Source organism: Clytia hemisphaerica, unplaced genomic scaffold (assembly GCF_902728285.1).
Source record: "Clytia hemisphaerica strain Z4C2 unplaced genomic scaffold, Clytia hemisphaerica genome assembly, whole genome shotgun sequence".
In the NCBI taxonomy this organism is placed as follows: Eukaryota; Metazoa; Cnidaria; class Hydrozoa; order Leptothecata; family Clytiidae; genus Clytia; species Clytia hemisphaerica.
Window position 1 is genome coordinate 62,403 of NW_027104356.1, and position 116,337 is coordinate 178,739.

Genomic DNA, 116,337 nt, shown 5'->3' on the forward strand with positions numbered 1-116,337 from the left:
GATTTTCAGATCTTTAAAAATAGGTGGGGGTTGGGTTGATGAGAAATTTCAGGTGGGAGTAACCCTATGTAGGTGGGGGTAACATTTTTCAGGTGGGGGTTGGAGGGGTGTTGCCCACTATGGGCTGATGGGGCGCTCATTGAAAGCGTCTATAGTTGCAAAAATAGGCCTTAAAAGCCTCCTGCAACTCAACCAAATAGAAATAGAAATAGAAAGGTAGAGTAGAGCTACGCGCGGAGCTGCGTAGTTGTACTTTAATGACCAGCCAGGTCTTTCATTTGAGGGCTATGCATGTTAGCCTCCACTGATGCAAGTTACCCAATCTGACGCTACAATGTACGGCGGTGTCCATGGTCATGGATGAACTGGATTTAGAGACGTTTTGTAATTAAACCTTGAAGTTCTTTTGCATAAGATCCACTTCCTGCACTAAAATTTCCTGACTTTTCTGGGATTTTTCCATTAATTTTTCCAGGGTGCTCATGAGATTGGAAAGGGTTTTTTTTAAGATACTGTATGAAAAAACTTGTGTTTTACTTATATACTTAGGCGGCAATCACAAATATCTTCATTTCGCGTCCTTGTTGGGTCTAAAAAGTCGGTCGGTCGGTCGGTCGGTCAGTCGGTCGGTCAGTCGGTCGGTCAGTCGGTCGGTCAGTCGGTCGGCCGGTCGGTCATAAAAATTTTCGGGTTTCCATTTTTCCATCCATTTTGGAGTGCATCCTTGGAGGAAACTGCCAGCCAGCCAGCAGCAGTGCTGCAAATAACGGCTGGTTACCGGTAATTACCGGTCATTTTTAAGCTAATATGTGTTTTTTTTTCCAGTGAAATTTCGATGGTTTCATTATTAGTGCTTTCTGATTGAGTAATCACCGGCAAACTTGAAATTCCTTATTTGCAGCACTGCAGCAGCCAAAAAAACCGCGTGTAATGGGTGGTTTAAAATTATGACCTTTGAACACTATGACCTCCGACCCCAAAATGGCGCATGTAATGAAAAACAAAGTCAAAACAAAATGCTGCAAATGTGCTAGAAAACGCTCGCAAAAAATCGAAAATAATAAAATTTTTGAATGAAGGAAAGGCCATTGACATAAAAAGTCAGAAAGATTTACCGACTCACCGACTCAATTCTACTCAATTTTCGAGAGTCAGTCGGGCGACGCGAAACGAAGATATTTGTGATTGCCGCCTTAGATAGCCATTCCGGGTTTGCTTGTTTTTTATTTGACGCTCATGAAAATCTTCAATTTTAGGTCCAACTTTGAGAAGCAATTGTTCTTTGTGTAGTTGAGCTATAAAATTAATTCTTTTTGAGTAATTTAGAGCTTTCTTTTAGCTTTCCAACCATATATAATATGCAGGTGTAATATTCCATACTTTTGTAAAAAAAATGTTACCCTTTTTTAGCCTAAAACACAGCGCTTTGATTACAAAGATAGGTAGGTTCAGCAATTTTAACTTCCGCTTTACAGCCTAGAACAATGTTAAATTTCGTTTCCGTGCAAATTCGTCAAATTTTGTCTTGATAACCTCATAACTACGGAACTTATTGTTAGAGGCAATCGAGCAAGAACAATAGAAAAAATCTTTATTTAGCTCTGTAAAAAAATTGCAAAATAGAAACTTGCTTAAATTCACAATACTGATTCTTTACCCCAAAACGAAACTTTTCTATTTTGTAAATCCATGGTGGCCACAGAATTATTTTTTTCAAATTCCAGGACTTTCAAGGACTTTCAAGGACAAATTTCGACTTTTTCCAGGACTTTAGATCATCAAATTCCAGAATATTTCAGGACAAAATAGCATTAAACAGAAAAAATCAAGGATTTTCCAGGATAAAAAAATAAAATATTACTATCTCAGCAAGGAAAATATCAAATGATTTTTCCAATTTTAGAATGCGAAACGAAAAAGTCGATTGAAAAAAAAATATATTCAAAGAATTTAGAATATCCAGGACATTCCAGGACATTTTGAAAAATTACAAGAAATCCCAGGAGTTTCAAGGACTTTCCAGGAGAAAACATTAATTCCAGGATATTCCAGGAATTTCCAGGAGCGTGGCCACCATGTAAATCTTTCTTACACTTCCCCATAGGTAAAATATAGAGTACTTTTGTTTTCCCCCCAAACTTGCGAGGGAAAAATGTTAAGACCACGTGTTGTCCTCGCGAACTTTCCCAGCGTAATTTATTTGTGTGATGTCATGTTATTGTTCCCTTCTCAGATTATTAATGACGGCACTACGAATGAAAGTTCATTTTGGGTTGCTTGATAACACTCGTAAATTCTTTATTTTTCTACATAGCTTCAGCCAGGTTTCTAGGTCCCCCCAACAAACTAAGGTCCCCCCAATAATTTAGCTCCCCCCAAAAAATTGCCATGTGCTAGGTCCCCTTGAACACTTGAGGAAAAAACAAAAACATTGTTCTCTCGCCCCTGTAGAGAAGTCAATAAAAAATATATGTGAGTACAGTACTGATAAATAGAAACTCAATTTTACTTGTATTATTATTTATGTTTAAAAATCTTTTGCTTTTTATATTTGATTTAATAGTAAGATAAGAGATCTTTTGAAATTAGCTGAACAGCCCCCAGAGTCTCAGTCAGATCATCTAGGTCCCCCCCAACAATCTACGTCCCCCCAAATATTCTGGTAATTTTAGCCCCCAGGCTCTTTAAAGGCCAAAATATTTCTTAGCCCCCCCCAAAAAATAAGGGGGGGCTGATGCTATGCTAGTGTATTTTGTTTTTTCGTTTTAGAAGAAATACTATGCGGTAGAAAATAAGGTTTTATAATATTATTTTCTAATTTGATATTTTAAATGCCTATTTTAAAGAAAAATTTGTAAGTAGGTGGAAAAATAAAAATGCCTTTGTTTTGAACACCCGACTGCAAAAATCTCTGGATTCTGGGACTTCTTTTGAGACGGGGGGGGGGTTAGACATGAAAACAAAGAGCTAAGTAAAATCGACTTTTTCAAACTTTAAATACAGTGTAAAGTATTTTTGTAATCAAAAATTATATTTAGCAAATATATTAAAAGTAATATTTCGTTATAAGCAAAGATATATTGTTCGGAAATAAAAAGTCTTTATTCTTCAAACCCGGATTTTTCATTGCATAATTTCTACGGCAAATCGAAAGTAATTTCATTTGGCTTGTGATGTTTGAGAGCTTGGATGTTGGGAAGCTGCAGGAATAAAGGTAAACAAATTATAGTCTTTTTTCTGAAAGAAGAATTAACATTCTGCTAGACTGCTTTATAACGTTTTTATTGTTTTTTGCAATACAATGTCTTCTTTTTCAAAAAAATGTCTTTTCATTTCTTCAACTAACAGTGTTAGAGCAAGCCATTACAAAAAGAATTTGATAAAAGTCTGCAGTCAAAATGAAGATATCTGGATATTTTTTATTGGATTTTGAAATTGGAAAACCATCAAAAAGTGTATATTTCGGTGCCGACGGGTACAAAATGAATAAAACATAATGCATATTGCATAATGCATAATAGTATTGTGTAATTTATATACAGAACAATTTTATATTTTCTAAAACTCTCCTTTGTAGAGGCTGAAAACGCGAAAACCTCTTTAGAAGAGTTTCTTGTAAACAGTCCAATCAGACGCGAATCAGAGGGTTTTCCCCAGACACAATATTTACTTTTCGAATCCGAACGAAAGAGAAAACATTCGAATTATAACAACAAAGGGTTTTCCGTCAGCATAAGATGCAACAGATCCGAAAGGTTTCCCCCCCTTTTTATCAAAAAAAACAACATAAACATTCGAATGTAAAAAAATCGAAGTCTATTTTCTTTGATCTAGCTTTTGCATGAAGCTCCTTAATTTATATTGGCTTATCTAACAAAAAGCATTCACATGGTTAATGCTTTGTAAGAGGGAAAACCTGTTGAAATTTATTAGCAATTGTTCGAAGACCTTTGAAAAGATCTCTGAGTTAGAGAGGCTCTATCTTACAATTCCTGGATACTAAAAATAGACAAAAAGAACGACAAATTTCATAAAAAACGACAACAAAGAACAACAAATTTCACTCGTCCTTCGGACTCGTGCAAATTACTATTTTCTCCTTTATTACTTGTGATTAATTGTTAATTGCACTCCAAACCATACGATAACTAGTACGAATTGTCAGTCGAACCCACTGGTTAGTAAAGTAATATACGGAGGAGATATTTTCGTGTTTTTTCTACACTATTCTACGTTCTGTAAAATACAACTATGAAAATCAAAATGCCGACAAGTATTTTCAATGGATCGTGGATTTTCTTCATCATCCAAAATTCAAATTTACAGCTTTCTACCCTTTATTTTCTGGTAGAAAATGGTATATATATTTGTTTTGTTGAAAGTATTATCTTTCAAATTCTCCTTATTATAGCCTCTAAAATTGACATTTTTCAAATATTATGCATTATGCATTATGTTTTATGCATTATGTACCTGTCGATTTCGGTGCCATTTTATATGCCATTTCTAGGCTAAATTTTCAACCTCAAATGTCTAAAAAGGTGCTATTTTTTTAGCGGAACCAAAATCTCAATATCTCCGGAACCGCTTATCATTAGGAGGTGTATGACCCCTCTTTTTTTATCTTTTTTCAAGCTCTACAAGATGAACTGGGTTTGATTGCCACCAGAATAGTTTCAATTTGACCCTGGAATCCAGTGTGGAATCCATGCAAAAGCCACGCCGAAGATATCTTGAGGATCAAGAAGGTTACACCCAATTGAGGACATATTCTCACGCCGAATATATTCGGCGTACTGTGCATGAATTCCAGACGGGCCTGGAATGATGGCTACCTTAGAGAGAACTGCTTATCTTTCCAAATTTCCTTTTATCGTCGTGCCTCCATCCTTTTAACCCTTCTTTCAGCAGTTTAATGAAGGATCCAATTCTGCTTTCATCATTATTTCGTAAGCTAGATACTTACATTCACTACAATCAGTGCTGCAAATAACGGCCGGTGACCGGTAATTACCGGTCATTTCGTAGTTTCTACCGGCCATTCTGAAGCTCAGTTTTTCATTTTGTCCGGTTAAAATTTGAAGATTAGAGGCGTAGATAAATACTTAATAGCGCTTCTTATTAAAAGAGAAACAGTTTTTAAATTAAAATAGGTGTTTAGCCAATCCAATAATCCAATAAGTCAATCTGTAATAACAGACTACAAAGATGGTTCCGTCAGATCCCCTGCTCGTTACATTCGAAAAATTACCGGCCAACTGAAATTTACCTATTTGCAGCACTGACAATTATTGTAAAAAAACAGCTAAGTTCTAAACTTTTTTTGCAAAAATAGCCCAAATTAATTTCTTTTGAAACCATCATATCATACGCTGTATTATATGTTTTCAAGTCAAAACATAAAAACACATTTTCTTTTCTGTGTGTTTTTAATGTGCACCTGAATTAAAATATATGCAGAAACATTATTTGAAACTTCTTACCCTAAAAATGCCAAGAAACAGTCAGAAATTGCAAGTAAAGCAAGCAGTCCATCCAAACAGCTATTGTGCGCTGGCCTGTTGTATTCGTCGCGCGTTGATGCTGAGTCAGCTTTTATACAAAATTCAAAATTCCTGTCACCGACTCCTTACACCGTCGTCGCTTTTTTTTGCGTAAAGAGGTCGAAAATAAGGTCAATATTTTCTGACAATTTAGCATCTGGGCAATCTCGTACCCAGAGCCACCTAGCATTTTTTTCATCAAAAAGAGAGCAAAGGCACTGGGTACGAGTTGGGGCCTCTGGTGCCACCCAGGGTTGTCATTAGGATATTAATTAGAAATTGAATTTTGAAATCTCCGTAGATAGATATCTAAATCTATCGTGAGTATCACAATTCAAATATTTGATTTGTCTGAAATGAAAACTTGGACTCTGGTACCCAGGGTAGACTAGATATCGAAGAGGCTAATACACTGTGCTCTTGAAGTCTGAGTCGGTGTTTTCTACCCACGAATACTAATAATAACTTACGATCGAACGGGCCTTTTTACCGTGATTATCGCACAGCGTACAAATATTATTACATATCATGCGGTGGAAACAAATCCCGCTCACTCAGCACAGCGAGAACAAATGACAATTATCGCTTCATCATCTTGGAATTGGACGAAATCCGTGCCAGTCAAATCACGAATAAGAAACATGACCAACCCCCTTAAATTGTTCGAGTCACGGTACATCGCTTTATAATTTGAATGAATCGTAGTGGAGTGTAGATATTTGGCAAAGCCAAAAAAAAACTCCCAAAACTTGTTTTTATATGTAGGAAAATGAAATTTGGACCAAAGTTTCACATCATTAAAAGCATCATTTTGAAGAAAATATATTTTGAAATTTTGCTGACGTCAGGACTTTAATGCATAATTCGTATTTTGCTGATTTCTCTACTGACGTCAGGAAAGATTTGAAAAAACATTTTATATGCACTTGCAATGATTCATCCGCTATCAAAAGATTTTCCTAATCTTTGTACTATGTGTACCGCGAGTATGGCATCTTGGGCTGTCTTAAGAAAAAAAACAGACTATGGGCATAAAATAAACATACCTGAAAATAAAGCATTCAGACGGCTAAAAGAATATAACAGCTAGCTAAAAGAGAAGAAAACCCTGCTCGTTATTTCGATGATTGTAAAATCTGGCAATTATTATAAAAAGCGTAAATTTAAATAAAATTATACAAAACATATTTATAAAATGAAGTAGCATGTGGCAAATATAAAAATAATCTATAAATACAAAAATCCCCTTGCAATACCTAAAATTACCATGGCTTGAATGATTTCGCTAAGATTTAATCTTTTCATTCCCGGTTGAATAATTACAAAACTCGTGTAAAAACACATGTAAATCTTTGTCTCAACAACAACATGATTCGAAACCCGCAAGTGGGCGTCCGTGATATATTTAGAGAAAATGGAGGGACCCTTTTTATACCCTCGAAGTCTCTCACAGGGGTACAAAAACCATGATTACGAAGTATGTAAAATCGATTCCCTGTAGAGTTATAAATTCTCATAATTTGGATTAAAGTTTAAAATTTTAGCTGAGAATTGCGAAAATAGGCTCTCACAGGGTCGTAAAGACGTCAAAAAGAGAATTCAGTCTCTCCCCAGCACTACCAAAATCCTATCAAAATTACCAAACATTTCTATACCCAGTTGTTACCCACTTTTAAGATAGACGAGCTCAATTGTGATAAGCTGTCTTTAAATTCGTTAGGTATTTTCAGGATGACACCCTTTTCTTGAGAATATTAAATCTTGCGTCCCATGTTAACGAAATTGTTTTAATCCGTTCTAGAAAATGTGAATTGCAGATATGGCAGCTCACTTCAACTCAACATGACGCTGAACAGTTGGTTATTTTGTCAGAGAGCTATCAGCAACATTCTCGTTGGACCAGTTGATTTCTAGAATGCCCCTTGCACAAATAAGTCATACTTTTAAAGTAGACTGCTGAAACATTTGCATTCATATAAGCGATTCTTCCCAGTTTCCAAAGTTTCGGAAAACGTCCTCCAGATCTAAAATTGGGTTGAAAGAAATGATTAGATCAGAGTATACAATGCCAGTGATCAAAACCACTGATCGAAATACCTGCTAAAAATATATGTGACATATCAGACGAAAGACAACTAGTTTCCAAGGTGAAGGGTTCTGACTGAATACTCATTGTAATTGTGTTAAATATTCAACATTCTTAGTATTTGCTACTTTTAAAAAGAAGGAAACAATTTTGTCCGTTTCCATTACAATTAGTATTTCGTACCCAGCACTGAGAGACTAGGAACGATTGATACGATGTCAGCTCAAACTTTCATGAGCGCCATATCAGACGAGCTAAGGGACTAGGAGAAAGTTTGTTCAGTGAGCAATAGTAGAAGAATGGAAATACCTTCGGGTAGCAATGCGTCATTTTCATCATATTCCATCATAAGTTGCTCAGAAAGATCTTTCTTCGCTTGCTCTTTCGCTCTGAAAGGACGATCATCAATTTTAGAACAAAGTTTAAGCACATCACTTAGTCAAGAAGAAAGATGAGTCAGAAATTCGATTTCGTTGGTCAAACTATGTAATTTAATTTCCAAGATTGAAAAAAAATCTATTACATGAAGATCGTCCTCTGTTTTACAGAGGATACCTGGGCATGTATTGAGCGGTCTAGGAGTCTACCAGCGTGCGATATCAACAGTTTTTGGATTAAGTGCGTTAACCCAGCGTAAACAACTAAGGAACAAGGCCAGTGCATTTCTACCTAGACAATGCTATAGTCTAAGACAAATCACTACATCTAAGAAAAAAGTCAAATATTCGCAAACGGGTTATTTAGCCGTAAAGAGTTTACAGCCGATAAAGTTTGACGGTCTTGTTTTAAACTCACCACCGATAATTTTTTTACATACTGCTATACGGCTGTTGAAAACTGACACTCACGCATTTTATTTTCCTCTTTCACTATCCTTTTATTCGAACGAACGATAGCATGGTCCAATATTTCACCTCAATCCTATAGCATACATAGTTTGTACACCCCCTACAAATGCCAAAAATCGTGCACATGGGATTGCAAATGAATTTTATATATTAAATTTGAACTTACTGTTCTTGCCATGTTGGAGGTTCGATATCTTCCACAAGGCTTGAACCAATGAACGTGTGCGTACTAGAAATGTAACAACTAAGTTTATTCGAAAGTTTTCAACCTTTCATGACCACTGGCAAAGTTTCCTTAACAGCGAGTTTATGTATATCGGGGAAAACTTCGTCGGGGAAAACTTCGTCGGGGAAAATTTTCGTCGGGGAAAATATTCGTCACTTGTCCAAATTTTCGTCAGTTTTCCCCGATAAGGTATGCGTGTTTTCTGTGACGGAGACGGTTAACTTATGATTCGTTTAGATCCTATTCGATTGAGGACGACGGTAAAATACTATATTCATTTTCGGAATTTTTCACCCTTTCATGGCGACTGTTCATTTGTATGAATCTCATTCCCGTATTGGAAAGGAATACGCGACAATTACCTTATTACACAAATATTACTAGGCAAGTAGTCAACGGCCTTGAAATTTGCACGGTCGGAAATTAACACGAATTTTTCTGCTTTTTCAAGGAAACAGCGGCTGGTTTTAATTAAGGGGGTTTTTATTAACACGAAATTTCTTTAATTCGTGTTAATAAAATGACTAGTAATATTCTCGGAATAAGTAGTTATTACAAGTTCCTGAGTGAAAAAGCTCTGAATTTTCTTAAAGTGTAAGGAAATATAGAAAAACGATCTGAGCCTCTGACTTATTTTTTTTATTAAAAAATTTATCTAGCTATAAAACTGACCTTAGCTGCACTAATTGTCCAAGAGCAGAAGAATTTCCGTCCGGTTGACTAAAAGGAAAAAATTTATCAATGTTAAGAACTTCGACCTGCTGATAATAAAATTTTTTTCAGTGATTGTAGAATCAATTGCAAAGACTTTTCATTAGACCTTATTAAGAAATGCTCCTGAGTGCCAAATATTTTGTTCGAGTTCGAAACATTCGAGTTAAAGAGGTTCGAGTTATGGGAGTCTAGGATATCATTCTTACAGGTCTTCTTCAGCCAGTTGACCAATGATGATGTGTTTTCTTGCCAAACTTTTGGGACTTCTACTGCCCATACCCTCAATACGAATCTGTGAACTGAAGTTGAAAATATAAATTAAAGGATTGAATGATTTTAAATGAGTTTTAAAATGACCAGTACAGAGAAAGAGGAAAAGCTTTCCCACAATCACTATTGGATGAATATTTTCAAGTTTTGAACTTAATTAGGATTCTCAAATAAACTCTCTTCGAAATGTATCTTTAGCCTTGAAATTTACATTACGTTAGCCTTGAATTTCACTACGTTATCTCCGTTCATATCATACTAACAGACTTTTTATCATATCTCGCGTACTTTGACAGGAGGAGACAGTTAACTTGTCAACAGCGTTTGTAATCTACTTGAGCTTACTTATACAAAAAGGTTAAATTGAAATCTTTTATAACTGATCCTTCAAAATAAAAATATGATGAAACATTAGAAATCTTATCGGCTAGACCAATCTGTAAAATCCTCTTTTGAAAAGTTTTTAAGTCGATGATGATATATGGATCTGCTGTCACTGTAAATTCTTTGCCACTACAAAATACTCGAGTCTTCTCTTTTGTATGATATGATCAACATAGCTCAAATTATTGGAATAGTTTTTGACCGTTACAAGCTTTGCTTGAAGATGTAAAAATATTTTTCAAGATTTTTCGGGGTTTATGCTCGATTTTATAAGGAATCCACTTTAGTGACGAAAGTTGAAACCATTAAAAAGTTTGCTTGAGGTAGAAAACATTTCCCTGGTGCGAAAGTTTGGGAATTTTCAAAATAGGAGGGAGAGCAAGTTGATCATATCAAAAGTATACAGCGATTCAATAAAACTTGAATAAATTCTTTGAAATTGAATAAGCTATACGGATAAAATACAAAATCTTTCTATTACTACAAGGTCTAAACAACAACAAATAATTAAAAAGCGGACTCCATGATAATTTAGACTTCAGAATATTCAAGTTCAAAGAGGTTCCGAATGCCACCGCTGAAAAATATGAATTAAAGTGCAAGATAAGCAACGGTTATGAGGGTACGTTATGAATGGTGAACGCGTATGTGCAGAGTTTATTGGCTACGTTAGAGTAAAGTTAGTGGCTGCTCACTCGAGTCGAGTTAACTTATAATTAAGGCCCCCAGCGGTTTGTGTGAATGTGTGAATGGGCTTTTTCACTTGCGTGAATGCGTGAAAATTAAAAAAAAATTGCATGAATGCGTGAATTGAAGGTCGGCTGGAGGGCTTCAATGAAGGTTCTGACACAAAAGATATTATACCATTGTCTGTCTCAGTAACCTGCTGATAAATTTCCTTCTTACCTTTTTCTACCAACAAAAGACCGTTTGCGATTTTTGTCATCTTTGAATTTTGCCAACATATTATCGTAAACCTCTTGGTTGAGCTTTTGTCTGAAATAGATACAAGATTTCGTTGAAACAGAGAAAATGGTAGGATGGACTTACATGAAGTTTTTGTCAAAATTTAGTCAGAGTAAATGAGATGATACTAACTTTGATTTCTTCTTTTTAACGGGAACTGGTCGCTCGACTGATTCGTGCATTGAATCTTCGCTGAAAGAGAAAAAAAGAAGGCAGTTGGAAATTTCGACCCTAATTCGATTTACTCAACCCTTTGCAAATGAAAAATCTACCGTGAAGATACAAAAGTCTTGTGAAACGGAATTCGATAAAAATCATTTTAAGCAAGACAATAGCACGGCAAAGTATGTATTTCACACTGTGAAAAAGATTGATGATTCTTTTGGAGGCACATTCAGTCCGTCTCCACAGGTTAAATATCAGAGAAAACTAAGCTGTGGTTTTCCCGGTGAGCAAAATAACAATGCGAAGTATGCACTACATACGTTTGATTGTGAGTTTTGATGAAGATGATGATGACACAAACGACAAAAATCACAACAGTTGGTACAGCACTGGTGTACACAAGCCATGCAGGGTGGTCATGCTTCTTTCTGTGCACGTGTTGTTCTGGTAGCTCCCCACTACTCGGCTGCAATGTTGATTTGGAAGCTCTTGGCGTTGGAGGGATATCGTAAGTACGCGCGTTCTGATCGATCGAGTTCGTTTGAGATGCGTTGTCGTTATTCGTGCTGCGCTTTGCCTGATGATGGTGGAGCTGGTTTGTAATGTCCCTGTGAGAAGTATCTGAGTCTGGATAAAAGAAATCAGAAACGTTATTGTCATTGCATAAAAATCAGGTATTGTTGTCAAGAAGAACCGAAAAGAATCTGAAATTCTGGTCACCGATAAGATTCCCTTAAAAACTCTCTAATAAATCATACAAAGTAAAGATCTCCAAGCCGAGTAATTTAAGTTACGTTTCCAGTTCTATGACGAAACTCGCGTACCAGGAATTACTTGAAATTCACTTCACATCCCTATCTCAGTAGACTAGAATTTTCTTCTGATTGAGCTTTTGCTTTCGGATCTTTTATAAAATACCACATCATCCAGTATCCAACCAGGATTACTCCCGGTAGGATAAAGTTCACTCATGTCCAGTACTGAGGAAAATTTGCACTGGTCTCCGGCGAAAGACTTTCGCAAAAGATTTATATCATTATCTCCCTAATATACCATTTTCGACTAAAGTTTCGGGGATAATGTGGTGGTCGAATTTTAGTAGCCATTCCCAGGAGTAATGCATTGGTCCAATATCATCAGTTTCTCTCCGGCGAAACGCGGTGGTCAAAACGCAAATAGATAATGTACAGTTTCGACTACATTTTCCGGGATGATTCGGTGGTGGCTCGGGCGTCCAGAATAAGTAATTTGTCTCCGGGGAAATTCGGTGATCCAAAATCACTTAAAATCTCCGGGAAAATGCAGTGGTCAAATTAGAAGGAAATATTTGAAACACACACACCAAATATTGGTTGACGGTGGCTCGGGCGTCCAGAATAAGTAGTTTGTCTCTGGGGAAATTCGGTGGTCTAAAATCAGTCAAAATCTCCGGGAAAATGTGGTGGTCAAATTAGAAGGAGATATTTGAAACACACACACACCATATCTTGGTTGACAGTGGCTCGGGCGTCCAGAATAAGTAGTTTATCTCCGAGGAAATTCGGTGGTCCAAAATCAGTCAAAATCTCCGGGAAAATGCGGTGGTCAAATTAGAATGAGATATTTGAAACACACACACCATATCTTGGTTGACGATGGCTCGGGCGTCCAGAATAAGTAGTTTGTCTCTGGGGAAATTCGGTGATCCAAAATCAGTCAAAATCTCCGGGAAAATGCGGTGGTCAAATTAGAAGAAGATATTTGAAACACTCACACCATATTTTGGTTGACGGTGGCTCGGGCGTCCAGAATAAGTAATTTGTCTCCGGGGAAATTCGGTGGTCCAAAATCACTTAAAATCTCCGGGAAAATGCGGTGGTCAAATTAGAAAGAGTTATTTGAAACACACACACCATATCTTGGTTGACGGTGGCTCGGGCGTCCAGAATAAGTAATTTGTCTCCGGGGAAATTCGGTGGTCCAAAATCACTTAAAATCTTCGGGAAAATGCGTTGGTTAAATTAGAAAGAGATATTTGAAACACACACCATATCTTGGTTGACGATGGCTCGGGCGTCCAGAATAAGTAGTTTGTCTCCGGGGAAATTCGGTGGTCCAAAATCAGTCAAAATCTCCGGGAAAATGCGGTGGTCAAATTAGACGGAGATATTTGAAACACACACACCATATTTTGGTTGACGGTGGCTCGGGCGTCCAGAATAAGTAATTTGTCTCTGGGGAAATTCGGTGGTCCAAAATCACTTAAAATCTCCGGGAAAATGCGGTGGTCAAATTAGAAGGAGTTATTTGAAACACACACACCATATCTTGGTTGACGGTGGCTCGGGTGTCCAGAATAAGTAGTTTATCCCCGGGAAATTCGGTGGTCCAAAATCACGTAAAATCTCCGGGAAAATGCGGTGGTCAAATTAGAAGGAGTATTTGAAACACACACCCATATTGGTTGACGGTGGCTCGGGCGTCCAGAATAAGTTTGTCCCGGGAAATCGGTGGTCCAAAATCAGTCAAATCTCCGGGAAATGCGGTGGTCAATTAGAAGGAGATATTGAAACACACACAACCCATCTTGGTTGCGGTGGCTCGGGTCAAATAAGTAATTTGTCGGGGAAATTCGGTGGTCCAAAATCAGTCTCCCGGGAAAATGCGGTGGTCAAATTAGAAGGAGTTATTTGAAACACACCACCAATTTGGTTGACGGTGGCTCGGGCGTCCAGAATAGTAATTTTCTCCGGGGAAATTCGGTGGTCCAAAATCACTTAAACTCCGGGAAAATGCGGTGGTCAAAGAAGGAATTTGAAACACACACACCAAAATCTTGGTTGACGTGGCTCGGGTGTCAGGTCGTCCAGAATAAGTAAGTTTTGTCTCCGGGGAATTCGGTGGTCCAAAATCACTAAAATCTCCGGAAAGCGGTGGTCAAATTGAAGGAGATATTTGAAACACACACACCATATCTTGGTTGACGGTGGTTCGGGCGTCCAGAATAAGTAGTTTATCTCCTGGGAAATTCGGTGGCCAAAATCACATAAATGCCGGGAAAATGCGGTGGTCAAATTTATTTGAAACACACACCCCTAGTGACGGGGGGGTCGGGGCGTCCAGAATAAGTCTTTCCTCGGGGAAATTCGGTGGTCCAAACAACATATGAGCTAAATTCTTATAAGAATCAAATCAATAACTCTTGATTAACAGCCATATACCTTTCGGTAATTAGCTTTTACAAAGTAAACAAGGGACATTGCACAATATGAGCATGTTTATTTTTCTTATAAGCATCTACTTTATAGGATTCAAATCAGTAACTCTTCATAGACATCCATAAACTTTTCGGTAATTAGTCTTACAAAGTAAACAAGGGACGGCGCATAGTACCAGCTTATTTATTTTTCCTATAAGCACCTTCTTTATAAGAATCAAATCAATAACTCCTGGTCAACAGCCATATACCTTTCGGTAATTAGTTTTTACAAAGTAAGCAAGGAACATTGCACAATATGAGCATGTTTAATTTTCTGATAAGCATCTACTTTATAAGAATCAAATTAATAACTCTTGACAGACAGCCATATACTTTTCGGTAATTAGTTTTTACAAAGTAAACAAAGAATAAATAAGAAATGGTCACAAGGTAAGCATTTTCTTTATAGGATCAAATATATAATTCTTGATTGAAGGTAATTTTACTTTTCGGAAATCAGTTATTACAAAGTAACAAAGGGGCGGTACACAAGGTAAGTATCAGTATTTTTCTTATATAAGCATGTTCTTTATAGGAAACTGATCACTAACTTTTGGATTAAGTGATTTACTGTTCAGTAATCAGCTATTACGAAATTCTGGGTTCCACAGGGTTACTAGTAATGGCTCGAATTTCATTCAGGTTCTAGCCTACACACACCAAAACGACGGCTTGTCACTGTGCCGGGTGTATACTCGGCGCCCTAGGCCCCGCAGGGTTGCTAGTAACGGCTCGAATTTCAAACAGGTTTAACCCTTTGTGTAGAAACCTGCAAATCAATAATCTTTTCTAAAGTTTTTATACTTATTCAATAGGTAAGTATCAGTATTTTTCTTATAAGCATGTTGTTTATAAGAAACTGATCACTAACTTTTGGATTCTTTTGGATTAAGTGATTTACTGTTCAGTAATCAGCTATTACAAAATTCTGGGTTCCACAGGGTTACTAGTAATGGCTCGAATTTCAATCAGGTTCTAGCCTACACACACCAAAACGACGGCTTGTCACTGTGCCGGGTGTATACTCGGCGCCCTAGGCCCCGCAGGGTTGCTAGTAACGGCTCGAATTTCAATCAGGTTTAACCCTTTGTGTAGAAACCTGCAAATCAACGTTCTTTTCTAAAGTTTTTATACTCATTCAATAGCTAAATGCTAATAGGATAAGCTACACACACCAAAACGACGGCTTGTCACTGTGCCGGGTGTATACTCGGCGCCCTAGGCCCCGCAGGGTTGCTAGTAACGGCTCGAATTTTAATCAGTTTCTAGCCTACACACACCAGAACGACGGCTTGTCACTGTGCTGGGTGTATACTCGGTGCCCTAGGCCCCACAGGGTTGTTACTAACGGCTCGAATTTTAATCAGTTTCTAGCCTACACACACCAAAACGACGGCCTATCTCCCTCCAATTTTACCACCGCATTTTCCCGGAGATTTGATCTGATTTTGGACAAGCGAATTTCCCCAGAGACAAATCAATTATTCTATACGGCCTAGCCACGGTCAACTAAAATTTGGTAAGACTGTCTTAGATATCTCCTTTCAATTTTACCACCGTATTTTCCCAGAGATTTGGTTTGATTTTGGACTAGCGAATTTCCCCAGAGATAAATCAATAATTCTCGACGGCCGAGCCACGGTCAACTAAAATTTGGTAAGAATGTCTCAAATATCTCCTTTCAATTTTACCACCGCATTTTCCCGAAGATTTGGTCTGATTTTGGACTAGCGAATTTCCCCAGAGACTAATCAATAATTCTGGACGGCCGAGCCACGGTCAACCAAAATTTGGTAAGAATGTCTCAAATATTTCCTTCCAATGTTACCACCGCATTTTCCCGGAGATTTGATCTGATTTTGGACAAGCGAATTTCCCCAGAAACAAATCAATAATTCTGGACGGCCGAGCCACGGTCAACTGAAATTTGGTAAGAATGTCTCAAATATCTCCTTTCAATTTTACCACCGCATTTTCCCGGAGATTTGATCTGATTTTGGACAAGCGAATTTCCCCAGAGACAAATCAATAATTCTCGATGGCCGAGCCACAGTCATCTAAAATTTGGTAAGAATATCTCAAATATCTCCTTTCAATTTTACCACCGCATTTTCCCGGAGATTTGATCTGTTTTTGGACAAGAAAATTTCCCCAGAGACAAATCAATAATTCTCGACGGCCGAGCCACGGTCAGCTAAAATTTGGTAAAGGTCCTCAATATCTCCTTTCAATTTTACCACCGCATTTTCCCGGGATTTGATCTGATTGGACAAGCGAATTTCCCCAGAAACAAATCAATAATTCTGGACGGCCGAGCCACGTCACGGTAAAATGTCTCAAGCCGTCCTTTCTTCACCAAGGCTGATTCCCCGGGATTTGATCTGATTTTGGACAAGCGAATTCCCCAGAGACAAATCATAATTCTCGATGGCCGAGCCAGGTCAGCTAAATTTGGTAAGAATGTTCAAATCTCCTTTCAATTTTACCACCGCATTTTCCCGGAGATTTGATCTGATTTTGGACAAGCAAATTTCCCCAGAGACAAATCAATAATTCTCGACGGCCGAGCCACGGTCAACTAAAATTTGGTAAGAATGCTCAATATCTCTTTCATTTTACAACACCCGCATTTTCCCCCGGAGATTTGAATCTGATTTGGACAAGCGATTTCCCAGAACAATAAAATTTTGGACGTCCGCCACGGTCCAACTGAAAATTTGTAAGAATTTCCTAAATATCTCCTTTCAATTTTACCACCGCATTTTCCCGGAGATTTGATCTTTTTGGACTAGCGAATTTCCCCAGAGAAATCAATAATTTCGACGCCTAGCCCGGTCAACTAAAATTGGTAAGAATCTCAAATATCTCCCGGAGATTTCTATTTTAGCCGGTCACTTTGCAAATATGTTCCCGAGATTTGATCTGATTTTGGACAAGCAATTCCCCAGAGACAAATCAATAATTCCGACGGCCGAGCCACGTAGCTAAAATTTGGTAAGAATGTCTAAATATCTCCTTTTCATTTTACCACTGCATTTTCCCGGAGATGGATCTGTTTTGACAAGCGAATTTCCGAACAAATCAATAATTCTCGACGGCCGAGCCACGGTCAGCTAAAATTTGGTAGAATGTCTCAATATCTCCTTCATGTTACCACCAGCATTTTCCCGAGATTTGATCTGATTTTGGACAAGCGAATTTCCCAAACAATCAATAATTCTCGACGGCCGAGCCACATCAGCTAAAATTGGTAAGAATTCTCAAATATCTCCTTCAATTTTACCACCGCATTTTCCCGATTTTAATGATTTTGGGACAAGCGAATTTCCCCAGAGACAAATCAATAATTCTCGATGGCCGAGCCACAGTCAGCTAAATTGGTAGAAATTCTCAAATCTCTTTTCAATTTTACCACTGCATTTCCCGGAGATTTGATCTGATTTGAACAGCGAATTTCCCAGAGACAAATCATTAATTCAAGGTCGAGCCACGGTCACTAAATTTGGTAAGAATGTCAAATATCCCTTTCTAGTTTACCACTGCATTTTCCGGAGATTTGATCTGATTTTGGACAAGCGAATTTCCCCAGAGACAAATCAATAATTCTTGACGGCCGAGCCACGGTCAACTCAAATTTGGTAAGAATGTCTTAGATATCTCCTTTCAATTTTACCACTGCATTTTCCCGGAGATTTGATCTGATTTTGGACAAGCGAATTTCCCCAGAGACAAATCAATAATTCTCGACGGCCGAGCCACGGTCAACTAAAATTTGGTAAGAATGTCTCAAATATCTCCTTTCAATTTTACCACTGCATTTTCCCGGAGATTTGATCTGATTTTGGACAAGCGAATTTCCCCAGAGACAAATCAATAATTCTCGACGGCCGAGCCACGGTCAACTAAAATTTGGTAAGAATGTCTCAAATATCTCCTTTCAATTTTACCACTGCATTTTCCCGGAGATTTGATCTGATTTTGGACAAGCGAATTTCCCCAGAGACAAATCAATAATTCTCGACGGCCGAGCCACGGTCAGCTAAAATTTGGTAAGAATGTCTCAAATATCTCCTTTCAATTTTACCACCGCATTTTCCCGGAGATTTGATCTGATTTTGGACAAGCGAATTTCCCCAGAGACAAATCAATAATTCTCGACGGCCGAGCCACGGTCAACTAAAATTTGGTAAGAATGTCTCAAATATCTCCTTTCAATTTTACCACTGCATTTTCCCGGAGATTTGATCTGATTTTGGACAAGCGAATTTCCCCAGAGACAAATCAATAATTCTCGACGGCCGAGCCACGGTCAACTAAAATTTGGTAAGAATGTCTCAAATATCTCCTTTCAATTTTACCACCGCATTTTCCCGGAGATTTGATCTGATTTTGGACAAGCGAATTTCCCCAGAGACAAATCAATAATTCTCGACGGCCGAGCCACGGTCAACTAAAATTTGGTAAGAATGTCTCAAATATCTCCTTTCAATTTTACCACCGCATTTTCCCGGAGATTTGATCTGATTTTGGACAAGCGAATTTCCCCAGAGACAAATCAATAATTCTCGACGGCCGAGCCACGGTCAACTAAAATTTGGTAAGAATGTCTTCAAATATCTCCTTTCAATTTTACCACCGCATTTTCCCGGAGATTTGATCTGATTTTGGACAAGCGAATTTCCCCAGAGACAAATCAATAATTCTCGACGGCCGAGCCACGGTCAACTAAAATTTGGTAAGAATGTCTTCAAATATCTCCTTTCAATTTTACCACCGCATTTTCCCGGAGATTTGATCTGATTTTGGACAAGCGAATTTCCCCAGAGACAAATCAATAATTCTCGACGGCCGAGCCACGGTCAACTAAAATTTGGTAAGAATGTCTCAAATATCTCCTTTCAATTTTACCACCGCATTTTCCCGGAGATTTGATCTGATTTTGGACAAGCGAATTTCCCCAGAGACAAATCAATAATTCTCGACGGCCGAGCCACGGTCAACTAAAATTTGGTAAGAATGTCTTAAATATCTCCTTTCAATTTTACCACCGCATTTTCCCGGAGATTTGATCTGATTTTGGACAAGCGAATTTCCCCAGAGACAAATCAATAATTCTCGACGGCCGAGCCACGGTCAACTAAAATTTGGTAAGAATGTCTTAAATATCTCCTTTCAATTTTACCACCGCATTTTCCCGGAGATTTGATCTGATTTTGGACAAGCGAATTTCCCCAGAGACAAATCAATAATTCTCGACGGCCGAGCCACGGTCAACTAAAATTTGGTAAGAATGTCTTAAATATCTCCTTTCAATTTTACCACCGCATTTTCCCGGAGATTTGATCTGATTTTGGACTAGCGAATTTCCCCAGAGACAAATCAATAATTCTCGACGGCCGAGCCACGGTCAACTAAAATTTGGTAAGAATGTCTTAAATATCTCCTTTCAATTTTACCACCTGCATTTTCCCGGAGATTTGATCTGATTTTGGACAAGCGAATTTCCCCAGAGACAAATCAATAATTCTCGACGGCCGAGCCACGGTCAACTAAAATTTGGTAAGAATGTCTTAAATATCTCCTTTCAATTTTACCACCGCATTTTCCCGGAGATTTGGTCTGATTTTGGACAAGCGAATTTCCCCAGAGACAAATCAATAATTCTCGACGGCCGAGCCACGGTCAACTAAAATTTGGTAAGAATGTCTCAAATATCTCCTTTCAATTTTACCACCGCATTTTCCCGGAGATTTGATCTGATTTTGGACAAGCGAATTTCCCCAGAGACAAATCAATAATTCTCGACGGCCGAGCCACGGTCAACTAAAATTTGGTAAGAATGTCTCAAATATCTCCTTTCAATTTTACCACCGCATTTTCCCGGAGATTTGATCTGATTTTGGACAAGCGAATTTCCCCAGAGACAAATCAATAATTCTCGACGGCCGAGCCACGGTCAACTAAAATTTGGTAAGAATGTCTTCAAATATCTCCTTTCAATTTTACCACCGCATTTTCCCGGAGATTTGATCTGATTTTGGACAAGCGAATTTCCCCAGAGACAAATCAATAATTCTCGACGGCCGAGCCACGGTCAACTAAAATTTGGTAAGAATGTCTTCAAATATCTCCTTTCAATTTTACCACCGCATTTTCCCGGAGATTTGATCTGATTTTGGACAAGCGAATTTCCCCAGAGACAAATCAATAATTCTCGACGGCCGAGCCACGGTCAACTAAAATTTGGTAAGAATGTCTTAAATATCTCCTTTCAATTTTACCACCGCATTTTCCCGGAGATTTGGTCTGATTTTGGACAAGCGAATTTCCCCAGAGACAAATCAATAATTCTCGACGGCCGAGCCACGGTCAACTAAAATTTGGTAAGAATGTCTCAAATATCTCCTTTCAATTTTACCACCGCATTTTCCCGGAGATTTGATCTGATTTTGGACAAGCGAATTTCCCCAGAGACAAATCAATAATTCTCGACGGCCGAGCCACGGTCAACTAAAATTTGGTAAGAATGTCTTCAAATATCTCCTTTCAATTTTACCACCGCATTTTCCCGGAGATTTGATCTGATTTTGGACAAGCGAATTTCCCCAGAGACAAATCAATAATTCTCGACGGCCGAGCCACGGTCAACTAAAATTTGGTAAGAATGTCTCAAATATCTCCTTTCAATTTTACCACCGCATTTTCCCGGAGATTTGATCTGATTTTGGACAAGCGAATTTCCCCAGAGACAAATCAATAATTCTCGACGGCCGAGCCACGGTCAACTAAAATTTGGTAAGAATGTCTCAAATATCTCCTTTCAATTTTACCACCGCATTTTCCCGGAGATTTGATCTGATTTTGGACAAGCGAATTTCCCCAGAGACAAATCAATAATTCTCGACGGCCGAGCCACGGTCAACTAAAATTTGGTAAGAATGTCTCAAATATCTCCTTTCAATTTTACCACCGCATTTTCCCGGAGATTTGGTCTGATTTTGGACAAGCGAATTTCCCCAGAGACAAATCAATAATTCTCGACGGCCGAGCCACGGTCAACTAAAATTTGGTAAGAATGTCTCAAATATCTCCTTTCAATTTTACCACCGCATTTTCCCGGAGATTTGATCTGATTTTGGACAAGCGAATTTCCCCAGAGACAAATCAATAATTCTCGACGGCCGAGCCACGGTCAACTAAAATTTGGTAAGAATGTCTCAAATATCTCCTTTCAATTTTACCACCGCATTTTCCCGGAGATTTGATCTGATTTTGGACAAGCGAATTTCCCCAGAGACAAATCAATAATTCTCGACGGCCGAGCCACGGTCAACTAAAATTTGGTAAGAATGTCTTCAAATATCTCCTTTCAATTTTACCACCGCATTTTCCCGGAGATTTGGATCTGATTTTGGACAAGCGAATTTCCCCAGAGACAAATCAATAATTCTCGACGGCCGAGCCACGGTCAACTAAAATTTGGTAAGAATGTCTCAAATATCTCCTTTCAATTTTACCACCGCATTTTCCCGGAGATTTGATCTGATTTTGGACAAGCGAATTTCCCCAGAGACAAATCAATAATTCTCGACGGCCGAGCCACGGTCAACTAAAATTTGGTAAGAATGTCTTCAAATATCTCCTTTCAATTTTACCACCTGCATTTTCCCGGAGATTTGATCTGATTTTGGACAAGCGAATTTCCCCAGAGACAAATCAATAATTCTCGACGGCCGAGCCACGGTCAACTAAAATTTGGTAAGAATGTCTCAAATATCTCCTTTCAATTTTACCACCGCATTTTCCCGGAGATTTGATCTGATTTTGGACAAGCGAATTTCCCCAGAGACAAATCAATAATTCTCGACGGCCGAGCCACGGTCAACTAAAATTTGGTAAGAATGTCTCAAATATCTCCTTTCAATTTTACCACCGCATTTTCCCGGAGATTTGATCTGATTTTGGACAAGCGAATTTCCCCAGAGACAAATCAATAATTCTCGACGGCCGAGCCACGGTCAACTAAAATTTGGTAAGAATGTCTCAAATATCTCCTTTCAATTTTACCACCGCATTTTCCCGGAGATTTGATCTGATTTTGGACAAGCGAATTTCCCCAGAGACAAATCAATAATTCTCGACGGCCGAGCCACGGTCAGCTAAAATTTGGTAAGAATGTCTCAAATATCTCCTTTCAATTTTACCACCGCATTTTCCCGGAGATTTGATCTGATTTTGGACAAGCGAATTTCCCCAGAGACAAATCAATAATTCTCGACGGCCGAGCCACGGTCAACTAAAATTTGGTAAGAATGTCTCAAATATCTCCTTTCAATTTTACCACCGCATTTTCCCGGAGATTTGATCTGATTTTGGACAAGCGAATTTCCCCAGAGACAAATCAATAATTCTCGACGGCCGAGCCACGGTCAACTAAAATTTGGTAAGAATGTCTCAAATATCTCCTTTCAATTTTACCACCGCATTTTCCCGGAGATTTGATCTGATTTTGGACAAGCGAATTTCCCCAGAGACAAATCAATAATTCTCGACGGCCGAGCCACGGTCAAGCTAAAATTTGGTAAGAATGTCTTAAATATCTCCTTTCAATTTTACCACCGCATTTTCCCGGAGATTTGATCTGATTTTGGACAAGCGAATTTCCCCAGAGACAAATCAATAATTCTCGACGGCCGAGCCACGGTCAACTAAAATTTGGTAAGAATGTCTCAAATATCTCCTTTCAATTTTACCACCGCATTTTCCCGGAGATTTGATCTGATTTTGGACAAGCGAATTTCCCCAGAGACAAATCAATAATTCTCGACGGCCGAGCCACGGTCAACTAAAATTTGGTAAGAATGTCTCAAATATCTCCTTTCAATTTTACCACCGCATTTTCCCGGAGATTTGATCTGATTTTGGACAAGCGAATTTCCCCAGAGACAAATCAATAATTCTCGACGGCCGAGCCACGGTCAGCTAAAATTTGGTAAGAATGTCTCAAATATCTCCTTTCAATTTTACCACCTGCATTTTCCCGGAGATTTGATCTGATTTTGGACAAGCGAATTTCCCCAGAGACAAATCAATAATTCTCGACGGCCGAGCCACGGTCAACTAAAATTTGGTAAGAATGTCTCAAATATCTCCTTTCAATTTTACCACCGCATTTTCCCGGAGATTTGATCTGATTTTGGACGAGCGAATTTCCCCAGAGACAAATCAATAATTCTCGACGGCCGAGCCACGGTCAACTAAAATTTGGTAAGAATGTCTTCAAATATCTCCTTTCAATTTTACCACCGCATTTTCCCGGAGATTTGATCTGATTTTGGACAAGCGAATTTCCCCAGAGACAAATCAATAATTCTCGACGGCCGAGCCACGGTCAACTAAAATTTGGTAAGAATGTCTCAAATATCTCCTTTCAATTTTACCACCGCATTTTCCCGGAGATTTGATCTGATTTTGGACAAGCGAATTTCCCCAGAGACAAATCAATAATTCTCGACGGCCGAGCCACGGTCAGCTAAAATTTGGTAAGAATGTCTCAAATATCTCCTTTCAATTTTACCACCGCATTTTCCCGGAGATTTGATCTGATTTTGGACAAGCGAATTTCCCCAGAGACAAATCAATAATTCTCGACGGCCGAGCCACGGTCAACTAAAATTTGGTAAGAATGTCTTAAATATCTCCTTTCAATTTTACCACCGCATTTTCCCGGAGATTTGATCTGATTTTGGACAAGCGAATTTCCCCAGAGACAAATCAATAATTATCGACGGCCGAGCCACGGTCAACTATCAACTAAAATTTGGTAAGAATGTCTCAAATATCTCCTTTCAATTTTACCACCGCATTTTCCCGGAGATTTGATCTGATTTTGGACAAGCGAATTTCCCCAGAGACAAATCAATAATTCTCGACGGCCGAGCCACGGTCAACTAAAATTTGGTAAGAATGTCTCAAATATCTCCTTTCAATTTTACCACTGCATTTTCCCGGAGATTTGATCTGATTTTGGACAAGCGAATTTCCCCAGAGACAAATCAATAATTCTCGACGGCCGAGCCACGGTCAACTAAAATTTGGTAAGAATGTCTCAAATATCTCCTTTCAATTTTACCACCTGCATTTTCCCGGAGATTTGATCTGATTTTGGACAAGCGAATTTCCCCAGAGACAAATCAATAATTCTCGACGGCCGAGCCACGGTCAACTAAAATTTGGTAAGAATGTCTCAAATATCTCCTTTCTATTTTACCACTGCATTTTCCCGGAGATTTGATCTGATTTTGGACAAGCGAATTTCCCCAGAGACAAATCAATAATTCTCGACGGCCGAGCCACGGTCAGCTAAAATTTGGTAAGAATGTCTCAAATATCTCCTTTCAATTTTACCACCGCATTTTCCCGGAGATTTGATCTGATTTTGGACGAGCGAATTTCCCCAGAGACAAATCAATAATTCTCGACGGCCGAGCCACGGTCAACTAAAATTTGGTAAGAATGTCTCAAATATCTCCTTTCAATTTTACCACTGCATTTTCCCGGAGATTTGATCTGATTTTGGACAAGCGAATTTCCCCAGAGACAAATCAATAATTCTCGACGGCCGAGCCACGGTCAGCTAAAATTTGGTAAGAATGTCTCAAATATCTCCTTTCAATTTTACCACCGCATTTTCCCGGAGATTTGATCTGATTTTGGACGAGCGAATTTCCCCAGAGACAAATCAATAATTCTCGACGGCCGAGCCACGGTCAACTAAAATTTGGTAAGAATGTCTCAAATATCTCCTTTCTATTTTACCACTGCATTTTCCCGGAGATTTGATCTGATTTTGGACAAGCGAATTTCCCCAGAGACAAATCAATAATTATCGACGGCCGAGCCACGGTCAACTATCAACTAAAATTTGGTAAGAATGTCTCAAATATCTCCTTTCAATTTTACCACCGCATTTTCCCGGAGATTTGATATGATTTTGGACGAGCGAATTTCCCCAGAGACAAATCAATAATTCTCGACGGCCGAGCCACGGTCAACTAAAATTTGGTAAGAATGTCTCAAATATCTCCTTTCAATTTTACCACTGCATTTTCCCGGAGATTTGATCTGATTTTGGACAAGCGAATTTCCCCAGAGACAAATCAATAATTCTCGACGGCCGAGCCACGGTCAACTAAAATTTGGTAAGAATGTCTCAAATATCTCCTTTCAATTTTACCACCGCATTTTCCCGGAGATTTGATATGATTTTGGACGAGTGAATTTCCCCAGAGACAAATGAATAATTCTCGACGGCCGAGCCACGGTCAACTAAAATTTGGTAAGAATGTCTCAAATATCTCCTTTCAATTTTACCACTGCATTTTCCCGGAGATTTGATCTGATTTTGGACAAGCGAATTTCCCCAGAGACAAATCAATAATTCTCGACGGCCGAGCCACGGTCAACTAAAATCTGGTGTGTCTGTGTGTCCTTAATGTTTTGCATATTTATTTCATGTTTTTATTAGGGAGAATAGACTTATGGAAAAAATAGTCATATTTTTTTGAATTTTATCTCCCTAATATTTTTTCAAAATCGATTTCCAATATTTAGGAGATAAATCTTGTCAAACTCAAAGTATAATTCTGGTTGACCACCGCATATTCGCCTGTGTACTGGACATAGCATGGTGTGATATTTCGGGACATTTGCGATCGTTATCCTAAAACAGCTATGTAATTTGTAAAATATCAGTGGATGAAATTGATGGACCCCTCAAAGTGTTCGAAATTATGTAAAGTTTTGGATTTTTTGAGGTTTCGAAGTTTGTTGAATATAATATGTTTCAGAGTTACATCAATGAGGATATTTTGTAAATGAAGTATTTTGTGGAGCATGTAAAAATATTTTATTTTAATCGGCTTTTGGAAAAGTCCCAAGGCCAAGAGAGTTAAAAGTGAGAATATGTCGAGTCTATGTGAAAAAATTGAAAATGAAAATAAGAAAGGAACCTTCTGTGCCCCTTGAGGTGGAGTATGCACAATATTTGCATATTTATTTGCTTCGGGTGATTTTGAAGGGAAGTAGAATTTTATTTTCATACTATGACCGTTAAACGTAATCCAAATCATCCTTACCAACAAGAGAAATTGCACGGACAAAAAGACATTGATGTAACATCACCAGAACGCACATTGCCTTGGTGTTCACCATGTTGAAATGAGCGCTCCGTTCTCCAAAAAACAAGCTTGGCAATCAGGTATGCGTGGATTCTTTTGAAAGTAGGAAATGCTGCAAGACTGGATAATCAAACCAGGAGCATCTCTTTCTTTGTGTCTTTTCAGCTTTCAGTGATTGTTTTGAAGTTTTGAAGGATTTCAAGTGTTTCTCTGAAATGGAAAGAAAGTTATAGGAACGATCAATAATTGAAGATGGCCATATGTTCTCGCCATGATAGGATTATTTAAGACCACTGGGAGCCAAAAGTTCAACATTTTTAGATTAAGTTTTCAGTTATTCGCCGCAACAATAAGGCTTAACGGATGCTGACTCTAAAAACGTGCATGAATTGGTGTGCGGGGTAAGTATTTCCCCCCAAATTGAAAACCAGACCTCTTTCTGCAAGATTTGTTGCGTAGTTTGGAAATTTGTTTTTAGGTGAAAGTTCAGTCAAAAGGGATCACGAAAAATGAGTAGCTTCCTCCTCAATATCAAATGACTTCTTCATCAATTCGCAAGCATAAAACTTTAGTCTGATTTTTTCAAGTAATCTCTTTCATGACAATTTTTGATTTCTTCAGAAGTATTTTCCAAAAGAACAGACAGTCGAATTACCGTAGCTGGTTAAAATATCGCTAAACGAAAACTTTGATTGAAAAAGGTTGATTTTACAATCAAAGATGGCAGTGAGGCCACTCAACCGCATACTGTGTTTCAATACGAAAAAATATCAAACCATAGGACTTCTCATAAAGATTCAAATATGGCCGCGACGAATCAAAACAAACGTTGAAGTGAATCGAAATATTTCTCCATAGGAATTCCAAGGTGCTTCACAGTATAAGACGTCTCGTAGGTTATGGTTCGAATCAAAACTCTATACTAGTAAGAAGTGTTTGTTTGACACGAAATGGAATTTTTCAGTTTTTTTTCAGTGGGAGAAAGGTTTACAAGGAATAATGGAATGAGTTTTCCCAACACCTTCCGTCTCATAAATCGAATGAGAGATGTGAGAAATTTTTTATAAAAGCGTATTCTGTTTACTTCTCTGATGCGACCTTGAAAGAAATCATTCGGAAAAATATTGATAAAAACAAACAAAAAGCTAACTAAAGCTCAACCATGACCGATAATCTTCATTTATAATTTTGAGTGTTCGAAAAAAGAACAAAAACAATGCCAAAACCACAATATAAACAAACGAATAAGCTGAACTCAGACGGTTACATTAAATTGCTTATGAACGTATATTTCCTTCCGAACGTTCAAAAATCACAAACAAAAACAAATATAAAGCTGCAGTTAGATGCGAAAAAGATGGAAAGCTGTAATAAATCAAAATGATAGAAGGAACGTTAAGGAATAGCTAATTCATTAAATATTTCCCTACTTTTTACAACACAGGGATTAGCACTTCATAATGCGAAACACTCCATAAACAAAACTTTCGATAAACTCGAAAGCACGTATCCGATTTAATGCACTACCTTAATCGCTGTATAAAAAGTGAAAAATACTGCATGACGGGTAATCTTTGAAAAAAACAAATAAATTCAGCTAGTCAGCTGGAATTAATCGAATACACGCTTTTTTTTATAAGAATACACTTTATAAGACCGTCCATGATGAAATAAGCCAAAAAATTAAGAATATGGTAAGAAAATCACCATCATGGAATTTAGCTGAACCTAAGAATGCCATTTTTAAAGCATGTTAAATCTAGGTTAAATTTCGATCTTAACCTAAGAATACCGTAAAAATATTTTAGGATGATTTTCGCCAAAAAGAAAAAGATAAGAATATCCATGATGAAATGAAAAATGATTAAAAAAAGCGTGTGAGTCATATCAAGATAAACACGACGAAATGTTAATAAAGAGCTGCATTTTGAAGAGAGTTACCTCCGAAAAGAATAGGGCGATAATTAAGCTATCGACTGTTTTTAGCATTTCATTTAACATATGTATGCTATCCTAAAGAAATTTAGTCTGATCATCTCCCTGATAAAAATAAATAGATTTTGAAAAGATAATCTCATAACATGACATTTCTGATTGATGTGGTTTTTCATTTTGAGGTTTGTCCGTACTTAACCTCCAGAGAGTTGTCCAAATCAACATATGGCTCCTTCATCAACTTGATTCTGTTTTGCATGAAACTGCCTTTTTCATTTACATCTGCCTGGAAATTTTACGACTGATTAAAGTACACATCTGTCTCAGAGAAACTGACCCTGGGATCAACAGTATTTAATTTGGTGAAAACATTGCATTGTTGTTGCAAAAAAGGTAAAATTGTTTTTCGTATAAACAGTCCAACTGAGAACATGTGTAGGGTTTCCGATGATTTTATCTCTGTAAAAGGTTTATTATCCGAAAATTCAATGAAGTTCCGATTGCCCTAAGTGAGACGAAATGCTGTACTTCAACGAAAGCGAATTTTTTTAAAGGCTACACAAACACGTACGCAATCACAAGCGATCCATTTCGACTGCGGTCGCAACATATAGTATAGTGACTAACTTTATTCTGCTCCTTTTTAAGTAGCAAATGTCATAATGAGTGGACCAAAAAACCCAATGCTTATAATTTTCAATAACAAGAGTATAATGAAACAATCCTGTAGCAACCATCCGAGAAAAAAAATTTCGTCCTATGATTTTTGATTCGTAATATAGAAGAGACACAGAACAAGCTTTTTTACACTGTGTTTGACAACGATGAAAGCGATAAACAAACAGGAGATTTCAACTGACAAACAAAATAGAAAATAGTTTTCGTCAAACAAGAGAAATGTTATCGGATTCACAAAGTAAACCCTGAAAAGTAGTTATCGGTAACCTTAAATTTGTGGCTTAAATAGTTGTGCATTGATACTGTGGATGACTATATTTCTATAAAATATCAGAAATCAGAAATTAATAAAGTTATCAAAAATCTTGTTAATTAATATAGACTAGACGGCTTGTTAGAGCCTTCTTTGTTCAATTTTGCCTTCTGAACAGTAAGTAAATATAAAAAGTTTGATTGTGGAAAACAATATCGCCTAGAAACGAACGCGGAGTAGAAACAATTACGCTATATTCCTCCATACGAGCAGTTGGGCAAAGTAACTATGAAAACTCCAGACTTAACCCAGTCTATAGGAAAAACATACAAACGAAGTCCCAATCTAAAAGGTTCCACATGAGCGTTCCTATCGTTGCACCATCTCATATGTGGAAATCAAAAAGTGGCTTAACGAAGGCAATTAAGTGATGAGCATCTGTAATACCTGCCTATTTAATTAGTGTCATTAATAGCGTGTTTTCTATACCCAGCTATTTTGTTTTACAACGACCCATTTTCAAAGGTTTTGTGATATCTCGACATGACGGCTGTATACTTCTCCCTCACGCCACATTCTTTTGGGGATCAGAAATATTTCCATACAAAACACTGTTTAAGATGTTTGGGCAATCGAGGCTTCGTTTTGATTATCTCGGTCATCAAGTTAATGAAATCAAGGAAAGATAAGATTGACAGATATCGCCCTGGTAATTATCAAAAAATATTGTATTATCTTTTAAGTAAAGACTCGGTTTAAAAAAATCGAATTGAACGTGTGTAATGTGCTATTTATAAAACATAGTTAGCCCAAATTTTATACTGGCCACAGTGTCTAAAAGCCAAAACATGTTAATCGAGACAGGAAACCTATAAGACCAACTAACTGTAATTGGTTCGAACGAAATTCGAACAGTCAAAATATTTTACTCTCTTGCAATGAAAATAAATTCCCTTGATAAACCACCGATAATTATAGACGATATCGGCTTAACATGAAAACTCAGATTTGATCCCCGAGAATTCCCCACAATGAAAAAAAGTTCGCAGTGAAATATTTTCCGCGCAAAGCATTGTGGGGAATTCTCGGGGATCAAATCTGAGTTTTCATGTTAAGCCGATATCGTCTATAACTGTAACATGGTACATAAAAGCCCCTCTAGCTCCTTTAACCAATGAAGTTAATGTGGAATGATGATTTTGAATTTAAACAGTCCTGGATTATCCGAAAATTGGCGTTAAAACATACAGATTTCTTAAATTTCTTTGATCCATCCAACAATCAAATCATTCATATAAAGCTCGCTAAACCATACAAATTAGCTTGGTTTTTGACATTTCCAAGGCTCAATTTGAGCGAAATTAAAAAAAATAGCTCCAATAATTCAAATTTCCAATAGATGGGTCAAATCATACTAAAGGTTACAAGGTCAATCTTTCCTCCACCTTATTCTAACGTCGGTCAAATAATTATTCAACAATCTTAAAAAACACAAATTCATTGTTTGTTCAACGAACTTAGTGCGCTGTCGGAAAGGATTAAGTTCTAAATAAATCCTTAGCTGCTTAGATGTTGGTTTCTTGATAGGTAGGATAAAAGGTACAAAGGCGTAAAGAAAGGACTGGCCTCTCTTTCAGCCGAAATATCAAAAACAAGTATCGGTCATATCTAATTCGATTGTTTAAAAAATTCAAAACTTGTGGCAACACCTGGCCGTTAAGGGTGATTCCCCAATTATGAATATAAAAAAATCACTCAAATTAGATAAGATGTCCTTTCCAGTTTATTATGCTCTAAACATCAGCTAATAAATCAAAGCCAAGAAGCAAAAATACTAACCAAGAATGAAAGAGTCCAGCAAACACATTTATTTTAATGTTGCTCTGCATGAGCGCCTGAGACATGAAGAGACTGATAGGAAAATCTCATCTGAGAGAGAGAGGGGAGAAAATAATCTTGTCGATTAGATTAAAATTCTACCTTAACAGCTTTAGTTTCATATTGCGCTTTAAAAACTATCCTATTATCAGTGTAAAAAACTTGATCCTATAATAAGCTAAGCTTCTCCCTAATCAAGATCCTTGAGTTTATATAAATCAACAAGTCCCGCTGTGTTAATGACGAGGAAAGAAGGAAATCTCTGTCAAAGTCAAATATCCTTTGGCAAACATATGTTCTTGAAGTTAAATTTACAAGGTAGTTTTTTGTGTAAGTGTAAGCATTGATACACCCCTGTTTCAAAATATACCCCTGTATGACAGTGGTGGCGATAAAACGTATGGGAATTTACACCTCACGGAGAAAGGTAAGGTTAACCAAACAAAAGAATACTGAGGTGAGACTGTCAAAGAAGGGGTGCAAGAAAAAGTCGCGATTCAAGCGTCTTGGTTGTGTAATTACAAATTATGAGGGACCCGGTTTTAATAGTCTACACAAGTTGGACCGTTTCACATAAAGAAGATGCAAAAAAGACATTATTTCAAAGACTTTCAAAATAAAACATATACCTTTTTGTTCGTACTCAAAATTTGTGTTGCATGCATGGACAATCCTTGTTTTCTTCACCCTTTGTTTCCGGCAGCCATCACCACATCTTCGATTGATCGAAAACCTGAAATTCAATTCTTTTATATATACTATTGTTCCCCAAAACACGCGACCAAGTGTTCAGCCAGGAAGGTAAAGAAAAATTCGATTGTCATGATGAGTTTGGTGCAGTATTCATATTATGACTGATTGAATTTTTCCCGAAAACCATCCGACAAAAAATGTTATTCACCTTCTAAGAGAATTGTGATTTTGACAAAGCTGAGTCCAGCACTTGACAAAGTCACCATTGTGAAAGACAAAAATTCCAATGAGCGGAAAAGCTACCTGGAACTTAAAATATACGTAATAAAGATCGAGAAACTAACAGGTTTGCAATATACCTTTTCATAAATTACGTCACGAACATCACTTGCCTCGTATTCAAACAATTACCATGGTGTCCCTTGAGACATTAAAAATAATTTTTTATGAATAGAAAGTAGTTTTAACAATATCCGCCGGCAGTTAATCACCTTGGTTTTAATTTAGGTGTATTAATTAAGGCAAGTGGTGTTCGTGACGTAATTTATGAAATGTTCTATACCCTATTTACAAATGAAAAAATTTCCATTACCAATCCACCTGTTTAAATTTCCAAAAATATTTAAAGCCTCAGAATTGAGAACTCCAATATACTGCCTGGCCACTTGATCAAGGTGAATATTACTTTTTTTTTGCCTAACAGATGGCTGTTTGTGTCCAGCGGTCGGCACGAAGAGGGAACAAAACATCACGTGACTATGAAGCGCCAAAAGAACAATAATAAATTCATGTATGGTAAGGGAAGAAGTTTGATAGTTGCTACCACTATAATACATTAATAACTTAAAAACATAACCATATACATCAGTAACCTCGCTGAGAATCGGTTTTTACATAACTTTATCCTCTATAAACTTCTATGAAAGCAGGGGTATACTTAAGAACTTAAGGGTATACTTAATTTTCGAATATTACGTTTTTTGTCTTACAGATGGTCGTTTGTATCCAGCGGTCGGCACGAGGAGGAAACAAGAATTCCCCACCGTTTCTTATGCTGGACCTTTTCTCAAAGCATGAACTTGGCAGTGTTTGAAGCACTATAAGCTAGACCACTGTGGCAGTTCTGCTATGTTGCTTGACTATCTCAGTGATTTTTGGAGTGTGGTATATTTTGAGTTGTTTAATCACTTGTGGTCGTCAATTAAAGTATACATGCTCTTTATAAGAATCAGTAAATTTTGTCCGAGGCTCGACTGCAACTTTTTCGAATGGTTGGAGCCCAGGTTTTCGGGCTCCAAACATTCCAGTTTTCGATGCCACGTTGAAGGTTTTATTTTTACATAAGTGTTCCCGATTCATATCAGACACATATATTTCATATCAGGACGGTGTCTGCCTATTGTTACATTATGCTGATATAAGCAAAAAATGTTTTTCTTTTCCTCTTTTTGACCATTTTAATCCACATCCATGTAGGCTTCTGCACATAGCGAAAAAAGTTTCTTATATCTATAGAGGTTTGCGAATGAAACTAACATTCGTGTCAATCCAATGTGAAAAAGCTAGTGAATTAAAAATGATGAGTAAAGAAACGATATCACTCTTATTTAAAGAATAAACGTGTAAACTTTCGAAGCTTTTGCATTAGAAAAAATCGAATTTGTGTCAATACACATGAAAGGCTTGATCGTCAAAGTGAAACTCACCAAGAAACGGAATGTAATATCCCGACTTTTGACGAGGTGCTCGCCACCCTTAGAGAGACGTCCCCCTCAAAAAAATTCAAATTTTAGTCCAAATTTCAAGCATTAATGACCCTTTGAGTGGGTCGATTTTTGATTTTCGTAATTTTGGATCCCTTATAGTTATAGAGACTCAATTGCTTTTTGCACCCTTTAAAAGATTTTGAGGATGTGAAGGGACCCGCTTAGGGACTGCTTACACATTCCTATTTTACCAAATCCCCCACTGGGACATATCTTTGGCAATATTATTTCTGTATCGTAAAGGTGGTTTTGTATCCAGCGGTCGGCACGAGGAGGAAACAAGAATTCCCCACCGTTTCTTATGCTGGACCTTTTCTCAAAGCATGAACTTGGCAGTGTTTGAAGCACTATAAGCTAAACCACTATGGCAGTTCTGCTATGTTGCTTGAAGATCTTAGTGATTTTGGAGGATAGTATATTTTGTGCTGTTAAGGGAATAGCGCTATACTTATACAGTCAGGTACTATTGCAAACTAGGAGAAATGCGTGTATTTCGCTTAAATAGGATGATTTATCCTAAATAAGATAAAATCGATAGCTTAGTTAGGAGAAATAGCAGAAAAAGTTGATTTTCTGAACAAATTCAGAGATCCGCGTCAAGCTTTGCATAAATTTAAGAAATTTGGAGCCAGTATAGTATGCTTGTGAAGTCTGATCCATCAGTCAGCGTGCGTTCAGAAGTTATTCAACTTTTGACAAACTTCAGATTTTATGCATCAAATTCTCTTAGTAAAAACTTTGCTCTTAACGATGTTTTGAAGAAATAGAAACTTAGATATAAATAAACTTATCCTATTGTAGTAGACACATTTGCGCAATTTGTGTTTGTGTGGTTTGTGTCAAGGAGAATGAACACTTTCTCGTCCTTCGACACTTTTCATTCACGCTCATATTTTTCATACGGCAAAGCGTGTAACAAAAGCATTATTTCTCCTAATTAATTTGTATATTTTATCCAAAATAGGATAAATGTTTAATATTTTTTCACTCCGCGCTGATAAGAAGCTAACATTTGGCCTAACATGATCTTCTTCATGAGTATAATTGATTCAGAAAGTTAAAAAGACGCGGATCTCTGAAGTTGTTCAGAAAATCAACTTTTTCTTCTATTTCTCCTAACTAAGCTATCGATTTTATCTTATTTAGGATAATTCATCCTATTTAAGCGAAATACCCGCATTTCTCCTAATTTGCAATAGTACTCGACTGTTATAGTAGGGGTCGGAGTTGCTGGTACTTCCATGGTATACTCTGAAATACATGCTGATGTCAGCCCGAAAGCTGATTGGCTTAACCGACAGTTTTACGTAGTTTGAGAGTATAGCTAAAACTTTGTTATGTTTTCAACAGTAAACGAAAGTAGGGAGGTTAAGTATCAATGATAAATCAACGCGACGAACGGACGGGTTTTGACCCGCAACCTGCAGTAAACATGTGGACCTACATTTTCTAGAATCCAGGCTAAAACAGCTCAAGAACGAAAAACTGTGAAAATCTTCGTTGTTGAACAAAGAAGATATAACATCTACTTTGCTACCCTTACCATCTTGCAGAGAAAAGGTCCGTTCGTCGCGTAGATTTATCTTTGATACTTAACCTCACTAGTGAATGAAGACAAAATGTAAACAAAAAGATTGCAAAGAAGTTTTCGAATAAATTCACAATAGAATGTCTTCATTTAAAAATAGAAACACTCGATTTCTTTCATTCAAAAGAAAAAGACATTCTTTTTTTCTTTCAGTTTTATGTAAGTCTTTTTGTGTTGTTGTTGAACATTATAGTAAATTATATTCACTTTTTTGAATATATTTTTTGGAATAAAGTCACTTTTGGTTTTTGTTATGATCCAGCACTCCTAAATACTCCTCCGTATGGGTGTTTGTGCCAATGCTAGATCAGCATTTCATAAATATACCATGCGTCGTTCCCTTTAATCACTTGTGGTTGTCACTTAAAAGTATTACCTTTTTTTGTAAGAATCAGTAAGTTTTGTCCGAGGCTTGGCTGTTTTTTACATTTTTGTGGACTTATTTGTTCTGGAAATGTGTTTATACGCTCTCTTCATCGACTTGTTTGCTGATGAAAATCTGTTGAAATCACCTTTTCATAGTTTTTTCTGAAACTAATTAATGTATTTCAAAAGGGAAAAATAAAGAGTAACTTACTTTGCACTTGTTTTAGGATTCCTTCAAACTTGAAAGAGCTTTAAAACAATAATATTTTCTCCATTTAGTCATGGGTAGTGTTCTATTCATCCTCTAGGCTATACTCTAAAACACCCGTGTGTCACAGATAATCTCACGATTATCGTAGCGTAGCGTAGTTCTCTACGGAAATGAATTTTGAAATTAGCCGTAGATATTGGGTTTGTGTACAGACAAGTCACAGACCCGCTGTGATCCTAGGCTGCTGGCATCCACTAACGGATTCGTGCTCCTATACCACCTGTGGTTTTGTAGAGGTCAGCGATTCAGACTACTGTGACCCCAGCCACACTAGAACATTAAGCAAAAATTTCGTCTCCCGGTGGGAAAATACCCTTGAATTTCATCCCCACTCCAAATTCCATGTTTAAAAATTGTGCTCCAAAACCATTCCAACAGCACTTTTTAACCTTGGAACAATAAAACTTCTATCCCCATTAAAATTTCAATAAGAAGTTATATCCCCACTGAGGAAAAAAAGTTCCATCGGGACTATGAGACTGGAGTGTTTTAAAATACAAGTTCTTACAAAGAATGAAATAAGTTTAGAGGTCCGGAGCCAGACCCCCGGGATGGGGAGGTTTGCGAGATGGCGGGTATGCCCGAGTTAACGAAAATCAAGCCTTAAGGGCTCTGACCATAGTGAATTTTTCATAATTGCCGTGTTTAAAATGTGTTTTCTGACTGATATAACCAACAAAACTATGGCATGTTATACATTTTCTGTTAGAAAAACTATTCCTGAATCTGAAAATTCAAAAATTGCATTGAAAAAATTTGATGAAGAAGAAAATTAAGACTTTTACGAGGAAGAGTATTTCAACTTTGAAGAGCTTAGTTTCGGCGAAGAAAAACATTTTGAAAATTTTTTCGCATTACATGGTGTATCTTTTACCAAACAATAAACATTTTTGTGGAAAATTTTTGTAAATGCTTCTTTGTCTCGAAATCTTCAAAATAGTGGTTTTTCATCAATTTTTCATCTGGATTTTGCTTAAAAAAACAGTCATAACTTTTGACATATCTTTTTAGAAAAATTTTCCGCAAAATTTAAAATAGTTCAATTCTTTGCGGACAGTGTAAAGAAATTTTGAAACAAAAAAGTTAATTACCCATTAAAACTTAGCCCTTTTTGTAAAAGAGGGTGATGCAACATATTATTAACATCTTTTTAAAGTTCATAACGTCATTTTTGCAATTAAATTCTTCGATTAAAAAGCAATTTATAAAGGCAATTCTTTGTTAAAAGTGTTAAAGGAACCTGAAATATAACTTTTATGTTCAAATACCAAAATCAACTTTTGGACTATGGCCAGAGCCCTTAAAAGTTTTATTTTTACATAAGTGTTCCCGTTTCATATCAGACACATAAACGTCTTTTTTTTATTAGAACCCAGTTTATAAGAACATTTAGGCTGAAATTCGTCGAAAAATTAAGAACATCGTAAGAACATGCCCAGCCTCAGTTTGGAAGAAAATGGCCAGAAACTACAATCATTTCCTCTTTTCAAGCAGTTTTAACCGAAGAGTCATGGATTTTTAAAAATCGAGAGACAAATATTATCCAAATTTTACCAATTTTAAGTGCTCTTTATTTTGCATGATATTTTCGATTTAAGGTAGTTCGAAAAATTAGGAACGCATTTAAGAACATTTTAGGCTGAAAATTGCTGAAAAAATAAGTACATCCAGGCTCAGCTAAATTTTAGGTGTTCTAATAAAAAAACGTGTATTTCATATCAGGGCAGTGTCTGCCTATTGTTATGTTATGCTGATATAAGCAAAAAATGTTTCTCTTTTCCTCTTTCTGCTGTTTCTGGCCAATCTAGCACCGCATCCGTGTCAATTCCAATCCAATGTAAAAAGTTTGTGAATGAAAATTGATGAGTCAGCAAACGATATCACTGTTATTTAAAAACAAAACCTTTAAAGTACTTAGCCTATACTAGGCTCCAAGCTTTTGATGTCTTACATTTTTGACGTTTTTTTACCTGACCCTTAACGAGACTTGTTCCATGTTCTGCGCAACATTTCATTTCTTTATCACAAAATTGGACATATCTTTGGCAATATTATTTCTTTATCACAAAATTGGTTTTGTATCCAGCGGTCGGCACGAGGAGGAAACAAGAATTCCCCACCGTTTCTTATGCTGGACCTTTTCTCAAAGCATGAACTTGGCAGTGTTTGAAGCACTATAAGCAAAACCACTGTGGCAGTTCTGCTATGTTGCTTGACGATCTCAGTGATTGTGATGAGCTAGTATATTTTGAGTTGTTTAATCGCTTGTGGTTGTCACTTAAAGTATGTATCTTTTTGTCATAAGAGTCATTCAATTTTATCCAAGGCTCGGCTGTTCTTCATGTATTTGAGGACTTTCAGGATTATTGGCCCCATTATTGTTATGAAAATATAATAAGTTTGCGGAAATTGAAGCGGGCAAGTACTTGCCCCGCCGCATACTGCCCCGCTTCGTCAGGGATTTCTTTTTATACGGTGAAAGTGAAGAAATATGCCAGTTAAATATTTATTACGTTATTGCATATGGTTCGGGATAAATGATTGAAAAAGGGACCTGGTCGGGGAGGGCCTGTCCGGGAGTCGAACCCGGGACCTCTCGCACCCGAAGCGAGAATCATACCACTAGACCAACAGGCCGGTTATTAAGTGAAGTGTATTTCAATGTGTATCTAATCATCTGAAATTTTTTATCATTGATGTCAGCACAATATAACAATAGGCAGGCACTGCCCTGATATGAAACGGGAACACTTATGTAAAAATAACACCTTTAATTTATTCAAATGATTAAAATAGATCGTTTTCATTTGAAGTTGTTCCACTAACGTTTCCAGACAATCAAACGGAACGATAAATACAAATTTAAATAAGAGCAAACTCTTCAAAAGACACTCTACGCTATAGAAAAAACTGGATAACCTAAATTTATCTGTGCGCTGTTGTGAAACTGCCAGTCGATAAATTTCCAAATTTTTTCATTTTTATCTTCGGAATAAGTGGTTTTGTATCCAGCGGTCGGCACGAGGAGGAAACAAGTATTCCCCACCGTTTCTTATGCTGGACCTTTTCTCAAAGCATGAACTTGGCAGTGTTTGAAGCACTATAAGCTAGACCACTGTGGCAGTTCTGCTATGTTGCTTAACCATCCAAGTGATTTTGAAGTGTACTATATTTTGAGTTGTTTAATCACTTGTGGTTTGAATCAGAAGCTGATAAATACTTGAAGTTTTTTTATTTAAAAGATATACGTTTCATGTTTCACGTTCTCTCTCTTTTCTCATCAATGAACTTTATTAACAAAACGGTGAAAATAAGAACATGTTAAGAACATCCGTAGGCTTAAAATTTTTGGATATTCTTATAAAAAACCGTGTATGTTACTTCATCTACACGCTTATTTTTATAAGAATCATTTCATCATGGATATTCTTAACCTTTTTGGGAAAATCATCCCAAAATATTCTTAGAGCACATTCTTATGTTAGGATCCTAATTCATACTAGATTTAACATTTAGCACATACGTCTCAATAGCGTAAAATGGCATTTTTGTGAAAGGAGTGAGCCCAACTTGGGGATATTATAATTTATAATTGAAAATGCTCTTAAAATGGCATTCTTAGCTTTAGTAGCAAAATTCCTAGTCTGATTCGCAGACGACTATATAAGAAACTTTTTCGCTAGAGGATGAGCAGAAGCCTACAAAATTCCCTGATGGTTATATTCTTAGCATATTCTAAGTTTTTTTGGCCATTTTCATCATGGAAATTCTTGTAAAAAGTGTATTCTTAAATTAGTAGGGGACCAAGCCTGGGGTTCCGTGACATCTTTTTTACGACCTAACCATTTTAAGTCTATTCCAAAGAACAGTATATTACAAGATATTTTTGAGAGGGAGGACGCGGATTAGGCCCGGGAAAACTTTTTGTGACCAAAATAGTGACGTCATAGGCAAAATACTGCAAGGGAAAATAAGAGGTAGAGAAATAGCTTATTTTCAAAAGTCAAAATAGACGAAAATGATTGATACCATCTGATAGACCATGAAATTCTGAGCAAAAAATTGTATTACAACAACTCTCTGACTAAAACACATAAAGAAATACAGCCGCTTTAAGAGTAACTAACTGTCAGCTCTACTGTGATTTGTTGACGTCAAATCTTGTCGTGATCGTGCTGACGTCAGTATGTTTTTGAACTTCAAGCGGCCCCTTTTTTGATTTTTGAAGCCCTAGGAGGGGAGGGTAGATTTTACTTTCAATCTGGCATTTGTGTGAAATCCACGCTAGTGCAATGTTTTTGCAAGATCAGATAATAGCTTCACATAAGTGAGGATGCGCAGAGGCCGGGATTGTGCCGCCGCAAATTTTTTTTCCGTAGTAGACGGACGGAAATGTCTTTAATGGTCGGTAATATCATAGCGTAATGGTCGGAAATATCATTTGATGGTCGGAAATATCCAAAACTCTGAAAATTTGAAAATTTAATGTTTGGAAATATCATTTAATGGTCGGAAATATCCCACGCTTTTAAAAATGCTTCATCAGCAAAAAAATGTAAACAAAGATGGTAGCAAAGGTGGTGTGGTGTGGCCAACTTGTTGTGTGTGCCAGACAAGAGAAGTTTTTTATTTTAAGTTTTTGGGACAATCTGAGAACTGTTCTGTTTCTTAGTTCTTTATACAGTATTTTACACAAGACGTAGACAGCTTTTTAGAGAGAGAAAATGGTATTGACCTTTTGATTCAGGCAAAAATTGGAAATTTTCCTATTTTTCCGACCCTTCGTGGGCCTTAAGTCTGATTTTCTAATTTTTCCAATTTTCTTGCAGGGACTGCCAGGTTCCAAAAAAGACACCCTTAAGGGTAGTGCATACCCGTACCCTTCACTCGCCCAAGTACCCCTAGTCTACTTCGGGATGTTATTTCTAAAGTAAAGGTTTTGGTATCAATCGTTTGGTTACTCATCAATTTTTATTTACAAGCTTTTTCACATTGAATTGACACGGATGTGGAGCAAGATTGGCCAGCTAGGGGAAAAGAAAATCAATTTTTTGCTTATCCAGCACAGTACAACAATAGGAAGACACTGTCTTGGTATGAAACGGGAACACTTATGTAAAAATGAAACCTTTAAGAAGAGTATAATCTAAATTTTCTAAATGTCAAACTTTCTAAATGTTGAAACTTTCTACAGGTTAAAAGGCCGAAACTTACAGTTACATGAACAGTTCAATGAGTTGGAACTTTTTGAAGGTCAATGAGTTGAAAATTTCTGTGACTTCTATAGCCAAGTTGTCCAATTTTCTATAGTTCAAGACATTGAGGAATTTTGTGTACCGAAGTGCCGAAACTTTCTATTGTTTAAGCCCGAGGGTGTACTAGGTTTGCAAGATGACGGGTATGCCTGAGCCAAAGATCGAAAATCGACCCTCAGACCAAGACGTTGTTTTCCGGCCAACAAAGTTTCACGTTTGTAGAATCTTGTCGAAATGGATGGCTAAGTTATTTTTCAGAAATCTCTTTGAAGCATGACAGGTAGAATCGTAGAGACGTAAAGACTACTGAGAGCCGAATGCAAAATAGCAAGTGGCAAAAAAAGTGAACCAAATTTAAAAATTCATCAAAATGTCTTTCCACGTAAAAAGAAGCCCTCCCCCACTTGAGCAACCGGTAACCAACAGAAGGAGTCTTCAAGAGATGCTCAACATCTCATAACAAGCTTTCAATTGTTGGTAAAAACTTTGATCCGTCTTCAATCGATTGACCAACTCTGCCGATGAAATGATGTCTTCGAACTTCGGTATCAAACCTTTATATGTATCTAAGGAGAACAAGAGAAGATATATTTACTGGCTACCATCACATTGAAACAAAAAAGAATCCTGTACCAAACAACTATCGAACGAGGCTTTTATGCTTTCATTTGAAAAAGGTAGAGTTTCATTCAGAACAGAGCAGCGATCTTGTTAAAACATTTAGGGAAATAGCTTTACAACAAGGATAGAATAGATAGACAACCCACACTAGAGTTAAAGAAAAAGTGGAACTTCATACGCATAAAATAGCAGTCATAACTCGTCACTATAACTAATAACTTTCTTTATTTTAAGAGAAAAACCCCAGACCCGAAAATACTTACCATTTTGCTGACAGAACTGCAGTGTTTTTGTAAATAATTTTTCACCTAAGATGGCGTTTAATTGAAGCAGTGCACATGCTTCCCACCTGAGAAGGAGAAAAGTTATATTATAGTTTATAAAATCAATGTTAATTTTGATCATTGTAGTATATAGTGGTCACATCACACGCTTCTACATAATATGCAACATAAAATTAAAATTACTAACAGAGTTCCCCTAGAATCAGCAGAATTTTATAACTGGTATAATACTTCATGTCCTAAAAAAAACATTGCATCTGTTCTTTTGAAACACATAATTGTATCCACCCAAAAAACATGGTTCGTTTATCTGGGGATTTATCAGTCCGGCTTTGGTGACCAAACATATAGACTGCTGCTGTCAAAACTGTCTAGGATCAGCATTAGCTTGCTACCTTAAGTGTATATATTTTCGCGGGTACTAAATTTTCGCGTGTATTTTAATTTCGCAAGTTTTAGGCAAAATTTTGCAAAATTTAGTACTTTATTTTGGTGTTTTTTTAATGTGTTATACAAATATTTACCTATCATTTAGGATGCATTTACACCACGTAGCAGTTGATAATTCCATTCTTCTCGTTACATCTTGTATCTTTAAAATGAAGATGACAAATAAAACTGATGTTGACGCTCTCTAAATCGATTTCCAATAATTACAAGGTGAAGAGACCTGAGACCTGCATTGGACCGACCGATCAAAAGCTTTTGGCAAAGACCCCTAAAATCTTTATGAATACGTCTCGGGGAAAGATATAACTTTGTGCTTTGAGATACGAGAAATCGAAAAACTGTACTGTATTACTATGTAAGTGAGACAGGGTTGTTTAGGAAGAACGTTTCATATTTGATATCGAAACAGAGTTAACGGAAATTTGTGGACATACGGAATTCAAAGTGTGGATGATTGATGGGTAGCACTCTTCGAATACTCCAGTGTTGTCTCCAAGACATTGCTGAAAAAAGTTAAATGTTAGCATACTGGGTGTTCAGTCCAGAGACAGCAAGTTTATGGAAAGTCTGCAAGGAATGCTATTCTCTCAGAACATGAGATTTTTTATAAATTAAAAATTGGAAAAGAAAAATTGGGTGGACAGAAACTCAAGACACCTGTCGGTGACTATGCTAGGTATCGATTCCACATTACACCGTGGATGAGGTGAGAGTGCGCTACCCTGGTTCAAGCTGGATAACACACTTGGTCCAAAAAACTGTGTGTCATTATCGCGCAAACTGGCAGGCAGTATAAACTACAGCGTAAGACGGTTCTAACGAGACGACTCCTAGACAGCTCAATACTGAACCGGGCATCCTCTGTAAGGAGAAGCCAGTCATAATCATGAATTAAAATAAATACTCACTTCGATTATGTCATCAGGTTTATTGGGTGGTCGAGTCTCCAAATCTTTCCCAAGAGCCTAAAGTAGAAATAGAAAGTTCCCCCAAATAAACAACAATCATACAGAATGTTTTCACTAATTAGACCGTTTCTTTTGTTCTTGATAAAGGGTAGTAAATTTTGGGTTTCGTTTGTTACTGTATTATGGAGAAAAGATATAACTTGTCATCGCCCATCTGCCAATTAAGTAGATCAACAGACGAAAACAAATTAATAACTCGATGAATATACGGTTCATTGGGCCGAAACATATTTGGAAGGACGAGCAAAGTATTAAATGGGTTTTTTAAAAAGAGGAAAGATGAGAGTGCTTACTTGAAGGATATTGTTTTGGTGCTCGATGTTTTCCAGTTCATGCTCCACACCTGAAATAATTATTACAGTGAATATGATGGGAATGATGTTTTTTGTAACAAATTATGGGGGGGGATGGAGGTTGGAGGGCAGAGGACGTTTGGAAGAAAATTAAAAGAGTACCTGTTACATGGTCTTCAACGTCAGATTCTTCTGAAGCCAAAGCCGCCAAGTTTGAAAGCACCAACATCATCTGATGGAAAACGTGAATTATAGTGAGCTTGTAATGAGCTTGTAGTAGAAGAATATCCTTCTAGTGAGTTTTACCCAGATAACTTTTCGAGATGCCCATCGAAGAGTTTGTTTTGAAACTTGTGCATCTGTTATCTTACATTTTCTTTTTTTTATAACAAATATAAGCAGTAATACTCGATTTCCTACTATACAGTCAGGAAAAAAGTTGATATTTTCTGCCATATTTACAATATCATTTGAATTCAAAACCTACCTTTTGTCTTCCGGAAAACGCATTTTCTTCATGAGCCAAAGTCTTCAGCGAAATTGCCGCCTAGAATGTTATAAAAGAAAATCGCTATAAAGCTTGCATTATGAAAATCTGGCGATTACAATGTTAGAAAATTAAAGGCATTTGCAATAATACAAAACGTGTGTATAGAAATTCTCTTGTCCAACAGATACAATCAATAACACAAAACAATAACAATGAAGAAAAACTCGAACTTCTTAGAAGATATGCAATAGAAAAAACTTCCATGATGGTTCAAGCCATCATCTATGTTTATGATCGATTAAGGAGGGGAAGGGAGTAGGTACCTTTCCAAAGTCATCGTTTCCAATGTGGTGGATCCAACTTAGGTAAGGATGACTCGAAAGAAGGTTCGAATAATCCTCGTTCGATGATTGCTCCTTCAATGATAACAATCGTCCCCAGTTCCCTGAAAACACAAAGAAGAAGTCATACTTGAGATATGGAAGGTGTTTAGTTGGTTCTGTTAGTGGTAGATCCTTTAAAAACTAGAGGGCAAGTTAAGGTAAATATAATGGTAGTAAAATGCACTCATTGTCACAAAACCAAACAGTTGAAACCACGTGTCAAAAAAACTATTGTACTCAACAATACTTATATGAATGATCCTCCAGATTATTGTCAAATTCCCTAACTTCTTTTATGCCCTTTAGTATTGTGTTGAATGAAAGTTTATAAGGGCTAGCCTCCGTTACGCAAGATGGTTTTCAAGAGCATTCTAAAGGTTATAGAAAGGCTTTTCACAAACCTTGCTCCATATACCAATTGTATAAAACATCCAAGAAGCCCTGAAAAAAAAGCCAAAAATTTGCTTCAAAATTAGGTTGGAAGGGGAAATTATGACTGAGCCTCAAAATCCCTAATGTTTTTGTTAAGGTCTTCTTCATATGATTTTTTATTTACCTAAAAAGGAAACTAAAAACGGTAACTTTTTCAGTACTTTTCTGAAATCTGAGGCGTAATACGATTGTTTATGATTTGGTTGATTTCAGCCTCATATTCTTAAAAAATATTTGACAACACTAGGAGGGATGACTTTGGTTGAATCTCTAAAAAGATTAACGTCCGAAGAGAGATTCGATAAGCGAGAAGGACTAGGGTGAACGTTTAATGACGTCATACCTGCTCCCTAAACATGACTTTATACTGTTCGAGTTTGTTGACGTCATTGGTTTGTTCACACAGGGAGATTAGCATGAAGAAATCTTCGTATTTTTGAGCTAATGTCATGGCTTCTTCTATGTATCCCATTGTCGCTACAAAGGAAGAAAAATGACAATTGACATGCAAAATTATTAAGCAAAATAGATTTAACATACTAGTAGGGACAATTCAGTAAAGCTTTTGGGAATAAAACAGTTGACCTTCCATGATGTCGTCGACCCAATCAATAAGTACAAGCTTTACCTAGGTCGGTGGAATACACAAATGAATGAAATCTTTAAGACATGCAAAAATTTCGAAATCGGTAGCAAAACAAAAGAGAATGCTTATTTCCGTGGGGAAAAAATTCTGCAATTTACCTTATGACACAGCAGATAAAGAACTCTTTAGCTACAAATTAGGCTTTTATTTTGTCTTACAAGTTACTACTGTCTGTTCAAATAAATTCATTTGCAAATTTAAAATAAACAGAATACCTAGACTTTGAATGATGAAGCGGCGTCGTTGTTGGAAGTCGTCTAAAAGAGCGTCATATTCCACCGACGGCTTACTCCTTTCGAAGAAAAGAGTTTTTGGGACGATGAAATATCAATTGTCATGTATGTAATGTAATACAATAAACACAAAGACTGCCAATCTCTCTATCATTGAAACTGTAAGAATAATCGTGTTTGTTAGTTTCCGTGATATAATGGTAGAAAATTGTTGCAGTAGACCAAACTTTCTTAATAGAATGACGGGTTTCTGAATCTCCACCAATAAAAATAATGTTCAAAAAACTCACTTGGAAATTCGAAGCTCTTTATCAAACGCATCTAACAGGAGATCAGCGAGCAAAACGACTTGTTGAGTTAACACTGATCCGACCTATTGAGTAAAGGAAAGAGTCGGTATGTATGTAACAAGTAATACTTTAATGGACCTACCTATTTATAAAACGAATAATTAGAATTTAATGGAAGTAATGTATAATTTTAAATTTCGATTTATATATCTATTGGAACGGAGAAAGCAATTAAGAAACGCATCGATGTTTAACGGTGAAAGAAAAATAATATCGACACTTTAATCAATCATTCATCTCGAGAAAATCTCAAAAAACCGCTTTTTTCGGGACATTTCCGGTTCTAGCGGCCGGAAAAATTTCTTTTTCGAAAATTGGGCTCTGTCACATTTTGGGCATTGCCATTTTACATCATTGTGCAAAAAATCATGAAAATCTGTCGAGTATAAGTTGAAAAAATGAAGGAAAACCGTTTTACGCCGGTTTTCGGCTGTTCCGGCGATTTTTAAGGAGTTCCGGATTCAAAGGATGATTTTCTTGGAAATCAAACGATGCTAAGTTTTGGGCATCATCATAAAGAACATTTTTCTGTAAAGAAACAATTAAATAAGTTGAAAAAATGTGACGGAAATGTGAAAAAAACGACGATTTCCGGCACATTTCCGGTTCTACAGACCGGAAAAAATTTTTTTTCGGCAAACGGTTTTCGACACCTTTTCGGCAGTACTAATGTGCATCTATGTGCAAAAAATCGCAAAAAACTAATGAGAAAATCTCGAGAAAATCTCAAAAACCGCTTTTTTCGGGACATTTCCGGTTCTAGCGGCCGGAAAAATTTCTTTTTCGAAAATTGGGCTCTGTCACATTTTGGGCATTGCCATTTTACATCATTGTGCAAAAAATCATGAAAATCTGTCGAGTATAAGTTGAAAAAATGAAGGAAAACCGTGGAAAGGAAAACCGACCGTTTTACGCCGGTTTTCGGCTGTTCCGGCGTTCCGGCGATTTTTTAAGGAGTTCCGGATTCAAAGGATGATTTTTTTGGAAATCAAACAATGCTAAGTTTTGGGCATCATCATAAAGAACATTTTTCTGTAAAGAAACAATTAAATAAGTTGAAAAAAATGTGATGGAAATGTGAAAAAAACGACGATTTCCGGCACATTTCCGGTTCTATACAGACCGGAAAAAAATTTTTTTTCGGCAAACGGTTTTCGACACCTTTTCGGCAGTACTAATGTGCATCTATGTGCAAAAAATCGCAAAAAACTAATGATAGAATCTCGAGAAAATCTCAAAAAACCGCTTTTTTCGGGACATTTCCGGTTCTACCGGCCGGAAAAAATTTTTTTTCGAAAATCGGGCTCCGTCACATTCGAGGGTTTATAGTAATGCACCTTTGTGCAAAAAATCAGAAAAATTGAATGAGCCAATCTCGAGAAAAGTTGGTAACTAACGAACGAACTAACGAACACGGGTTAATTTATAGGACCTTCACCCCACCGGGGTAGGTCCAATAAGTAAGTACACAAAATAGTCTTTTTACAGTGAAATATCCATAGGTATATATCGTTCTCACCGAAGGTAAGTCAGTAGCTTACGGTAAACATATCGGGGAAAAAGTTTATTTCGTAAGAATTTTTGATTTTTTTAAATCATACTAACCATCGAGAATAAGGGGAAACATACATACATATTTAGACAATTTATTTAATGCTCTTCTCTGAACATTTAAAAATCAATTGAGAAAAGTCCTAAGAATTGCAAAGATTTTCAAAAATCAGGAGGCTCACTTCCATTTATGTAATTCTTATAAAAAAACAGGTAGTAGTTAAAATGGATGAAAGGCTGAGCTGAAATAATAATAAGCAAATTTTAGAAGACATCTCTCATGACAATAAGCTGATCGTGGTTGACTTTAAGTGGGAATTCCGTTGTGATAAAAAAAAGAAAAAGAGTGAAACTACTCAATTCATTTTCTCAAAGTCTCCAAATAATGAAAAAAAAAACTTCAATTACCTTGGTCGAATCCACTTTACCGAGCGCTTTTTCTAACGTAATTTTGATCTAGAAAGAAAACGGACAGAGTCGTAATACCCCCAAATCTCTATTTCATTTATTTAGGAGCCTGGTAGCATGCCACTGGTTTGAGCCTTATCCCAGGTGCATAATTTTAATCCGACAGACTAAAGCTCTGAAGGTCGGTAAAATTTCCAACATCTTGACGGTTTAGAATACGGAATTTCGCAAGACCGCGTCAAGGATTTTTTCAGCAAGATGACTGGAACCTAGCCCTCTTTTTCGGGGATTGGCGGGTCCAACCGAAATATTTTCAGTTCTACCCTCAAGCAGATTTGACAAAGGCCGAATATCATTTCTCTCCGAATGGAAATTGGCCCGCTCGTTTGGAGGTTTTGCGTGGTTGGCCGCCAATCCACCATAGGAAGATCAGATAGGTTTGAGTCCAACATCTCTTTTAGTAGCTCGCGCGTTGCAAATTAAGAATACTGACATATCGAATGGCATTGAAATCATGAATCAACTTGGGTAAGAAAATACATAAGGTGACGAGATAAATCATGAAGAAACCACACCAAAATATAGAATACAGTAAATAGTATACCTGTTTTGTTAAGATATGTCTGTTGTTGATACCGTCTGGGCTTCCTGAAATGTAATTGCATTTATATACTGATTGGAGCTCATTAGAAAGATATAAGGCAGCTTAATTGGATGAGTAGTGTAGACACCTTCAAAGGATCGTGTTTCTTTTGTCAAAAAGATTTGAAATTTTAAGAAAAGAATTCCTCGAACTTTCAAGAATTTGTTCCCTGCTAAAGTCCTTTATCAGTTCGCAAGTCTTGAAAAGCATCAAATTGCATGCAAAATTGATAATAAAAACCTCACCAGTCCATGGTACATGGTGATCGGCAGGGAGGTTATATTTCTCCATAGCTGTTTGTCGGTACCTCCAACATGCAATGTATGATTTCTAAAAGAGTTCAAAAACATAATGAAAGTTTGAGTATGAAATTCTCTCCTATGCTAAAACTATAACATTATCTTTGAGAATGGACGCAAAATGCTTTCAAACTGTTCAATTTGTGACTGCTGATTTTTACGCAAGGTAAAGACCGATTTGCAATGCCTTGAAAAGTGATGTTATTTCTTTGGCGACTTTGGCTCCACCACCGCGACAGCGGTGGGTTTTGGGCTTAAAACATATAAATTTCTTACCATGCAGAAGAATTAATAAGGCGGGGGTTATTTCTACTGTGTGGGAAATGAAACGGGGATAGAAAAAAGGTTATTTTTACCGTGAGAATTTCTCCTACGGAGATGATATTTTCGATTTGTTGTTGGATGACGTTGGTATCATCCAAAAGAGAGCTTTCCAAATCAATCAAGGCTGAGAAGAATTGTCCGATGTTTGTTACCTAAAAAAGTTAATGTTTGGAAAATAAGCTAGATAAAAAACAAGCAGATTTAGAGAGTAGAAAAGATTGATAAAGAAAGTCCCCTCATAACAGCATCTGATCCGATCCAACAAATGTAATAATGTCTTTCACACTAAGTGTCTTTTACCAAAGTTAATTTCTCAGTAAAATAGGTTTAAATCAAGTAAGAGGTACCACGTAAATCAATTTTTTTCACCTTAGAAAAAAATGAATCTTTCTTTGTGATGACGTCACCAGATACTTTGCTTGATTTTATCACTTCATCAATCAAACCTGAAAAACTAACGAAAAAGCAGAAAATTTCATTTAAAACTCAAATCTACTCAGGCCTGTATGTAGCCATTTACTAGTATTCAGCTTTGAAATTTGTAGACTTAACCTCAAAGCCATAAACCGGTTTGAGTCCGTTTAGTCCTTATGAATAACAGAGAAAGTCTTCTAAAAGTCCTAGATTACTGGGGGTCTTCCACGTAAAAAATCAACTCTATCCATCTATCATACCTGACTATATTATTTAGGGGAGACAGTCTGTATCAACTTACTCGTTGTAAAGGTCCAGTAGAGCAATTGTGCATTGTAGTTTCTCGCCTTGGTCGATCAAAGAGTACTTCACGCTTGAAGAATGTTGCAATATCTAAAAGGAGTTTCAAATGGTCATCTATTTCATTACCAGTATCCTTAAGAGCTGACCGCGCCACTAAGGGTTGATAGAATGTACTGCAGATCTTAGGATTGTAGTCTATTCTGTCATCTAAGTATATGGAAAAGGAATGGGATGGATATTTGAGAATATCTCTATCAACAGTGTTCAAAAATATTGACTTACCTCGTCCCAGACTCCTGACACTTTCAAGAATTTGAAATAAACACCATGCACGTGTTCTTTGTCTTTTAATTGGTTGTACAATAACAGTGGTAAATTATCTGGAAAGGAAATAATCAGTTGAATAGTCATTTTTAGGAATGCTTGGACAATGTACAGTTTCCCGAGGGCTGCACTGGATCACAATGTATATAAGGGAAGAGCCATTAAGGTCCCCCTACCTCGGATGTTTCTCAAAGGGGTATAAAACCATAAAAAAGCAATAAAAAGCCTATATAAGGGTTCCAATTAGACTCAAATTCGAAATTCGGAAAAAAGTTTCCCAAAGGGTCGTGTAAAAATGTCAAGAACTGGATAAAATTTTCAAAATTCATTCTCTATAAGGGTTGATTTTCGAGCTTCAGCTCGGACATTTGCGTTATCTCGCAAAGTAAACTTCTGGGTACAGGTTGCATGGATTAAGAAAAGGTGTTATTCTAAAGCCCCTTGAAAATAAAAACAACAAACGATTTCATCGTCACAAGATATTCAAAAGCCTTTTTTTAGTTATATCAGTTTTTGCTTCGCCTAATGCAAAGTACCAGAGTGTATCTCACTCAAACGGCAAAATTTCCACAGATATCGGATCTGTTTACAGACATGACGCAAAGTTTTCATATAACCTCTGTATCCATTAAAAACGAACGAACAGGAAATGATTACCAGTAGTTTTGGCTCCAGTGCTGCTCCATCTAGGCTCAGTGGCTGGCAGACTGTTGAGGATGGTCTCACTGACTGTCAGCACAGCATCACACACCTCCGAAACAGAGAAAGCTGACCACCGTTCACTTGAGTAAATCTGAAAGTAAAGAAGATCAGAAAATTGATTAATCTCTTCTCCTGACTAAAAATGGCTGAAACAACGGAAGGGATATAGTTTCATTTCTCTTTGAAGGTTTCGAGATTCTAAGGCTAGTAGGGGTTACTAAAACATTTGAAAACATTTAAAACATTTGAGTTTTGATCAGCCCGGGTGTCACAGATGAAAAAGTACTCCCGGGTATAAGTACTTCCCAGTTCATATTTCCTAGGACAAAGGCAACCCTCCTGGAAATAAATTTTCTTAGGAAATTGATACATTTCTCAAACTCTACCGCTTTCTTTTCAAAGGGAAACCTTTTTTATTGGAAAGAGGGAGAAAGAAAATTAAATTCTGATAGTTCATTCATTAAGTTACACCCCTGTATCAGCGACTCCGGTCAGATCCACCCCGGTGAAATTTTAAGGCCAGGTGAGTTATGGTTGGTATTGGAGATAATGCGCAAAAAAGACGAGCGATGCTCTTTTGTAAATCTTGTTGCACTTTTTTATAATCCTAATTAAGTGAATTTCTTTTCTTTAGTGAACTTACTATTATCGGGAAAACGAAAGTCGGACTGAGAAAGTCGGGTAAATATTTGGTCGCAAAATTGATTGGGGAAGAACATATTTTGCTTTGCACTTGTTCAAGTATGGTACAAAATTAGACAGTTTCTAAATTTCGGTACTTTTAGATCTTTACTCGAACAAGCAAAATCAAATAGAGGGGATAACAAATGTCATTACTTATGAAAGTATAAAGTTCAGTCGATATTTTATATGTCTTTATATTTTCATCACTCTTGAAAACACAAGAATCTTTGTCTTCAGTTCCCCATATTCGATAATAGCATTGGTATTCTTGCAAAATGGCGAAATCATATGAACATATAAAGTTGTTGAGTTTCCCATCTAAGAGATGGATAAAAACATTTCCATTTGATGTGTAATCTAACGGCGGTAGGTAGTCCAGTCAAAACCTGCAGATCCTTTCCACTGGATACCCACTCACTTGATCGAAACGAGATAAAAAACCTCTCAAATAATGTGAATTAATTTTCAAAGGTTCTGTTTCTTTGCGCAGAGAGTTTTCTTTTCTCAAAATTGTGGGCATCATAGGCAGATAATCAATACCCGCTTGTTTTGGTTCCATCCAGACAGACATTCTTTAGGGATGAGTTCTTTATAGGTAAGAATAGATTGGTACACAAGCTCATATCGATCAAAATCTATCAACTCCTTGAGTTTCTCGGCATAGTATAAGTCCGCTATCGAATCCGTTTGAATGATACGTTGACAAGGAAGCCGGTCTATCGGGTGATTACCTGATCGGTAGCGGAAAACGACAACGTCCCAGCCTTTCTGCTGATCTAGCTCCTTCAAGGAAAGTCTGTCTCATTGCTACGGTACCATATTGAAGAGCCGCTTTTTAATGAAGTTGTCCAGCCAGTGGGAATCAAAATAACTGACTGAAACTCGATGGGGATCGATATTCCCACATTTTCTATGACCGGGGATTTAAATTCTTTTGTTTTCAAGTCAGAAAATTCAGTGGGGACGGGAAAAATATTTTGCAGTGAGGATTGGTTTATTTGATTATTTTTAGTGGGGACAAAAATTGGAGGATAATATTCCACTGGGGACGATATTTCGGCCAATTTTTTCCGGTGGGAAGAAGTCCCAGTGGGCCTGTGAGAAGAGGGTGTCAAAATTAAAGTAAGGATAAAATGATTCTTCATGTCATTGTTGGTTTCAATTAATCAAAATGTTTTCTAGCTTACAAAACTTCAAATCAGCTAAGAGAAAAATGCACATACAAGCATCTTTATGGTTAATAACTTAACAAAAAATGTTTGATTTTTATCAGCATTATCCGCAATAGAAAATCCATGCCAACCTTTTGAGGAGATTAAAGAATGACATGTTCATCAGACATTAATTTCATAAGCCGGTTTTATACAATGATTCTCTCACTGTTATCTACAACATTTTTTTTCTCTAAAAATTACGCTTCTTGTTACGATGTAGAGCCAGTACTGTGAAATACGGAAGAGAGAGGCTATCATGGTACAGGCTAACTTGATTAGCTCTGCACTCTTAACGAGCATCGTGACACTTATTTGGGGAAAGAAAACATAAAATCAATCATTTAGAAAGACGTTATCATTTTGAATTTTACTTACATAGTCGAATTTTGTCAGAAAAATTTATCCACAAGAATTAAAGGGCGCAGAAATCCGTTAACTTTCCGAGTTACTTAAGATGCTTACGGCCGTTCCAGAGGAAGGGGCACGTTACATCACGCTTATTTTTTACTGGAAACCGTAAGTAAGGACCTAGGAGCGCCGCGACCCACGCACTAATCAAAAGCACCCACGGAGGCGGTTAAATCGGACATAGACTCTCTAATTATCTCTAATCACGGTTGAGTGACATTCTCTCGGAATGGCCCTTTAAAATAGAGAAATTACGATGAGGAATTTTATTGGAATCAAGTCAAAATTGGAATCCGGGAAATTCTTTTAAAAAATGGAAGTAATGCGACGTTCTGTTAGTGGAGAGATTTATACCTATTAATAAAAGCTCAAAAGAATTTCTTTATATGGGAAAATATTTCATAAAATTTAACGTACAAAAAATAAGTACAAAAATCTTGATAAAAATTTACATGAGTGAGCAGTTGCTATTGTCTGCATTGACCAAAAAAGTGATTTCTTTTTCACCAACATCTTTCAATAATGTACCTCTATTGAACCTGTTCTTCTTCATAGTCACGTGACCTTCCCCTTCCAATTCTCGCTGGACGCCCTCACAAAGGGTTGCGATAGTGTCATAATCATAATATCGAATGAGGTGGCTTTTACGTTGAACTTCTTCACCTTTTCGTTTGATTAGCAGTAAAACTTTCTTGTTAAAGTCGACAGGGAAGACATATTGGAACCCAGTCTCCCAGATCTGTACATGATCAGGTTCACCTAGATAGCTACCAGCGACCATCAAAGAAGCAGGGATCCCTGACCTCTGACTGACCATTTCTTTGAGGTCAACAACCGTGTCTGTTTCGCACACTTTAAGATCCATGTGCAAACCGTCAAGAAAAACACAATTGATGAAAAGCTCTACTTCCTTGCTTGGTTTAACGACCAGATTGAAAGTGAGAGATTCTTCATGGTGGCTCAGCGAAGTGAGATGATTCGAGTCTGACAATTCGGCGTTTTGATAGAAAATCATTTGCAAGTGAGGAGGCATCCGTTTGACTTTATAAATCTGATCTTTCAAATCTTTGATCGTTCGCGCCGTGATCAAAGAAAGATCGATGGAGAACTGACCAGTCAGAAAATTAATATTGGCATTTTTCAAGTACTTGATTGCGTGTTTTTTGCAAAATTCTTTCATATCCTCTCTGATATTAGGTTTAACAGCTAGTGTGACGACGAAATTCTCCTCAATTGAACCGTCACTGAACATCAAAGCCAACCTATCCTCCGCCAAAAATGCATCTTTCAGTTTTTTCTGCTTGTGAAAAAGACTGATACAATCTGCCGCTAAATTTGGGCAGCGATCGGAAATTACTTTAATAAGTGGTTGCCTTTCGTTGAATTTGGATAAAGAGATATCGAAAAGGACGGCGTCGGTGTGCGGATGTTTCACAATGACGGGGCGCATTCGACGGATACGATATTGCTCCGGTGTCCATAGCAACCCCGTTGCCCCATCGTCCACTTGCACGGATAGATTAACTTTGAACGGAGCTGAAAGATTGTGTTCCCTCAACAGTTTTGCCAGCTCATTGTGAAAGACTCTCCTGTTGTCGATAGTGAGATATTGTTTTGATTGTGGTATTTCTAAAGAATCTTCGATGAACTCGTTTACAGTCTTCCCCACTTCTTCATGATAAAAGTATTCCGCTTCACGTTCATTGTCGAAACTGGTCAAATGGACTGTTGGCATTGTTCTTATATTGTTCTGAAGGTAAAAAGAGTTCAAGTTCTCATCTTGCGTTGGAAAGACGCGCAATTGGACAATCTTAGGCTCGGGTGAATGGTAACGCATTTTACCAGGGAAGTTTTCACTTGAAATGACCTTCCCATTGCATACCAACTCTTGTTCTTGGCAGGGAATTTGATGGATACTTTCAATCCACGATTTCATGGTAGATAAACTGATGTGACCAACGTCTAATAGAGGATACTCAACAGCGTTAGTATCTACGTCAATCTGTGGAATAAGTAATTGAACATGTGGTAGAGTGTAAAAACGCCTTCCTTCGCGGTCTAATTCATAATACTTCTCTATAAGACCTAAGGTCAAGTATTCACAATCGAGAAGCAAATCAGCTATTAATTGGTCTTCGTTCAACACGATGCGATCATCCAGCAAAAATACAACATTATCTAGTCTTGGAGTTCGAATCAGTTTCTGATACTCCTGCCTCAGATCTGATATAGTTTTTTCGCTGTCCCCTCCTGCTACGAATTCACGATCTTCAAGCTCAAGCCATGGAATATCAACTCGACCAGAAGGTCCCTCATTCATTGAAACTCGTTTTCGTTCATTCCGAATCAATGAAATGTCCAAAGAAAGAGCTTTCAAATCAATATCTTCTGTGAAGCGATTTTTATAAAGTTCCCCATAAGAGTTTTCGTCAACAACGTTATCTCCATGTTTAAAAGTTCGGTCTTCTAGTTGAATTTTGAATCGCTTTTGGATGTTGTCTTTCAGTTTTTGAAGAGAGTCAACATAATACCAATAAAAGAATGATGTAACATTATCACCAAAATCCACCACGATGTGATTTCTCATGTTTGTGTTATTTTTAACTAAAACCAAAAATGTTCAGTCAGATATTATTTCAAAGTTCAACGAAATTATCTTTAACCTTCAACTTCCTCTTGTAAACTCAAGAGTTGAAAACAGGAGTTCCTTATAGTTCATCAAGTAGAAAGATTTTTGCTTCCCCTTTAAACCTGTATGGTGGCCGAGCGCTGCCAAGTGATTTTTTTTCAATTTTCTCACTAAAAAATTAAAACGAATAAAATGAATTCAACTTGTAATCTATTTTCGTTCATTTTCATTTTTGTGGCGATTACTTTCAATTTAGAATCAAAAATATATTCGATTCAATTCAATTTCAGTTTTGTTTGAAAATGATTTTCAATTCGAATAGGACTTTTGGCTATTGCTCAAAACTGAGTATACTTCAAAACAACCTATGTGGAATTTCCCAATGGACAAGGGAAAGTCCCGTTCAACCTATAAAATAAATATTCGACAGGACGCGAGCTGTTACTTTCTATTCTTTCTTATGATAAAATGGAGGGAAGTTGGCCCGATAATTTCAATCTTAAAACAGATCTTGTAAAGTATGTGAAGCAAAATTTGAAAAGAGACGAAGTCTTGGACTATGTTCAACGAGATTATCCTATGTACAGATGGAGCTTGAGAACCTTGGACAGAAGACTGAGGTTTTTTGACATATACTACCACGACTTTTCCCAAAATGTAGAAGAGGTAGAAAATATAATACGTGAGGAACTGACGGGACCAGGGAGATTGCTAGGGTATCGTGCTATGCATCTAAAATTACGACAAAAATATGATGTCAAAATTCCACGTGATCACGTGTACGAAATTATGCACAAAATCAATCCAGAGCTTTTGGAGGAGCGACGACCCTGTTTCAAGAAAAAGAGAAAGAAAACTCACTTCGTCACTAAAGGGCCTGATTGGGTCTTTTCACTTGACGGGCACGACAAATTAATGGGTTATCAAAACTCAACATTCCCTTTGGCAATATATGGCTGCATGGACACCGCAAGCAGAAAAATGATGTTTTTAAAAGTTTGGGTGACAAATTCAAAACCCGAGGTTGTTGGTAGATGGTATACCGAATTTCTACTTGATAACCAAATTGTGCCCGATTATTTGAGAATGGATAAAGGTTCAGAGACAACCATTATGGCACAAATTCACTGTCATTTAAGAGCAGGTCATGGAGATTTAGAAGACGTAGTAGAATCAGTTATATTTGGTCCATCTACATCTAATCAGGTAATAATGAAACTTGTAATTCAAATGCGTTTTTCTTTTCAGGAGCAATAAAACTTTATGTTTCTATATTCTATGCTGGATAAATATACTATGTACTGTGTTTAAAATGATAAAATCTCTATCATAAAAATTTTGAAGCAATAAAATCTTTTCTAAAATTTAAACTTTAAAAAACGTAAACAAACGTAAAAAACGTAAAAAGACCTTTTTCTTGTCCTACCAATATGATCATAATAGGCCAACGACAAACACAAGAAAATAGTAGAAGAGTAGAACTCTAACTACGAAGAGTATATAGGAATAGCAACCTCTAGTTCTACGATTTAATTTTTTCTACAGATAGAACGCTGGTGGAGGGAACTTCACGATCGACTGGAAAAGTTCTTCAAAGTTGGTCTTTGCTGGTTAAAAGAGGAAAACCACTACGACCCGCACTGTGACGAGGACAGGTTAGTTAGTTAGCCAAATCTAAAACTTCAATTCAAAATAATACTTAAGCCATGCCATAATGTCAATGATACAAAAATATTGAAAGACATATTATTAGGCCTATGGTTGGTTTCAGACCCACCCTCTCGATAAGCTATGTAAATAGAAAAACTAAAAATATAAACGTTTTTAATAAAAGCAAAAGTGTAAAATATATCCTATCTTTAGTGGAATAAAAATTAAACCGCTGAATTTTTATTTAGAGATATGTTGGCTTTTATAATGATTCCAATAATTCAAAGACATTTGGACGAATTCAAAGACTTGATATGGAACAGCCACAGAATCAGACACCAAAAGAATACTTATATGGCAGATGGTGTTCCAAACCACATGTATGACTTCCCGAGAAGATACTCGATGGAACAATGTGGTGAGTACTTTCAAAAATTGGCTCAGAGAATTTTTTCAGATTCGATTCTTATGAAATAAAAATATCACAACAAAATAAACTTTTATCAATAAAAAATAACATCTAGAAAATCAGTAGAATAATTTGACTGATTAATTTTCCACCAAAAATAAGAACGTATCTATATTTATTGTAGGAAAACCACTCGACGTAGACAAGCTTGACCAAGCAGTTCAAATTACAGACGTTATGAATTATGGAAATGATTTTCTCAGCCCAGACCAACGAAATAATTACGAACAAATTGTAAATAACGTTGTTACAGAAAAAAATTATGTTCAGTGCTATCTCGAGCTTAAATATAGTCAAATATAACGACGAAAAATATATCTTTAAGTCTCTCATTTATTTTATAGCAATATATTTTGCAGGTCTATTGACCTCTATCATTTACTTCTACCATCTTCAAGATAATAATTTCAATGGACATAAAAGCTCCCTGGGAATTCTCTAGCCAAAGTATCTTAAATTTTAGGGTTTTAAAGTTTAAAAAATTAGCCACTTTCAGGGATCATCCAGATAAAACGTGCATAATTAAGACTAATTAATTAACATAATTAAGAAAGCCCCCGGCTAGTACTTACTAGTACCTAATTTTTCTATATTCCACTTTTAGAAGCAAGTAATATATACCTTATAAAAAACTAACAAGGTAACTATGAACAGAGCTCAACTAAAATGTTATCAAATACAACAAGAGAAATCTTTTAAATAAAGCAGTTGAACATACCAAAAACAAATAACCAATTATAAAAATGAAGAAACGTTTGAATGGGGTGGTTGCTTCAAGCCAATCATTTTACAAAACCTGTTACAAACATGCCCTTCCATAAACATATCAATGGCAGCCTTAGAAAGATTGCCTAAATTGAAGTTTAAACGACTCTGTTGTATGGCATTTGAACTCGTAGCAATTTCTGGATCATAAAGCTTGTAGCCAGAACCCTGTATGTCGACAAGCATAAATTTTTCATTTGATTTTACATGAGAATAGTGTGCCAGACATTGGGCCTTCAACTCTCTTTCAAGGTTACTGGCATCACCATGGAGAATCTTTCCATCGTTATTAATAAATTTAACAAATTCACCGTCAACAAATTCTTCCACCATAACACAATCTTTCTCACCATTAGCTTTTACCATGGTGCCAAAATAAGCACGATTATATTCAAAGAATTCTCCAAAATCACCAGCAACATTCTTTTGAATGCACAATTTTTTCAAGCTTGATGCAATATTCTTTGCTAGAGCATGGGTCTGAATAGCCTTTTTTGCTAGTGTCTCCTTTGTTTCCTTCTCACAAACTACCTTGTTGACTTCTTCCATAGTTGTAATAACTTGCGGTAGGAAGGTTTTCACAACAAATTTTTCTTTCGAAGATTGGTTGGTAGCTTCAAAAACCTCACGGAACCCACCTTTGGTCAAGGGAGTTTCTGATAAATCAAATTTTTGGATTATTGGAAAAGACCATTCTTTGTTGACTAGGTTGATTTCCTGAATCTCAATTGTAACAGGAGGTTTTGCCATTGAAGAGATTGCAGTTCCAAATTTCATCATGTCAGTTATTGACAAACTTTTAGGATATGACACAGGAGGGGGCCTAGGGGATAAAGCCTTTGACAATGTTGGTAATGCTGATGACGACAAGTCTTTCTTTGATTCATAAGGCTTTGGTCGAGATGGCATTTTGTCAAAATATTTTCCAATTGATATGGATGGAGTCATCGGGACAAATCTTACAAAAATTGTTTTGAAGTCTTTTATCTGTGTTATCTTAGTACACGATGGTCCATTTTGTCCTTGCAAAATATCACACTTTTCGTTTTCTTTCAATTGATGTCGGAAATGAGAAGTACATGCATCAATTAAATTTTTAATAGACATGCTGTTGAAAGGAAAATTTACAAATTCTTTGGAGTCTTTTTTCTTGTATTTCATAGCATCACCAGTGGGTTTGCTTGCCAGTAGCTGTACAACAAACTCACCCTCAGATACAATATTTGAGCCAAGGCCTGCACCAGGATCGCTCTTTGCATTTTTAGTACTGCCTCCTTGTCTTTTGTTTTTCAATGCTTGTGCACGTTCTTTCCATAACCTTTTGTCAGCCATCTAAAAAATCGAAAAAGTGAATGAATTTACATTTTTCTTCAAATTTCTTGCTCAAATACCATGGTAATTATGTCCCTTGAGACATTTAAAATGATTTTTTTTCATGAATAGAGGGCAGTTTTAAAAAAACCTCTACTGGGAGTTATCACCATGGCAATAATTTCAAAACAATACAAGTGATGTTCGTAACACGTAATTTATGAAAAGGTCTATAATAATATCAGTTGACTCTGGTCGACTAAATTACTTTGAGCATACAAACTTTTTATCAAGCAGAAACTCTTGCGAAAAACACCATAATTTGCAAATGAACTATTTTACCTATTATTTTATAACTTGTAGTAATTTAACACAACTTGACTGAGTGTAGATATTTTAACTACTTAGTCTTTTAGCATTTTCTTCAGGAAATTTAAAAATGTTTTCTTCATACTACTCTTTTTTTATAAGAATCAGCAATTTTTTATGGAGGCTTAACCGTTCTTATTTTTAGACACATTATTGACACTTATTTTTGATAGAATTATTCTATAACTTCTATTATAAAGAAAGAACAATGCTAAAAAATGCTAAGAAATAGGAGTACTTTTAGAACAACCCCCAGGCCTTCCACATAGTACTACACACTAAGGGGGAAGGGGAGGGTCGATCAAAAATGTATACACAAAAACAATTTTTGGCCCTTTTTGCATGTAAAATTGGGTTAAATAAAGAATGAATAGAGTGAATTGTTACCCTGTTCTCGTGAAATTCTGCAAATAGTAAATAGAACACGAAGACTCTGGGATAAGGTGTACATATCTGCTGAATGCTTAATGGGACACTTATCTCACCAGACGATTTGTGCTTTAATTTTTTAGGTGGGGGGGGGGGCTTAATGGAAAAAGTACGTACTAACCAGCAGGGGGTATTGGCAAATACACAACGCTTGCGTACATTGAGGGAAGGGGTACTCAATTTTTGACATCTTAGGACAGCCCCCCCCCTCCTTTAGCCTGGAATGGTGTATTTTCAAGCAAATTAAGGGTCAAAATAGTTTAGAGAAAAAAGTCTAAAATGCCTCAACTTTCAGGATGATAGCAATTTGAGCTGAAATTTCCAAAGAACAGCCAAGCACAACAAACAAGTGGGGATTGTCAGGCTAGAACACTTCTTTCTGACACTCTCCTTCACACTTCATCATACAATTGTTCCTCTCTGTTATGTGAGACTGTGAAAAACTTACCTTCGAGTCTGTCTTCTTCAACCAGTTGGCCAGAGGGAAAGAAACGTGCATATGTGCAAAGAAAATTTGCAGAGCGGAATCGGGAAATCGAGAAATGAGGTTTTAATCAATAGCCAAAGTGTTTTGAGCAATGGCCAAAAGTTCAAATCGATTTGACTTTTAAAAAAATTGAAAACAAAATCGATTTGAACTTGAATGATAATATTAATTGATTGTATTGTAATTTTAATTCGATCGCAAAATTGTTTTCAATCTGAATCTGATTCGCTTTTAATCTTAAATTGAATTACTTTTTTGTTTGTTTGTAGAATGAGAAAAAAATTATCTTTTAATGTGAAAATTGAAAAAAAATCATTTGGCAGCGCTCGGCCACCATAAACCTGTATTTTGTAACTGACTAACTTTTGAAATAATAATGTCACTAGCAACCGACGTTATTCGTATGAGTTAAACCTTCACATCGGCCTCTCAAATCCTTGAATAATGTCCTAGTTCAAGTATATAAACTTTTGCATGAATTAGTATAGGAAGAGTGCATTATGAGAAAAGAAAACCACAAAACATTCAATTAAGAGACATCGTTGATAACTCGTTTGTGAAGCCCTTCTATAAAACAAAATCCTAAAGAAACATCACAGAAACATCAAACGATCACTTTATAATGACAATATCATCCCACACTTAATCAAACATGAAACTATTATCACTAACAAGCATATCTTATTAATGTCTTATTAAAAAAATGCTGCCAAAGCACATTTCAAATCTCGTATAACATTCAGCAAGGGAATCACACTTAACACATCATGAGTCAAATTCTTTGAAATCATATTTCATTCCGCTAAATACTCAATCTTTAAGTATTGCATAGTTAATCAATTCTATATTTAGCGAAATAAAAAACTTAGATCAGCATTTTTAAGACGAACAATCGATGAGAAATGATCGACTAGTAATCATTGCTACTACACTTCGACCCACTGGTTTAAAAGCTCAATCATAAAGAGAGCGAAATAATTTGCAATATGAAATGAAAAGCCGAGATGATTCCATACTCTGAGCATTATCTTTATATCTTTCCTGTAGCGATGAGGTCTAGTATTTTTAATTTCGCTTAGAGAAAGTATTACGATAGCCTTTCTGCGGCGGCGGCGGTGTCATCGGAAAAAAAATTAGAAAACGAAAGTGCTTGATACGGTGGACGAACTCACTAAATTTAATTTACAAATTACACGCTCGTATAACCACGGACGCGGGTTTTCTTTGGATTACGTCATATATCTTTGTGTCTTTAGCTCCACAGTTTTGATTTTTTCTTTATTTTCTTATAAGCATATACTTTATAAGAATCAAATCAATAACTCTTGATAGACGGTAATATACCTTTCGGTAATTAGTTCTTACAAAGTAAACAAGGGATGACGCACAATATGAGCTTACTTATTTTTCTTATAAGCATATAATTTATAAGAATCCAATCAATAACTCATGATAGACGGTGATATACCTTTCGGTAATTAGTTCTTACAAAGTAAACAAAGTGAGCATATTTATTTTTCTTATAAGCATATACTTTATAAGAATCAAATCAATAACTCTTGATAGACGGTGATATACCTTTCGGTAATTAGTTCTTACAAAGTAAACAAAGTATGGCGCACAATATGGTTATATTTATTTTTCTTAAAAGCATATACTTTATAAGAATCAAATCAATAAATCTTGATAGACGGTGATATACCTTTCGGTAATTAGTTCTTACAAAGTAAACAAAGTATGGCGCACAATATGGGCATATTTATTTTTCTTATAAGCATATACTTTATAAGAATCAAATCAATAACTCTTGATAGACGGTGATATACCTTTCGGTAATTAGTTCTTACAAAGTAAACAAAGTATGACGCACAATATGAGCATATTTATTTTTCTTATAAGCATATACTTTATAAGAATCAAATCAATAACTCTAGATAGACGGTGATATACCTTTCGGTAATTAGTTCTTACAAAGTAAACAAGGGATGGCGCACAATATGACCTTATTTATTTTTCTTATAAGCATATACTTTATAAGAATCAAATCAATAACTCTTGATAGACGGTGATATACCTTTCGGTAATTAGTTCTTACAAAGTAAACAAGGGATGGCGCACAATATGAGCATATCTATTTTTCTTATAAGCATTTAATTTATAAGAATCAAATCAATAACTCTTGATAGACGGTGATATAGCTTTCGGTAATTAGTTGTTCCAAAGTAAACAAAGAACGGCGCACAATATGAGCTCATTTATTTTTCTTATAAGCATTTACTTTATAAGAATCAAATCAATAACTCTTTATAGACTGTAATATACCTTTCGGTAATTAGTTTTTACAAAGTAAACAAGGGATGGCGCACAATATGAGCTTACTTATTTTTCTTATAAGCATATACTTTATAAGAATCAAATCAATAACTCTTGATAGACGGTGATATACCTTTTGGTAATTAGCTCTTGCAAAGTAAACAAGCAATGGCACACAATATGAGCATTTTTATTTTTCTTACAAGCATTTACTTTATAAGAATCAAATCAATAACTTTCGATAGACGGTGATATACCTTTCGGTAATTAGTTTTTACAAAGTAATCAATGGACGGCGCACATTATGAGCATATTTATTATTCTTATAAGCATTTACTTTATAAGAATCAAATCAATAACTCTTGATAGACGGTAATATACCTTTCGGTAATTAGCTCTTACAAAATAAACAATAGATGGCGCACAATAGGAGCATATTCATTTTTCTTATATAAGCATTTGCTTTATAAGAATCGAATCAATAACTTTTGATAGACGGTGATATTACCTTTGTTTATTAGTTCTTAGAAATTAAACAACAGTTGTTCTTAAATTAGTCTCTTTTTTTAGCGATTTTAAGCCTCGTTGTTCTTGTAAAATTGTTTCATCAAGGCTCGATGTAAAGTAGATTTCAAATTGGCTTCAATCTCTACTTCTTGTTTTTCCTATGTAGTTTAAATTCTAGGCGAAATTTTCGACTTTAAGTCGTCTTGTTTTATTTGCGGGAGGTAAGGAGCCATTTAGTGTCCAGGGATTCTATTTAGAATTAGCCGTAGATACTGGGTCTGTGTACAGACCATTTCGCATCTCACACGATACTAACTTTCTTTCACAAGCCGTCAAATGAAAATAGTTCGCACTCAGCTTTGTTTTGATTAACTTTGTAGTGTAACAAGGAGCTTCTACCTCCCTCTTGGTATATCCAATTTTGAAAGCCCTTCTTTTCAAAAAATATACAACACTACAAAACTTATCAAGTACCTTTTGATAACTTTTATCCTTTGTTAAGAGCGTCAGGAGGCCATTAAGTAATGATTAGGGCCGTTTCCCGATACTGTTCAACACCAGAAAATCTTAATACACGATATACACGATTGCAATGTCTTCTGACATTACATCACGGACCCAACAGCTGATTGGTTGTAAGTGAGGTAAAGTCTTACGTAAAATAAACCACTTTCAACCAATCAGTGGTTGAAAGACATTGCGATGGTGCATATCATGAATTACCGAGCAAAAGGCGTACAAACCGTTTCACTTTTAGAGTAATCTTTGAAAGCTTGGGATAATGATTGTTGAACATCCAGTAAAACGTCTTCTTCTTTCTCGACTTCCATTTTCTGAAAAAGAAGACCATAGATGTCTTATTCGAAACATTAATAGATAGAGCTTTTCTGTAATTCCAAAGCTACGGCAGTTGAAATAAAGTAACACACTATCTTTGCTGAGTAGACCTAAGTAGTTATTTTGCTTCAGCCAGAGAGAGAGAAGCTCCCGCTAGTGTTTTATATAAGATATCTGGGTGGAAATATGAAACCCACTATCAAGAGTAAAATATTTTGATTTTTGAGTAAGTTCTGCACGATTTACTTACTCTACTAGAAACAAGAAATAAAACGTTAATTACAATATTCAAGCTTTCGAAAACTTAGTAACTGAAGGTCCCTGACTCTTCAATCTTTTGTCAAAAAGAATAAGTGCTTCATGATAAAAATAATCAATTTGATTTTTGTTTTCAGTTTCACTGTTTCTACTAGGGAAGACTAGTAGCCGGCAACAAGAAGCTCTTATAAACAACGCTCTACTATTCGATACGCTCCCTTATTCGATGAAAATCAAGTTTCCCTTGAAAATCGAATTAGTGAACGTCAACTGTAATCTATTTTTGTTACCTTTTGTTTGTGCTGCACTGTTTCTCTTTGTTTGAAAGAATTTCTAAGAAAACAAAAGGATGAGCAAAAAGGAACGAGTTCATTCCAGTCTCACGGTGACACATTAGGTCTAGCGAAAGAAAACAACGCATTTTCATTTCATTTGGGGGTAAATTAGCGATCTTTCAAGTAAAGTACTATACGTTATTTCAAATGAACTGTCTCAACTGTTCATGATATGCCATTCATTATATGCAGTGATGTATTTCACGAATAGAAGAAAAGTTTGGCTTACATGATTGGTTCGTGTCGATCAACTTTCAAAGATATTAAACCGTTCCTTCGACATAAAAAGACGGGATCCGTTCCAAAGTAACCTTCAAAGAAAGAAAAACAACACATTAAAAGGGCTTCTACTTTTTCAGTCCCATTTAATCGCGAATCAGCATAACTTTCAGAAAATTCAAAAAGAAGAGGGAACCAATATCCGGTGGTTGGAAATTCCACTTAAAGATCGCGGTGAGACAATAATAAGTACATGGCCCCCGGCGTGCGAATCGAATTGAGGGGGCCAAAAAAAATATGTCGCCCACCATGGTTGGGCGACGTAGAAAATTTTCGACTTTTTACCCTTATTTCACCCCTCTAAACGGTATATATAAGATTTTTTAAATTAAAAAAAAATTACTTTGCAAAATATTGGAGGGCGGTGACGGGGGCCACGAAGTAATAATATAATCAGCGCATGCATCGAGTTTTTTGTCACCAGTGTCATTGAGCTACACTTAAAGCACACCTTAAAATCATACTTTTCTGATACTGTAGTATAACTTCCAAACATAATCCTTTTGATTTTATTGACTTAAAGAAATTCTTCCTATGGCTAGATTGTCGGCGGGAAAACGGGGAAAACAAACCAATCATAGGAGTTCTCTTGCTGCAACATGAGGATTAGTGTGAAAACGGAGCGATCTGACGAAACACGAGATTTGGTGTCATGTAGTCATGCACGACCTACTTGACCAAAGTATGACAAGTCATTTCCAATAACAAAAGTAAAACACATATACATATTATTACCTGTTCCCAAAAGAAATTGGTTCCCTGTGTCAAAGTCGATTCGGGCGCTATTTTGATTTGCTTTCGATACTGAAAATAAAATAAATCATTTCATTAACCCTTTGAGCACCTTCCTGTTTTTTTTTAGGGTAAATATACAATTCGACAGCGTGTCTGGTTGGTATTTTATAGACAACAATGTAAGTTTAGCTGAAATTCAGATTAGCTGATATCAAAACATTTTTAACTTGAGATTTGCGCCACTGATAATATTGACCTAAAATTGTGTGTAAAGTTTTTAGTTTCGTCACGTGGGCATTTAGATATTTTACGTAGATAGTTCAGTAATCTAAGAGTTTTAGGCAGTCGTTCGATTCGATTGTTTTTAAAGGATCCACATACAGCCGAATCAGTAAGTAAGTAATGGACGGAATATTAGAAGGACCGAGTTTGAAGTACTGACACTTTAACCGCTCGACCGTCGCTCCACTTTTTTACAGACTGGTATTTTACACAAAATGCACCAAAATGTTCACTTTCAGCATAATCGACAGTCCAATTTTATTGAAATGACTCTAAGTAAGTATAATATGATCAATCCCTAATACTTGTCAAAATTTCAATTCGATAGCATTTTCCGATCATGATATACAAACACCTTGGGCTGATTCAGGCAAAAAAGGGCAACTTTTGGCCGGTCTGTAAAATACATGAAACCGACAAATGGTAAAAATCTTCTATGTCAATTGGAGTGTTGTCTTACAAATCATGAGCTGGAAAATTAATGAACGGTACTCGAACATTTTCCTATTCTCACTGGCCGTTCGAGTCGGGGAGATTACTGTAAAAAGAAATAAATATTTGATTGCAACAGGCCGACATTTTGTCTTGGTTTGCCAAAGAGTTTCAAGGTTGAATAGTCTTTTTCTTACATTGAATGGAGAGTATGGTCTTGCTTGTTGACAAGTTGGCGCGATAGCTGCCCGGTGGAACTACGAGTTTCGGTTGCTCAGTGAACTAAAAAGAAAATTCAAGTAAGTACAATCATCGAAAGACGTTGATCAATGTATAAGTAGACAGGATACATAAGACCCTTTTTTACAAGAACTTCCAAAATTTATCAAGCCTATATTATATTCTTGATGCTTTAGATTCAGCAAAGCCTTAAAAGTGTTTTTGGCTTGTTCTTAATATCTTTATAGTTTGTTCGTATAAAAATACTGTGTACTGTGTTAGGAGAGATTTTGTCTTCAAGGGGTAGAGGATGAACAATTTGATCATTTTCCCGCGCGCATACTAAGTTGTAGAGGTGTGGAACGAAACTTTGAGGAGGTAAGGAAGGGCCTGGGCGAGAGTTTGGATTACAACCAATCATAGAGGACTAAACAAAAACTTCACTGTTTTGTGATTCAAGTTTTTAAACGCCTTGTTTTCTACTTTCCATACTATTTATAGTCCAATCATCTAAGCAGGAGGTCCTATTAGAGATGAAGCGAAAGCGAAACATGTTTTTCTTGGTATATATAGGATATTTTATTGATTGAAAACGGCTATCAAAATGTTCAAAACACGGCTATTTCCCTTCTAGTTATAGTCAAAACTTTTTGTTGAAATTTTTCGTCATCTTTATTTCATCAGTAAAAGCTCAACAAAAATGATATCCTTTTTTTCTCATAAGAGAAGTTAAAAAATTGACATCCCTTAGCATCCGTTACTGTTGTAACTTACTAAGAAAAACATGATTTTCCAGTTACCATAGCAACCGTGGCTATGTAGAAAATTTCTTTCATTCATTTCACAGAGTTTCATCCAAGGAACAATCCTGCCAAGCTTCAACTTCTAACTCTAAAGTTATCTTGAGAAAAAATGTCGCAAAGTTTTTTTTTTTTTTTGGGGGGGGGGGGGTTGCCGGGCTGTATACCCTAGCAACAGGGTGCAATTTTGAAAATAAATTTTGAATTTGTTATTTTTGTTATGTATCAACTTATACCAAAGTTGTTCATAAAAGGGTCTTTTGGGTCGATAACCACCATAACGAAATCGAAGGCTGTTCATCAGCGGTTTAAAAAATTAGAAATCTTTCTAATCTTTCAGAGAGAAGTCAGAAATCCCGGTCATGTACTGTAATCTTTCCCAACCATGAGAGAAATAATATATAATACCTGTTCCCTTGTAAGTTTATCAAATTGTGTTTTACTAGAATCACGAAAATACAAAAAAATAGCTTACTGAGTGACAGTCCAAATTAATGACGAAATCGAAATGCCCAGCCATTTGAAAATTGCCTATAGAAAATCAAGAAAAGAAAGTCATACCAGAAAAAGCTAAACAAAGTTAAAATTCAGTATTATCTTAGAAACTTCGTTTGATTATTTTTGTCTGATAATATTTTTGTCATACCATACATCCATTAAGCATTTTGGTTTTTATTTCTCAAATTTCAACGAATAAATAATGATAACGGAAAAGTTAGAAGAAAAACCGGAAATACAATTTTTACCGAGAAGTAAGGACTGTTTATTGTCTACACCAGCATACATCAATAGAACGATACCAGAACCGGTATTCTTAGCAGCAACTACATAAATCTCATTTGTTTCTTGGTAGGAGATCTAAAGAAAGGTCATAATGCATGGTGAATCAACAAGTGATGATGATTATTTTATGGAAGTGGTCTTTACAATACTGTAGGAGTTTTAGCCCTAAAATTTGCAACAGTGTCATCGACTTACGAATGTCGAGGCTTCGGTTTGATCGACTTATGAAATGTCGAGGCTAAAAGTAGTTCTCACAATAAAGGGTACATCGAATCTATTACGCAATATAAAAGAATATAATTCTTAGCTCAGGTATAGTCTTGAAGAATTAAAGACACTCTGGTTAATCCTTAATCGTGATCTGCTACCGAGGATCGGTGGAAAAAGTTTGCTAAAAGAAATACCTCATCACGATAACTTTTCAAGAAATGTAACAAGTCCAGTTGATTGCTCATCTACAACAAAACAAAAAGGTGAAAACTTTGTCACTATCGAAGAAGAGAAATTACCTAAAAATACCCACTGATTTATTGTATAATATTAGCCGTCCCGGCGTCATCCGACACGACTCTTTACCATAAAAATTAAGCTCGCTTCGCTCACCATTATTGAAAATTAAATGTATTTCTTACTTGTGAGAAATATGTAAATGATATGTAAACGATTTCTTATTTTTTCAAGGAAAATGAATTACAATATTTTCTTGTTTATTGAATGGAACATTGATTAAAACATTTTCCTGCATTTTCCAAGGAAATTATGTACGTCTTGTACTTTCAAAGGAAAATTAGATCAAACACATTCATGTATTTTATATGTATGTAGCAAATTCATGCATTTTTCAAGGAAAATCGACCAATACAATCTCTTGTATTTTCCAAGGAAAAAATTACCTAAGATAATTTAAAAATGTTTCAAGAAAATTTTCTAAAGCAATTTTTTGCTCTTTTCACCAAGCTAATTTTGCGAGAAAGGTAAAAAATGGAGTTATTTTGAGAGCAAATCGAATCGAAACTGCCATTTTTTTCAATGTAATGGCAAGGAAAGAAGATCTTGCATTGCTAAAAAATACCACAATAAGAGTATCTTCTAAAACTTGTAGTTTAGCCATCGTGGCTAGCCATTGTGGGTAAACATCCGAAGGTGACTTTGAATAGCTTTGAAAATTTGATTAGCTTTGGAAATTTGATATTTCAAAATGAAAAAGAAAAAGATAATGAGTATTGTCTTGAAAATGTTCAAAAGAGAAGACTACAAAAAGGAAAAATAATACTTTTACGGTTTTCATTTTAAGGCTGAAAATTGACCAATTGAAAGATCAATACAGAAAAGGCGCTAAAATGATTTGCCGGGTGCTTAAAAAAATCGCTAGCGAAAAATGGGAGAGCTTGGATTTAAGCGTATTATAATATAGACAAGTGAAAGAATATTTAATACCTTGATTGCAACTTTTAATACGTTCCAAGTTCCATCTTTATGGAAGCGTCAAGTATCAAAAGGTAGGTTGAACTATTTAGAAGTGAATGAAAATTGACGCCCAAGATGTTCTCGTAAACTTACCTTAGAGGAGCCGTCAGCTGTCACTTCCCATTTTTGTAGCATGTTATCACTGATAACAAAGAAATATCTGAAAAAAGATAAAGACTTTTCGTTATTTGAAAATTTTCCAAATGTATTTTTCAAAAATTTGAGTCTTTTCAAGTCAAATAGGTGAACATATTGACCAGCACCAAGAAGAACTTCTCTAAGAAGTATTACACAATATTAATTTTTGAAAAAGAGACTGTGTAGGGGAAATAAAGTTTTGGAGGGAAATTCTTTATCAAAAATAAAGATAAATTAATCGAGAGGGAAGAATCAACTTGCATCTGATACGCTGTAAATTTTGTAAAAATGCTCAGGTCAAAAATTTTAATGAATGTTGCAATACTAAAGCTCTTCACAGATCAGCTTATTAAAGTATGCTTCTAAAAACTTCCTTCAGATGAAATACTACCTTACAAGCTCCATAGACTTCCATTTGGAGAGCTTATACAGTATTTTAGTTAATTTACCCTACCTTTCATCATCTGCATAGTCCAACGTACCATCGAAAATACAAGGAGGATACTAAGATGAGAATGAAAAGAAAAAGTCAAGTCACCGATGATCAGGATCAACAGAAAAACAAAATGCTGAGAAAGCAACAAAAAAACTGTGGAGAAAAGTAAAGCCTCAATCCGTTGGGGAGGGGGTACCTAGGCAAATGAAGGGTACGGGTAAGCGTAATCTTATGGGCACGTTTTTGGAACCTGGCAGTCGATGTAAGGGTTGGAGAAATCAGAAAATGAAATCTTAGTCCCACTAAAGGGCTGGAGAAAAGGAAATTTTCCACGTTTTCAAAAGAAGAGAATTCGGTCAAATTAGTCCCAATAAGGGTCTTAAAATTCACAAAATTTCCCTATTTGTCCTCGTTTTTAGTCCCACTAAGGGTGCCAGTCTCAATATTTTGATTTAACAGGTTACCTTGTTGGTAGAGGGGGCGGGAGCCCAGAAACTCGAAACTCGCCGTGAAATACTTGATAACATGCCAGCGTTCGATGAAATAGCTTGGTATTGAATCGATGTCTAAAGAAAAAAAGTGAAACCATGTTTTTCAGCGATGGAGAAGGTCAGCTTGTCTAGAGCTTGACCTACTGGGGACGACAGCACTAAATTTTCGTTTTAAGTCTAAAAAAAGATTTAATACTTACGGAAGAAGTTGTCAGTAGGTATATTTCATTTGTAGTTGTTGCAAGAATGAACCCATGTGGCTGAAAAAAAAGAGAAGACAGTTTTCCAAGTAAAAGTGGGGAAACGCAAGTATATTGACTCAAAAGTATGCCATAAAGTACAAATCAAAAGCTGTGAATAAATTCATTTTAAAAATTTTGAATGAAAGATAACAAAGATAAACACACCTTCAAAGAGAAGATTGAATGACAAGATTTGCCAGACAGGTTCAAGTTAACTTCAGCGAAGATGGGCGGTTTTGTGATATCAGGCCAATACCGGATATCACCCTCTGGAGAGACGATGACCATGCAGGTCTTAGACAGGGAGAGACCATCAGTGTTCGATTCAGATAAGCAGACAAGGGTGGATTTGTGGTGAAGCTCAGTGGATGGAAGTTGAAACTCAAGACATGAGGTAGCCTAAAATGCAAAAACGTAATTATAAGTGACAAAAATTTCACTGTATGATAGTGGTTTAATACAATGAGATCAGTAAAATCACAAAATGGCAAAGAAACTTCATGAAAAACTTGATCAAAACAATTGAAGTGCACAGTCTACAAGTTTGATTTTTGATAGTGAAGTATACAATCCATCGTATTCCTAATTGACCTTCAGTGCTGGATCGGCTGTGAGAAGAAGTATCAAAAATACAAGTGTACGATTGCTTTTTTGAAAATGAAATATACACAATTAATTAAGGCGATAAGGTGTGCGTCAATTTAGTAAAGTTTGTTAATGCTAAAAAGTTTTAATCCATCAAATTTTTCAATTTGATAGATGAAAAACCTGTCGTATGGTTTATCACCAGGTCTTTTTAAGTCTAGAACCTGTCGATAATTTGAAAAAAAAGAAGACTTTTTACCTTTCGAACGAGTGAGGGTGAGGAGAGACGCCACAAGAACAACTTGTTTATGCTTAACAGAAAACACCATCCATCTGGTCGTATGATGCATGAGAGTCTTTCTGTAAGAAAACAAAAATATCAAGATCTTTAAGACGATACTGGATGTTGGGAATTATTTTTTAATTATTTTTATTTAAGATAAATAAAAACTAAAATAAACATTCCTAAAAAAGCTTCTCTTTTAGAAATAGTGGATCTTTTTCAATGACCTATATAAACCCAGCACTAAGCTATATTCACAATCTTTGATCAGAATTATTTTAAAAGCCGTACCAGCAAAGAAGCCAATAAAGTGTTAAAATTACATCAAACGGCACTACATTATCACAAATGGCAATGGGTACCACTTTCAAAAAACTCTCAGATCAACGATTTTGATTGGCTGGGACTGAGAAACTGCATCCGAGGTTTCCATAAACGCCAGTGATCTTTTTTAACGGAGAGTGGCAGCTAATAAGAAAAAGATGATTAAAAGCATCGAGATAATGAACTTACCTGCATTGACCTTGGCAATTTCTTCGGAGACATTAACAGGTAATCCACTACTCATACGAACCAATTGATGATTTTCACCTTTCTCGATCACTTGGAGTGACCTGAAACAATTTCAATAACCAAATAAATCATAACAAATAATGTAATGTAATTAATCATTTATTATACATGATTGTAGACAAAATATGATTTCTCAGTGTTGTGCATATGTCTCTCATCTAGATTTCCATCCATGGATATACCGGGTGCGCCACAAAAAAGTTTCTCTCTTTGAACCTAATTTTCTCGAAATCTAAAAATTTTAAAAGAACCATTTCTTTTCCATTGGAAAGAAGAAAGATAAACTTAAATTTTGATGGGTCATTTATTAAATTCGATTCATTAGATCAAAAGTTATGCTCAATTGAATAAAAAAGTTATTTTCAGAAAGTGCTCGAAAACGTTAAAACTAAACACATAAATTTTGAGACTGAAGGGTCGATAGGGTTTAAAATCTTCATCAAAATCAATTTAATTTACTTTTACCGAAATTTTCCTCAGGTTTTTGGTGCTTGACTGGATAAAGTCTTTGTAAGACTGGATCTACCTCGAAACCCATATTTGATGTATTTTTATGAATTTTACCAGATTTTTGGGCTTTTTCGACGAATTTTCTTCTTTTCATTGAAATTCAATCTTCCTTTATATAACAAAAGGTCATTTAGACAAGTAATTATGATTTTTAATGACTGAAGCGAAAATACTAATGTATCATGTAATTATGCTTCCGTTTAATTTGATAGGTCGATTTTTATAGTTTTTGAGCACTTTCCAAAAGTAACTTTTTATTCAATTGAGCATAACTTTTGATCTAATGAATCGAATTTGATAAATGACCCATCAGAATTTAAGTTTATCTTTCTTCTTTCAAATGAAAGAGGAATGGTTCTTTTAAAATTTTTAGCTTTCGTGAAAATTAGATTCAAAGAGAAAAACTTTTTTGTGGCGCACCCGGTATCTATGGCAAAGTTACAACACTAGATTACCAAGTTTCCAAAATTTCTCTAAACTGCTCTAAATAGTAAGAAATCACTGGATTTACAGTGTACAAGAAAAAATAAAATTTGAATTATAGTACTTAAAGTTTGCAAAATTTCTCTGGACCGCTCTAAAGGGTAAGAAATATCAAAAATGAGATGCTGGTTTTTTGGTGATTACCCTTTGTTGATGGAACCATCATCAGTGAACGGGGAAGCAAATGATTGTCTTGGTGTTCTGGAAGTTTTCTCCTTCAAGTTGATCCTCTTAGGTGTGTACATTTTTTCTTTTTACTTTGTATTTTGTGTATTTAGATTGTTAATTCTAAAACAATGTTGATTTATTTAACTTACAATTTCATGACTTTGACCTTATTGAAGAAAGAACATGTAGAAAAACAGTCACCACTAACTTTAATATGGCAAGGACATTTCCACTTAGCTGATTACAAATCTGACACGAATACTGCTACACAGTTTTTTCTTTCCAAGAATTTTTTTATAGGAATTTCAAGGCTAAAGTTTGTAAAATTCAAAGAATTTTTTAGATTATTAATGCTTAGCCTCAAAATATTTCTCAATCTTTTTCTTCAGTTCGAAATTTACATTTTTTCGTTTTTTTGATTTGTTTTTTTATTTCTTTTTGAAACAATGTTTTAGAATTTTAGTTCTCGTCTTTAAAATTTAAGAATCACTATATGAATAAAGCTTTATGTAATTCTTGATTAAAAAAACTGCCTAATCAATCTTTATGATGATTAAAACCCTTTCAACAAGGCTTACTTAAAAAGAGGACAAGTCAGAACGATAAAAACTCAAGATTATGGGCGAGACAAAGTGCATGGCAATAATAGTGACTAGCCTCTTATCTTCATGATAGTAAGGGTCAGAGCTGTGCCTAGAAGCTAAAGTGCTCTCTGCAGAAGATATAATAATTATAAGGTTGTAGAAGATTATCTTATAATCATAATAAAATTTGCTACCGGGTGCGCCACAAAAAGGTTTCTCTCTTTAAAACTAATTTTCTCGAAATCTAAAAGTTTCAAAAGGACCAATCCGATTTCATTGGTAAGAAGAAAGATATACTTAAATTTTGATGGGTCATTTATTGAATTCGATTCATTAGATCAAAAGTTATGCTCAATTGAATAAAAAAGTTACTTTCGGAAAATGCTCAAAAACGTGAAAAATTGACCTATCAAATTAAACAGAAGCATAATTACATGATATATCAGTATTTTCGTCTCAGTCATTAAAAATGATAATTAGCTGTCTAAATGACCTTTTGTTATTTGAAGGAAGGTTGAATTTCAATGAAAGGAAGAAAATTCATCATAAAAGGCCAAATAATCTGGTAAAATTCATAAAAATACATCAAATATGGGTTTCGAGGTAGATCCAGCCTTACATAGACTTTATCCAGTTTAGAACCAAAAATATAAGGAAAATTTTGGTAAAATTAAATTGATTTTGATGAAGATTTCAACCCTTCAGTTTCAAAATTTAAGCGTTTTGTTACTGAAAAATGCTCTTAAATCATGTAAAGGCTATTGCAATTGCCAAATTTAAAGTAAAAATTTGATAGGTCGATTTTTAACGTTTTCAAGCACTTTCTGAAAGTAACTTTTTTACTCAATTGAGCATAACTTTTGATCTAATGAATCGAATTTAATAAATGACCCATCAAAATTTAAGTTTATCTATCTTCTTTCCAATGAATAGGAGTGGTTCTTTTAAAATTTTTAGATTTCAAGAAAATTAGTTTCAAAGAGAGAAACTTTTTTGTGGCGCACCCGGTATTATATCTTAAAGAATATTTTAACTCAAAAAGAAAGATCCAAAATCAAAATCAAGACATTTTAAAACTGAAATGAAAAGTGACGATTTTAGAAAATTGAAATTAAATGAAAAATCAATTTTGCTTTGTTTAGAACTTCAGAATATAATCCAATGTGATCCAATTCAGGAATTTTAAGAAATGGAGATTTCTAAACATTTAATTACTTACAGTAAATACAGAAAAAACAAAATCCTTATATTTAAATAATATACCTCATGGGAAAAGCAAAAATTCGATTATATACATAATACTTACTAAATCATCTGACTAAAAATAAAAGACAATAGAAAACTGTTAGTGAAAGTGTATCATAAAGTAAAATTGAATGTACAGTACCTAATACAGTACCTAAATGCCCTATGATAAATGGTGTGTAATCTGGAATAATATTGAGTTATCGTAACAGATAATGAAGATAAAACAATGAAGATAAAACAATGGAGAAATTATAATCTAAAATTTTCTTTCAGACCTTGGATATTTTCCAGGGTGTCCCTGTTCATGAAGACGAGAATATGGAAAGCCCAAATGAATATTGAAATCTTAAAATTTCATTTTCAAAACAACAATCACGACTCCAACTTACTTTAATTTAGTAATAGTATTAGTTTTAATGAAAATTCATTCCTTTGTAAAAGGTATTCTAAGCAGACTTTGCACGACAAATCATAATTAATTTCTTGATATCATCCCTTGTTTTCGCGTAAACCTCATCAGCTTTTTTCCCCTTTTTGTTTCTCAAATCAACATTAATCCCCTTTTGGTCAGTCAAGAAGCGTACCATATCAAAGCCATTATTGAGACAGGCATAATGAAGTGGTGTGTACATATCCACATCTTGAGCATTCATTCCTTTGTAATTACTTGCAATCAAAACCTTCATCACTGACACACTGTTGTAATTGGCAGCTTGATGATAAGCTGTTGCACCATCTTTGTTTTTGAGGAGAGGATCGCAGCCATTTTTCAGAAGTAAGATGGCAGCCTCATGCGAAGAATATTGGGCAGTCCAATGAAGCAGAGAGCATTTTGAAGGATCCAAGCCATGAACGTTTTGTTTGTTAGCGCTGAAGATGTCCTTCAGTTTCAATATATCCTTCTTCTTGATTAAAAGTTTCAATTCTTAAAATAAAATAAAAATTTGTTATTTCAAATGAAGTATAATTAAAATATATATTCAATGAAACGATGGCATCTTTTGCTGAGTTTAAACAACACACTTTTAAAGTTGAAATTAACCTGTAAAGTAAAAGTTAAAGGATATTATGTGGAAAATCATACCATCAAATTTCCAATTCTTTCTCAACTCATCATCATTCAAATCACTGCATTTTTCTAAAAAGAGTACGATTTTTTAAATTTGATTAAACAAATATAACTACAAAGTGAGAAAGTCACATGTTAGGAGAAAATATATTTTTCGATGCCCTTAACCTTAAGTAACACCTAGTTATTTTACTAATGAATTACTGACCCTATTTGTCCTGGTCAGAGGCAATTTCCCAAAATATTTCTATGCATCTGTATTTTGAAAGGAAAATATTCTTTTGTATTTCTAGAGAAAATTCAGTTCCTGTATTTTTGAAGGAAAATGAGTTTTTATTATGATATAAACGTTTTCTAATTTAATTAAAGCACAAAGTTTAACAAAGATAACTCTACCAATTAAAACTGAGCTCAGTCTACAAAATCAACAAAGTCACGTGTTAGGAGAAAATATATTTTGTTCAAAGTCCTTAACCTTAAGTAACACCTAGTACTTAGATAAGATTCCCTTTAAAATCCCAATTTGCGGAAGTGAAAAAAAGTTGAAAATCAACAATACAGGGTTTTCTCAAATCTGCATAGTAATGAATAAACTTGCAAATGACAGTCATTCAGAGTCGTTGATTATGAGAGTAGCAATATATTGAGGAGATTGGAAACTACACTGTTCAAACCTTTAGCTGTGCAGCCATAATATTCTATCGACTGATATCTATCTTCTCCAGTAGAAAGTAAAACACGAACATCATAATTATGGTTTGCTTGCCATGAACTTGTTGTTAGAAGTAGATTGCCTTGAGAGAATCTAACTTCGTGAGCATTTTCATCTAGATCCTGCCAACCGAGTGAGTTCACTTGGTGCTGTGATTTGATAATCTTGTACTTGTCTGATTCAAACTTAAACAGTGCACCATTGAACACCTTTTCAATGAGAGTAAATCTGAAATTAAGGTAAAAAGTAATGGAATTACACAATAGTGGTGGTTACAGAATTGTGGTTGAAGTTGAAGGTCGCCAAGAATCTGGTGTGAACAGAAGAATCTAAAACATATATGTTTATCATTTATCATAAAGTAAAATTTCACTTACGTTTTTCTTAAAACAACATTGTTTTTGAGCCACACTTTCTTTCCATTTGGTAGATTATAGTAGTAACTGTCAACAGGGCCTGCTTCTATAAAAATAATAATGTGCAATATAAAATGTTTTCTTTTTAAAATCACAGTTTCTTTTCTAGTCTTGTTTATAGATAGGCCTTGAGAATGAGCTTTTACAATCTGCCCTTTGTTCCGAAATTGTTATTTGTAATTCATTATTTTTTATGTACCTTCTTTATCTTGGTTTATTGGTTCCTCATCATCAACAACGATGCTCTCTGGTCTATTGATTGTCAACTCTTTAAACATATCACTTAATTCATTCCCAAAAATGACAGCAATTTTGCTCTTCGATCTCTTTAATATGAGTCTAAAATCCATCAATCGGTCTTTCATTGTTTCTTCATTCAAATAACCAGTCTTCAAGAGAAAGTCCAGACAAAATTCCAGTGAAGTATTCACACGATCCCATAATAATTCCACGTTATAACAAAATGGAAACTGTGGAAACACATAATCATTCTCACTTTCAAAGTATTCAAAGTTGTTATCAGCATGGCAGATATCTAAAAGATTTTTGAAAACTAAAATGGCTTCTCTAAGCTGTTGATATTTACACTTTGCATTTACTTTTCCACAACTCTCACAAGGTGACTTGGCGCAGTCAACTGTTTCACAGCATTCTTTGTCTATGCAGACATAACATTTATGTTTGCAACCACTGCAACACTTTTGTTCATCCATTGGTAGATCAAAGATTTGACTGAAATCAAACTTCTTTTTTTCAGCAAAATGAAAACCTTCATGTCGTTGGGCAATATTTTCCTCGCTTCCCCAAACAGGTGAAAGATGAAAATATTCAGCAAGGTCTGTGAGAGTTGAATATGATAAATATGCCATACATTTTATTTTATATTCTATTGTTGTAACATTCATGGTGCTCTAGATGAAACATGTTATAGCATTAAATAAAAAGGTGCAAATGCAAAAGGCTGGGTTATTAAGAGTCATCTTTCAGCCTCTTTTATTTTGCTAAACTCTGGACCACCTTTGATTACCTTTGATTACCTTTGATGTGTTTCAGCAAATTCTCTGCTCACTCAACCCGTGGGGTCCGGTGTTTGACCATTTCAACAATTGAATTCGAGTCAGCCATCCTGTAAGGGAGATAGGCAGGGAGCAGTGGCTGGTCGGGAACATCTTGCAGAAATTGATCAAGTTGTTTTTTGAAGGAATTTTTGGAACATTTGGTCATGTCACGTATTTTTCTTGGTAACACATTGAATAGTCTTGGACCGGTGTCTGAAAGGCAGCTCTTCCAAATGTTCTTGTTTGTTGTATTCACTGGTTTGAGGTGGCATTTTCTTCCCAGGCGTTGGTTTGTATATGAATAAATACCGCCTTCCCCTTCACCATAGTTAAAATTTGGCACCAGTTGTTCAATTATACACCATGTATATATAATTTGGTATCTTTCGCGTCTTCTCTCGAGACTGTACATGTTGAGGTGTTTGAGCTTCTCCCAATAATTCAAATTGGGTGGAAGTTGGATCCTTTTATAAAGGATTTTTGCAGTACTCCAGTTCTTGCATCAGGGATCGCTTTGTAGGAGACCATAGCTGGGAGCAGTATTCCAGATGTTGAAGTACCAATGTCTTCCAAAGAGTGATCATTACTGATTTATCTCTGGACTTGAAGGTTCTGTATATCCAGGCACTTATACCCTTGACTCTGTCAGTGATCGTTTGAATGTGCATTTCATATGACAGGTTGTTTGATAGCAAGATACCCAGGTCTTTCACAGCACTTTTTATTTCGATTGGCTGCTGTACATCTGATTTGTAGACTGAGTGTACTTTCAGTTGTTCATTTTTTCCGTATGCAATGTGTTCAAACTTTTTTCCATTGAGCTCCATATTGTTGATGGATGTCATAGACAACGTCTAGATCATCTTGAAGGAGACTCACATCTGCAGCGCAAGATATTGCCTTCATAAGTCTTGTGTCGTCAGCAAAAGCATAGTTTGCACCCCCCCCTTTTTAATAGGGGGGGATGCCAACTTTCTGGAGGGCCTTTGTAGGGGGGGTACCGAGATCTGCCGAAAAACTAGGGGGGATGGGAATGTAGGGGGGGATCAATAAAAAAGGGGGGGTTTCAACAGAACACACACATTTTAGATTAGATTTTAAAATGATCAAGATTAATGAAAAACGCTAGTTATATTCTGTCATTGTTGGCTCGTGACTATAATACTTCATACTCTTTCTTGTTGATAATTTTGCTGGTAGGTGGGAAAGCGAGTTTCCTTCGAAACGGATTTTCTGTAAAAAAAAAGGGGGGATAAGATTTCATTACAAAAGGGGGGGATGGGTATATAGGGGGGATGAAATAAACCTAGGGGGGTTCATACCCCTCTGCAAACTATGAAAAGATGAGAGGATGGAATGTTTAATCTTTTCGACCAAATGATCTATCATGCAAGAAAATAAGATTCTAAAAATTTCACCTTGATTTGTCAAGTAGTTTTTATCAAGAAACAGTATCTCAAAGATAGAACCCTAAAGAGTATCCTAAAAGCTTTTTATTGAAGTAAATTAAAAGGCTGATTTATAGTGGATTTGATTGATGAACTTTTTGTTAATAGTTTGTTTAATTGTCTCTCATTCTTCACTTAAACAATGTCTTTTTCTATTCTGTTTTGAGAATATATATGGGAGAAATATGGCTTCGAAGATTTGAAAAATGTAATCGGGCATTGCAATAAATTTAGAGGGCGAAAGGAGACTGTATTTGGAAATTCCTCTTGCATCGTGTTCTACGAAAGCCAATTATATAAATTTTCGTTTCAATAGACGAAAAATGCTTCAATAGACGAAAAATGTTGTCTATTGTGTATTTTCTTTCTAAAAAGTCATGTGCGTTTGCGTAGGATAAAATGACGAAATCCAAAACAAAAATTGATTTTGGAAATCCATACATAAATTGCATAGCTTTTACCAAAAAATAGCACTTTAGGATCAGAAACAGTCACAAACCAGCTTTTTCCAATTTTCTTCGAGTTACAGGAATTAATTCCTTGTTTGTTTTTATCTGAAATTTTCAGTAGGGGTGGGCAACATGGTTCCCTTGCTCATATCAGGGGGAGCGCAAGACGGGGGTAAGAGAATTAAAGTTTCTAAGTAAAATCTTAATTATCACCCAAAAAAGTGCCTTTTTTTGTCCATATCTTTTAAATAGATTGTCCCAGCCTTATCCCTCTTTCAGTAAAGCTTCCTATACCTTTTGTCCTTCAGAAAAACCAAAAATATTGGCCTTAATTACTTGCTTTCAGTTCCTGTAGCCAGTAGTGTGACCCCCTGTATTTCTATTTTAATTCGCGCGGGTTTTTTAATAGAGATGTCACATGACTCAAATCCCGCAGTCTTATTGGACTAGAGAAAGCGAAAGTGAAATCTCGCGATCTGATTGGATGAAAAAAATTCCGAATGGAATTCTCTAGAATTCTCATTCTAAAACAAGATGGCGGCGAGAAAAGCACGTCTTTTGCTTTGTGTACGAGAGGTTGTAAATTCTGGTTGATTTTACTGTAAGGTTTTATATTATCTTATCTTATCTCATTTAATTTAATCAGTAGAGGCTTCTTCAATGTTTGGGGAAGGTAAGTCTGTAAAAGTTATTTGTTTTTTGGTGGAACAAATTGTTTAAAAAAGCATTTTGTGCTCAAGGTTTATTTTTCTTCGCAAATTTTTGTCTTCAATCTTAAATAGATGAACGAGTATTTGACTGATGGTTATGATTTTTTCACAGAACATAGTAAAACTATTCAGGAACTTACACCTTTTTACAGAATTTCAAAATATCTGTTAGTTCTGGAGATATATTGAAAAGTTTAGACATGGGTAGTTCGCGTTCGTGTTTCGCGTTCCCAAACCAAACGCACGTGGACAATCGAATTGCAATTATTCAAATTGTATTCAATTGTGTTCAATTCAATTGATTCGGCTTCCGATTCGTTCGATTGACCTGCGATTGACACCGTCTGGTTACTATTATGTTTGCTACATCGTCTATGCTAAAAAAGTGCGAAAAGACACCAACGCTTATAATTTAATGAGTGATGTTATGATTTTTTTTATTGCGGCCGCGTGCAGGAAGTCGCCAAATGTTCCTAACTGCAATATGCCGATAAAAAATTGGAAAGTTTTTTGTCAAGGATCCCTGTTTGCCTGGGTTTCCATAAGTTTAGAAAGTCTGTCAACAAGGGTTCACACACAGACTGTTTATAACATTTTCTGTGTCAGACTAATCTACCTGCACCAAGCTCTATAATCTTAGAACTGTGTGAGGTGAGGTACTTTTTATATTATATAAATGTACTAAACCACTATGATGTTGGAAACTCTTACCTGAAATTTGAACTTACAATTGTAGAATCAACGAAGTAGTAGTTGTAAAAAAAATCATTTTAAAACATTTTCCTACAAAACTGCGCCATCTTCGATCTTGAAGAATTGATCAATTAAGTGACACCAGACTGAATTTTCCTAGTTGCTTAAATAATGAAAATACTTCAATGGTGGTACGTATTTTTCCCCATTTTTTCCCGCGCCTTTCGCGGATCAGGACTCTTGAAAGGTCTGAAAGTTTCCAGAAGCAGCCACCGGGGCAAAAAGGCGAAATTTTCGCCTTTTTGCCCCGGTGGCTGCTTAGCTGTTCCGATTTGCCAGCTAGGAGAATATTTCTAAAAAGTTAACATATTTAGCTTCTTCAGAACAGGGCCGGCGAATCGGTTTTAAAAGTGAGGGGGCTAAATGATTTACTGACTAAGGAGGCCCCACCATGCTTGGGGCCGACGGGTCGGAAAATTTTTGAAATTATGGTACTCTACATTGGCCTAGAAGTGGTCTAAATTTAATTTTTATGAAGTTACTGGAATGAAAAAATCAAAGAAAATAGGCGTTTTTTTATACTGATAATCAGCAAAGAATATACTATATAATAACAAAATGAAACTAAATAAAGCGGACTTTTACATGTTCAAAATTCATAAGTAAAAGTAGATTGAGGGTATGCTTTAACAGACAGTAATAAAAATTAAAATTGTCCATAGTATTTAAAGCGATGTTCTCGAGTCGACACAAACTCTCTACCAACTTCATCTAAATCAAGTTTATCCGTTAGATTTTTATGGATATGGAGCAAAGAAAGATTGTTAAACCGTTTTGCCTTCATTGTTGACCAATTCTTTTTTTCTCTATCTCACCCTCTCTTTTTTTTTGTTGAAAAAGTGCGGGGGGCTACAACCCCCCTAGCCCCCCCCCCCCCGGGTTCGCCGGCCCTGCGGAACAGCTCCAAATTTCCAGCTGTAAAAGTAAATTTTTTCTAGAAAAAGTCCCACATTGCCAGGAACAGCTCTGCAAAAGAAGTTTTTGCTTTGTTCCTTAAATTAGCTGTTCCGATTTGCCAGGAGCAACTTTGTAACTTCTTTAACTCCACAGGAACAGCTCTTTATTTCCAGCTGGAGATAAAAAGGAAAGTATCTGTTCTAACGCCAGTGAGCAATCTTTTTATTTCAAGGGGACAGCTCTCTATTTCTAGCTGGAGATAAAAAAAGCAAAAAATTGAGCTGTTTCTGTTTGCTGTTAAAGTACCTTAAAAACAATTCAGTCTCCATAAGGCTCGAAATTGCGAAGATAAAAAATTGTTCAAAGGATCGTAAATTCTTGAAATTCAACCAAAAATTTAAAACTTCGTTTCGTGAAAACTATTCAAAAAAGGAGGCGCTGACGAGATCAACATTGTTACAACGCTTCCTTCTTACCACACTTGTACGCTGATAAGTTTGACAAAATGTGTAAAAAGGAATGTATTAGATATTGTCTTACATAAGAGTTTTGTTTATAGGTCATTGACATTAATACTTATGAAAAGTAAACCAACATAAAGCAAAGATAGTTTTAACACCCCATTTACTTCATAGAAGTGAAAAAATTGGCCGCTACAGTGTGGATTGATCCATTGATACTTAAACAAGACAAAGGTAGGGAAGGTTTCCAGTAATTCCCTTGACTGTAAACTTTAATTCTAAATTGTCAAGATGTTGATTAAATCGAGTAGAAGTTTTGTAGTGCCAAATAAACGGGGGGGTTCGAATAAACGGGGGGGGGGGGGTTGGAAAATTTTCGAGATCTTAATAAACGGGGGAGACCTAATACACGGGTTTCGAATTAAATCTGGCGCGAGAGAAAAAATCAAGTAAATAAAAGGAGCGATAAGGGGAAATGCCTTATAAAAGGTTGATAGATTTCCTTTCTTCTCTTTTGAAAGCCAGGTGTTCATTCAAAAGATGTTTTTCTATTTTAAATTCAATAAAAGAAATATGATTAAACGATTGACTTTTTATTTTAATGTTTTTTGTTTTCATAATGACCCATAAAGTCTGTCAAAATGGAAAAATGAGCTAAAATTGCTTGATACACGGCCAATTTTCGTTCTGTTTACTTGATATTTTTCGTGCAAATTTACATGGGATCAAAGCTAAAGCTAAGCAAAAATTTAATTCGAAACCCGTGTATTGCCGGGGGGTTGGAAATTTTACTTATGAAAACCCAAAATAAGGTAAATATAGGCTAAAATCAGGCTATTTAGAGCAAAATAAGGGTCCTTCTCTTTGACAGCTGAAAATATTCTTTAAAATTAATAAACGGGGGTCCTAATAAGGTCCGGGGTGGTTGGAAAATTTTCGAAAAATTAACAAGCGGGGGGGGGGGGGGGGGGGCCGTTTATTTGGCACCTAAAAGAGTATATTGTGATGAAGGAAACAAATATCTCATATCAAATAAAATTTCGGAACATTTGTAAATTTGATTACATCACATTATTCTAAAAAAAAATTGATAAAGTATAAATATATTGTAGTATACTATAAGAATATGTACAAATTCACTCAATTATGAGAAATCCAATCGTTTCTTTTCAGTTCGTTGGCTACTTTTTTTTACAATGTTTTTTTAAATTTAAAGTATTTGTTCCAGCCAACTGCAGCTCATCTAGAACTGTAATTGAATTAAGTACTCGTGTACCTTTCCAAACATCTTTCGACTATAGTCTTCGCACCAGCCGTTAGAATATTTGTCAGTTTTTCATTTCCTGTTATAGTCCATTTAGCCTTGGAGCTGTTAGCGGCACTAGCGAGACCTCAACGAACGAGGGAGTCTTTAAGATTCAACCAAGAGCCAACCGTTTCCACTCAACTGTGTATAAAAATATAATCTTTATCAAACCAATCACGTAGACTTTTCGTAGTTCAAGTAAGTCTCATGAAATAAGTCATAACAATTGATTTTAGCTTTCAGTTTTGTTGACAATAAAAATGCGCCAGATAGTTTACGGTGAAGGGAGTATGACTCTTCGGGAGGAGGAGTCAACCGGTGCCGCATCATGACGGGAATCAGGTCGCGGATCTTGTTGGTGATGTCTTGTTGTGTGAAATCGAAAGGTTCATTGACGCGGAACGGTTCGCCTAGGATGGTCACTGCATCAACATTTGCATCGATGAAAGCCTGGAAATGTTGAATATAATGGTTGAAAAATATGTAGGATGAAAATGTCGAATGAAATTGTTGAAAGCGCTGTAGAAAGGTTTTTAAAAGATATACTGGGGAAAACGCATAAATTAAGAAGGAATGAAATAATCTGGAAGCTTCTTAATTTTAAATCATAAAAGTGAAGTTGAGTTAAAGAGTTACTTGTGTTTCATAGCCTGTTTGAAATCCGAGGGCAGTTAAGCCATTACTGACGCCTTCACGATTGCCAGTAGCTGCAGAATGAATGACCTGAACGGAAAGAAAAAGAAATCGAAAGTTGAAAGTGTGGTTGAAAAAAGTTTTTCATAAATAGCCATGCTAAAATTATCACGCATATTTTTCGTTTTAAACTTTTAACAACATAAGACCTCCCTTTAGTATATTATCTAAATTGGCAAACTTCGATGCACAAAACTGAACCAAGAACGACAAACCTCGATATAATTATCCACAAAGTTGGGAGCGTATTCACGAGTGGCACCAAAATCAAGAAGACAGAGTTGGTCGGTCTCTTTATTGTACAAGAAGTTTGACCAGTTCGGATCGGTTTGCATTAGTTTCAATTCGAATAGCTCTTTCAAGCACAACTTCAGTACACTGTGAGCAACCTGTTAAGATAAAGGGAGTGTGAAACATAACTGAGGATTTACTTTACATAACAAAGTTACATTGGGCTCTTCCAGAAAAAATTCGTTCATGGGGGGTGGAGGATATATTATTTTGTCTTTGATCTACCCCTGGACATTTCGATTTTTCACCCCCTGGACACGTGTTTCACCCCTGGACAAGCATCAAATTGACCCCCTGGACACAAATATTTACCCCTGGACATCAGATTCACCCCATGGACATGGCAGTTTTTCAGGGTTTTTTCAATACCCCTGGACAATATATCCTCCACCCCCCCCATGAATGGTTTTTTTCTGGAAGAGCCCATTCAACCTTTTTGTTTGAACTGTCAATTATTTAAGACAACTCTTGTTTGACTTTATGACTAATGTTGAAAAACGCTAAAAAAGGAATTTACTGAATGATCTTAAAAACCATCTAGGTGGCTGGTTGAGGTTTGAGGAATTTCTTTATGATCTCTTGTCGTAAGAAAAAGTATACCTTGTTTCTAGTTTCTTGGTCCATCTCCGCGACAGCATCTAGAGGAACGCCCTGAATGAGCTCTGTTGCTAAAACTTTTTTGGATGACACTTCAGGGAAATACTGTGCAATAAAGTATTCATCTTCGTCTTTCAAAAGCTCCCTAGAATAAGTAAAGTTTGTTAAGATTTTACTCCCCTGTAACTATACGTATCTATTCCATCGCATAAAACTCTTGTATACGGTTCTTTGGGTAAAGCATCAGGGATTCACATCATCTATTTTCCTTAGTCAGATCCTAAACATGGTTTTCCACTTACTTGAACTTCATGGCACATTCAGCTTCTCTGTAGTAATCCACTTCCCATGAAAGTTCTTTACGTGCCACAGTGGCTGCTTCTTCTAAGAAGAGTCCTAAAGGTGGAAGGACAAGCAAAAAGTTAAATACTTTGAGGGAACTAATTTTTGGCGGCTACAAGCTTTATTTAGCGAGGCAACAATTTTCAAACTTGCCCAATTTGCCACAATTAGTTCTTACCAAAATGATAATTTTTCCATTACCGTACTTCAAAACAGTATTTAAGTTCCATCAGCTCACTAACCTCTGAATAACTTTGAGGAAGTATCCATTGCTTTCAAGAAAATATTTCAAGAAACTTTCGAGAAAATGTTGTTTCGTTGCAAGCAAGAATATCGACACAGGAATCACTCAAGGAAATATTGCTTGTCAGCAAAACATCGTTCATTCACTTCAAGTGTGCACTACTTTAGGCATACAAACTTTCGCGAGCAGAAACTGGCGATTTTCGCGAATTTTGGCCCTTTTCGAGAAAGTAAATGTTTTTTAAAATTCTAGGAAGGGCCATTCGCGAAAGTTTATGCACGCGAAAAATTCTTGACAAAATAAAAATCAGTAAAACTTAAAACTTTTTAGTCTGTTAAAAGACTAATAAATTAAAGGACAAACGTTTCGAGCCAATCCAAGAAGTATTTGTCCCTCTAAGCCATTTTTTCATGTGAAAATTTGCGAAAGTAAATGTCGTGAATTTCGCGATTTCTCGTCCTCGCAAAAGTTTCTGCTCACGAAAGTTTGTACGCGCCTAAAGTAATCTTTGTTTTGTTTGCCATTTTTCAATGAATGCTTTAATTCTAATCCATCATATACTGTTGAAAAGATAATTCAAAACAAACAGTTGGATGAATCATATCTTTTATGAATTTTATTGTTTCAGATTGAACATTGCATACCGTCCGGGAGAATCTTTGAGAAGGCCAAGATAGAGAGAAGTGCATCGACATCACTATCAATACTTTCTGCTACTCCTGGGTACTAAAGAGAGAAAAAACAGAAATAAAAGTTAAACATTTCATCTAAAGTCACCTTTTAATCATTCAGGAACAAAAGATTTAATCAAAGGATTATTTTATGAATCTTCCCATGTCCTTCAAAAAATCTTTAATCAAAATAATATTATGACAATTCCATCCTATGAATGAAGATTTGCATATCAGAGAATGGCATTTATAATATATCATACTTTAAACTCACCTGAATTTTGAGTGCAACAGTTTGTCCATCTTTTGTAACCGCTTGATGAACTTGTCCAATAGAAGCTGCAGCAAATGGTTTAACGTCAAAAGTTTCAAACTTCTCTTGCCAATTCTCACCAAGTTCAGCTGCCATCATTTCCTGAAACCAACAAGAAAAACAGTATTTCTAGACACAATTTATTATTTTTGATTGACATTTGCTTGTCCTCATTGGATGATAATTCAGGATAATTTGACAATTATAACAATAAAGCAACACTTAAAGCCAAAACCAGAGGCACCTTGACAATTTTTGAAAAAGAGTCTTCCAAAAAATTAATTTTCAGTCAATCCCAGTTTTGGGGCCTATTTGTTTCATCACTATTTTTGCTATGTTTACTACAAGTGCACTCGATTCAATTTTTTCTGTCCAGATCTGTAGCACTTTTTGTAAATAAACTTGCAAACTCCCTTTTAGCAAAAATAGTAAAAACATCAACCTTCTGCAAGCAAAGCAAAGTTTGCAATTTCTTCACAGTAAAAATTGCATCTAAAATTAGACTGGATGATACTTTCTTAGCCTGATTGCCGATTTTAAACCAATAAAATTAGAGAAGTGAAGAGCTGAAACTGTAGCTTGCTCCACGCACGGGTCTATATCTGAAATCAAAATAGCAGTTGTTTTCATAATGGCAGGATGGTGGTCACACAACCGTAAATAAACAGTGGATTGAAAATTACTTTTCAAAATTCAAAGTACAACCAGGGATCATAAAGATGGCAGACAACAAAACTTGCAATATTTACTATCATTTTCAAAGTTTTCATGGAATTTCATAGCACTTTTAGCAAATAGCATCTACAGCATTTATAGTAAGTGAAACAAATAGGCCCGTAATCAAAACATGACGTCATTTCAAAATTCAAATTGTGAAATTCACAAATATTTTTTCTTTAACATGTAGCATATACAAAAGAATTTCTCGTTCTTTAATAAAAGAGGTTTAAAAATACGTGTTTTCATGAAAACGAGGCGGAGTGTAGAAGATTAACGGTATCTACAAAAATAAGAGGCACTTGACAGAAAACGAAAGTGAAATATCTTTTGATCTAGTTGATGAAATCTCTTGAAATTTTCAGGGATGTTTTTTCAGACTAAAACAAACTAAAATGTTGTGTTGGAATGTTCAAAATTTACAGTTTACAGAAAGTAATTTTCTTGAGGGTTTCAGGAAAGGTCTATTCTCGCATGGACCTAATTTTGCGAATCGAAAATTTAATTATTTAATTTCGCAAATTCCTGTTTTTGACTTAAAATTTATTTTTCCTGGGGGATTTGACCAAAAGCATGAAATAAAATATTTTGGGAGGATTAAATTTCGGGAAAATACCTTAAAGGAAGAAATTTTGGCGGGAATCTAATTTGGCGGATGGCCAAAAAGGTTTTTCAGAGGGAATTTAATTTGGCGGTTGCTGAAAATTTTAACCTTAAAATGGCGTCAAAACAGCGAAAAAAATAGCAAAAACACCTTTAAAGAGATCGTATTTTCAAAAAGTTTAATTTGGCGGGAATTTAATTTGGCGGATGGCGGAAAAAAGAAATTTTGGTGGGAACTTAATTTGGCGCAAATCCGCCAAATTTTCTTTCCGCCAAAATTTCTTCCTTTAAGGTAGCCAAAAATCACGAAAACCGCGAAAATTAATCCACTTAAGGTAGTTTCTACAATGCAGTTTTAAAAATCGGTGATATTCTTTGATGTGAATTTTCAGGACCTAAAATTAATACCTGTTGGTCATTAATTAGGCTGTTCCAGAAATAAAAGTATGCAGGAATTGGAGAAGAAGCTTCCTCTCAGAATTTACCCCAAAGATTTCCGACCCCTAGACAAGCATCAATTTGCCTGCCTCAGACATGAACAATTTCACGTTACCCATAGACAATATATCCTCAACTCCCCGTAAAATTTAATTCTGAAACTGCATATTTCGTGAGTGAACGGGAGCCCCGTGTGTAAATGTTATTAACTCATAAAATTAAGTCTAGCAAGTTACATCAAGTAAAAGTTGTATGTCAGCATTCACAAGTAGCGATGTGTATAAAAACTTACTGGCAACTTCCCGAGTAAACTTCACGAATTTGGAATACACAGAGTCCTGAAACAATCTTTTATTTTGTCCAGCCTCGGCAAAATCTGGTTTTAGAAGATTGATAAGCTTCTTGTGTGTTAAGAAGCCCGTATTCGATCGAAATATATGCAGAAACACAGGACAGGCTCGTGCAATCTAAAAGAGGGAATTTTTTGGAAGATTTAAGGACGTCATAAGATTACAAAAAGTATCATCAATCAATGTATTTCAATCATACATCGTTTTACCCTTTTAAAATTGATATCTCGGTAAACCTTATATCGAAAATCTTCAATAAACAGGGGGGTGTCGAAATAGGGGGTTGGAATCTCAACTCTTGAAAACACTGAAATAGGACAAAAATAGGCTAAAAACAGGCTTTTCACAGCAAAATAAGAGACTTTACTTTGGTACTTTGACATCTGTAAAGTCCAGTTTGAAATTTTTAATTCTCAATCTTGTTTTCGATACACCTTATTTAGTAATTTTTTGAGTGTCTTCAATGTAATTCTACCGGGTGCGCCACAAAAAAGTTTCTCTCCTAGAAACTGATTTTCTCGAAATCCTGTAAAGCCTATTGCGATTGCTAATTTAAAATTAAATTTTGATAGGTCAATTTTTAACGTTTTTGAGCACTTTCGGTAAGTAACTTTTTTATTCGATTGAGCATAACTTACGATCTAATGAACCGAATTTATTAAACGACCCATCAAAATTTAAGTTTATCTTTCTTCTTTCCAATGGAATAGGAATAATTCTTTTAAAATTTTAACGATTTCGAGAAAATCAGTTTCTAAGAGAGAAACTTTTTTGTGGCGCACCCGGTATATATATAAGTTATACTGGCCCCTGGCCTGGAAACTCTAATTGGCCTACTCCTGTGGATTTGTGAGAAATGTATACCAAGCTGACAAAGTAAGATAACTTTTCAATCAAGGTGACACAATGGTTTAAAATGAAAGAGTTTGAAATCACTAACCTGTAACAAACCAAACTCTTCAAATGCTTTTCTAATATCCTTGTATCCTTCTTTTGGGTTTGGAAAGGTAAAAATTTCTTTTAAGCCGTGTTCGTTGATGAAGCTGGGAATATCACCGTTTTGAAGGATGCTGAGTGCTGATTTATTAATGAATAGTGAAATATCATTTATCATCAAAGTTTCAAGATATTCCTGATTGACCGCCAGCCTGATTTGTTCAAACTCCATTTCGCTAATTTGCCGATTTTTATATGAATGAATTCTTCATTAACTTAGGGGATTAGGGCAAATAGCATGAAATCAAAGATTTCGCGGGGATTTAAATTCACGAAAATGGCCCAAATTCACCAAAATCGTGAAAGTTAATCACCTTAAAGGATAATTATTCATTAAAAGTCCACACACAAAGTTATCCTTTTAAGGTACTCTCCCCTCTTAAATCCCTCACTCTCCTTCCACTTTAATAACAACATCAGATTACACTATGCTTGGGACAGGAAAACAACAAAAGAACCTGGTATATAGTAACGTACCAAAAATAACGTCAATCAAATAGAAGTTGTTCTCTTAGACCGTCATCAGTGTAGTAATTCTGCTTGATGGCTTTCATGATAAGATTGAAATTTTTCTCCTCCAAAATCTTCCGCAAGCTAAAAATAAGAACCAGGAAATTAGTAAAAAAGTGTTTGTAGCCCCCTCACTTTTTTGCAAAATAATGTTTGGTTAATAAGTTAAGGATTTTTCTATCGAATTCATCTCTTAAATTCCCGGGGGGGGGGGGTACTAGGATTGATGGGTGTCGGGTATGTGCGTGCCAAACCTCTGGACCCTTACCCTTAGAGAGACTTTTTCACAAAAAATTTCTATAATGGGCCAAAGAAATTCGATTTTTAAAAGAATTTTTCCAATTTTCGAAAAATTTCTCTAATTTTCCCACTTTTTTGACTTTTGACTTTTCTTTAACCCGAGTTTGTGAAAAAAACCGACCCTTTGAAAGAGAGACTGATTTTGACTTCTTGTTTTTTTTGTTTTGGTAACCCTTAGAGAGACTTTGGGAGGTTGAAAAACCCTACCCATTTTTGCCTAAGTACCCCCCCCCCCCCCCCCCCCCCCGGGTTTAAATCTATCAAAATGTAGGTTAAAATCGTTAAAATGGCAGTTTCTACCCTTAAAATTGCCAAAACATTTTCACGCACATACCCGACACCCATTTTTGCCTAAGTACTCCCCCCCCCCGGGTTAAATTCTATCAAAATATAGGTTAAAATGGCAGTTTCTACCCTTAAAATTGCCAAGATTTTAACGTTGCACAACCATGGTGGACCCTATTTGGACCCCTACATAAAGAATAAAAGTTCTTCTAACCATCATGGTGAAATAATCAGTACCATGTACCGTTACTCTTTAGGTATTGAATGTTGAGGAAATCTTACCTCACCATAAAACTGCACTTCCAGAAAAAGAAATTTGTTTGTGTCTTCCTTTTCCAATAAGGAACCAATCTCGTCAAATGTTGTTTTGATAAGATCTGCACGGTTAACAAGAATGAAATTGGTTTCACCTAGAATGGCAGTGTCAGCTGAAGGAATTTCTAAAGCTCTTCCTCTTGTTTTTGTAGAGCTCTCAAAATTTCAACTGGATTTAGAGAGTCTGTTTTTCCTAGAACTTTTGTAACTTCCAGACCAATGTCTTTTACAACTTCTGCCTTTGGTGCTTGCAATATTTTGGCTCCTTCAATAACTATATCGGAGGCCGAATCTTCTTCATTATCAGATTTTTCATCCTTTTTCGAATCTTCTTCACTGTCAGTTTTTTCATCATTTTTCGAATCTTCTTCACTGTCAGTTTTTTCATCATTTTTCGAATTTTTTTCATCTTCGTCACTCTTGTAAATTTCATTTTCACTACCACTCGTACCCATTTCCATTCCATCCCCACACATTATAACATGACTTCGCATTCTTGACAGTAGTACATTGGTACTACATTTCAAGCATTTTTCCATTAGTTTTGATTCTTCACTGTCCAGAGAAGCTGTGTCGAGACTTTTTTGGATGGGTCTAATGTAAACCCTTCCTTGTCCACCACCAATTGACTCCTTGATTGATTGGGCAGACATTTGGCAACCAAGGACAGTTAAGTTTTTGCTATGTGCAGGGCAGGTCAATAATTCAATACCACCTCCTTGATTCAAAGCAGGGTAAAGTTCTTTGAGTTTTTCCAAGACAACCTCCTCATTGTCACCCAAGTGGCATTTTAGTTTTTTCAAACCAAGGCCTGCCTTTTGTAGCATTACTTTCTCCATCGAATCAGGGGTTGTAGTGGCGTATCTGCTGGAAAGGCAATAAAAGTTTATGGTACATGATCTCCCACGACTGGTACTGCTAGCCACATCCCCATTTGATGAATGGTTTCTGATTCTTCTGTTCACTTTGCTCTTTCCCCTGCCTGTCGATCTGCCTCTGCCAATATTAAAGAGATCATTCCTACGTTCAATGACCCTTCTTCTACTACTTCCACTATCATCATTTTGCAAACGACATGCCTCACGTATTCTGATTCGATCACCAATTATTTCAACTCCAAGGGAAGTAAAAGTTGAATCAGGAAGACCAACGACAATATCGGGGGTTATCTTTTCATTGTTAAATGCTTCCGTATACTTTTGTAAGCCCAAACCTTCTAATATCTCTTCCATGATTTTTATAACTTGTTATTAATCTATATGTTTAGAAAATAAACAAATGGTCTCTTGGTACAATTTTGTTGCGAAAAATGTTTCAGTTGAAGGTTAATAATTCTGTCACAAATTGTTGCTGGTTTTAAAGACGGTGCTAATCAATAAAATCCATTACTTTAATGGGATAAAATATTGGCTCTATCCGCGAAATTAAATCCCCGCGAAAATTTTGAAAAACGTCCGATCAGTGAAATTTTGTCTTTTTTTAGGAAAAAACTGATTTGAAATTCAGTCATCCGCGGAAATAAATTCCCGCGAAATATTTGAAAATGGCTCATCCGCGAAAGTTAGTCCTCGCGAAATGCTGAAATTTCGCGGATAGCCTCATGCGCGAAATTTTATCCCATTGAAGTATCAATTTGCAACCGAATAACAATCGACAGATAATCAATTAATCAACAAATCAATTGTATCGATTATCAATATTACAATATTATATTTAGTTAATTGATTGCAATCGATTAGCACCATCTATTATAAGAGACCCCCAGCGGTGACCCTGACCCTCACCATACTGTGTACAGTATTTTAAGGTTTGAGCAACAGTGGGTAAATTATAACCTCTAAATACCACCATACCATGTGCAGTGTTTTGTACGATGGGAAATATTTTTACTGTGTAAAATAGCAAAATATGGTCTCTAATGCTAGTCAAAAAGAGCGAGGTTTGAGAAAAACAACAAAAACAGACTGAATATCTCTTGGAATAATTTTCAAAGAAATTAAGAAAAAAGGACATATTTGGTGGATAATGGAAGTTAACAAACATCTGAACTAGCATCATATAAAATTTAGAATAAGCCGGAAATGCTGGGAAATATTTTCAATACTACAATATAGGCATCTTTTAACAAGATTGATCAGAACAAACAGTTGTTGACTAAACTAATCAGAGGTGACAAAAGTTGTTGCCTCTTGAAGCTTTGACTTCTAATGTTGATTTCAATTTCACAGACTGATTTGCTAATTTGCCACCATTTTTGTACATTTTTTAAATGCTTCTCCACCAATTGAAAAGTTACACCATTCTGCTAACATTTGAAGAAAACATATAATTTATTAGTTTTCTCTATTCAAGCAGGAGGACACATTGGAATTATCTTTGCAAAACTGTATACATATATTTGTATAATAAGTATAAGTTTGTATCGTCAGCCACCATAGCGCACATTTTATTATTTTTTAAGACAAAAATAATTATTATAAGAAAAAAACTTTAACTGCTAATTTCAATAATTTTTACAGGCTAACTACCCTAATTTGCTAGGTAGCCACCATTTTGGTACATTTTATGTCCTTGTTAGCCACCAAAAACACCCAAATTGAAAAATTATACCATTTTACTAGCAGTTACAAAAAAACAGAATTAAGTTTTCTTAATTCAAAACAGAGATATTGCTATTTAAAAAATAGATGTAATGTAATCCACCCGGTGTTTCTAATCCGCGGATACAGCCATAATCACCCATAATCATCCATAATCACCCATAATCAGCAATCGGCTACCTCATTGGCTGTTTTTTCGTATATAAAGGAATGCACTCGCTTATAAAATCATTCTAATACACCATTCCCGAGGTGTTGTTTGGGATTTTATGTTTGAGTGTTTCCCTTACTTAGATATAGATTATTTCCATAGATATAACTAAGATATAACTAGATTAATTATACCTCACGGAAAATTTGACCGGCTAAAAACGCCGTACTGCCCGGCAATCGTCCGTACGGGGACGTCCTGCAGCGTACCTTGCACGGCCCATAGCCCGGCGACAGTGGAGTGATGAAAATTAGCATGCTTTCCCCTAGTCTAGCTTTCCTCCTTCAATATGCTTGACGTCTCCAGAAAGTTTCAAGTCGTGAGACCTACCTAGTCCGGCGCTAGGGGAGGGGGTCATTTACTGTCCCGTACGGATCCTTTACGGTCCCGTAGCGCCCTTCCATCAACTTTTCAGGAGTTCGGACCTATTATTTCGGAATCTACACCCAAAAATACATGAAATATCAAAACCTGGATAAAAAAATTTAAAGGTGACCTCGACCCGATTCGATCCGGGGATACCTAGTGCGTGAAACCAACTCCTTATACCACTGGGCCAACTTCTGGCCGTTCGCTGATAAAAGTTTTCAGGGATGTCATACCTTCGCTAGCTTGGCTTGGCCTAGAGCTCAATAGGGACCCCTCAGAGTATTTTTTAGACTTGGCTGAAGGTGTACGTCAGCACCAAGTGGTTCACGAGTTGTAGAAACTAAGAAAGGTCTCACTGATTTCCATCCCACCGGGGACTCCAAGCTGGTCTGGTACGAGTTCTAAAGGACTTTTCAGGACTTCGAACCACTTTTTTTGGAATCTACACCCAAAAAACACATAAAATATCAAAACCTGGTCAAAAATTGGGACTTTGACCCGAACCCTGGACGTGGAGCATGCCTGGAGTGCTTTTTCTGGCTATTTATACCTTACCCAAGGCCCGACTAAGCAGTCAGGTAAAGTTCCCCAGTGGGACCAATTGAGGCCTCTACAGCCCTCCATACAGCCAGGCCTTGTTTTCATGTAATTCTATTTCTAGTTATATCTTAGTTATATTTAAGGGAAACACTCAAACGTAATATCTCAAACAACACCCCGGGAAAGGTGTATTAGAATGATTTTACAAGCAAGTGCATTCCTTTATATACGAAAAAACAGCCAATGGGGTAGCCGATTGCTGATCATAGGTGATTATGGGTGATTATGGGTGGTCATGGATGATTATGGGTGATTATGGCTGTATCCGCGGCTAGAAACACCGTAATCCACCAGCTATGCAGCCGTACATGAACTGAAAACTGATATCTTTTCATGGAGTAAGCCACCATTTATGAAAATTATATCAGTGACTGGAAAGCTCAACTCTTCATCTTATTAATATTAATAGGATCTTTTCTAATTGTCAGCCACCAAACTACAACATTTTTTAATGAATGAAATGGTGACTGACATTGGAAACCTCTTAAATATATAGGGGGTTTATTTTTAACTGGCATCTTCGTCATAAACAGTGGATTATAAAGAGACCATATTTTGCTTTGGTGTAAACACCTGTGTTGGGTGTACAGTGGATTTTAACAGTAATAATACTTCACATATACACCCACTGGCCTAGACTGGCTGTCACCTGATTCTAGTGGCCGTAAAAATGTACATCGTATAATGAACAGTGGGAAAATGTACCGTCAGGTTAATCCTGTGAGTATATACCCCTAAAAATTAATCAAACTTTTGTTGCTCGATTAAGTTCGATTAATTTTATAATGTATGTATGTAGGTTATATTTGATATATAAACATAAAAAAGCAGGTTGATCCGATAAAAAATGTAGACTGATCCGATAAGATAAAAAAAGCAAAAACATGTCATACAAACATACCGGTACAACAGAAAACCCCATACAGGGGTCGTTACAGAATGAAACAAATAATAATAACAAACTTTACAACTGAAGGATTGAGAACCTAAACTTGGGTAACTAAATTCTTTGTTTTTTAAAGATCATGGCCAGGGCAGGGGATTAAGACATAGAGTGTAGTCTGAATATTTTAAGGCCTCACATTGAAATAACAAACGGCTACAAAATACCATACATGAATTCATTTTTTGAGTCATTAAGGTGAAAAATTGTGACAAAAACTATAAAATGTAAGGGTACCAAACGCATAATGTATAAAAGATTCCACCACCACAGCCGTCCACAACCTGACAGCACGCAGTGCATTATATCCTGAAGAATTCAAAGCTTATCTACCATTTTGATTTTATGTTAATGCTGACTCGGCAGGTTAATCGAAGGCGACAAGCGGGTGGTACACGGGGGCGATAATTATCGAGGCGCTCAAAAGAAGTCGAGAAAATTTTTTTGACATAATGAAAATCGACATAAAGTTTTTTGACATAACGTAAATCGACATAAAGTTTTTAGACATAATGTAAATCGACATAAAGTTTTTTGACATAATGAAACCTCGACTTTTTTTAAACATAAAATCGACATAAAGTTTTTAGACATAATAATGAAAATAAAGCTATTTGCGATCATGAAAAGCCTTTTGAGAAATAATGAAAATCGACATAAGTTTTGATAGTATAAAAAACCTTTTGAATAAAAATCGACATAAAGTTTTGAGATATAAAAATTGAGCAATATGATGAAAATCGACATAAAGTTTTTGAGATCATGAAAGCGTTTTAAATAATGAAAATTGACGTAAAAAATGCTTTTTTAGATAATGAAAACGTTTTGAGTTGAACAAAATCGAGATAACAAAAAATCGAGATAAGTTTTTCGAGATCATATAAAGTATTTCGACATAATGTGGGCTATTTTAGTTCAATATAAAGTGTTTCAACATCGTGAATGTTTTTATCTACAGGATATTTTGTCTAACATAATCTTTTTGGATGAAACATAACGCTTTTCGATATAAGATAACGAGTTTAGGCTCGACATAACGACATAACGTATTTAAGAATTACGGTAGGTTACCGTCATATGTTAATCAGTATTCTTGAAAAACTGTATGCATACACAAGCCTGACGTATGAAGGCGAAACATTTCAAACAACTTCGGGTGTCCGACATGGTGGTCCAGAGAGCCCCTTCCTTTTCAATTTATTCATTGACTTTGTGATGCGCGTATTTATCGAAAAATCTACCAATACCCAATTCTTCCAACACAAGTATCGTATCAACCCCAGGAGTTTGACAAGGGAAGAACGGTACACACTCAGAGAACAAAATATTGACTTGAACGGCTCCTCCACATTACCCTGGTGTGGATATGCCGATGACTTAGTTCTGTTTATCACAAATCTCGTCTGTCTCAACAATTCTGCGAATATTATGAACTCTGTATTCAAAAAATTGGTTTGACAATAAAACCCTCTAAACGGAGACAATGATTATCAACGATGAAAACCCAAATACAAATGAATACCCAGCAACCATAATTTCGATTGATGGCTCTCCGCTGAAAAATATTAAAAAATTCAAATACCTTGGCTGCCATATAGACTATTTGGAACCAAATTCGGGTAACGTCGAAATAATTCACAGAATTCAAATTTCATCCGTTAAGTTTAATGAATTATCAAATTTACTACAAAACTTTCAAATCAACTTGAAAACGCGTGTAAAATTCTTGAACAGCTTCGTTCGTAGTAGATTGACCTATGCATGTCAGAATTGGAATATCACCCAGAACCAATATGATCGCATTGATGCAACATATCGTATGTTCCTTAGACGTATGATTCGTAATGGCATGAAACACGTAAACGAAGTGGAGAATGATTTTCGAATGATGATTAGTAATGTTCGTTTACATGAAATTTGTGACACAAAGGATGTGAGTGTATTTATTAAAAATCAGCAACGCAATTACGTTGCTCATGTAATCCGTATGCAAGTGAATCGAAATGTCAAAAAGCTTACTTTTAATGATGACAAGTACACCAGAAGAGGCCGACCAGTTAGGTCTCTGATGGAACAGGTAATGGCCAATGAAAATTTGGGCATTGATGGCTTATGTAATGATGCATTGAAAAGGAGAAAATAGATATTATTTTCTATGATGAGACTGGGTTATCCAGAATTTTATTTATTTACATTTACATTTATTTATTGACGAGAATTTGATGCAAGTCTATTTTGATATCAAGACGGACTTGCATCCTATTCAACCTAGGAATAGGGAATAGTAAATTTATATATTGCATCACAGCGAAAGATTTGTTTTCATTTTAGTTTGTATCTTTGAAAGACCTCATCGGATTTAGGCAGGGCTGTCAGATTTAGGAAATTTCCTAAGAGGCCACTCACATATCGATTTTTCCCCAGCTTAGCGTCATTACGACGCTATATTCACATGGCGCTTCTTTTGGCACCTGTGTGGCCTCTGTGTGCTTTGCACGACGGGCGGCTGTAAAATCCCACCGTCCATATATTTGTTTCAATTCGTGATCCTAAGGCTTAGTTTTTCTCATCTTCAATTCTCTGAAGAAAGCGGAAATTTGATGCGAGAGTTAGATTGTCAACGAATTGCCGTAAAAAATCATTGAATAAAAGAAGAACTTTAAATCTTAACTATTTTCATTTTGAAGAATTGTTCAGGGTTCGAATTATAAATTTTAAGAGCTTCGCCATTCTTCCGAGCGAAGCGAGGTAAAAACAGCGGGGCAAGCAAATTTTTTTTCAAATGTTTGCGAAGCATTTTTAGTATTTTGCGATGTTGTTTGGAAAAAAATGCGGAAGTATTTTTCAATGCACTTCTTTAGAAAAGCAAAGTAAGAGATTGTAGAGGAAGCAATGTATAGAGCTGATAGAAAGCAATAGAAAAACGGACGAAGAAAGTTGCAAGGTAGCGAGTTGATAAAGTTGCAAAATAGTGAGTTGATAAAGCAATAGATAAACGAAGGAATAAATTTGCGAAACAGTGACTTGATAAAAAGCAAAAGATAAACAAAATGAAGAAAGCTGCGAAGTAGTGAGTTTATAAAGCAATAGACACACAAATGAATGAAGTAGCAAAAAGTGTTTTCTTGTAAGTTTTAGCTTCACATTTTTGAGTTTGGAAATCTTTTTGGGTTGCTACCTACAATTCACTTCACATTTTGCGAAGAGCGAAGTGCGAAGCCATAATTCGAACCCTGTTGTTGGAAAAAATGAAACATTGAAAAGTTTCATTTTTTATTGGTTCAATCGAAATAGGGATTTGGAAGACTCCCCTAATTTTTAAGCAAAGATAATTTTAGCTTGGCTAGACCAGAAATGGATAATATTTAAAAAAATCAAGTTAAAAATAATAATAATAGTAATATCATGGTTTGGAGGGTGATTTGGGAATAAGAGTCCCAAGGTTCATTGAAAAAATTTCAAAATAGCCTGAACGTAGTGAAACAAGGAAATTGCAAATTAAAAAAGTAGTACAAAAGAGTACACTAAAAGCACTGATATAATGTATTTTCTGTGAAAATAGACTCTAGCAAGAACTATAGCTCTCATTCAGAAATCATAGAACAAATATATCTATTTCTCAGGGATGAGCTGGAGTTTTTATAAGATACTTAATTTGTCAATTGAAGTAATAGAGATGAAGCGTTCTTTAGAAAAAGTAGCAAAATTGTTTTACTACATCTTAACGACCAACCAAATCGAATAAGAGCTTGTAAAAACTCCAGCTTGTCCCATTTCTCATGCTCTGCCACCCAAATCTCCTGAGTGAATATAGTTGGACAGAAATTCTTATNACTGTTTGAACTAAACAACACCATTCCCTTTGGGACCCTGTGTGTTAACACATTTATAATTTTGGAGAAATTATGATATATTCAATTGCATTCCAATTAAATCTCTTACAGAAAAACTTTAATAAAAGAGATTTAATTGCAGAAATAACTGGGGAAGAACTTGACTGACTTGATTTTCACGAAATCTTGTAACATGCTTTCACGCGAACTTTACAGTAAGCCAAAGTGTGAAACAAAGGTAAGAAGTAAAGACTTGGCGATAAATATGCGTCAATAATGTTAAAGAGGCCCTGCAATGATCATGTAAGTACACTTTTTTAGTTATGTTTGGAATAACCTGTCTAAAACACATAATTTCTTTCTTTCTTAAAAGGGCAATCAATCTCTTTGATAATCTTGTTTAAGAAGTAGAGTATAATTTTATCAGTTTCTCTTGACAGAAAACCGAAAAACGTATTGTGATCCCAGCGGAGAGAACTGAAACATCAATTCTCTGCAATGTCAAAGACGTGTGGAGAAAACTTATCACAGAATGAACATCGTCTCATCAGAAGACAAAGAAATAAATGGTAATAAGAAAAGGAAGTAAATATAATAACAAATTTGTTTCATCCAAGCTAGCTGAAAGTCCTACCGGGTCTATGAGAAAGGGGTGTCAAAAATTCTAGTTCTTCTTCTTTGCGAGTGTTTATATAAAATATGCTGTGTTCAGGAGCTATAAAATTCTTCATTTTTAATTATTTTCTGGACGGTACATGATCAAATAATTTTGATTTTATAGGATTACTAAATAAATTTGAAATTAGCATAAAATATCATAAAAGAATTTGGAAATTTTGGCTGAGAGGCCTGCATGAACATTTCTTTCCTTTTTCTTAAAATGGTTGGGATTTGTAATTGTAGTGAAGTTTTTCCTCTTAGAACACTAATTCAATTCAATTTTAATAATTCAAGTGACTCTTTAATAATAACCTATTTTTCTTTTTTTTAGCTACCTACTCAACAAACGGAAAGTGGCAGCAACTGCTATTGCAGAAAATCTAACAGAGGAGGAGGGGAATATAATCAACAAACTGTTGCCAGAATGCATGACCGATGAGGAGAAAGAAGATGCGGGTGAAGGTGAAGAAGAAGTATAAAATACTCGACCTGTGCCGTTGCTGACAGATGAAGTAGTCGCTGTGAAAAGAAAATTGGACGAGTCTTGTAATCAAAACAAGAACTCATTGAAGCGCGCAAGAATACCGGGGCCGCCAACCGAGAGACGGCCGTCGCACAAAGTGCCACGAGAATTTTTATTCGACTAATTTTTCCTTTTTATTTATTATTTTGATATTTATTTTTTGACTAACATTTTGTAAAAATATATAACCTACAGGCTGTAAAATATTTTCTAAAGAATTTTTAATCGACTAATTTTTATTTATCTACTAATATTTGTAAGAATATTTAGCCTACAATATGTATAATACTTTCTAAAGTAATTCAAGAAATGAACTATTACTAAAATTGAAAAACTAAATTTTATCTCAGTGTCCTACTCAAATGATTATCAAAGTAAAGTTGCATTCAACGAGAAAAATCCAGAATAGCATCCAAATTATCCTATGTTCGATTGATTAGCATAAACTGGCACACTAGGTAGTACACCTGAAATGCTTTATTCTTATAAAAAAAGTTCCTTAGACTCGACCAATCCATTTCCTCGTTGTATCTGGTTGTCCTGCCCACTAAAACACGGTTGAGCATAGTTGACCTGGGTTATCCTGTTTGATCACTCGACACGAGAGAAAGTTGTATATAGTTGACCTAATCTGTTTTCTAGTTATAACATGGTTGTCTCGCTTGGATTCCTAAGTTATCCGTGGTAGGATAAATGTTTTCTATAGTTATAACATGGTTGTCCCGCTTAGATTCTTAAGTTGTACGGATGGGATTCCGAAGTTATCCATGGTTGGATAACTATGGTACAACAAGAGTCCGATTTACGAGGTTGAACAGCTTGTGTTCAACTTGGTTGCGCGCCCTGTATTACCGTGTAATTCCTAGAGTATCCTTAAGATAACATCGCGTATTCCAATGACTTTTACGCAGTGTATTTTCTATGATGAGACTGGGTTATCCAGAATTTTATTTATTTACATTTATTTATTCACGAGAATTTGATGAAAGTCTATTTTGATTATATATATAAGTTCCAACAATTCTTCACGAAAACTGTTTCTTGAATAATCAGGTGGTTTGTTCAACATTAAAAGTTTGATAGGTCGGTTACTGAAGGTTTCTTTTGAAAATTCGATACAAGTTTAACCTGCCGCTCTATTACATTCTAAAATTTAAATTGAAGAATTAAAACAACATTCATTATTTTGGAATCGATTAACAGAATTGTTGTTGTATTCAATATTGAAATCACCAAGTATTTGATCAACTTCATTTGTATCACTTGACGGTGACAATTGAGTTTCAGTAGGACATAATAAGTCACTGCTCATAAGAGTTTTACACTTTGTAATGTCAATTGCATGTTTCTTCAAAGAGCGAACATTAAGGAGTGAAATTTGAACATATTTGCCTGGAGTCAAAGCAGAAGAAATTCAAGTCCTGCCTCGTTGTTTGCACGGATAGCTTTTCTATCGTATTCACCTGTCAAAAACAATCCATTTATGTTTGTTACTCTGGATAGACTAAAATACATTTGACCTTCATTGAAATATCTTTGCGATAATAGATCAAAACTTACTACTGCTGATTGAAGTGTTAGTCCTTGGACTTTATGACTTGTACATGCACAGGATAAGGAAATTGAGTTCTTCGAACCATTAAAGGTTTTTCCTTTTTCTTTTGATTTTTCTTTTCCTTTCTTGTGTTAAAAGTGGCTTCTGCCCTTCCAATCAATATCCAATCATTTTCTCTACAGACATGATCTAAATTAGGTCCTTTTTTGCCTGCTAGAACATCATCAAGTTTAACATAGACACCTGGTATGGTATTACCAGAGTTATATTTAAATCCCATTACTGTTCCAACTTGACCGTTAACCAGTCTATCAGTAATGTCAATATTCTTGCAAATTAAAATTCGGGCACCTACTTTCAATTCTAATACACTGGCAAGACCACCTGTTTCTCTTGCTTTTGCAGTTTCAATAAATCTGACATCTTGGTTTGTTAAACAGTCTGTGCCACTAACTCGATCAGAAATGGGAAGAATCCTGCCGAACTGGAAATTAACTTAACACCCAAACGGGTTAACGGACTTCCAGATCGTACAGCTTCGCCAAGATTCAGTCAACTTCCCAAAGAGGAAGAATCTTCGAAAACGGGCAGAAAAAAATAGAGTAAGTTCTTCCCGTTCAGGAAGGTTCTTCCCATTTCGGAAGAATCTTCCCGATCGAGTTAGTGGCACAGACTGTTAAATACTTAGGAACTTCATCTTGTGCAATAATCAAATGATTTTCAGTTGGTAATTCATTGAGTTTTTCTATGTTATATGCATCAACTGGTTTATTTTCTGCAAAAATATGAGTCACATCAGAGGGATAATCTGGACTGTCTTTTGCAATAAATCTAGATTTTAAAAGTTCTTCTTTTTCTTTGTCTAGCTCGCCTAAACGAATTTGATTCAAGAGGTCAATAAAATCAATATCATCTCTCTGTCTCCACCTTTTTATGCAATGAGTATTTGATAGATATCGTAACACCGCATCAAAAGGTATGTGATACATATCCATACACCTTCAGTATCTGAATTTCTGGGGTAATGCGCACAACGCACTTGTTTCTGTTAGGCTGATGAAGTCGAAGTACAAGTGGAACTTTGCGGCATTTTAGTTTACCTTTCATTGAACAAAGTGAGAGATGGTTTGATTCTATCAAATTATCATCCAATTCATTAGGCTGGCAATCATTTTCACTACATTCTTTATAGACAACACTGTAGAATCTCAAGAATTCCGCATAACACATTTCAGCAATAGGTTTATTAGGTCCAGTTCTTTCTCTTGGTCTATCACAATACCGGTCAAGCATATTACTTTTGAAAATTGAAGTACTATCTTCAGGCAACTCATTAATTTCATCTTCTCTAAGGCAAATTCTAAATCTCTTTTCTGGGGCATTAGTATTTGCAAAAGTTACACCTGGATAGAGCTTACGAAGCCATAGCTGTGGCATACTGAGATAAACTACTTCTTGCACTGACACTTCTCGCTTTGACACGTAGGCATGCGCAACAGATTTCATTTGTTCATGTTTGTCACCGCCATTTTCAAAAGCATATTTAACAGCTTTGGTCATAGCATGAGATATTTCATCTTCAGTTTTAGAAAGATATGCACACATGTAAGTTGCAGCTTTGTAATAATTAAATACTGGTTGAATATAACAGATTTGCTTGCCAAGCTTTAAGACCTTCGGTAAAGTAGTTATTGACAAAGCATGCATTTGTATTGCATTTCAAGTAAATATGAAAATCTTCATCTTCAGATACAGAGAGAGCATATTCATAATCTTCCTTTGGAATATCTAATTCAGCTAGGACTTCATTGATGGTAGGAACTGGATTAAAATTTTCTCCATCAGGGCTGAAAAAGTTTCTTTTATCAGGATTAAGGTACTCATTGATGTATGTCCTTACTTTTGTAAAAACTTCTTTTCGCAGAGCAAGTATGGCTTCTCTTTCCTCATGTGGTAGTTCTTGTGGCAAGGGCTCAGAAACTATTGTTTTCTCAGAAAAAATTTACCAAAATAAAACCTGCAGGGAGTGTTTTTATATTTACGACAAGTTTTTGAATGGCGGTGTAGTTGTTATGTCTACACAAGGTTAAATAATTTGTACTCATCTTTTGTTTCCTTGGTCAATACTGGTGCATTTAAAAAAGAAAGGAATAAATAGCGCTTCCGCGTACTTGAAATTCTACTCGATTAGCGTAGAAAGTTGTTTTACCGAGTGGGCCGTCCAAAACAATCGTTTTAAAAAATACTTCTACTCTGTATTGAAAATGCCCTGCTACAAGTACAGGGTTACTATTTGATAAATCACACCTTTCGTTATAAGAAAGATTCTCGATAAATTCATCGGTTACGTTTTGACCCTTGAGTTTGTAAATTATGGAGATGAGTTCGTTCCAACGAAGGTCTGCACAACTCAATGTCTGAAAGAACGTTGGTGGTCCTAATTGTTTAACCATTGCTAAAACTTCTTGCTGGAATTCTTTTCCAATATGCTGGAGTTCCTTTAACAGTACTCATGAAGGCAAAAGCTTTATCATTTGCTATGAATTGCATTACTGTTTCTTTGAAATTCTGACTTAACATACCAGCATTTAAATTTGAGCCAGCAACTTTTCTCATTGCGACATTTATCTGATTGGTCAAAGACACTTGCTGAGTTACAAAATTAGCAAAAAATATGTAGTCTGGGTCTGAAGCAAACTTTTGTGTGTAGTTCAACAAACGCTGGTTGAAGTATTTGGATGGACTTAGTTTAACATCACGTTCAACTTTGTAACCAAATTTACCTTTAGGAAATAAATGAGGATGTGCAAGCATTACACAATTTTCATCATTCAAGATTGAAAAAGTTTTTTTACCCTGGCCAGGCGCTAGCGACAAAATTTCATTATCTACTTCTGCATCAGAAGGAGTGTGAGGCATTAGAGTTGTTTCATTTGAATTTGAGTGATGAGCTTCAAGTGGGTTGTCAGTTGTCTCAAGCTCTTCAGAATCTGAAGCATTGATGTGTGGTTCATCAGGTTCAATGCTATCGTCATTGGAAGCAATTCCACTCAATTGGTCACTTTCATTATAATTTGTTTCCTCATTATTTGCAGAATTTTGTATAAGTCTCATCATTTGAAATATTTCTGACATTAATTTCTATGTCTTGATAAAGAAATCTGTGAAATAATTCAAAACGCGCTGAATGAAATCAGGTCTGATTGGCTCAAAAACGACATGTTCTTTATCTTCCAATTTTCTTTTGAGTTTAACAATGACTAATCCATTATCATTTGCTCTTCTTGGTAAAGTATTAGCAATATCTTCAACATCAACAGGTACATTACAAATAGTACCTTTTGGCATGATTGCAATTTTTTTGAATAATATTCTGCGAGAAATCAAAATCTTTTCAAGCCTGCGAAGAGTATTAAATTCAGCAGGTAATTTGTCAAGGCCAAGTTTATTTTTGACCGATTGACATGGCAATTTATTATTTTTAAGTTTGCTATGGCATGTTGTGCAAATATATAATGGCCAGAAATAACTTCAGAATAATAACATTCTTGCGGCATATCATACTTTTCAGGTGAACATTTGTTGACTGTTTTTCGATAGAGGCATCTGTTACAGCAAACACAGATTTAGAAAGGACCTTCTTAATAAGTTTTTAAAATGTTGATACTAAATCATCTTTTTCATTTTTGCGCTTTTTGTTTGCAGCTGCATTATTTTTCTCATAGTGTAATTTTTTTATTTCACATACCCGCCCGCCCTTTGTTATTTTGATAATAGAGTCTATATTTTTCATATATTTTCTCTTTGTTTTGGGAACGATAGTTTTTATTTTCTTCATTAAATTTCTCTTTGTTTTTGGAACGATAATTTCTCTTAATTTGATTTATTTTTTCTTTGTTTTTGAGATGGTAATTTTCATTTTTCTTACTTATTTTCTCCTTGTTTTGAGACTGATAGTTCTTTTTGTTTTCAAGAATTGCTTCTTTGTTTTTTTTATACCATGCTCGATTACTTTCTTGGTGTTTTTTACGCTTACTAGAAATATTTCCATTATTTTTGCGCTTTCTGGTAGAATTTCTTATGAATGCTGAAAAGTCTCGTTGGAGAAATTGTTTGAGCTCTACTTTTAGTTCAGAAACTTGAACGAATTGAATCTCAAAATAAGTACTCTCTTTTTCCATTTGTTGTAAATAATTGGACGTATTTCTCAATTTCAGAAATGTTGTGAAACTTCAAGAGACAAGGCTTTCCGTTTGAGGGATCAAGCAATCCCAGTTCATTTCGACTATGTGAGTCAAAGATAAAGTAGCCATGAGTGAGACTCATAATTGCAATAGTAAAACCATTTATGATCATTAAGGCATTGAATTCTAAGTTTTCAAATTCACTCAGAGGGATTTGAAGAAAAGGATAATCATTAATCAGTTTTGCCTCGCCATTTGGAAAATTCAAAAAGTTGAAATCGGTTATAATACCATTTATTTCAATGAAACGCGGCATTTCATCAACAGAAAGATGGGAATTCGTATTAAGTTGTTTGTACAATTTGTCTCCTTCTACTAATATTCTGTCAAGGTCTGTAGTCTTCCAAAGATTAACGCGGCGAAAATCAGACGAAAAGATAGCATACAGGCAATTGACACTATATTGAGTCCCAGCTGTTTGGCCAAATAATTCCTCATTAGCTTGATTAAATGAACCTAAAACAACTTTTGAAACTTGGTATGTTGGCAAATTTGACATGCTTTTAAATTGAAATTGACTGGAAATATATTCCCTTGGTTTGGCAGGTTTAGCAAGCTTCGTAGGCTTAACAAGTTTGACAAGTATGACAAGTAGTTATGGGTGTTGTAGCTGCTTGTCTGATATATATCACAGGCAAGCTTAATGCTATCTTTTTGATAATTTGTAAGTGAGGTAGATGTACCAGTGTACACTTACTGCTATCTTTTTAGAAAATAACTTTGAAAAGGATTTAACAAACTTTGAAATTAATCAATAACTCTCACCTCAATATGATGAAAGTTGGTTAAAGACTGCTTGAAATTTTCTCCTTGTCCAGGTCAATCATCAACCATCACGACAGCATGTGAAACAACTCAGCCAACTACTACTGCGTACTGGGAATTTCATAATGGACCGTCAATGCGCTCAACTTTCACAATTAACCCAATCTGTTTGGCTCATTCGTGAAATTATGCGCGCATATTCGCCAATTTACGCCATCGGAATATCAGATATAAATACCAAAACATACACAGGGGTGGTGTCAAATATTCGGTGTTCTTTGGACATTTCCGATAGGAAAACGACGTAGTTTTAATTTATGCATACTAAGAATATAAGCCCGAAGGACTAGAAGCTAATTTTCAACCTTTCCCAGGCAAGAAAAAGTGAAGCCACTTATTCTCCAAACAGAACGCACCATAAACATGACGACGGATTGCGTACGTACTACCTTATTGACCCTTATTACACCATTTCGATGATACTTTTCGTATTTTCCTACCCAAAAATGGCACTTCGATGGAAATTTTTGTCACTTTTTGCTGTTATGATATTTAGCGTTAGCCCAAAAATGGGCAGTGCAGTGGCGTAATAAGGGCCGACAAGGTATATGGACGATCCCACTTTCGGGTCAGGGATGACATAATTTGTCACTCTTTTCATGTTCTGGAATCATTACATTACAGTCTCATCCCCCTGCTAGACTGTAGTCTTACTCTCTTTATCTCCTTCGCTCCCGTAAGCACGTATAAACAAATTTTATAGAAAATCGAACTGAAAGAAACTTTAAAAACAGGAACAAAATGGAATATTCTTTTTGTAAAATCAGAGTTATTAGTAGAACTTTCAAAACCTTTTGTTGGTTTGTTTTTGTTTAAATGGAAAGTTTTTCCAAAATTCCGACCCAGGCAGGTGGCAGAACCCCCTAGTCTAGTCCACTCAACTCAACGTCATTAGAAATTATCAGGAAGCAAAGTTCAGTCAAGAGCAGAAAATTTAATCTTTGGTCAAATTATTTTCCGTCCATCAAAGTTTAAACTTGCAATTGAGACTAATAGAATGACGCCACGTGCAATTGCACCCATCCTCAGGCCCATAGTTGTCAATTTATCAGCCTAGGTACACAAGATGAAAACGACTTGAAAGAAAATGTTGTAGAGTTTTGTTTAAAAACAATAGTTATGGCTAGCATAACAACAAAAGATCAAAATCCTAGAACTAAAATAAAAAATATAGTTTTAAGATATATACAAACTATGAAACCAAAAACACCTTTTATGGTCTTTGGATAAATTGGATGCTGATCGAAAATTGAAAATCATTTTCTTGTAAGTCAATTAGAAACTGTTGGAAGGTGAAAGAATGCAGGCGTTCCATAGGCGTTTTAAAACAAAATATCAAAATCTTATGTTTTATAAGAAATATTATAAAACTGAGAAACCAAAAATGTTGACTTCAGTTTAAAAAACAGCTATAGTCATGGCCAGCATAACAACAAAAGATTAAAACCCTAGAAAATCCTAGTAAAATAAAAAATATACTTTTTTCGAGATATTTACAAACTTTAAATGTCAGGAATCCTAAAAAATGTAGAAACTCTACACAAAATTTCCAAAAATATCAAAAACAGGCTCAAAATATCAAAAGAAAATGAATGTTAAAAGTATAAATGTTTTGTGGACTTAATTGTCTTTAAAGTTTTTTATTGATTTTTTGAGCTACTTTGTTCCATTACAGAATCTAATTTTTCTTTGTCCAATTGTTCACTGTCCAATTTCTTTAAGGTATGTGTTCACCTTTCTTGACACATTCTCTTTAATTGATCATATCTTTAGAACAACAAATTTTTATATATCAAAAGTATATATTTTCTGAAAGCCAATAATGTTCTCTTTCTAATGGTAAAAGTTTCAGCTGAATTTAAAAAACTGGGCAGGATATAATTAAAATCTTAAGAATTTTAACCTTACCTACTTTAAAGGAGTTAAAGTCACCCATAGCTTTTGAATTTTGAAAAAATAATTTAGATACTATGTTCCCAATAGATCGAACTAAAAAAGTGTCTTGGGTTTTTTTTTGGAATTGACTTTAACTCTTTAAATCCTAAATTCTGTAAAAATATCGATAAAAAAGTAAATTTAAATATGATTTTTTCAGTTATCTGTAAATTGAGGAAAAACAACTCGGTTAGAAATAAAATCCGAAGATACTTTTAAGTTTGATCTTTTGGGAATCTCATAAAAAAAGAATGAAGTCGATATCTAAATGCTATGGGTGACTTTAACTTCGTTAAAAGTAGTATGGTATGGTAAAATTTCGTTTTTTTTCTACATCAATTTGAAATTTTTAACGAGATGATTGCTGTTTATTTTGAGTAATCAGTGAAATGTGTCAAACATATTACTATTCAATAGAGGTGAGAATAAACATCAGCTGAATTCTCTCTTTTGTCTTTGTTGTTTCCGAAAGAGACAATTATTTGAGTAAATAATCCATCATAAGACGAACTTTGTTTTGAAATTTAAATGGTTATAACTCTGAATCAAAAAAATATTTTAAGATCGCGATTTTACCAAAATGAAATCCAGTAACTTTTCTTCCACTTTGACTGAAAAAAATTTTTTTGACAAAAAATCGGAAAAAAGGTGTACACATACCTTAAACCAGGAATAGTATCAGTGTCTACGAGGTCAATTACTTCATTAACAGAATTGATGGTACGATATGTAATTTTAACATTTCTTTTTAAGAGCAACCGAATGAAAACATCATTACTGGTATTCTTGCCAACAAACATTTCCAGAATTTCAGGCTTGGAATTACACGAAATTTTAGAATCATCCGTGTGAATAGTGAATGTGACGTTCTTCTTCACGATGACTTCTTCTTCAATGAGATAGTTTCCACAGCATTGAAAGTAGAATCTAGACTTTTGGATCTCATTATCACAAGCTGTGCAACAATCGTGGTGTAAGGGTTTTTTCTTCCACCATAACGATCATTCCTGAGCAATTCAATGAGTTATTTTCAAGAACGGGAAGTTCATTCAGAATTTTGTCATCTTCGATTTCTGTGATAATGGCATTTTCTGATACTCTGAGAACTTTTTTGCCGTCAAACTTGGTTACAAGGATGTCTGTTATTTTTTAAAAATGTCCTTCTTGGATCTCATTGAAATGATTAAAAAATGTTATTTTGCGAACAACGTTGGATTGATCGATAATCTTACATTCTTTAAGTTTTTAATTTTGAAGCGAAGAAGTCGACATGTCTCCAATGTGAAATAGACGGCCAATCATGGTAACACGAGAGTAGAGAGGGCAAGTTTGCAACACCTCAGTCAATGTGTGATATTTGGCTTCATTTTTGAAAGAGACCTCTTTTTCTTACACAATGGTGTTATCACCAATAATGATATCGTCATTGGAGGATTTTTCGCAGTTAATGAAGCAACAAGATTTTGATCGTTCATAAATTTTTGGAGCAAGGGTTTCCTGTCAAGATCGTAGCAAACAGCAAAATTAACGTAGCACTCAATGTCAAGAAGATCTGAAATAAAATAACAAAGAGAAACTGAGTGAAAGCCTGAAAATTGTTATGTGAAGACTTTGGGAACAGCTCTCCCATTGCTATCAATAAATGCACTGCACAATATTTACATTACTATTTATATTACTATTATTAAATTTTACTTAATGTTTAAATTAATCTTGGGTGTACCTAGTAACAAGTCTCCCCCGCTAATTCATTTTTTGAAAACTTTCCACCTAGGACATTCTTATTCCACCCCCCCCCCCGCTTATTAAATTCTCTGCTTTTCAGAAATTTTCCACCCTGGAACCCTCCCCCCGGTTATTAAGTTTTGAGATTTTTTCACCAACCTGCTTTTTCCTAGCTTTGGTTTATTAGGTACCAGAGAGTACATTATTCTAAATTATATTTTGGGTTAAAATAAAGAAAATTTTTGCTTATTAAATAAAACAACTTAACTTTTACATATGGTGAAAAGACCATTTTTTAAAGAAAACAATTTTTTAGTCCAACAATTAGTGGCAAAAAGATTACGTAGGGCTTTATGTGAATTACAATAAAACAACCCCTATTTCACAAAATTTCATTTTCCAGAGGGGTGAATAAAGTTTGTCAATACCCTCATATAATTTTTAAGGAATAGCCCATTCCATGTGCAAGAGTAAGTGTTTACATAACATATACAGAGTGTGGACTAAACACAAACAGAAAATTTTACCTCTCTATGCCTTTTTCGGTGTTGTCGCCATCTCAATCTAAAAAAACAAAACCATTTTTGTATAAAAAATGGGAAAAAATACATCTTCTTAAGTGAATAAACTTACGTCAGTTCAAGAAATTACACAGATCTGTAACGTTGCAAAATTCATGAACCAACAACATTGCATTTTTTTGCAACTCTTCTTTCAGCGCGTGCTGCAATTTTTGGCAACATTCCCGACGGAAGTGAGTGATTAGAAGCGCTATGACGACCAATTTTCTCAAATGGAAGCAAAATTAGGCAAAATCTTGCATATTTGAACAAAGAAGCCTTTCTGCAAAAATAATTGTGAAAAAGCCCAAGGGAGCCCTGCAAGAGCTGCTGCGAAATTTGATAATGAAAAAGCTGCAAAATTTTGTAACATTTTGAATCTCTGCATTCCCCGAACTAAAGTTTTGATGTACACTAGCATGAACAACTCTTTCCGACTAAAATTTTAAGATAATAAGGATAGAAATGTTATTTTGACAGCCTTATGATCAGAAAATTGTTCACTATTTTAATATGAAATCGTGTGCTATGATTATACATTGCAGCTCTGTGTAAGTATTGGATGTTTCGCCAGTTTTTATTTTAGAAGAAATATCAAACCAACTCATGAAAGTCAAGCAGTTACAAACATTGCTGTTTTGATGTAAAAATGGATATACATATACCTTTTAATGTGGAGAATATGATGAAGAAACGCTGCAGTGTGACCGGCCCTCTGACCCGGGGGGGGGGTACTTAGGCAAAAATGGGTAATGGGTATGTGCGTGCCTTAAGGGTCGGTTTTTCCACCCTTCTAAAGTCTCTCTAAGGGTTGGTAAAAACACCCTAGTCTCTCTAAGGGTTGGTAAAAAACACCCTAGTCTCTCTAAGGGTCACCTTTTTGCTGTAAACCCGGCTGCAAATCAGTATGATTCCCGTAAGCCGTATGATTTTGCTCGCCTGGTCAAGGCGGGACATGGGCGTGCTGACGGAGGCGCGGGCGCATTTCTACCAAAATAAGAGAAATTTTAGTTTTAATGTAAGCCAGGTCTCCCTGTTTCTTTTTTGTATATAATTCAAAAAGAAGATAGGGTCTTATATCGTTTTGTTTATAATAATGGCAGACTCAAAAGCGAGGACTAAAAGTTTGGCTGTGAAATGTTGATTTGTGGATCATTCCTGATATGCTTTTGCTTTTGCTTTTGCTTTTGTTCATCTTCGAGCTTCAAACTCTGGCAAGGATCTTGGGATCCACACCACGATTGCTGGTTCCCTGTAAGGAACTTATTGAAACTGTTGAAAGTATTGACTGATATTGTGTCATAATATAAATCAAAAAACATTTTGTGCATTTTTTGCCATGCGCCCTTTATCTTATCTTGTATCTTATCTTGTATCTTGCTTAACTTAAAACTAATGGGAAAAGGGCTTGTCTAAGATTTCTGCATTTTTCCTACTACAACCCTGATTATTATTATTATTATTATCATTTATTAGGTTCAATTTCATACAAAATTGTTCTTCCCCCTAAACATAAATATCAAAATAAAAAGCACTAAAGAATAAATAGTATTAATAAATATAAATATTTTTACAAATTTTCTGGATAAAATTTTATTAAAACTAGACCACTAGATAGACATGAAATGGAATTGGAATAACTAAGACAAAGGCTAAATGTAGATTGTATCAAAATAGGGACTAGCAAAAGGATAGTGGTAATAGTAGTGGAAATATTTAGTAAGTAATAAAGTAAAAATAGATCTTCATAAAGTTAAAATTTTATTGTTGTGTTGCACGAGTATGTGCCCTAGATTTAAAAAACAATTTGGATTCTTTAATAAATTTCTTTCAGGTCTTTGATTTCCCTGATATTTTTCGGGAGTTCGTTAAAAATTTGAGCTTGGTCCTGAAATGTCTTAGATAAGCCAAAATCAATTTTAATACCATCATCCTGTGAGCGAAGCTTCCGAGGCTGAGTTACTTTCACCAAAGAAAGATATGAAGG

General features: G+C 35.6%; 5 protein-coding genes and 1 non-coding gene across 6 annotated transcripts; 1 reads left to right on the forward strand and 5 right to left on the reverse strand.

Moving 5' to 3' along the window:
• Positions 1-7,422: 7,422 nt before the first annotated feature.
• LOC136818268 (uncharacterized) lies at positions 7,423-26,743 on the reverse strand. Its single transcript, XM_067074647.1, has 9 exons — positions 26,578-26,743; positions 11,523-11,829; positions 11,170-11,229; positions 10,978-11,067; positions 9,624-9,716; positions 9,376-9,423; positions 8,644-8,706; positions 7,939-8,018; positions 7,423-7,567 (listed from the first exon to the last, which is right to left on the reverse strand). Exons 1-9 carry the CDS (start codon positions 26,651-26,653, stop codon positions 7,515-7,517), a joined length of 870 nt encoding a protein of 289 aa, XP_066930748.1. The 5' UTR covers positions 26,654-26,743; the 3' UTR covers positions 7,423-7,514.
• An 11,869-nt stretch (positions 26,744-38,612) lies between these two features.
• Trnap-cgg (transfer RNA proline (anticodon CGG)) lies at positions 38,613-38,684 on the reverse strand. The gene has a single exon. It is a non-coding gene; the product is annotated as a tRNA-Pro (tRNA).
• Positions 38,685-41,655: 2,971 nt separating this feature from the next.
• Positions 41,656-75,112, reverse strand: LOC136818165 (nuclear pore complex protein Nup133-like). The gene is made up of 37 exons (XM_067074523.1): positions 74,968-75,112; positions 73,771-73,871; positions 73,234-73,334; positions 72,555-72,788; positions 72,348-72,407; positions 72,121-72,222; positions 71,675-71,724; positions 71,176-71,242; positions 70,020-70,070; positions 69,579-69,690; positions 69,308-69,363; positions 68,011-68,095; positions 67,100-67,168; positions 66,315-66,396; positions 66,041-66,083; positions 65,399-65,488; positions 51,376-51,511; positions 50,677-50,774; positions 50,393-50,484; positions 50,047-50,131; positions 49,710-49,829; positions 49,300-49,384; positions 49,016-49,059; positions 48,412-48,459; positions 46,393-46,475; positions 46,085-46,161; positions 45,567-45,700; positions 45,193-45,232; positions 44,732-44,853; positions 44,406-44,465; positions 44,081-44,150; positions 43,919-43,968; positions 43,566-43,622; positions 43,092-43,160; positions 42,732-42,799; positions 42,187-42,272; positions 41,656-41,868 (listed from the first exon to the last, which is right to left on the reverse strand). Exons 1-37 carry the CDS (start codon positions 75,066-75,068, stop codon positions 41,738-41,740), a joined length of 3,159 nt encoding a protein of 1,052 aa, XP_066930624.1. The 5' UTR covers positions 75,069-75,112; the 3' UTR covers positions 41,656-41,737.
• Positions 56,824-59,102, forward strand: LOC136818229 (uncharacterized). Its single transcript, XM_067074595.1, has 5 exons — positions 56,824-57,561; positions 57,901-58,010; positions 58,254-58,423; positions 58,599-58,708; positions 59,079-59,102. The coding sequence occupies exons 1-5, from the start codon at positions 56,824-56,826 to the stop codon at positions 59,100-59,102; spliced, it is 1,152 nt and encodes a 383-aa protein (XP_066930696.1).
• A 1,958-nt stretch (positions 75,113-77,070) lies between the features above and the next one.
• Positions 77,071-79,928, reverse strand: LOC136818166 (uncharacterized). The gene is made up of 5 exons (XM_067074524.1): positions 79,220-79,928; positions 78,982-79,066; positions 78,567-78,832; positions 77,908-77,961; positions 77,071-77,748 (listed from the first exon to the last, which is right to left on the reverse strand). The coding sequence occupies exons 1-5, from the start codon at positions 79,923-79,925 to the stop codon at positions 77,270-77,272; spliced, it is 1,590 nt and encodes a 529-aa protein (XP_066930625.1). The 5' UTR covers positions 79,926-79,928; the 3' UTR covers positions 77,071-77,269.
• A 5,891-nt stretch (positions 79,929-85,819) lies between these two features.
• On the reverse strand, positions 85,820-89,557 carry LOC136818162 (atypical kinase COQ8B, mitochondrial-like). Its single transcript, XM_067074521.1, has 7 exons — positions 89,215-89,557; positions 88,914-88,995; positions 87,986-88,079; positions 87,687-87,828; positions 87,011-87,184; positions 86,739-86,825; positions 85,820-86,552 (listed from the first exon to the last, which is right to left on the reverse strand). The coding sequence occupies exons 1-7, from the start codon at positions 89,350-89,352 to the stop codon at positions 86,277-86,279; spliced, it is 993 nt and encodes a 330-aa protein (XP_066930622.1). The 5' UTR covers positions 89,353-89,557; the 3' UTR covers positions 85,820-86,276.
• Positions 89,558-116,337: the final 26,780 nt, after the last annotated feature.

Bases quoted from the DNA above. Each gene is read 5' to 3' on its own strand.
- LOC136818268 (XM_067074647.1), bottom strand. From the start codon at position 26,653: ATGGTGAACACCAAGGCAATGTGCGTTCTGGTGATGTTACATCAATGT. The intron at 9,717-10,977 runs GTAAGAAGGAAA...TTTCAACTTCAG, and splicing joins TCTTTTGTTGGTAGAAAAAG to TTCACAGATTCGTATTGAGG. The intron at 9,424-9,623 runs GTAAGAATGATA...TTTTCCTTTTAG, and splicing joins CAACTGGCTGAAGAAGACCT to TCAACCGGACGGAAATTCTT.
- LOC136818229 (XM_067074595.1), top strand. From the start codon at position 56,824: ATGGAGGGAAGTTGGCCCGATAATTTCAATCTTAAAACAGATCTTGTA. The intron at 57,562-57,900 runs GTAATAATGAAA...TTTTTTCTACAG, and splicing joins GTCCATCTACATCTAATCAG to ATAGAACGCTGGTGGAGGGA. The intron at 58,011-58,253 runs GTTAGTTAGTTA...ATTTTTATTTAG, and splicing joins CCGCACTGTGACGAGGACAG to AGATATGTTGGCTTTTATAA.
- LOC136818165 (XM_067074523.1), bottom strand. From the start codon at position 75,068: ATGTACACACCTAAGAGGATCAACTTGAAGGAGAAAACTTCCAGAACA. The intron at 70,071-71,175 runs GTAAGTTTACGA...GTTTTGTTGTAG, and splicing joins CAGCTGACGGCTCCTCTAAG to ATGAGCAATCAACTGGACTT. The intron at 42,273-42,731 runs GTAAATATTTGT...TCTCCTTCTCAG, and splicing joins AAATGCATCCTAAATGATAG to GTGGGAAGCATGTGCACTGC.
- LOC136818166 (XM_067074524.1), bottom strand. From the start codon at position 79,925: ATGAATGTTACAACAATAGAATATAAAATAAAATGTATGGCATATTTA. The intron at 79,067-79,219 runs GTACATAAAAAA...TTATTTTTATAG, and splicing joins AATAAACCAAGATAAAGAAG to AAGCAGGCCCTGTTGACAGT. The intron at 77,749-77,907 runs GTATGATTTTCC...TTTTATTTTAAG, and splicing joins AAAGAATTGGAAATTTGATG to AATTGAAACTTTTAATCAAG.
- LOC136818162 (XM_067074521.1), bottom strand. From the start codon at position 89,352: ATGATGGCAGCTGAACTTGGTGAGAATTGGCAAGAGAAGTTTGAAACT. The intron at 88,080-88,913 runs GTATGCAATGTT...TTCCACCTTTAG, and splicing joins CTCAAAGATTCTCCCGGACG to GACTCTTCTTAGAAGAAGCA. The intron at 87,185-87,686 runs GTATACTTTTTC...TTATCTTAACAG, and splicing joins ACCAAGAAACTAGAAACAAG to GTTGCTCACAGTGTACTGAA.